Source organism: Petromyzon marinus, chromosome 1 (genome assembly GCF_048934315.1).
Source record: "Petromyzon marinus isolate PM22_M1 ecotype Great Lakes invasive population chromosome 1, UKy_Petmar_22M1.pri1.0, whole genome shotgun sequence".
NCBI lineage: Eukaryota > Metazoa > Chordata > Hyperoartia > Petromyzontiformes > Petromyzontidae > Petromyzon > Petromyzon marinus.
In genome coordinates this window covers 11,708,743-11,823,156 of record NC_133667.1, presented here as the reverse complement: position 1 = coordinate 11,823,156, position 114,414 = coordinate 11,708,743, and the positions used below count along the sequence as shown (strand labels likewise).

At 52.6% G+C, this 114,414-nt stretch overlaps 5 protein-coding genes and 1 long non-coding RNA gene across 8 annotated transcripts in view; 5 read left to right on the top strand and 1 right to left on the bottom strand.

Annotated features, from left to right (window-relative positions):
• Positions 1 to 357: 357 nt before the first annotated feature.
• Positions 358 to 24,474, top strand: LOC142924314 (uncharacterized). The gene is made up of 7 exons (XM_076066489.1): positions 358 to 1,987; positions 7,989 to 8,298; positions 9,053 to 9,348; positions 10,567 to 10,668; positions 11,682 to 11,840; positions 12,985 to 13,122; positions 14,746 to 24,474. Exons 2-7 carry the CDS (start codon positions 8,003 to 8,005, stop codon positions 15,645 to 15,647), a joined length of 1,893 nt encoding a protein of 630 aa, XP_075922604.1. The 5' UTR covers positions 358 to 1,987; positions 7,989 to 8,002; the 3' UTR covers positions 15,648 to 24,474.
• Positions 24,475 to 24,580: 106 nt separating this feature from the next.
• BRIX1 (biogenesis of ribosomes BRX1) lies at positions 24,581 to 38,535 on the bottom strand. The gene is made up of 10 exons (XM_032955466.2): positions 38,243 to 38,535; positions 36,305 to 36,416; positions 35,431 to 35,474; positions 34,240 to 34,310; positions 29,303 to 29,352; positions 27,904 to 27,977; positions 27,052 to 27,102; positions 26,766 to 26,867; positions 25,762 to 25,890; positions 24,581 to 24,959 (listed from the first exon to the last, which is right to left on the bottom strand). Exons 1-10 carry the CDS (start codon positions 38,444 to 38,446, stop codon positions 24,621 to 24,623), a joined length of 1,176 nt encoding a protein of 391 aa, XP_032811357.2. The 5' UTR covers positions 38,447 to 38,535; the 3' UTR covers positions 24,581 to 24,620.
• A 6,676-nt stretch (positions 38,536 to 45,211) lies between these two features.
• PSMD2 (proteasome 26S subunit ubiquitin receptor, non-ATPase 2) lies at positions 45,212 to 53,954 on the top strand. The gene is given in 3 exon segments (XM_032953981.2): positions 45,212 to 45,495; positions 47,933 to 50,264; positions 50,267 to 53,954. Coding segments are annotated over 3 exon segments (2,730 nt in total). The 5' UTR covers positions 45,212 to 45,408; the 3' UTR covers positions 50,578 to 53,954.
• A 6,622-nt stretch (positions 53,955 to 60,576) lies between these two features.
• Positions 60,577 to 102,470, top strand: SPATA1 (spermatogenesis associated 1). The gene is made up of 10 exons (XM_076068086.1): positions 60,577 to 61,136; positions 83,769 to 83,905; positions 88,001 to 88,107; positions 93,006 to 93,120; positions 94,790 to 94,843; positions 95,081 to 95,586; positions 96,251 to 96,365; positions 99,583 to 100,066; positions 101,588 to 101,749; positions 102,439 to 102,470. The coding sequence occupies exons 2-10, from the start codon at positions 83,870 to 83,872 to the stop codon at positions 102,468 to 102,470; spliced, it is 1,611 nt and encodes a 536-aa protein (XP_075924201.1). The 5' UTR covers positions 60,577 to 61,136; positions 83,769 to 83,869.
• A 1,215-nt stretch (positions 102,471 to 103,685) lies between these two features.
• LOC116943265 (uncharacterized) lies at positions 103,686 to 108,187 on the top strand. The gene is made up of 3 exons (XR_004402905.2): positions 103,686 to 103,830; positions 106,840 to 106,938; positions 107,360 to 108,187. It is a non-coding gene; the product is annotated as an uncharacterized LOC116943265 (long non-coding RNA).
• A 5,807-nt stretch (positions 108,188 to 113,994) lies between these two features.
• Positions 113,995 to 114,414, top strand: part of LOC116942985 (uncharacterized) — a 21,284-nt gene continuing 20,864 nt past the window's right edge. For all 3 annotated transcript variants that reach the window (XM_032955553.2, XM_032955562.2, XM_032955542.2), the window contains exon 1: positions 113,995 to 114,224. The gene's annotated coding sequence lies outside the window, so the exon portion shown is untranslated. The remainder of the gene's footprint in view (positions 114,225 to 114,414) is intronic.

Below are 114,414 nucleotides of genomic sequence, written 5' to 3'. Positions count from 1 at the left end.
GGATGATTTTTTTACCCCCCCCCCGCTTCGTCACATGGCGTCACAAAAAGTCAGACCCCCCCCCCCCCCCTCAATGACGTCACAAAGCTCTGCTCCCCCCCCCCCAAAAATAAAACATCAAATCGCTTTAAACTATTGTCATTGTAGTGCGTATTTAATGTGGCGCTGCACTCTGATGTTGTAGGAGAAAATATTTATTAAAAAGTCTATTTAGTTAAGTAGAACGTATTGTTGGTTCTTTCGGTAGTCACGTAGAAGGGAAACAATAAAAAATATATATAAAACAATCTATTTAAAAAAAATATCAAAAACAATAATTTGTATTATTGTTTTATATATTTTTATTATATTATTTTATTGTTTCCCTTCTACGTGGTGACTTTACCGAAAGAACCAAGAATATGAATCCCCGCAGTCACGAAAGCTTTAAATCAAACTTTAAGTGGAACGTGTTGTCTATATTTATTTAAAGTTGCCCATTTTGATGTGACGTCACAGTTCTCAAACCCCGCCCCCCCTTCTCGTCACACATCGTCACAAATGTCTGACCCCACCCTCCCCCCCCTAGGTGCGTGACGTCATTTATGGACGGCCCCAAATGACGACAACAACAACCAGCATCATCAGGCGGGTAGCACAAAGCTGTCCACCTGATGATCTAAGAATCGATTCCGTTGGTAAAGGAACCGATCAAGGTAATAGGAATACAAGAGTCGAGAAGGGGATACTAAGAATCGATTCCGTTGGTAAAGGAACCGATCAAGGTAATAGGAATACAAGAGTCGAGAAGGGGATACTAAGAATCGATTCCGTTGGTAAAGGAACCGATCAAGGTAATAGGAATACAAGAGTCGAGAAGGGGATACTAAGAATCGATTCCGAGGTAACGAAACCAATCAATAGGAATTGAAGTGTCGAGTGGAGGTTCTAGGAATTTATTCCGAGTTTAGGGAATCAATGAAGGAAATAGGAATCGAAGAGTGGGGGAGCTGTTTCTACGAATCGATTCCAAGTGAAATACATAAATTAAGTGGAATCGATTTTGTGGTAAAGGAAGAGGAATCTAAGACCCGAGTTAGGGCGTTCAAAGAATCGATTCTTGGAGACGTTCCATTGAAGGGGGGGGAGGAATCGAAGAAGCATTTTTAACGGACCAAATGGAATCGATACATGCGGGTTGGCGTCTAAGAGGACGTGGAAGGAGACAGCTGGGGTGAAAAAAACCACACGGAGCCTGAAGGGATTTAAAGACTTCACAGAACGCGAGCGTCTCTGTGAATTGAACAATAACGTGAAGAGAATGCGATTCGCAACGTGGTGGAATCGAAAAGGGCCCCCACGATTATCTTTGAATCGATGCCCACTCTGAATCGATGTATACAAAAATCTGTCAATAAGGAATCGACGAACCGACTCCACCCTCCTACTGTAGTACAGTCCAGAGTGTTTCCGTGGCCGCGACTTTCCCTTCAACCCCTGAACCCTCAACCCCTCAACCCGCCCACCCTCAACCCCCCTGGTGCCCTCGCGAGCCCCACCACTCCACCACCACTCCATCACCTCCACCACTCCACCCCTATCACCACCACTCCACCCCACCACCACCACCCCCACCACCACTCCACCCCTACCACCACCACCACTCCACCACCACCCCCACCATCACCTCCACCACCACTCCATCACCTCCACCACCACTCCACCATCTCCACCACCACCCCACCACCACTCCACCATCACTCCACCTCCACTCCACCACCACCTCCACCACCACTTCACCACCACTCCATCACCTCCACCACCCCTACCACCACCTCCACCACTCCACCCCTACCACCTCCACCACCCCCACCACACTCCACCGCTGGATGAAGCCGAGCCGCTGAAAATCTCACCACCAACCAGGGCAGCAGTCTCCGCTGCCCCCGTCTCTCACAGGAGCAGGTTGAAGAACAACAACAAGAAGAAGAAGAGGATACACAATTCGGTCGGTGTCTCAGAACACTGTCAGCTGTCGTCGTTAGAATTGGTACTGATGCGTGATGTCGTTACTGGTAGCGGTGGTTCACCACTGAACACGAACCCCTAGACCTGTCTTACCCCCCCTACTCCTTAAACCTTCACCCCTAGACCTGTCTTACCCCCCCTACTCCTTAAAACTTCACCCCTAGACCTGTCTTACCCCCCCCCTACTCCTTAAACCTTCACCCCTAGACCTGTCTTAACCCCCCCCTACTCCTTAAACCTTCACCCCTAGACCTGTCTTACCCCCCCTTCTCCTTAAACTTTCACCCCTAGACCTGTCTTAACCCCCCCCCCCTACTCCTTAAACCTTCACCCCTAGACCTGTCTTAACCCGCCCCCCACTCCTTAAACCTTCACCCCTAGACCTGTCTTAACCCCCCCTACTCCTTAAACCTTCACCCCTAGACCTGTCTTAACCCCCCCCTACTCCTTAAACCTTCACCCCTAGACCTGTCTTACCCCCCCCCCTACTCCTTAAACCTTCACCCCTAGACCTGTCTTAACCCCTGTACTCCTTAAACCTTCACTCCTAGACCTGTCTTAGCCCCCCCCCCCCTACTCCTTAAACCTTCACCCCTAGACCTGTCTTAACCCCCCCTACTCCTTAAACCTTCACCCCTAGACCTGTCTTAACCCCCCTTTACTACTTAAACCTTCACCCCTAGACTTGTCTTAACCCGCCCCCCTACTCCTTTGACCTTCACCCCTAGACCTGTCTTAACCCCCCCCCCCTACTCCTTAAACCTTAACCCCTAGACCTGTCTTAACCCGCCCCCTACTCCTTAAACCTTCACCCCTAGACCTGTCTTACCCCCCCCTACTCCTTAAACCTTCACCCATAGACCTGTCTTAACCCCCCCTACTCCTTAAACCTTCACCCCTAGACCTGTCTTAACCCCCCCTACTCCTTAAACCTTCACCCCTAGACCTGTCTTAACCCCCCCCTACTCCTTAAACCTTCACCCCTAGACCTGTCTTAACCCCCCCTACTCCTTAAACCTTCACCCCTAGACCTGTCTTAACCCCCCTTTACTACTTAAACCTTCACCCCTAGACCTGTCTTAACCCCCCCTACTCCTTAAACCTTCACCCCTAGACCTGTCTTAATCCCCCCTACTCCTTAAACCTTCACCCCTAGACCTGTCTTAACCCCCCCCTACTCCTTAAACCTTCACCCCTAGACCTGTCTTAGCCCCCCCCCCCTACTCCTTAAACCTTCACCCCTAGACCTGTCTTAACCCCCCCCCCCTACTCCTTAAACCTTCACCCCTAGACCTGTCTTAACCCGCCCCCTACTCCTTAAACCTTCACCCCTAGACCTGTCTTAACCCCCCCTCCCTCCTTAAACCTTCACCCCTAGACCTGTCTTACCCCCCCCCTACTCCTTAAACCTTCACCCCTAGACCTGTCTTAACCCACCCCTCCTTAAACCTTCACCCCTAGACCTGTCTTAACCCGCCTCCCTACTCCTTAAACCTTCACCCCTAGACCTGTCTTAACCCCCCCTACTCCTTAAACCTTCACCCCTAGACCTGTCTTAACCCCCCCTACTCCTTAAACCTTCACCCCTAGACCTGTCTTACCCCCCCCTACTCCTTAAACCTTCACCCCTAGACCTGTCTTAACCCGCCCCCCTACTCCTTAAACCTTCACCCCTAGACCTGTCTTAACCCCCCTACTCCTTAAACCTTCACCCCTATACCTGTCTTAACCCCCCCCCTACTCCTTAAACCTTCACCCCTAGACCTGTCTTAACCCGCCCCCCACTCCTTAAACCTTCACCCCTAGACCTGTCTTAACCCCCCCTACTCCTTAAACCTTCACCCCTAGACCTGTCTTAACCCCTCCTACTCCTTAAACCTTCACCCCTAGACCTGTCTTAACCCCCCCCTACTCCTTAAACCTTCACCCCTAGACCTGTCTTACCCCCCCCCCCTACTCCTTAAACCTTCACCCCTAGACCTGTCTTAACCCCTGTACTCCTTAAACCTTCACTCCTAGACCTGTCTTAGCCCCCCCCCCCCTACTCCTTAAACCTTCACCCCTAGACCTGTCTTAACCCCCCCTACTCCTTAAACCTTCACCCCTAGACCTGTCTTAACCCCCCTTTACTACTTAAACCTTCACCCCTAGACTTGTCTTAACCCGCCCCCCTACTCCTTTGACCTTCACCCCTAGACCTGTCTTAACCCCCCCCCCTACTCCTTAAACCTTAACCCCTAGACCTGTCTTAACCCGCCCCCTACTCCTTAAACCTTCACCCCTAGACCTGTCTTACCCCCCCCTACTCCTTAAACCTTCACCCATAGACCTGTCTTAACCCCCCCTACTCCTTAAACCTTCACCCCTAGACCTGTCTTAACCCCCCCTACTCCTTAAACCTTCACCCCTAGACCTGTCTTAACCCCCCCCTACTCCTTAAACCTTCACCCCTAGACCTGTCTTAACCCCCCCTACTCCTTAAACCTTCACCCCTAGACCTGTCTTAACCCCCCTTTACTACTTAAACCTTCACCCCTAGACCTGTCTTAACCCCCCCTACTCCTTAAACCTTCACCCCTAGACCTGTCTTAACCCCCCCTACTCCTTAAACCTTCACCCCTAGACCTGTCTTAACCCCCCCCTACTCCTTAAACCTTCACCCCTAGACCTGTCTTAGCCCCCCCCCCCTACTCCTTAAACCTTCACCCCTAGACCTGTCTTAACCCCCCCCCCCCTACTCCTTAAACCTTCACCCCTAGACCTGTCTTAACCCGCCCCCTACTCCTTAAACCTTCACCCCTAGACCTGTCTTAACCCCCCCTCCCTCCTTAAACCTTCACCCCTAGACCTGTCTTACCCCCCCCCTACTCCTTAAACCTTCACCCCTAGACCTGTCTTAACCCACCCCTCCTTAAACCTTCACCCCTAGACCTGTCTTAACCCGCCTCCCTACTCCTTAAACCTTCACCCCTAGACCTGTCTTAACCCCCCCTACTCCTTAAACCTTCACCCCTAGACCTGTCTTAACCCCCCCTACTCCTTAAACCTTCACCCCTAGACCTGTCTTACCCCCCCCTACTCCTTAAACCTTCACCCCTAGACCTGTCTTAACCCGCCCCCCTACTCCTTAAACCTTCACCCCTAGACCTGTCTTAACCCCCCTACTCCTTAAACCTTCACCCCTATACCTGTCTTAACCCCCCCCCTACTCCTTAAACCTTCACCCCTAGACCTGTCTTAACCCGCCCCCCACTCCTTAAACCTTCACCCCTAGACCTGTCTTAACCCCCCCTACTCCTTAAACCTTCACCCCTAGACCTGTCTTAACCCCTCCTACTCCTTAAACCTTCACCCCTAGACCTGTCTTACCCCCCCTACTCCTTAAACCTTCACCCCTAGACCTGTCTTAACCCCCCCCCTACTCCTTAAACCTTCACCCCTAGACCTGTCTTAACCCCCCCCTACTCCTTAAACCTTCACCCCTAGACCTGTCTTACCCCCCCCCCCTACTCCTTAAACCTTCACCCCTAGACCTGTCTTACCCCCCCCCCCCTACTCCTTAAACCTTCACCCCTAGACCTGTCTTACCCCCCCCCCTACTCCTTAAACCTTCACCCCTAGACCTGTCTTAACCCCCCCTACTCCTTAAACCTTCACCCCTAGACCTGTTTTAACCCCCCCTACTCCTTAAACCTTCACCCCTAGACCTGTCTTAGCCCCCCCCCCTACTCCTTAAACCTTCACCCCAGACCTGTCTTACCCCCCCCCCCCCCCCACTCCTTAAACATTCACCCCTAGACCTGTCTTAACCCCCCCCCCCACTCCTTAAACCTTCACCCCTAGACCTGTCTTAACCCGCCCCCCACTCCTTAAACCTTCACCCCTAGACCTGTCTTAACCCGCCCCCCACTCCTTAAACCTTCACCCCTAAACCTGTCTTAACCCCCCTACTCCTTAAACCTTCACCCCTAGACCTGTCTTAACCCCCCCCCCCCCCACTCCTTAAACCTTCACCCCTAGACCTGTCTTACCCCCCCTACTCCTTAAACCTTCACCCCTAGACCTGTCTTAGCCCCCTCTACTCCTTAAACCTTCACCCCTAGACCTGTCTTAACCCCCCCCTACTCCTTAAACCTTCACCCCTAGACCTGTCTTACCCCCCCCCATACTCCTTAAGCCTTCACCCCTAGACCTGTCTTACCCCCCCTACTCCTTAAACCTTCACCCCTAGACCTGTTTTAACCCCCCCCCCCTACTCCTTAAACTTTCACCCCTAGACCTGGCTTACCCCCCCCCCCTACTCCTTAAACCTTCACCCCTAGACCTGGCTTACCCCCCCCCCCCTACTCCTTAAACCTTCACCCCTAGACCTGGCTTACCCCTCCCCTACTCCTTAAACCTTCACCCCTAGACCTGTCTTAACCCCCCCCCTACTCCTTAAACCTTCACCCCTAGACCTGTCTTAACCCCCCCCTACTCCTTAAACCTTCACCCCTAGACCTGTCTTACCCCCCCCCCCCCACTCCTTAAACCTTCACCCCTAGACCTGTCTTAACCCGCCCCTCCTTAAACCTTCACCCCTAGACCTGTCTTACCCCCCCTACTCCTTATACCTTCACCCCTAGACCTGTCTTAACCCCCCCCCTACTCCTTAAACCCCTAGACCTGTCTTAACCCCCCCGCCTCTCCTTAAACCTTCACCCCTAGACCTGTCTTAACCCCCCCTACTCCTTAAACCTTCACCCCTAGACCTGTCTTAGCCCCCCCTACTCCTTAAACCTTCACCCCTAGACCTGTCTTAACCCCCCCTACTCCTTAAACCTTCACCCCTAGACCTGTCTTAGCCCCCCCTACTCCTTAAACCTTCACCCCTAGACCTGTCTTAGCCCCCCCTACTCCTTAAACCTTCACCCCTAGACCTGTCTTAACCCGCCCCTCCTTAAACCTTCACCCCTAGACCTGTCTTACCCCCCCCTCCCTACTCCTTAAACCCTAACCCATGAACATGTCTCAACCATAGTCCTTGAATCATAACCCATACTAAGTCTGTCTAAACCCTACTGCTTAGGCCTTAACCCATTCACCTGTCTTAGTCCTTCCACCTTAACCCATAAACCTGTTTTTTAACCTTAGTCCTTACACCTTAACCCATAAACCTGTGTTGGTCCTTACACCTTAACTCATGAGCCCGTCTTAACCCCCGGTCCTCATGCCTTAACCCATAATAAACCTCAAGGAGCGGAGTCGCTCCACGCTCGGCAAAGAAACCTAGACATGGGACGGATTAGATACCAATCTACAATTTGGTGTTCCAATCTTAGGCCGTCCATTGTGCTGCTCCTTGCCCATCATCGGTCCTATCCAACTCCAGTTTCTTGAGCTTCGCTCGGTGAGATGCCAAGACACGCCACCGCTCGCCGTTGAGTGTCCGCTTGAGCGTCAAAGAGTTTGGGCTGGACGTCCGGGGGTTACCGTTTGGGGTTAGGGGATAGGGGCTTCGGGTTTAAGGAACTTCGGTGCCTGACGCCGCTTTCTTTGACCCCCAGAGATCTTAACCCGAGTCATTGTTCGCCAATGCGCTCTGCGTGTTTTGTGTACACGTACGTTAGAGATGCTTGTTAACGTTTCACGCGAGACAAAGATCCCCCGTGTAGCCTGTAACAGACTGTAGGGGCAAGTGCTGTTAGCGAGTAGCAGCACCTATGAAGGCTACCGGCACTGGTGGCACACGAGAGGGGTCGGTGGCCAGCACCACCACCACGCCCGGCCGCATTTGTCTCCCCGAGTAGCGACGTTTACTACACACCGCACCAGGTACTCATTTGAGGGAGAGGCCGAGGACCGGCTCGGATAATCCACCACCGGCCGGCGTTGTGCGGCCGCGAGCAGGAAATCGGAACTGGGCTCGGCGGGTTCGTACCACGCCGACCGCGCACACCGCCGTTTCCCCGCAACTTCACCGCCTTTTCGCGCGCACACAGACACAGAGAGAGCCATGGCAGCGGCAGAGGCGACGGCTCCATCGCCGTACCACGCGGGCTACGGCGGCGGCGGCGACGGCGGCGGCACCGGTGGCGTCGGCGAGGCGTGGGACGACTTCCCGGCGTGGCTGGCCGCCCGCGGCGTGGCCCCCCGTGCCGCCCGGGCCCTGGAATCGGCGCTGGGGATCGGCGACTACGCGGCGCTGCGAGCCTGCGCCGAGCACGCCGCCCTGCGCGCCGAGCTCATCGCGGCGGCACGCGACCGCCTGCCCTTCGGCTGCTACGCCGTGCTGCGGCGGCTCGTCGAGAGGTTGGCACCGGGCACCGACGCCGGCACCGACGCCGGCACCGACGCCGGCACCGACGCCGCCGAAATTGATGGCGGAATCAGAATATTTACTTACGCCGCAGGAGGAATCCGATGAGCTATAAAAGCTTTTTATTCAGAGATGTCCAGTAGGGGCATGGGGTAAGAACGTTACGACAACAAACACAATACACACAAACACGGTAGTGCAAAGTCACAAGAAAGGTAAACAAAGCACCCAAACAACACACAAATACAACTAAAACCATCCCCATCTTACCGGCAGCTCACCAAAGTGGCCCATCAATTGGACGCCAAAATAAACTAAATAATGTCAATTCACGTCGATTCTAAATGCAGAGGGAAAAAAACTGGAGGACTCGGAGGAAAAAATCCTCGCGACCACTGGGAGAGAGACACCGAAAACTCCAAATGTACAGCAGCAGCAGCAGGCGTCAGGGTCGGGATCGAACCCACGACGTCGTGCGTACCAGGCGAGGTCGTTAACATCTCCTAGCCACCGTGGCGCGGAGTAAAACGGAATGCGATAACGGTGCGGTGGTGTTCCGCGTCGTGCCAAAATCGTTTCCGAACGGGAGAAAACGCGTCGCCACGCTTGAACGCTGCTCATTAACTCCACACGTCGTTTCAAAACATTTCCGCATGGATTCATTGCCCACCCCCCCCCCCCCCGCTTTCCTCCTTCCTCCCGGCGGTGTTATCGTCGTTACCACCTCCCCCCCCCCCCCCGTTACAGCTTTGAGCTGCCGTGCGCCGGCGGCGGGTCCGGCGCCACCGCCGGCGACAGAAGCTCCTCGCTGCTCGACATCCTCGTGGTCCTGCTGACCGCGCTGAGCGGGGAGCTGTCGCGCTCCGCGCTGCGGCTCAGCGCCCTCGACGCCGGGGCCGCCGCCGGAGCCGCCGCCGGAGCCGCCGGAGCCGCCTCCTCTCCCGCCGGCGCCTCCCTCTCCGACGGCGGCCGCGTCTCGGCGGAGCCGCGAGTCGGCGCCGTCATCCAGGCGGTGGACGGCTCCTACCTCAGCGACCACGGTGGTGCGACACCGCCCCCCCCCCCCACCCGTCCCCCGCTCCCCCCCCGTTCCGTACAGGACCGCCGGGTGATCCGCGCCACTGGAAATTTCCGGCACTGCGGAGTTGACCGGAACCACGTCGTCCGGCAACCCCGCTGACGTTTTGCCGTCACGATTATTACGATGTCACGTTCCGCCGCTGCTACTGCCGCTGCTATTTTGTTATTTTTCCAGGCGCAAGGCACCCACCGAGGCTGACGTGGTCCTTTGCTGTCGCAAATAATAGCTCAGCCAATTGGCTTATCCTCGTCACGTGGGAATTTATAGCGACAGGCGAACACTCCAAACGGGTGACCTCGATTCTGAACGTGGAGGGGGAAAACCGGAGGAACCCGGAGGAAAAAATCCACGTGACCACCACGGGGAGAAAAAGAGACAATGCAAACTCCAAATATACAGCAGCAGCAGCAGGCGTCGTCGGGGTCGGGATCGAACCCACAACACCTCCTGTATACCAGGCGAGGTAGTCAACATCTCGCAACTGTGATGATGATGATGAGAGAGAGACACCGCAAACTCCAAATATACAGCAGCAGGCATCGTCAGGGTCTGGATCGAACCCACGACACCTCCTGTATACCAGGCGAGGTAGTTAACATCTCGCAACTGTGATGATGATGATGAGAGAGAGACACCGCAAACTCCTAATATACAGTAGGCATCGCCAGGGTCGGAATGGAATAACCGACCTCCTGTATACCAGGCCAACACCGCTTATCTGAGCCGGTCCTGGGCCTCCCCTAGGTCGGCTCAGCCTGGAGACAAAGGCAGCCCGGTCGTGGTGCTGGCCACCCACCCACACCCCCTCGTGTGCTGTGCCGGCATTGACCCAACAGTCTGTTAAGGCTAAACGGGGAGCGATAGTGCAGTGAACTCGGCAGAGGCTCAAGTTAGATTCCCACTCATGAACGGATAACACCGGTAACGATTTTGTGAATCGGTCCTGGGTCTCCCCCAGGTCGATTCGGCCTCAAATGAGTACCCGCTTCGATGCGTAGTAAACATCGCCACTGGGGAGACAAAGGCGGCCGGGCGTGGTGTTGACCACCCCATCCCCCTCGCTCGCCATGCCCGGCCTACAACTCGATCTAACAGCACTTGCCCCGACAGTCCGTTAAGGCTACACGGCGGGAGGGGCGTTGGGGGAATCTTTGGCTTTGTGCGGCTGCGGTCTGCTCAGAGGGCATGGACGAGGACCAGGAGGAGCTGCCGCTTGCCGACGACCAAGCCGAGTTCCCCGGCATCCCCGCCGAGAGCGGAATCCCCGGCGGATTCTACCCGGGTGGGTATGCGCGCGTGTGTGTGTGTGTGCGCGTGCGTGTGTGTGCGTGCATGTGCGTGCGTGCGTGTGTGTGCGTGTGTGTGTGTGTGCGTGCCTGGGCGTGTGTGTGGGCGTGTGCGTGCGTGTGTGTGCGTGTGTGCGTGTGTGTGTGCGTGCGTGCGTGTGTGTGCGTGCATGCGTGCGTGTGTGCGCGTGTGCACGTGTGCGCGTGTGTGCATGTGTGTGTGCGCGTGTGGGTGTGCGTGTGTGTGTGCATGTGGGTGTGTGCGCGTGTGGGTGTGTGCGCGTGTGGGTGTGTGCGCGAGTGTGTGTGTGTGCGTATGTGTGTGGGGAGCGGTAGTGTAGCGGTTAGCGTGCTGCGCTATGAACCTGGCGACCCGGGTTCGATTCCCGCTCACGGCCAACACCAGTGACAATTATCTGAACCGGTCCTGGGCCTCCCCTAGGTCGACTCAGCCTCAAATGAGTACCTGGTGCGGTGTGTAAACATTGCCACTAGGGAGACAAAGGCGGTCGGGCGTGGTGCTGGCCACCCACCCCCTCGTGTACCGTTCCGGCCTTCATAGGTGCTCGCTAACAGCACTTGCCCCTACAGTCTGTTAAGGCTATACGGGGGATCTTTGTCTTTGTATGTGTGTGTGTGCATGTGTGCGTGTGTGTGCGCGAGTGGGTGTGTGCGTGTGGGTGTGTGCGTGTGGGTGTGTGTGTGTGTGCGCGTGTGGGTGTGTGCGTGTGTGTGCGCGTGCGCGCGGGGAACCGCGGAGCTCCGGGCGAGAATTCGTTGGCGGCTGGGACGCCTCGGGAGTTCCGCGCGCTTCGGCCGCGTCCTTGCCGCCTTCCGCGCGGAAGTTTACTGGAAATTCGCGACGCGCTTCCGAGGTGCGATTCGCGCGAGTTTTTTTATATTTATTAACGCAGGATGAGCACCACCGGAACGGGCGCGCCGTTCAAACGCGGAACGCGCCCATTACGACACCTTGCGCGTGGCTCTCCGTGCGCGTGGCTCCGCGCAGGCCGAGACTGCGACGAGGCCGGCGTGAGGCGGCACCAGGCGGGCTGCGGGGGGCTCCCCGCGTCGTCCCCCTTCGAGGGAGACGCCGAGGCGCTGGGGATGGCGGCGGCGGTGTCGGCGCGCCCGGTCAAGGTGGAGATGATGGACGACCCTCGCGCAGGTTACTGGCCCCCCGGGGGGGGGAGGGGGTGGGGATACCCCTGGAAAACGCAACCACACGTGTATGTCGTTTCATAGAGACCCATGGACTCACGCGCAGAGATCTATCGAGTCACATACAGAACCATAGACTCACGCGGAGAGATCTATCGAGTCACATACAGAACCATAGACTCACGCGGAGAGATCTATCGAGTCACATACAGAACCATAGACTCACGCGGAGAGATCTATCGAGTCACATACAGAACCATGGACTCACACGGAGATCTATCGAGTCACATACAGAACCATGGACTCACATACAGAACCATGGACTCACGCGGAGATCTATCGAGTCACATACAGAACCATAGACTCACATACAGAACCATAGACTCACACGGAGATCTATCGAGTCACACACAGAACCATAGACTCACATACAGAACCATGGACTCACGCGGAGATCTATCGAGTCACATACAGAACCATAGACTCACATACAGAACCATAGACTCACGCGGAGATCTATCGAGTCACATACAGAACCATAGACTCACATACAGAACCATAGACTCACGCAGAGATCTATCGAGTCACATACAGAACCATGGACTCACGCGGAGATCTATCGAGTCACATACAGAACCATAGACTCACATACAGAACCATAGACTCACGCAGAGATCTATCGAGTCACATACAGAACCATGGACTCACGCGGAGATCTATCGAGTCACATACAGAACCACACAGAGGCCCACAGACTGGCATCACCACCGGAGCGGTGAGTCACCTCTATGCTGCTCCTGACGCAGTCATCTCTGCCCCAGGGTCTCAGCAACCTAAAATACCGAGAGGGGCCATTTCATAAGAATTGGTTACGCAGTAAAAGGGCACACTCTCTTTCCAGAGCTGCAGTGCCCGCGATGAATACGAAACGGCGGCCCCTGACCGAACGCCGTCACGGAGCAGCCCTTAAAAAGAGCCGCGGGTTTTTGCGCGACCCCTGTGACCCCTCGAGGGGGAGGAGGAGGAGGAGGGGGCGGGGGGACCGACCGCTCGAGGTGTTGGCGTCGCCGCGGTGTCGCGAGTTCGCGACCCTCCTCTCACCCCCCCCCCCCCCCCTGTACCCCCCCCCCACCCACCGCCTCGGCTCGCAGTCGACGTCAAGCACGAGGACGTGGGCGGCGCCAGGAGGCCCGGGGAGTGGGGCCGGGGCGGCTCGGTTCACGAAGACGGCCACGGCGGCGATGGCGGCGGTGGCGGCGACGACGGCGGAAGACAGCGCTGGTGTCACGGTGTGTGGGGGGGGCGGGGGGGGCGGTTAGCGCCACGAACTCGGTGATCCGGGTTCGATTCCCAATCACGGCACAACGCCGGTGAGGATTATTTGAACCGGTCCTGGGCCTCCCCCTGGGTCGACTCGGCCTCAAATGAGTAACCCGGTGTGGTGTGTAGCGAACATCGCCACTGGGGGAGACAAAGGCGGCCGGGCGTGGTGGGGCTGGCCACCCACCCCCTCGTGTGCTACAGTGCCCGGCCTTCATAGGTGCTGCTCGCTCACAGCACTTGCCCCAACAGCCTGTTGAGGCTACACGGGGGACCTTTGTCTGTTGTGTGTACGAATGACTCGTTGGCCGCTTGTATTAATTAATTAATTCGTGGACGCGTGGGATGGATGGATACGTGGATTGACAGCTGGATGGCGATATTATTTAGATCATTTCGCTGCTATTAATGTCCGCGTGATGAACCAATTCGTTGAGCTGTCATTTGTGGTGCGACCAGGTGGGTTCTGGTAAGATAAAAAAATAGTTTATTTTATTTGTATATTTAAGTGAACTGTTTACATTTTCCTATACTTTGCACTCCCCTACCGTGCTTTGTGCACTGTGTTTGTTGTTGTGACGTTCCCACCACCGTGATCCGAACCGGGCATGTGCGGGGGGGGAAAAAGAGCTTCATAGCGGGGTGGATCTTAAGTCTTTAGTCTCTCGCTCAGACCGTCGTGCCGCGATCTGTATGTCCCGTCCTGTTGGGAGGTAGAGCGGCGGGCTCCATTTGTTTATCAGTTGTGTTATCGCGTGAACCCAGCGGCCCGGGTTTGACTCATCGTCGGGGCTAACTAAACGTCCGGAAATACGAGCGACATCCAAACCTGCCCCGGGCCGCACCACCCGCCTCCCCCCCCCCCGCCCCCCCTCCACCGCCTTCACCGAACCCGGTGAAGTATGGTCAAATGGCTCCGTCGAGCGGCACGGCGTGTGGGGTGGGGGGTGGCAGGCTGTATCTGTAGGACGAGCACTGCCCACGTCCGCACAGAGAAGTTGACGTCGTTTAGTGACGACACAAAAAAAACGCGTCGAGCGAAAATCTATTTCTCCCCCACCCCCCCCCCCCCCGTAAATAATGTAACGACGATTAAAGTTCGATTAACACGTCGGCTTTCGCGACCAACATCACCCACAATACAGGTTGGCGGCGGCGGCGGCGGCGGCGGCGGCGGGGTCAACGACACGTTTATATATTTCACGCGATCTCACCCAAAACAAAACCTGTACTGTGGTTTAACGTTTGGGCGATGTACGGTGCGCGACCATGACGACTGCTACCGTCGTAGCATGGCGGGACGTATAACCGATGGTAGGCCGGCCGCCACACCCGCCGCGTTACCCTATCACTCCACACCGCTCAGCCGCGGCAGCTCACGAAAGTAGTTCCACGTCACAACCGCGCTTCGCGTTGTAACGGCGCTCGCGTTCCGCGTCGCGACCGCGTGCCGTTCCGCGTCGTGCGAGAATCGTTGCCGAATGGCCGAACCGCGCGGCGGCGACCAACACGCTGCAGGGCGAGCGTCAGGCCGATCGCTTCGCCTTGCGACCAAACGCTGCCCCCTTCTCCTCCCGTCCCGCGCCGTGCAGACGACGACGGCGCCGCGGGGTTCTGGGACTCGCGGTGGCGCCACCACCACCACCAGCAGCAGCAGCACCACCAGCAGCACCAGCAGCAGCACCACCACCATCACCACGACGGCGACGTGTACGGCGCCGTTCTCTCTTCCTCCTCTTCCTCCTCCTCGGCCGCCGCCGCCGCCGCCGCGGCTGCCGCCACCGCGCCGACGCCGGCGACCTCGCGACGCAACGCCCCTCCGGACGGCGCCGCGGGGCCGGCCCGAGGGGTCGCCAGGAGAATGTTCGTCCGGTGGCGGGGCAACGGCGCGCGGCGCCCCAGCCAGGATCGCGACGGCGACGGCGGCGACGGCGGCGACGGCGGCGGCGACGGCGGCGACGGCGGCGGCGGCGGCGGCGACGGCGACGACGACGTCGAAGAAGACGACGAAGAAGAAGACGGCGGCGGCGGCGGAGACGGCGCGGGGGGCGCTGCGGCAACGGCGCAGCAGGAGCAGGAGCATCAGCAGCAGGAGCAGCAGCGGCGGCGCCCCTTCGTGTGCACGAGCTGCGGCAAGGCGTTCAGCAAGCTGGCGGTGCTCACGCTGCACACGCGCACGCACACGGGCGAGCGGCCGTACGTGTGCGCGCAGTGCGGCCGCGCGTTCGCGCAGGCCTCGAGCCTCGGCTACCACCGGCGCACGCACACGGGCGAGAAGCCGTACGCGTGCGGCGGCTGCGCCTTCCGCTGCGCACGCTCCAGCAGCCTCATCCGGCACCAGCGCGTGTGCAGGCGGCGCAACAACGGCGGCGGCGGCGACGACGGCGGCATCGGCGGCATCGGCGGCGGCATCGGCGGCGGCATCGGCGGTATCGGCGACGACGGCGGGATCATCGGCGGTGGCGGTATCATCGGCGGAATGCTACGCTACTGACGTTGCCGATTCAGAGTGGTTAGCTACGTACGGCGGTGCAAAAGAAGTTCTCCATGCATAGACTACTCGCACAGAGAACCATGGACGACTCACACAGAGATCCATGGTTTCTTGTCATTCCCCCGCACCTCTGATCAGCACGGTTGGCTACGTACGGTGGTGCGAAAGAAGTTCTACATGCACAGACTCACACGGAGACTCATAGACTCACACGTAGACCCTTAGTTTGTCACGTTACCCGTCGGTGCACACGCTGCAGGATGAGAGATTCCCAGAGCCGGGGCTCGAGCCCAGAACGATGAGAGTTGCTGCTGCTGACGCCGCCGCCACTGATAAGACTCCCAGAGCACGAACCCGGATTCTCAGAGGCGCGAGGTCACAGCGAGCTGGTGTGGCCCACCGACCCTCGCACCCCGATTGCCTGAGGTTCCCAGAACCTAGGCCGTGAGCCTACCATATAGACTCCGAGACGTTGACTAGGCACCCACTGTGGTTTAACCGTTCCGTAGGGGCCCACGAAACTCGAGGACAAAATGTGACGGCGCCGAGCGATTTTACCGGGGCGCCGGCAGTGGCGAGATGTTAACGCTCTCGGCCGGTATGGACAAGGTCGTGGGTTCCATCCCAGACCCTGACGATGCCTGCTGCTGTGTATTTGGAGTTTGTGGTGTCTCTCTCTCTCTCCACGTGGTCACGTGGATTTTTCTCCGGGTCCTCCGGTTGTTTTCCTTCCACGTTTAGAATCGACGTCACGCGTTTAGATGATTTTGGCTCCTGCTATAAATCCCCATGCTTGTGATGATGAGCAGGTCGCTTCTGAAGAAAGAGCTACATAGCTCAGTTGGGGCCTTACCTGGTCAACTAGTTTTAGTTTAGTACGCGGTCGAGGCGCCTCCAGTACACTTCTAAGGTTCTTGTGCTAGACCTACAAGGCCCTCGATGTGCGTGCGTATGTGTGTCGAATTTATTTCGCTCGCCGTGCTAATCGGAGGTGCGGACAACAAACTTAAACAGAAAAAAAAATCGCTTCCAAAGAAACTGAGTTTTAAATTGAGAATCGACGTCGCGCGTTTTAGATTATCTGGCCGCTGCTACACGTGACCACACGGACGACGAGCCACTATCCGTTGAGCTATTCTTGTGGCAGCCGGGGCCCCCTCACCTGGTATGAGAAATGACAAAAATTAAACAAGTTAGCCGCCGCGAACGGCCGTGGCAAACTCGGCGCGCGGCAGTTTCCGTCGTCGATGACGGTGGGAGATTTCCCCTTGAGGGCCGCGGGAAAGCCGGGGCGGTCGCGCGACCTCCGCCTGCGATCCCGATCGGACGTCGCCCTTTGCGCCAGTTGGCCTCGGCAATTGGGGAGCGGCGAGTGGAAGATTCGCCCTCCAGATCTGTAACAAAAAGTACGAAAGGCCACATCCCGATACGTTTGTCCGGCCGGTGACGATCTCGGGGTGAAATTCCACCCCCCCCCCCCCCCCATTGCTTCTTGGTATCGCTGTGAAGTAGGGCCATTTACCCGAGATTCCAAAGGTTGTCAATAAGTTTAATATTGAAGCTGATGTGTTTTTGTTACAATTTGTATCTACAATCAGACACTAACAAATACACCTAACATTTATACTTTTCCGTAAAAAACACAAAATAGTTTATTTGATTCAACTTCTTATATTTCAAGACGTGCCCATCGGAAACAGGGGAAGCTCTCCTTATCTTTTACCATTTTCGAATTATTCAGACTTGAACAAAAGAAAGATAGACCCAATGGTTCTCGCTTTAACTTGACTTGCTGTTGAACGCTCTATCAAACGAAACAAAAATGCAACCTTATATTTTGAACGGTTTCTGAATGACACCACGCGCACACGTGTTCATGGGGCGCTTAAAATCGAGATTTTGGGGCCATTCATTTGAAAAATCTCGGATTTTCAGATTTCTGTTCGTGTCCTAAAAGATACCTCTGCACCAAACGTCAGCTTTCTGCAGTGTCGGCAAGGACCCTGGAGGTTTTATTTGGAGACGTACAGGTCAAGGTCTTTATTTATAATTACAAGATAATATATTTCTTTTTTTTTCCTCTTTTTGGATCGGCGTCATCGACGGATGTGTCGAGAGTCGTCATCAACCCGCCGCTCGCTCACCACTGCCAAGCGGTGCGGCGTCATCACCGCCGCCGCCGCCACCACCAAATCATGTTTTTTTCCTCCCCCCCCCCCCCACTCCTCTATGGTTATAAAAGCGCAGCGGTCGCCGCTGCCCTCGACGCCGGTGAAGCAGCAGACGCTCGCAAAATTGTCCCGACGTTATCGCGGCTTTCGAGAGATGCCCAGAGCCGGGTCTTGGCCCAGCATCTCGGGCGGCGACCGCCCTCTCGCCTTCACGCGGACATCGGCACCGGATGTAAACACGACAGTGCTCAGTGGCGTGCGGCGAGGTCAATGGCTGGGGAGTCACCGGCTAGTGTGGCCTCACTGAGGGGGGCGTGGCCTCACCGGGGGGGCATGGCCTCACTGAGGGGGGCGTGGCCTCACCGAGGGGGCGTGGCCTCACCGGGGGGCGTGGCCTCACCGAGGGGCGTGGTCTCACTGACGGGCGTGGCCTCACTGAGGGGGCGTGACCTCACTGAGGGGGGGCGTGTTAGACACGTCCCCCCCTCAATGAGGCAGATGTGATAGCTGCCTCCCCTGGTGCTTTTTCATTGCAGTTTCATGACGAGACCAGCGAGCCTAAATATCTTTATACACATGCGTGAAATAAGTTACTTGGACTATGGAAGGCGAGGACATGAAATGAAGGTGGTCTACAAACATTACATTGGTGACATACAGGGATAGTAACAGGCACGCGCTTATTGCCCGCGCTCCATCCAGTTACTGAGGGGTTGCACAATCAGAGGGGAGGCTGAGCTCGTCGCTGCCTCACCGCTCGTCCCTTCCTGTATTTGCAACGGAGCTCCGCAAATTTGGCAATTTTGACTATAAAAATAATTGGAATCGTACAGAAACGACATTAATAACACAGATCAGTGGAAAAAACGTAATAGTTATTTTATTTGATTATTCTTTTTACTTTTCGTAACAGCTATTTTCATTGAAGTATGACAGCTGAGGCTCTGCTTCCCCCGTCTCCCCTGACCGCACGTCCCTGTCAGTACTCTGTATGACTCTGCGTAACATCTTGCCCCAGGCCTCCAAACCGATATCCACACAGGCGTTGTCTCATTAATGATCGATAATGGCAATTTCGCGATTTAGATTTTTACCTAACAATTGCATTATTACGAAATAATGTGTGTGCCACCCGCCCGCATGAACTCGAGCTGAGAATAGATTCAACATTTTGACTGCTTTAGTCGACGAAGATGCTTGACTGGACGAAATACATAATTACGTGATAATAATATTACATTATTACATAATGTAATAATTATTACATAATGTAATAATTATTACATAATAATGTAATACGTAATAATGTAATAATGAAATCATTACCTAATGTATAATAATGTAAATTACGTAATAATGATGTTCTGAACGTTGAGGGGAAAAACTGGAGGACCCGGAGAAAAATCCACGCGACCACGGGGAGAGAGAGAGAGCGAGACACTCCGAATATACCGCAGGCATCGTCAGGGTCGGGATCGAGCCCACGACCTACCGTATACCAGGCGAGGTAGTCAACATCTCCGAGCCACTGTGATGATGATGAGAGAGAGACACACAAACTCCGAATATACCGCAGGCATCGTCAGGGTCGGGATCGAGCCCACGACCTACCGTATACCACGCGAGGTAGTCAACATCTCCTAGCCACTGTGATGATGATGAGAGAGAGAGACACGCAAACTCCGTATATACAGCAGGCATCGTCAGGGTCGGGATCGAGCCCACGACCTACCGTATACCAGGCGAGGTAGTCAACATCTCCTAGCCACCGCGGACGGTCATTCACACTCCCTCGTGAATGAGCCACTGTGCCAAGTGGGGCCGAGTGCTTTAGCAATCGTCGCAAACTCGGCGGGAGAGTGACGCGTGCAATCAGAATCCTTTCGACTGGAGGAATCCAATCTCTGAAACTTTTTTTTTTCACAGACCTCCAGTAATGGGGGGTGGGCACGTCCAGGGGTTTACCACAAGTTGTGATTTTTTTTCCCCTCCACACCCCCCCCCAAAACCGTGCGACGCAAAAATACAGCCGACGCGACGATAACCTTAAACGAAAAAAATATACGGAAATAAGCTATTGAATACATGAAAAATAATTTAATCACCTTTATCTCTCATCACTCTCTCGCATAATCCTCGTTTAATCTCATCGCGTTCTCTCTCTCGATGCCGGTATTCGTGCAGCGGTCCAGATGCGATTCGCGGATAGCAAGGTTATGAGCAACGAGCAGAGAGAGCGAGAGAGAGAGGGCAGAGTGATTGCTTTAAGCTCTTCGGATGGCAGTTCACCCAGCGGCGCAACCAACCGCCCCAAAAAGTCGTCTTCGTCGTAAAGTCGACGATCCGCCAAGCTCTTTGCAGCACGCGCTCGTCGCTTACGCAAGGGAGACGGGCGACTGCGGTGTCGCGAACGGTCGGGAACGACGTTCGCCTTTTACAAAGGGGTCATTCGACAGGTTAAGTGGCGTTGCCTTGACCGCCCTTTGTAGTAGAACTGTTTTCCGCACAGCAGAGGTTGTTTTTGTTGCCGTTGGGGCACAGAGCACGTAAATGTGTGTCGTCAAACCCGCCACCACCTGACACAGCCAATCAGTGAGGGTTTTGTCACGTCAACAAAACGTGGGCCAATTCGTCACTAGTTCAGTACTCGCCGTTTGCGTGTTGGGAGACTGAACCCACTGCAGTATTTACAATTCGAGTTTCGCCGGTAATTTACAACGACCGGCAGCATCGTCGGGCGCACTGACCGCTGGCGTAAACGTCGCGGGGCCACTCGGATTCGTGGGTGCCGAACGAAGCAACGAACAGGCCACGTTTCGTTTACGTGACAAAAACCTCACGAATTGGCCGTCGGGCGGTGGCGGCGGGTTTAACGGCACACGTTGATATTGACGCGGTCGGACCCCAACGAACAACCTCGTCTGTGGCCAATGTCAGAGCCAGGATTTTCAGGTAGTGGGGGGGGGGGGGGGCAACCCCTCCAGCAATGAGAAATGACAGAGGAGTTGTTAGTAAGGAGTTGTTAGTAAGTAAGGAGTTGTTAGTAAGGAATTGTTGGTAAGGACTTGTCCCTTGCTTTTGATTCGACGCGTAGTGCGGCGATGGCGCAGCCATCGATCGAGGTGTCGAATTCGAACCGCGTTGTGTGATCGGCATCGCGCTCGCTGAAGGTGTCGATGCCTTCAGGGAAGTCATGGACTCTGTGTACGCAACTGCGCACAATTCTGCGAGTCGCTTATAACCGCTTTGCCGTTACTTATTGCCAATTGTGGACTCGGACTATTGTCCTATCATCTCGTAGAGTCCCTGGTACGTAATAATATGCTACACAGTGGCAGTGGGGTTTGCAAAATGCCGATTTATTACTCATAAACCCCAATGATCCGATGGAAATTAGGGATTTCGATCGGATCATTCGGGGGGGGGGGGGGGCACGTGCCACCCCCCCCCCCCCCCACCGGCTCCGCAAGTGACCGTGGCTAAGATTGGCCGTGAAATCCCTCCGACTGCGGCGCGTTCAACGGAACCGGATTCGTCGCAAAACTTTCTTCTGTAATCCGCTGGGAGAGAGATGCGGGCGACGATGCAATGGGGCAGCCGCGGGTAAAACCCGCCAGGAATGTTATGGAAAGCGACCGTGCGTCTACCGCGTATGTTAAGATATGTGTGGAGGGAGAGAGAGAGAGAGACAGGTGAGATATCGTCTCTCTACAAAGTAAAATGTGTACATACGTGGCTTTATTTATGGCTTGTGTATTGCACACCGACTGAGAGTGTCAAGATGATTATAGGCTTGTTTATTTTGAAATGGGGATTAAATGGGGGGGGGGGCAAGGGAATGCTGCTGCACGCGATTAAAAGATTTCTACTTTCACGTGGCGCTGGCGACGTCTCTGCTTTAGCGCGAAACGGCGGGTTGGGCAAGTTGCGGATTTTTTTTGTAACGACGGCGGTTTTGGCGAAGTCACGCGTGATCCGTGGTGACGCAAATGACGACGCTTGGCACGAGGTTAAAATATGCCCCAAGCAGTCTTCTGGGCAGCAGCATCAGCATCAGCAGCAGCATCAGCAGCAGCAGCAAACCAAAACGACCCTTCTCCTTCGTTCGTACGGCTGCTGATGTTGGATGCAGAGATCAACAAACTGCAGTTTCACATTCAGGTTGTTCAAGCCAAGATTATAACCGCGTCGGGGGCAGCGACGGAGTTGTATCGCCGTGGTGATTGTCTCCTTCGTACTTGTGTATCGGGCGTCGGGGTCGCTTCACGGTGTCCTCCGGTCTGATTCCGAATGGCCACAGTGGCACACTCCGGCTGGAGAGGTTTTTTTTATTTCTCCAATCGAACCTTTTGGCGGGACCCCGGGGTCCCATAAGTCCCCCCCGGCTCTCGCGTGAACTGCGTTGCGACGTCAGTTTGTCTTTTGAAGGCGAACGATTCGGCAATCTATTCCTCTCGACGAGCTCTACACGATGCGATAATGAAAGTTTCAAAGTTTTGTTCCTTCTGCGCATCCGTCCTCGCTGCTGCGCTTGGACGAAGCGACAACAGAACGATCCGCGCCAGGTGGATCGCGGCGTTTATGTTGGGCGGTGGGACGGAGTCGCCAAAGATAGATCAATTACCATTTTGACTTTCGTTTATTCTGGACCCCAGGGGTCCCGCCATAAGGTTCACTTGTGCATCAGGGTACCCGCGCCATTTGCTGGCACGCTTTGTGCAGTGGATGCGGTTCAGGGTGCACCAATGAGTAGCTCTTGAGGACGAAATAACCCAAATCTATGGCAACCCAACATGGGGAAAAATTTCCGATTCACTGCAGGGATTCATATTCTTGGTTCTTTCGGTGAAGTCACGTAGAAGGGAAACAATAATTTTCCTGCTGTGGTTTTCACTCCTGATGATGATTGCTTGTGTTGCAGTCGAAACGTCGTGAGAATTTTATTGTTTTATATTTTTTTTATTTTGTTTCCCTTCTACGTGGCGACTTTACCAAAAGAACCAAGAATATGGGGAAAAAGTCAATTTACGTGGCGCGACAATCATTTCCTTTCAAACGACCGAGTTGGCAGCCAAAGGCTGGAACGCCCCCCCCCCCCCCCGAAGTCACGGGTTCGATTCCCGGACGAGGTGTCTATATCTCCAGCGGGGCTTATTTAAATCGGCATTTCATTTTTTTTACTTTGCAGTGGAGTTAAGTCTGTGCATTTCGTCGAGCCCAAGGCGCCTCGGGCAACTAATAGTCTAAAAAAAAAAGTGTAATCTCTTCGCAGCTAAGAGTACGTGTGGCTCGTTGGGTTGGGCACGCAAGCTCCCCCATACTGCCCCTCAAACTTCCAGCAGTGGACGGATCTGGCCCGCACCAAATGCATGGATCATGAAACATGCACGGCGATCCACGGGAAGCGTCGCTTCAAATCGAGCAAACACGAAACCTCTGCGCCCCGGGATACGAGTCTGCACCCTCCCCTGGAAATTGTTCGGGTTGTGTTTGTGATCGTCGAGTTTACTATTCGTCCAGCAAACTGCCTCATTCCAACACTTTTACCTCGGCAGTGCACAATTCGCTTCATGTTGTCACACGACTGTACGCGCTTCCAATCGCGCCACGCGAAGGCTGGGTGCGGGGAGCGGTAGCGTAGTCGGGGTTAGCGCTACGCCACGCTACGAAAACCCCCAGCGATTCCAGTTCGATTCCCTGCTCGCGGCCGACAGCAAGTGACCATTATCCGAACCTGGTCCTGGTCAAGTATCTTTCGGCAGGACCCTCCTGAAAGCGCATTGGGAGCGTGCCAAGACTTTCCGTGATAAAACAATTCCTTTGAAATCGTAACGACAACGCTGTACGTATACAGATTTTATTGAAATGGCAGTTATGGAAATGTATGCATATTATTAACACAGCTCGCTAACGTAATGGGAGCACGCGCAGGGTGGTGGTGGTCCAGTAAAAATAAAAAAATAACTTGGTAACCCACATGGAACAGAAATAATAAATCAGGCTTATTTGGGGGCAGGTGTAGATTTTATTCTTCCACAAACAATCTCCCCACCTGCCACCCGACCAGAGCCAATCTAATAGAGTTGCCACGTGGCAGGGGGAGAAACGCACCAATTGGTTGGCTTTTTAAGCAATCCGCAGGATGATTAACAGTGACGTGGTAAGTTGTTGACTATTTTATACTTCGCTGTTAAAACGCAGTAGTCTTTCGCGACCAATATTATCCACAAAGATATAAAAACGCAGCCGATTAGTAAGGTTCGTCACTGAAACATTCACATTTGCTGCGGGTTTACTCTCCCAACGCAACCGGTGTGTGCTGAACTTGTAGCCAATTGGCAAGCTTTGTTTACGCGACAAACCTCCTTGCCAATTGGCCGTCTCGGGTGGTGGTGGTAGCGAGTTTAACAGCACATCTACGTTTACGTGATCCAACCCAACTAAAAAAAAACCGAACCTCTCTTGTGGATCACACTTCACCGTTCAACTTTCCCACTGTTCGGCCCTGACACCGAATCGACGATGGCCTTACTTCCCTCCCCCATCCCCCACTAGGCAACTTGAAAAACAGGAGAGCTGTGTCGCGCTCAGCCCAGGGCCTTACCTGGTAAAAAAAAAATTGTCATAGCTCAATAGAGTCAAGACGCCCAGCCGCAGAGTTCGGAAGCCAGGATTATCTCACCCACGCCGGCTCAGCAGCTAAGCCACGGCCATTATGACCCCCCCCCCCCCCGCCACATCCCCCCCACCCACATCCCCCCCACCCCTCCCCCACCTCGACCGAGCCCGCCGCTCAATAAGTTTACGATCGCAGCGTGCCGGCCGCCCCCATTCTGCTGCGCTTCTCCATCGCCCAGCGGCTCCTCTTGAGCGGCTTCGCCCCTTTCTTCTTGTGCCCCGGGCGCGAGGTGTCGTGCGCCGGCGGCCTGCGGGGACGGCCGCCGCCGCCGTCGTCGCCGTCGTGGTGCGGGCCGGCCGCGGGTCGGGCAGGCGCCGGCGGGCCTACGAAGACGCCCTCGGTGGGGTCCTCGGGGAGGGCGCGGAGGTCCGCGCGGGGTCCGTCCTGCTGCTGCTCCTGCTGCTTCTGCTTCAGCTTCTCCCGCAGCGCCGCCGTCTGCTGCTGGCGCAGCTGGCGACGGTGCTGCTCGCGCGCACAGAAGGGGGGGGGGGGGGTGGGAGGGGGCCCAGCCCGAACGGGCAATGACAACTACGTTAAGTTTTTTTTCCCTTCCCACCGCGCAAACAAAGCCGCGCCAAGCCTGCCACGGGCTCCCCCGCGACGCACGCAGACCCCCCCCCCCCCACAACTCTGCAACTTGCTCCAACCCTCTGCGCTTTGGGATATGAAAGCGTGGCGATCTGAGTTTTTTCTCAACGTCTGCGCGCGCCCTGCGCTCAGCAGCAGCCCCACGTAATGCCGGGGGCGGGGGGATTGCTCTGTTTCCCCCCCCGCCACCACCCGCCGGTGCCGGTCGTACTGTGTTGGGGGAGAGCTAGTGCCAGTCGTACCGTGTTGGGTGAGAGCTAGTGCCGGTCGTACCGTGTTGGGGGAGAGCTAGTGCCGGTTGTACCGTGTTGGGGGAGAGGTAGTGCCGGTCGTACCGTGTTGGGGGAGAGGTAGTGCCGGTCGTACCGTGTTGGGGGAGAGGTAGTGCCAGTCGTACCGTGTTGGGGGAGAGGTAGTGCCGGTCGTACCGTGTTGGGGGAGAGGTAGTGCCGGTCGTACCGTGTTGGGGGAGAGGTAGTGCCGGTCGTACCGTGTTGGGGGAGAGGTAGTGCCGGTCGTACCGTGTTGGGGGAGAGGTAGTGCCGGTCGTACCGTGTTGGGGGAGAGGTAGTGCCGGTCGTACCGTGTTGGGGGAGAGGTAGTGCCGGTCGTACCGTGTTGGGGGAGAGGTAGTGCCGGTCGTACCGTGTTGGGGGAGAGGTAGTGCCGGTCGTACCGTGTTGGGGGAGAGGTAGTGGGTGTTCTCGTACAGCGTGGGGCCCCCGAAGCTGCCCTGGAAGAGACGGATGAGTTGCAGGACGAAGCGGGGCCCCATCTCCACGAGCTGTCCGTCCTCCTCCACAATCTACAAAGACAAAGATGCCCCCCCGCCCCGCCGTCTTAGTGCAGCCTCTCACGGTCCGTCGGGAGCAAGCGCTGTCAGGCTAAGTCACGAGCAGCGCCACCGCCTATGAAGGCCGGCACTGTGGCACATGACGGGGTGGTTGGTGGGTGTGGCCAGCGTCACGCCCGGCCGCATTCGTCCGCCCCGGTGGCGATATTTACAACGCACCGCGTCGCGCCTGCGCGCGCGTACCTGCACGATGAATCTGGTAGATTTGTGGGCGAGGAGGGCGCCGTGGTGGGTAAGGAGTGGTGAGATTGTGTGGGTGAGGAGTGGTGAGATCGTGTGGGTGAGGAGTGGTGAGATTGTGTGGGTGAGGAGTGCGCCGTGGTGGGTGAGGAGTGGTGAGATTGTGTGGGTGAGGAGTGGTGAGATTGTGTGGGTGAAGAGGGCGCCGTGGTGGGTGAGTGGTGAGATTGTGTGGGTGAGGAGTGCGCCGTGGGTGAGGAGGGCGCCGTGGTGGGTGAGTGGTGAGATTGTATGGGTGAGGAGGGCGCCGTGGTGGGTGAGGAGTGGTGAGATTGTGTGGGTGAGGAGTGCGCCGTGGTGGGTGAGGAGTGGTGAGATCGTGTGGGTGAGGAGTGCGCCGTGGTGGGTGAGGAGGGCGCCGTGGTGGGTGAGGAGTGGTGAGATTGTGTGGGTGAGGAGTGGTGAGGAGTGCGCCGTGGGTGAGGAGGGTGCCGTGGTTGGTGAGTGGTGAGATTGTATGGGTGAGGAGGGCGCCGTGGTGGGTGAGGAGTGGTGAGATTGTGTGGGTGAGGAGAGCGCCGTGGGTGAGTCACAGTAGACCTGCGTGGCCGTGGTGGTGTTGGGCCACAGTGGCGCCGAACGCGCACCTGGAAGTTGCGAATCCAAATGCGGTGGTCGGCGATGGAGAATGAGAGGACGTGGTCCACAAAGGGCTGGCTCTTCGGGTGGTAGTGCGGCGTCGCAAACGTCTGGAAGAACACACAACCACACGTGGCTCGCACAGCGCTCGCGGTGCAAGCAGAATCTCGCGGTGCGCACGCACACAGCGCTCACGGCGTACACAGACACGGTGTGCGCACACAGCGCTCACGGCGTACACAGACACGCGCAGCGGGGGAGACGCGCGCGCGCGTGGAGGGCAGACCCACGCACCTGCGTGAAGAGCTCCTTGAGGATGGCGTAGTGTGGAACGGTGTCAAATGTCTACGCGCCACAGATGGGGAGAACGCACGCAGGGCATCAAGTCGCGGTGATCACAGGGCGCGGAACCGACGGACGATTCAACACGGTGATTACCGCCGCGAAGAAAGTGAACCAACGTCACCCGTCGTCGTAGAGGCAATATGTTACCATCGGCAGCATCGCCGCCAGCGAGTCGATCGACCAACAGCCGAGCGAGCGGGCAAGCGAGCGAACTATTGAGGGAGTAGATCGAGTGGTGTGCGCTAGCGAAATGGGGTGAGCGGGTAGGCGAGTTTTGGAGTTGAGTGGGCAGGTTGAGTGGTCGAGCAAGCACGCGCGTTAAAAAGTAGGCCAGTATTTGGCTGCTATAAATTTCGACGCTTTGTTGAGCTGTCATTTGCGATAGCCAGGTCGCTTCTGAAAAAGAAGATAATAGCTCAGTGGGCCTTACTTGGTAAGATTAAAAAATATGCAAACGAGACGAAACATTTTTTTCAAGTGATTTGTTTACCTTTCCTATACTTTGCACTCCCCTATCGTGTTTTTGTACTGTTTGTTCTTGTAACATTCGAGCCCCGTGCCCCTACTGGCCATCTGTGAAAACGAGCTTCATAGCACATCGGATTCCTCCAGTTAAAATATTGAGAATAGGTGCGTGAATGATTAACCGACGGCTAAGCGAGTGAGTGACTAAGCAGGCAATGGAACGAATGAGAAAGTGAGCGAGCGGGGAGCCGATCGAGCTGGCGAGTAGGTGGGCGAGCGAGTGAACGGGCGAGTAGGCAAGCGCACGGGTGAGCGAGCTAGCGGGCGAGCACTGACCGGGTCAAACGACAGCAGTGGCCGTGACCCCTTGAGGCAGTTCCCCGTCAGCTTGAGCTCCGCCATTGTGTGAACTGAAAAACCGCACGGAAAAACGAACGTCACGTCAGCCTCGTCCAGCCGCAGTCCACCAACGCCGCCACGGCCACACTACCCTGCGTCGCCCTCCTTCAATTGGCGCCACTGACGCGCACGCAACAAGACGAGGATCCACCGTGGTGCCTTAACGGACTGTTCGGGGCAAGTGCTGTTAAGCGAGCAGCACCTACGAAGGCCGGCACCGTGGCACACGAGGGTGGGGTAGCAAGCGAGTAAGCACCACGCCCGGCCGCATTTGTCTCCCGAGCGTTGATGTTTACACACTGCACCGGGTATTCACTGAGGCTGAGTCGGCCCAGGGGAGGGCTCAGGACCGGTGCAGATAATCGTCACCAGCCGTGAGCAGGATTCGAACTCGGGTCGCCGGGTTCGTGGCACGGCACACAAACCATTAGACGACTTTGGGTACGTGACTTGACTTGTGTTTTCTTGTCAATCAACCTCCACCGTCAGCAGTGTGGTTTGTGGAGCGGGGTGCAGGGATTTCCTGGCGGCCCTTTGCTGCATTGGCATTGTTGGTGCTGCCGATACACTTGGGCTACGCCCATCTCCGAACCTTTATAAACGGTGTGCCTTTAGAGGCGAAGCCCCTTTTTCCTGACGACGACCGCTTGTGTTGCGATCGAAACGTCGTGGAATTTTTAGTCACTTTATTATAATTTTTTCTATCTACGTGACTTTACCGAAAGAACCAAAGAACATTAAACTACCGCTTCCCCAACAATAACAGCCGCAATTTGCTACTCAGCGGCGGTGACGTCGCCACAGCGCTCGTGCCAGGTCAGATGCACAGGTGCACCCCGAGGCCTCGTACAAAGATCCCCCGTATAGCCTTTATAGGCTGTTGGGGCAAGTGCTGTTAGCGAGCACCTATGAAGGCTTACACAGCACACAAGGGGGTGGGGTGGCCAGCACCATGCCCGGCCGCCTTTGTCTCCCTAATGACGATGTTTTCACACCGCACCAGGTACTCATTTGAGGCTGAAATGACAGGGGAGGCCCAGTACCGGTGCAGATAATCGTCACCAGCCATGAGCGGGAATCGAACTCAGGTCGGCGGTTCATATCGCGGCATGCTAACCGCTACACTGCCGCTCCCCCCAACAACAGCCGCCATTCGCTTCCCATTGGTGGTGACGTCGCCACGGCGCTTTGTGCCAGGCCAGATGCTCTCCGTGGCCACGTACACCAACACACAAACGCACACAGCTCCAAACGCAAACACAGCCAAACGCTCGCCCCCCCCCCGAAATACACAAACGTGAACGCGCAAAAAAGACATGAGCGTGTCAATACTCACCGTTCTGAACGAGGAACTTTGCCGAGGGCCCATGTGGGACGTTGGAAATCCTGGACAAGGGGCACAGCACGCAAAGCGACACCGGCAGCGCGTGCCTTTTTTTTAATTATCAGACTACGGTTGTACTTCTCAAGTGTCGTGCAAGTTTATTGAACATTGCTAGACAAAGGCGTCCTGCCCCCACCCCCCACCACCATGCTGTGTCTGGTCACAGTGGTTGTGACCACACGCTCGCCTTTTTTTTCCCAGTATAAAATTATTTTCTCATACTTTGATACGAGCAAAAGGGTCCCATTGTGTAGCTGCTCACCACCGAACTAAAAATTCTCCGATCACGGCATTGCCTTTGTGCTGTTCGCCCTTTGGCGCTCTCTGGTCTGACACTGGGTGAGACTAGGCCCGAAAAGCAGGCTGTCTCTGGTGCAGGCCAATAAGTTTCAAAGACAATGCATCGATAATTACCAGAGCGTGCTTGGTTGCATGTTGAGCACGAGTGAGTGTGGTTAACGCGAACTTGATTCCATGCAAAAGGATTCTCTTTGGCGTTTGAACATCTTAACACCTCCTGTTTTATAGCCAGAAAGGGTTAAACCGATTCTTATTTCGTGCATTCACACTTAAAACTTTTAGCGATGTTATAATAATAAGGGAGTCCATATTCTTAGTTTTTTCGGTAAAGTCACGTTGAAGAGAAACAACAAAATAACAAAATATATATAAAACAATAAAAAAAAAATTCTCACGACGTTTCGACCATAACTCAAACGGTCATCATCAGGTGTGTCGGTTTGCATAAATTTATTTTGAAAACGGCATATTTATTTATTTATTTATATAAAATATAACGTTTGCGTCACGCGCAACGATTGGCTGTTTGCCAGGACTAGTCCATCTATTTTTTGAAAAGAGGAGGGGGGAGACGAAATTTGTTTTTATGTATGCTGTCTGAAAGCCACTGTAAGCGTGAACAATCAATCAAGAACTGAAATGATTTATCAAATCTTTCCAATGATTGCTAAGATAGAATCCATCTTCTCGGTTGAAATTGTCTCTGTGTTTGTATATGTGGATAGCCTCATGAACGAATCTCTCATGGAAGCCAGATGGCTTACAAAGAACCTCCGTCTTGGAAAAGTCAATGGCATGTGAGCCTACTGAATTAGAACAATGATCTGCTACGGCCGAGGTGTTGGTCCTACCGTGTTTAAGGTCTGCTTTATGTTCACGAATGCGGTCCGAGATATGGCGTTTGGTTTCTCCAATGTAACTACTACCACAGAGGCAACTTAGTTTGTAGACACCAGGGTATTGTATGTCCGGAATCACATCTTTTACAGACGGAACCAGATCACGGATTTTATGTAATGTGTTGAAACGGACCTGGATCTTGTGTTTATTCAAGATTTTGGAGATCTTTTTTGTGATCCCAGCAATGTAGGGTAAAGTGATGGTTTTGAAAGGCTCCTCAAGAGGGTTCTTCTTCATGGTTTGAGTGATAGCTTTGCGGATTGTATAGTCGGAGTAACCATTAGCCCTAAGAGCTTGGTGTACGTGCTTGAGTTCACTGCTTATGTGTTCCTGGTCGGATATGCATTGGGCTCTATGATACAGAGTCTTGATGAGAGAATTCTTCTGTGATGGATGGTGGTGGGAATCCGGTTTCAGATAAGCATCCGTATGGGTAGCTTTCCTGTAGACAGAGTGGCTCATTGAACCATCAGGTCTCTTTTTAATTAGGACATCCAAAAAAGGTATCTTGCCATCTATTTCGACTTCCATGGTAAATCTGATGGCTGGGTGTATGGAATTGATGTGGTCGAAGAATTGGTCTAGAGCAGGCCGGCCATGTGGCCAGATGACAAAAGTGTCATCCACGTACCTCTTCCATAAGGTTGGGCGCAGAGTGGCAGTCTGGATGGCGTCAGTCTCAAATTTCTCCATGAAAATGTTAGCTATAACTGGAGAAAGGGGGGAGCCCATTGGGGTGCCCTCAGTTTGTTTGTAGAAAGTTCCATTCCAAGTGAAGTATGTATTGGTTAAACAGTGTCTCACCAGGGGGGGTACCTCAGTGTTTAGTCCTTGATGAACCAAGTCTTCAATGATTGCAATGGTGTCAGGTACAGGAACCTTGGTGAATAAGGAAACTACATCAAAACTGACAAGCAGGTCGTCTGGGGACAGGGAAATACCCTTGATTGTTGATACCAGGTGAGTAGAATTTTGTACCGCAGAGGTGGTCTTTCCAGTGAAAGGACGCAGGATTTCAGACAAAAAACGAGCTAGTTTGTAGGTGGGGGAGCTGATAGTAGAGACTATGGGACGAAGAGGTGTATCAACTTTATGTATTTTTGGTAAGCCGTATAATCTTGGTGGCCTGGCAGCAGAAGGTTTCAACGAAAACTGTTGAGATTGATCAATTAATGCGGTTGAATCAGAAATTATTTTGTTGGTTTGTGTGACGAGGCTGTTGGTGGGATCTCTTTTTATTTTTGTATAACTACCATCGTCGATTAATTCTTTAATTTTGTTGTTGTATTCTATTTTATCCATGATAACAGTAGCATTGCCTTTGTCAGCTGAGAGAACTACAATATCATTCCTCTTTTTTAATTTATATAATTCAAAACGCTCATCTTTGCTGAGGTTGCTAGCTGGCATCTTAGCGTTTTTGAGGGTTGCAGCGATTTCAGATCTTGCTACGTCTGCAGCGATGTGACCCAGGCCCCTGAGAGCAACGTCTACTTGGGCAATTATATCATTAACTGGTATGTGTTTAGGTGTGACTGCAAAGTTTAGACCTTTAGCTAAAACGGATTTCAGACCATCGGAAAAAGAACTGTTACTGCGATTAATTACGACTTTATTAACGTCTAACTTTTTGGTGTGTGGGTCCGGTCTTTTGTTGAAGAGGAGGTTAAATTTGGAAATCAGGTTTTCCTTACATTTGGTCGACATAGTAGCAGTTGAAGAGGCAGTCATATTGTCTACATGTTCCCAATCCGATGTGGACATTATTGCCGTCAATGATAAGTGTGATTTGTAGAGTGTCTTGTCTAACTGATCTAGTTCTGTGCGTATAAGTCTGATTTTTTCTGAGATAAGAGCTAAGCTAGTTTTGAAAAGAATTCGTTTCGCATTAGAAGAAGTTACAGTAGCAGAGGTGAGTGTAAATGCGATTGGTATTACCCCAGAGTCGCGGCATCTCTTCAGGAAGGTGAGAGACTCGATCAGCTGAGCTTTCTTATCCCAAGCTCTTAGGGCTAATGGTTACTCCGACTATACAATCCGCAAAGCTATCACTCAAACCATGAAGAAGAACCCTCTTGAGGAGCCTTTCAAAACCATCACTTTACCCTACATTGCTGGGATCACAAAAAAAAAAAATCTCCAAAATCTTGAATAAACACAAGATCCAGGTCCGTTTCAACACATTACATAAAATCCGTGATCTGGTTCCGTCTGTAAAAGATGTGATTCCGGACATACAATACCCTGGTGTCTACAAACTAAGTTGCCTCTGTGGTAGTAGTTACATTGGAGAAACCAAACGCCATATCTCGGACCGCATTCGTGAACATAAAGCAGACCTTAAACACGGTAGGACCAACACCTCGGCCGTAGCAGATCATGGTTCTAATTCAGTAGGCTCACATGCCATTGACTTTTCCAAGACGGAGGTTCTTTGTAAGCCATCTGGCTTCCATGAGAGATTCGTTCATGAGGCTATCCACATATACAAACACAGAGACAATTTCAACCGAGAAGATGGATTCTATCTTAGCAATCATTGGAAAGATTTGATAAATCATTTCAGTTCTTGATTGATTGTTCACGCTTACAGTGGCTTTCAGACAGCATACATAAAAACAAATTTCGTCTCCCCCCTCCTCTTTTCAAAAAATAGATGGACTAGTCCTGGCAAACAGCCAATCGTTGCGTGACGCAAACGTTATTTTTATATAAATAAATAAATATGCCGTTTTCTAAATAAATTTATGCAAACCGACACATCTGATGATGACCGTTTGAGTTATGGTCGAAACGTCGTGATAATTTTTTTTATTGTTTTATATATATTTTGTTATTTTGTTGTTTCTCTTCAACGTGACTTTACCGAAAAAACTAAGAATATGAATTACTGCAGTCACGAAAGCTTTAAATCAAAAAATAAGGGAGTCGTTTTAAATGGGGACACAGATGGCAGAATGGAGATGCCAAGAAGACGAAACTGCGTGGTGGGGTGCGATTCCCAAACACAGGATGTGGGCGGCCACTTTAATTAATGCCTTTGATCCCAAATTGCGCGGGCGTGCAATGGTCGCATACAAAAGGTCAGAAAAAAATAAAGAGGTCTTCCGGACAGCAGCCTAATTAAAACGAAAAAAAAAACTGCCCTGCAGTGAAACATGTCGTAAATACGGATCTAATCTTACATCTATACAGTGCCTTGTATCCAAGGTGCTTTACAAGGGTTACGAGTGGTACAATGAGGTTAGCTAAAGGTGATATGGTGGGGATAGGGATGGGCATGGGGAGGGAGGTCAGAGGAAACGGGAAGTAACGGTGGGTACCGAGGGATGGAGCAAAGGATGGGCCGGGGGGGGGGGAGGTGGCCTAGAGGGAAGAGCAGAAACGAGACAGAGAGGGTGCTTCTCGCTGCACGTGGAGGGGAAAGTTTGTCCCCGTGCGGGGGGGGGAGTGAGTGGGTAAAAGGAGCGGAAAGGAGAGGGGGGGGGGGGACATGGTGAGGAGCCGGAGAGATTGAGAGCGGAGCGGGCGGGAGGGGGACGCGGTTACGAACTCAGGATCTCGGCATCGTTGGCACGGTAGCTCCGAGACACTGGCCCATCATGAAGATCCTCTGGAAAGTTTGAAGCCCCCACCCCCCGACCGCGTGTCCGTCACGACAACCAATCGCGCAGCAGGGATTCACTCACCACATGTACAGATCCATTTTCTTCTTTGCCTCAAAGTAGATGCACTTATTGCAGTTCTTCATCTCACAGATCTGAAGGTGCACACATCACGCGTTTACCGTTTTGAATAAAATGTATTTCCCCCCACCCCCCCCCAAATCTTATGTAAACCCTTGTTAATGCGACACATGGGGCTCTGGCCTTGCAGAATTTTCCAATATTCCGATTAATGAACAAGGGTGCTCCCCAGTCCCTCCTGCCCCAATATAACAAAATAATCCAAATTTGTTTTCCCAAACTCTTCACACACCATTGACACACACCATACGCACCGACACACACCATACGCACCGACACACACCATACGCACCGACACACACCATACGCACCGACACACACCATACGCACCGACACACACACCTGCATCAATTCTATCCAAAACTTTGGATTTGTCTCGCAAGACTTAGGGGCTTTATACTTTGGTCCCTTTCTATAACTTCTTGATGTAGGCGTAGACGGCATGTCTCAAGAGGGTTGCCTTGCACAGAGTGCACAAAACAAGGTAAAGTCCAAAGCGAGGGGTCTGCACCCACACTCACCAACGCTCACCACACTCACCGACGCTCACCACACTCACCGACGCTCACCACACTCACCGACGCTCACCACACTCACCGACGCTCACCACACTCACCGACGCTCACCACACTCACCACACTCACCGACGCTCACCACGCTTACCGCCGCCAAACCGAGTCGTTGTTTTGGTCGTGGCACGCGGCGGTCGCCGTTACGTGCATGCCGAAATTGAACCATTCGGTACGGCAATTCGACTCGTGGCGAATTACTAACACCGCATATATGACGAAAGCGCAGCCGAACCTAATTATCCACAATTACGAAAAATCAAATACCGCAATAACGAGGTTTTACTGTACGTTGAACTTCTTTCTCGCCGTACGTAGCCAACCGTGCTAATCGGAGGTGCGGGAGAAGGGCCACAGAATCGGTTACCACGGAACTACTTTTGAGATCCATTCAAGTGACCTCTGGTCAACACGAGGGGATGGCTTCTGTGTGCGATTGAGGCGCATGTATGGGGGGTAGCTCGGCACGACTGCCTGGCGTGCGAAGCCGCATGGCCGGCCATACATGTAGTGTTTGTATTTTTTATTGCACAGAGGAATGCGGACGCAAATCACTTTTCTGTACCTCGTTGACCACAAACAGTTTGTCCTTCCGGTCCATTTTTGTGTCTGTAAAAAAATAAAACGGGGTGGGTGTGGGGGACACACACAAGCAAGGCAACGTCATCAGCGCATGGATTTTTTTTGTATTCATCGGGCCACTGTTGAGACTTCTCAGCGTACATAATAGAGGTTTTTGTTGTGTTAGATCGCGGTAAGTTTAAATGTGTCGTTAACCCGCCACCACCCGACACAGCCGACCAGGTACGGTTTTGACACGTACGTAAAAAAACGCACCAATTATTTATTTACTTCAGCCCACTGGTTGTGTGTTGGAGAGTAAATCCACAACATTTACAATTTGAGCACTGTGTGACGTTTTGCCGGTAATCACATCTCGCAGCATCGTCGGGCGATTTTGCCAGACTTGTGAATCATCACACGTTTAGAGTATTTGGCGATTGCTATGAATTTCCATGATGATAAGCCACTTCTTTGAACTATCATTTGTGATAGCCAGGTCGTGCTTCTGAAAAAATAACAAATTGCTTAGTTTTATTTGTATTTTTTTAAGCGATTTGTTTACCTATCCTATACTTTACTTTGTACTCATATGGTGTTTTTGTATTGTTTGTTGTTATAACATTCTGACCCGCCGCTACTGTACAAATCTCATCGGATCCTTCCAGTATAAACAAACATTCTCATTCTGCATCAACATGAGTATTTGGCTACTGCTATCAATTTCGGTAAATGAGCCATTTCGTTAAGTTATCATTCACGGACAGGTCCCTTCTGAAACAGAACTATGTAGCAGCTCGGTGGTCCCTTACCTGGTAAAATTTTACGTAAAAGTTCAGTTTAGGAAATTCCACGTTCTCGAGACAAGTTCTCCATACCGGGTTTGGAGTGGGGCATGATACTGCGCAGGTCCTGCATCAGGTGCCGCGTGCGGTAGTTAATGCCACGCGACGAGAAGATCAGCACTCGCTCTTTGTTCGTCCAGCGGCCCTGCGGGAGGAGACGCACAGGCTGAGTCCGCCCGCTTGACTTGCGCGAAACGCGGGGTTCGAGAACACTTTCCGCACACCGCGGCACATGCGACTGCCCCTTCCACCCCCCCCCCCCCCCGCCGTTATAACGCGGAGCGCGTACCGTTACGACACGGAACGCACCCCGTTATAAATACGCGGTTTCTGAGCGGTGAGAGAGATACCGCAAACCCCAAATATACAGCAGCAGACATCGTCAGCGTCGGGATCGAACCCACGCGCTCCTGCACACCAGGCGAGGTAGTTAACATCTCCACACTGTGATGATGATGATGAGACACCGCAAACTCCAAATATACAGCAGCAGGCATAGTCAGCGTCGGGATCGAACACACGCGCTCCTGCACACCAGGCGAGGTAGTTAACATCTCCAAACTGTGATGATGATGATGAGAGACACCGCAAACTCCAAATATACAGCAGCAGACATCGTCAGCGTCGGGATCGAACCCACTTACTCCTGCACACCAGGCGAGGTAGCTAACATCTCCAAACTGTGATGATGATGAGAGAGAGACACCGCAAACTCCAAATATACAGCAGCAGATATCGTCAGCGTCGGTATCGAACCCACGCGCTCCTGCACACCAGGCGAGGTAGCCACAGCGGCGCCAATACTTTACTCGAGGTACGGTTACAGTCCAGGGGCCGGCAAACCAAAATATAATCGTGAGCCATTCCATTTTTTTTCTTTCCGAATTCGGGCAAAAAAGCCTCGACAGGATTTTTTCAAGGAACGCGGGTGGGTCTTTAATTAAAAAAAAAACACACGGTCACGAAAGCAGGCCCTTAAAATGAAGAGAGAGCCAACCGCGTGCGGCTTCGAAGGCCCGCAGGTAGCCCGATCGGCCTGGAGTAGTCCAACAGCAACATCGCCCCCCCCCACCTCGATCAGCAGCGGATTGACAAAGTTCCAACAATCGTTAAGATGTTTTTTTTTGTTCTGATATATACGTGTGCGTACAAGCAGCTTGATAACTTAAGAATCAAACGCGGTACGTAAACTTGTGCAGAGAATGCAAAACGGCCAACCGCGAATACTCTCTTCAACGGAGACGTTGATGAAGGAGCGAATTAACGCTCCGAATGAGTTGGCTCAGAAGGAGCGAATTAACGCTCCTGAGTCACCTCAGGAACGAATTAACGCTCCTAACGAGTCAGCTCAGAAGGAGCGAATTAACGCTCCGAATGAGTTGGCTCAGAAGGAGCGAATTAACGTTCCTGAGTCAGCTCAGGAACGAATTACCGCTCGTAACGAGTCAGCTCAGAAGGAGCGAATTAACGCTCCGAATGAGTTGGCTCAGAAGGAGCGAATTAACGCTCCGAGTGAGTTGGCTCAAAAGCAGCGAATTAACGCTCCGAATGAGTCAGCTCAGAAGGAGCGAATTAACGCTCCGAATGAGTTGGCTCAGAAGGAGCGAATTAACGCTCCGAATGAGTTGGCTCAGGAGAAAATTAACGCTCCGAATGAGTTGGCTCAAAAGCAGCGAATAAACGCTCCGAATGAGTTACCTCAGAAGCGAATTAACGCTCCGAATGAGTTACCTCATGAGCGAATTAACGCTCCGGATAAATTAACTCATACAAATAGCGAACGAAGTTAACAGCAGGGGGGGGGGGGGGGAAAGGGGGGCGAACGGACGCGCGGGAATGAGTTTAATCGCTAAACTTCGCGAGCAGCCAACAATCGGATTAATTAACCCGCTTTGGCCTAGTCGGCACGAGACGGGAGGCGAGAGCCCTCGGCTCGCCTGACCACGCCGCGCCGGCCTTGCGTGTGCTCACCCGCGACACGGGCAGAGGGATCACGGTCTCCGTGGGCTTCCGGGCATCCTCCTCCGCCTGGCTCTTCTCCGCGTTCTTTCCCTTCTTCGCCTTCTTCGCGTCGTTCCCTCCGTCGTCGCCGGCGACGTTCGCGCGCCGTCTCTTCTTGCTGCCGACAGAGTTGGACTCCTGCTGAAGCCTCATGCGTTGCCTGTACGCGGCCATGTTTGCGGGAGGGAAGAGGGAGGGGGGAGAGAGCCTCGCGTCACACGGGAAGTGACGTCACGGGAGGGGGTGGGACCCTTAACCCTAACGGTCAGAATCAGAAAATCTGCATATTTATTTAGTTGAGGATAAATCCCATGAGCTGTAAAGCTCTTTACCCCCCCTCCAACCCCCGCTAACAGATATCCAGTCGGGGACCACGGGGGCGAGGGTGACAATGCCCTGATAGTGGCATTGTCTTTGGGGCCGTCCATAAATGACGTCACGCGATTTTGGACGATTTTTTATCCCCCTCCGTCACACGGCGTCACAAAAAGTCAGACCCCCCCCCTCAAATATGACGTCACAAAGCTCTGCCCCCTCCCCCCCAAAATATAAAACATGCTTCAAATCGCTTTAAACTATTGTCATTGTAGTGCGTATTTAATGTGGCGCTGCACTCTGATGTTGTAGGAGAAAACATTTCGATTTTAAGCTTTTGTGACTGCAAGGATTCATCTTCTTTGGTTCTTTCGGTAAAGTCACGTAGAATAAGAATAAAATAATACAATAACACAATAAAATTCTCACGACGTTTCGGCCACAACGCAAGCGCCCGTCTTCAGGTGAAAGGAACAGACCTGTCGGGACGACAGAGCTTCAATAAACGATGTTAAGATTCCTAGCGACTTTTAAGCTGGTTGGGAGAAGTGAGGCACCTTGACAAAGGGGTTTACATATCAAATAGCTGAGGGATTAGCTTGTGACTGGTCACGGAAATGGCTATGTTAAAATCAAAGCCTACACGTCCACAGAGGCACCTCGTACATGGACGCCAAAGGGGGCTGCAACAACTCAACTGTCATACAGTAAACCGATGTGAAAAACCTAATTGTAAATTACATCAATATAATAAATGTACTCAATAAATTATTCAATAAGCTGAGCTATTAACATTAACTGGGTATACACTACACTATATAATGAATACCATATAGTAAACCAATAAAAACTAAAATCAGTTTAACACGTAGGCTTTCGCGACCAATATTATTCATGATAAAGGTTTTTGGGTTAGATCGCGTTTATTTATAAATGTGTCGTAACCCTCCACCACCCGACACGGCCAATCAGCAAAAAAAGTGTCACGTTGACAAAAGACAAATAATTCACTACTTCAGCCCACCGGTGTGTTGAAGAGTTAATCCACATTTACAGTTTGAGTACGACGTTTCGCTGGTAAATACATCCAGCATCATCGGGCAATTCGCCAGAATGGTAAAGCCCTCGCTTGCTCCCGGTTTTTATATAGAGCAGCAGGGTGACGTCATCACTTAACTCATATCAGGTGCAGTGATTAGAGGCGGAGGGGGGGGTATTGTAATTATATAATCGATTAGTAATCAGTCATTGGTTATGATTAGTAATGAGTTGTAGATTAGTAATTATTTAAATGTAATGTGTATTATTTAATAATACGCTTCCAGGCCGCACTAAGCCGGTAGCTGTCAGAGCAATTAAAGTTACCGGTTTACAAAAAGATATTCCGAAACTTGCTGGCCATTGTTTAAATAACACTTACTTCTTATGGAGAGGGGATTTCTTTAAACAAAAGGAAGGAGCAGCAATGGGTTCTCCTTTATCCCTGGCTATAGCAAATTTGTACATGGAAAACTTTGTTTTTTTTTTACTCTGTAATCCGTTGTTTGCGTTGCATGGCCACAATCACACGGTGGCGAGGAGTTAACTACCTCGTCTGATATACAAGAGGTCGTGAAATCTTGATTTAACTACGTGACTTTACCGAAAAAACCAAAGAGTAAGGATCACGTGAGTTCGATCCCGACCCTGACGATGCCTGCTGCTGCTGTATATTTGGAGTTTGCGGTGTCTTTCTCTCATCATCATCATCATCACAGTTGCGAGATGTTGACTACCTCGCCTGGTATACAGGAGGTGTCGTGGGTTCGATCCCGACCCTGACGACGCCTGCTGCTGCTGCTGTATATTTGGAGTTTGCGGTGTCTCTCTCTCTCTTCTCTCCACATGTAGAATCAACATCACGCGCGTTTAGACGATTTGGCTACTGCTATGGGGCCGTCCATAAATGACGTCACGCACCTAGGGGGGGGGGGGGGGTCAGACATTTGTGACGATGTGTGACGAGGGGGGGAGGGTTGAGAAATGTGACGTAACATCAAAATGCGCAACTTTAAATAAATATAGATTTGTTATAACAACACTCCTACAACATCAGAGTGCAGCGCCACATTAAACACGCACTACAATGACAATAGTTTAAAGCAGGGGTCTCAAACCCGCGGCCCGCGGGCCAATTGCGGCCCGCGGAACGATATTTTGTGGCCCCCTACTTGACGGTGCACGAGGACTACAACATCAGACGTCATTACTTAACTAGACATACTGATGAGTATGCAAAATACCACGGAGATGAGAGAGAGAGGACCGGGTCGCCAATCTTAAAACACGTCTACTGAGGCAACAAGCTTTTGTTTTTAAGAAAGCAAGCAAAGAGAGTGATGCAGCAGTCGAAGCTAGCCATGTGGTGAGTGAGATGATTGCTAAGGCGGGAAAGCCATTCAAAGACGGCGAGTTCATCAAAAAGTGCATGTTACAGGCTGCACGTATAGTCTGTCCGGAAAAGGGTCAGTTTAGCAACATCAGCCAACACAGTGGCAGAGCGCATTTCTGACCTGTCAGGTAACATACACATTCAACTGCGTGAGAAAGCCAACACATTTCCGTGCATACTCAGTCGCTCTTGATGAGAGCACAGACACGCATTGCAGCTCGCAATGCATGCCCGTGGTGTTGACGACAATTTTGAAGTGACGGAAGAGTTGCTCACAGCGAATCCGACGCATGGCCAGACCACCGCTCAGGAGATATTTCGCCAGCCGCGTGGTGCCATTGTGGATGCCGGTTTACCGTGGAAGAGGTTTGCTGGAATAACAACCGACGGGGCGCCATCGATGACAGGGAGGAGAAATGGACTGGTGGCACTTGCTCAGAGAAAACTGGAAGAGGAGGGTGTGGAGGAGGCCATTGCTCTGCAATGCATTATCCATCGGCAGGCCCTTTGCAGCAAATGCCTGAAGTTTGACAATGTGATGTCTGTCGTTGTGAAATGCATCAACCATATCAGATCCAGGGGCTTAAAGCACCGGCAGTTCCGCGCCTTTTTAGAGGACATAGAGTCAGCATATGAGGATGTGCTCTACTTCACCGAGGTACGTTGGCCCAGCAGGGGAAACGTCTTGAAGAGGTTTTTTGAGTTGAGAGCAGAAGTGAAAGCCTTCATGGAGAAGGATGGGATGGCTGTTGCCGTGCTAAGTGATCCCAAATGGCTCATGGACTTAGCTTTTCTTGTTGACATCACACAGGAGCTGAATGTACTGAACAAGAAGTTACAAGGCCAGGGGCAGCTTGTCAGTGCTGCCTATGACAAAGTCAGAGCATTCTCCACAAAACTTGTGTTATGGAAAGCCCAGCTCTCTCAGACAAACCTCTGCCATTTCCCAGCATGCAAGGCACTCATGGACACGGGCACACCATTCAGTGGTGAGAAGTATGCTGATGCCATTGTAAAGCTACAGGAGGAATTTGATCACAGGTTTGCAGACTTCAAGACACACAGAGCCACTTTTCAAATGTTTGCTGACCCCTTCTCCTTCGATGTGCAAGATGCCCCTCCTGTGCTTCAAACGGAGCTAATTTGTCCTGCAGTGCAATTCTGAACTCAAAGCCAAGTTCAGGGAGGTGAGTGCAAAAGCAGACAAGCTTGGACAACTTTTGAGAGAATTGCCCCTCACCTTCCCTGAGCTTTCCAGGATGTTCAAGCGGACCATGTGCCTTTATGGGAGCACGTATCTGTGTGAAAAGCTCTTCTGCACGATGAACTTTAATAAGTCAAAGTACAGGTCCAAACTTACTGATGAGCATCTTCAAGCCATACTGAGGGTCTCAATTGCTTCCTCCCTCAAGCCAAATGTGGCTCAAGCTGTGTAAGAAGAGGAAGCGCTGTCAGGTCTCTGGCAGCAAGGAGTAGGTAAGAGATGCCTATGTTCTGAAAAACCGTTCATGTTCTGAACTGTTATTAAAAAAGATTGAGAAGATTGGATCAGTTGTACTTTTTTTTTGGAATACTGGATGCGGCCCAGCCTCACCCAGACTCTACCTCCAGCGGCCCCCAGGTAAGTTGAGTTTGAGACCCCTGGTTTAAAGCGATTTGAAGCATGTTTTATTTTCAAAACGGAAATACGCTTTTGTGGGGGTGGGCAGAGCTTTGTGACGTCATATTTGAGGGGGGGTCTGACTTTTTGTGACGCCGTGTGACGAGGGGGGGGGGGTAAAAAATCGTCCAAAATCGCGTGACGTCATTTATGGACGGCCCCTTTGCATTTCCACGTGACGATGATACGCCACTCCGTAGAGTTATTTTGCCCTCCGGTTTTTTTCTTCTTCTATTGTTTTTTTTGTAATTTGTTGACCCTCTGTCCCTACTTGGACATGTGCGTGAAAAAGAGCTTTATAGTTCATCGGATTCCTCCCTCCGGTCTAAATACAGAAGTTAATATTCACGAGGATGACGATCATCATCTCGTTAGCCAATCAGAGACGAGGGTTGACGCTGGCCTCGTGCAAAGACTTTGGGAAAGGGGCGTGGCGGGGGGCGGAGCTGGAGGAGGGGGTGTGAGGGGGAGAGGTGAGGGGGGTGAGGTGAGGGGGTTGTGTGAGGGGGGTTGTGTGAGGGGGGTTGTGTGAGGGGGGTTGTGTGAGGGGGGTTGTGTGAGGGGGGTTGTGTGAGGGGGTTGTGAGGGGTGAGGTGAGGGGGTTGTGTGAGGGGGGTTGTGTGAGGGGGGTTGTGTGAGGGGGTTGTGTGAGGGGGTTGTGTGAGGGGGTGGTGAGGGGTGAGGTGAGGGGGTTGTGTGAGGGGGGTTGTGTGAGGGGGGTTGTGTGAGGGGGTTGTGTGAGGGGGGTTGTGTGAGGGGGGTTGTGTGAGGGGGTGGTGAGGGGGGTTGTGTGAGGGGGGTTGTGTGAGGGGGGTTGTGTGAGGGGGGTTGTGTGAGGGGGTGGTGAGGGGGGTTGTGTGAGGGGTGAGGTGAGGGGGTTGTGTGAGGGGGTGGTGAGGGGGTTGTGTGAGGGGGTGGTGAGGGGGTTGTGTGAGGGGGGTGAGGGGGTTGTGTGAGGGGGGTTGTGTGAGGGGGGTTGTGTGAGGGGGTGGTGAGGGGGGTTGTGTGAGGGGGTTGTGTGAGGGGGTGGTGAGGGGTGAGGTGAGGGGGTTGTGTGAGGGGGGTTGTGTGAGGGGGGTGAGGGGGTTGTGTGAGGGGGGTTGTGTGAGGGGGGTTGTGTGAGGGGGTTGTGTGAGGGGGGTTGTGTGAGGGGGGTTGTGTGAGGGGGTGGTGAGGGGGGTTGTGTGAGGGGGTGAGGTGAGGGGGTTGTGTGAGGGGGTGGTGAGGGGGGTTGTGTGAGGGGGGTTGTGTGAGGGGGGTTGTGTGAGGGGGTGAGGTGAGGGGGTTGTGTGAGGGGGTGGTGAGGGGGGTTGTGTGAGGGGGGTTGTGTGAGGGGGGTTGTGTGAGGGGGTGGTGAGGGGGTTGTGTGAGGGGGGTTGTGTGAGGGGGTGGTGAGGGGGTTGTGTGAGGGGGTGAGGTGAGGGGGGTTGTGTGAGGGGGTGGTGAGGGGGTTGTGTGAGGGGGTGGTGAGGGGGTTGTGTGAGGGGGGTTGTGTGAGGGGGTGGTGAGGGGGTTGTGTGAGGGGGTGAGGTGAGGGGGGTTGTGTGAGGGGGTGGTGAGGGGGTTGTGTGAGGGGGTGGTGAGGGGGGTTGTGTGAGGGGGGTTGTGTGAGGGGGGTTGTGTGAGGGGGTGGTGAGGGGGTTGTGTGAGGGGGTGGTGAGGGGGTTGTGTGAGGGGGTGAGGTGAGGGGGGTTGTGTGAGGGGGTGGTGAGGGGGTTGTGTGAGGGGGTGGTGAGGGGGGTTGTGTGAGGGGGGTTGTGTGAGGGGGGTTGTGTGAGGGGGGTGAGGGGGTTGTGTGAGGGGGGTTGTGTGAGGGGGGTTGTGTGAGGGGGTGGTGAGGGGGGTTGTGTGAGGGGGTTGTGTGAGGGGGTGGTCAGGGGGTTGTGTGAGGGGGTTGTGTGAGGGGGTTGTGTGAGGGGGTGGTGAGGGGGGTTGTGTGAGGGGGTTGTGTGAGGGGGGTGAGGTGAGGGGGTTGTGTGAGGGGGTTGTGTGAGGGGGTGGTGAGGGGGGTTGTGTGAGGGGGGTGTGTGAGGGGGTGGTGAGGGGGGTTTGAGGGGGAGAGGTGAGGTGGGGAGTGTGAGGGGGTGGTGAGGGGGACGATGAAGGGGGGAGGTGAGGGGGGGTGAGGAGTGGTGAGGGGGGAGGCGAGAGGGGGTCTGAGGGGGAAAGGTGACGGGGGGAGGTTGAGGAGGGGGTGTGAGGGGGAAGTGGGGGGGGGGGGGGGAGTTGAGGGGGATAGCTGAGGGGGGGGGGTGTGAGGAGGTGAGTGGGAGGGTGTGAAGGGGGGTGGTGAGGGGGTGAGGTGAGGTGGGAGGGAGGGGGGGAGTTGAGGAGTTGTGAGGGGGGTTGAGGCTGGATTTGTGAGGGGGAGTGAGGGAGAGGGGTGTCAGGGGGGGGGCTGGTGAGGGGGCGGGCTTGAGGGGGAGGGAGGCGAATGGTGTGGGGGGGGGGGTGTGAGCGGGGGATGGCAAGTCACCGACCAATGGGCGCGCGCCTTGCTGTGGAAGCGCGTGCGCTCCCGCCAACTTCCCGTCCAATCGGCGCCGCGGACAGAGCGAGGTGGGAGGCTGCCGAAAGCGCTTCGTCATTATCGGAGCTCGGGAGTCGAGACGCCGCCTCCTCCTCCTCCTCCTCCCCTCCCGTCACCGCTCGGGTGAAGTCAACCCCAACAAGTCAGCCCTCTCAAGTCGTCGTCGTCGTCGCCGCCGTCAGCGCCAACCGCGAACCGTCATGTCTGAGGTGAAGAAGAAGGAGCCGGCGCCAAAGAAGGCGGAGGACGAGAAGAATCGCAAGGAGAAGGCGCCCGACGAGAATCAGGTCCGGCCCTCGCGCCCGCGCCGCCATTCGGCTCGCCTCTCCCGCGCGTCATTCACTCTCCGTCGCGGTGAAGGCGGCGAAGGCGGCGGCGGTCGTAGCGGTGACCCTGCTACGGTCCCCGATAACTAGTCGATGCGTGGTTTCGCGCCTGGACGCCGCGAACGTCGTCCTTGGCCGCGTTGTTTCGCCTCGTGCGGCGATCGCACCCTGCGGTTGATCGGGGCGTACAGTGCGTACAGTGCCATGACGTTACAGTCTTGCAACGAATAGTTGGGGAGAGATGGCTGGGGATGCTCTCTCGCTCGCTCTCTCGCTCTCACTCTGTCTCACTGTCACGCACTGTCACGCTCTCTCTCACGCACTCACGCTCTCTCTCACGCACTCTCACTCTGTCTCACGCACTCTCTCACGCACGCTCTCACGCACTCTCACGCTGTCACGCACTCACTTCTCACGCACTCTCATGCTCTCACTCTCTCTCACTGTCACGCTCTCTCACGCTCTCTCTCTAACGCCCTCTCTAACTCTCTCTCACTGTCACGCTCTCTCTCACACACTCTCACGCTCTCTCACGCACTCTCACTTACGCACTTTCACTCACGCACTCTCACTGTCACTCACTCTCTCACACTCTCACTCACTGTCACGCTCTCTCACCGTCACTCACTCTCTCACACACTCTCACTCACTGTAACGCTCTCACTGTCACTCTCTCACGCACTCACACTCTCTCACTCATTGTAACGCTCTCTCTCTTACTGTCACTCACTCTCTCACACTCTCACTCTCACGCGCTCACCCTTACGCTCTCTCACTCGCTCGCTCTCACGCTCTCTCTCACGCTCTCTCAGTCTTCTCGCGCCCTCTCACTCAAGCTCGATCGCTCTCTATAACTAACAAACACGAAATAATAAACTGCGCTTGTTACGTGCAAGTGTTTTAATACATTTGGCATGTCGTGTGCGTGTGTAGTGGGGAGCGGTAGTGTAGCGGTTCGCGCTGCAAACCCGGCGACCCGAGTTCGATTTTCGCTCACGGCCAACAGCAGTGACGATTATCTGAACCGGTCCTGGGCCTCACCCTAGGTTGACTCGGCCTCAAATGAGTACCTGGTGCAGTGTGTAAAAAGCATCGCCACTGGGGTGACAAAGGCGGCCGGGCGTGGTGCTGGCCACCCACTCCCTCGCGTGGCGCTCCGGCCTTCATAGGCGCTGCTTCTCGCTAACAGCACTTGCCCCAGCAGTCTGTTAAGGCTATGCGGGGTGGGGGGGTCTTTGTCTTTGTTACGTGCAATTCTTGCACCCTGTTTGCCTGTGACTTCGCATGTACTCTGACACGGTTATTTGACAGCTTTGACCACGATTCGCTCGTTGGTCTAATTATATTAAACGTGGCAATTCGTATTTAACACGTGGGTAGGTTAATGACACCGCTGAAACTGCTACAGGTTTCGTGGGCTTTGGCAGGACACGGCGTGACAAGGGATCCGTTCCGTCTTTATTTTACGTGCCAATATCGCCCCCCTCATTAAAGTGGGCATCGGTGCACATCACAGCAGAACGGGGAATGGCACGGGGGGCATAGAGAGCAACACGACCCTCAGCGGCTAACACGGACTGAGAAAAGTGAATTGCAGTGGTCAGGAATTCTAAGGGAGTAGCGGGGCTGACGAATGGAACGCGTCCGAGAGAGGGCACAATGAAATAAGTACCGCGTGCAAGTGCTGGGGTGGGTTGTTACATCACAGGATCGTGAGAGATATCTTGGGGGTGGGTTGAGGCCTTCATCCAGCAGTGGAGTGACCGTGGCTTACTGTGATAATGAGAACATTAACATTTATATGATAACAGTATACCGTATGATGGAATGAGGAATTGGTTTTACCCTTTGCTGTCAATAAAACAGGTGTTAAGATGTTCAAACACCAAAAAATTAACCTTTTGCAAGGTATCAAGTCTGCGTTAACCACACGCAGTACTTGCGGTGAACATGCAAACAAAACATGCTCTGATAATATACGATTGGCTTACACCAGGGACAGTCTCCTTTATGGCCTTGTCTCACCAGTGTTAGACCAGAGAACGCCAAACGGCGAACAGTACAGAGGCAATGCAAGTGTCAGGGTATTTATAGCTCGGGCCGAGCAGTTATGTCGATGGGATACCTTTTTTTGCCAGTTTCGAAGGAGCAGCCAATAATTAAACCGCTGCCTGGATTAATCGTTCACAGATAATTGAAGAATTTTACATATACATACTTAATAAGAAACATTACTTTATTTTGACATGGAGAGACAGACTTCTGCTTATATACTGTGCGGTTCGTTTTTTTTCGGTTGCTCCCTTGGTTAATCACCTCTTCCTCCCCCCGCCGCCGCGCCCTCACCCCCTGCGTCCCTTACCCCCCCCAACATCGTCGTCGTCATCATCATCATCAGGACCTGTCTGACGAAGACAAGCAGCTGCAGGAGGAGCTGTCGCTGCTGGTGGAGCGCCTCTCCGAGACGGAGGCCCCCGCCCTGCAGCGCGCCGCCCTGGAGGAGCTGCGCCGTCAGATCCGCAGCTCCACCACCTCCATGACGTCCGTGCCCAAGCCGCTCAAGTTCCTGCGGCCGCACTACGCCGCCCTCTGCGCCGCCTGGGAGGCCACGCCGCCCGGCGAGGAACGCCGGTTCTGCGCCGACATCGTCTCGGTGCTCGCCATGACGGTGAGCGCCGAGCGCGACTGCCTGCGCTACCGCCTGCGCGGCTCGCAGGAGCCGCTGGCGTCGTGGGGCCACGAGTACGTGCGCCACCTCGCCGGCGAAGTGGCCAAGGCCTGGCAGGACGCGACCGAGGAAGACGGCGGCGGCGGCGAATCCGAAGGCGTGGCGGCAGCTGGGGGCGGGCGCGCGGCGCTGCTGAAGCTGGTGGAGGAGATCGTCCCGTACGACATGGCGCACAACGCGGAGCCCGAGGCGTGCGACCTCCTCATGGAGATCGAGCGCCTGGACCTGCTGTCGGCGCACGTCGACGAGTCGACCTTCACCAAGGTGTGCCTCTACCTGACGTCGTGCGTGAGCTACGTGCCCGAGCCCGAGAGCGGCGCCCTGCTCCGCTGCGCCCTCGCCACGCTGCGCCAGTTCGGGCGCCACCCCGAGGCGCTGCGCCTCGCGCTGCAGCTCAACGACGCCGACCTGATCGCCGACGTCTTCTCGTCGTGCCGCGACGTCACCGTGCAGAAGCAGATGGCCTTCGTGCTGGGCCGCCACGGCGTCTTCCTCGAGCTCAGCGAGGAGCTCGAGGAGTTCGAGGACCTCACCGAGATCATGTCCAACGTGCAGCTCAACTCCAACTTCCTGTCGCTGGCGCGCGAGCTTGACATCATGGAGCCCAAGGTGCCCGAGGACATCTACAAGACCCACCTCGAGAACAACCGCTTCGGCCCCAGCGGCTCGCAAGTGGACTCGGCGCGCATGAACCTGGCGTCGTCGTTTGTCAACGGCTTCGTGAACGCCGCCTTCGGGCAGGACAAGCTGCTGACGGAGGAGGGCAACAAGTGGCTGTACAAGAACAAGGAGCACGGCATGCTGAGCGCCACAGCCTCGCTGGGCCTCGTGCTGCTTTGGGACGTCGACGGGGGCCTGACGCAGATCGACAAGTACCTGTACTCCACGGAGGAGTACATCAAGGCGGGCGCGCTGCTGGCGTGCGGCATCGTCAACTCGGGCGTGCGCAACGAGTGCGACCCGGCGCTGGCGCTGCTCTCCGACTACGTGCTGCACGCGAGCAACACGACGCGCGTTGGCGCCGTCTTCGGCCTGGGCCTGGCATACGCGGGCTCGAACCGCGAGGACGTGCTCGCGCTGCTCCTGCCGGCGCTCGCCGACGGCAAGGCGAGCATGGAGGCGGTGGGCGTGGCGGCGCTCGCCTGCGGCATGATCGCCGTGGGCTCGTGCAACGGCGACGTCACCTCGGCCGTGCTGCAGGCGCTCATGGAGAAGTCGGAGGCGGAGCTGCGCGAGACCTACGCCAAGTGGCTGGCGCTGGGACTGGCGCTCACCTACCTGGGGCGCGGCGAGGCCGTCGAGACCATCCTGGCGGCGCTCGAGGTGGTGCCGGAGCCCTTCCGCAGCTTCGCCAACGTGCTGGTGGACGTGTGCGCCTACGCGGGCTCGGGCAACGTGCTCAAGGTGCAGCAGCTGCTGCACGTGTGCAGCGAGCACTACGAGGGCAAGAAGGACTTGTCGGACGAGGGCGCCGACAAGAAGGACAAGAAGAAGGACGCGGCGGGGGGCGGCTCGGGGGCCGACGCCGGCGCCCACCAGGGCGCGGCCGTGCTGGGCATCGCCCTCATCTCCATGGGCGAGGAGATCGGCGGCGAGATGGCGCTGCGCACCTTCGGCCACCTGCTGCGCTACGGCGAGGCGCACGTGCGGCGCGCCGTGCCGCTGGCGCTCGCGCTCCTCTCGGTGTCCAACCCGCGCCTCGGCCTGCTCGACACGCTCAGCAAGTTCTCGCACGACTCGGACGCCGAGGTGGCGCACAACGCCATATTCGCCATGGGCATCGTGGGCAGCGGCACCAACAACGCGCGGCTCGCCGCCATGCTGCGCCAGCAGGCGCAGTACCACGCCAAGGACCCCAACAACCTGTTCATGGTGCGCCTGGCGCAAGGCCTCACGCACCTGGGCAAGGGCACTCTGTCGCTGTCGCCCTACCACAGCGACCGGCAGCTGCTGTCGCAGGTGGCGCTGGCGGGCCTGCTGGCGGTGCTCGTGTCCTTCCTGGACTGCGCACGGTCATCCTGGGCCGCTCGCACTACGTGCTGTACGCGCTCGTGTCGGCCATGCAGCCGCGCATGCTGGTGACGTTCGATGAGGAGCTGCGCCCGCTGCCCGTGGCGGTGCGCGTGGGCCAGGCGGTGGACGTCGTGGGCCAGGCGGGCAAGCCCAAGACCATCACGGGCTTCCAGACGCACACGACGCCCGTGCTGCTGGCGCACGGGGAGCGCGCGGAGCTCGCCACCGAGGAGTACCTGCCCGTCACGCCCATCGTGGAGGGCTTCGTCATCCTGCGCAAGAACCCCAACTACGACAGCTGAGGGGTGGAGACGAGGCGGCGGGTGAGGGGCGCGGAGAGAGAGAGAGAGAAAGCGGAGTGGGAGGGAAGGAGGGAGGGAGAGACGGAGAGAGGATTGGAGTGGGGAGGAGAGAACGAGTACGGGTTAGCAGGGAAGAGGGAGGAGAGAGGCGTTAGGGAGTAGGGGAGAGGAGAGGGAGGGAGTGCGAGAGGGGGAGAGGTGGGGAGAGAAGGGAGGATATTAAGGTGGGTGACCAAAAGAGGCTCCACTCACTCTCCTGAAATCTTCTGAATTTGGATCGCAGCTTTCACGTCATTCAGACTAAACTGGTTTTAAGAGTGTGTGGGGCTATAGCACCTCCTTCAATCAAAGTATAACTTCGGTTAGGGCGGAGGGGGGGGGGGTCAGAGCAAGGAGACATGTCTCAGTTGCTGCATAAAAAATGGTTTTTAGGGGTTGCTTGCAGCCCTGCTGCACAAGACCACGAGCAACACCCAAGGGTTCTAATCCTCGAGTTTTTTTACCCCCTTCCTCAGCTTAGAGCAGTGATTCTTAACATTCACTGCAGCCTTTGCACCCCTTTGGTTCTCAACCGTTGAAACTAAAATTATAATGCAAATAAATCCAAAGGTTTGATGAAACAAAGTAAGTCGTAATTTACGTGCCCGTGCTTAATTTGTGATTTCGACGATTTACCTTCTAACAATGAAGAAATCTGGCCATGTCCCGCGCTCCCCGAGAAAGGGCATCTCGCACCCTCCGGTTAAGAACCACTGGCTCGGAGGATGAACTGGCTGAGGGTTATGGTAGGTTTCGGGGCCGTCTCGCCCCCTGCTCGCAATCACACGGTGACTCTAACCTGACGATTCTGGGGGGAGGGGTGGGGGGAGTTATAGCATTGCTGCGATTTAAGGGGCGAACTAGGATTTGGGGTGGCGTTTTGGGTGTGAAGGATGACTGGGGGCGGGGGGGGGGGTGGTGGTTGCCACCTGGTAAGACTCGTGGTAAGGGCAATACCTAGTCTGGCTCTCTTACCGTGCGGTGCCCGGGTTTAGAGTTATGGCTAAAGAGTGCCACGGTGGCGACATGCTGACTACCTCGCTTGGTATACAGGAGGTCGTGGGTTAGATCCCGACCCTGACGCCTGCTGTATATTTGGAGTTTGCATGTTCACCCCGTGGCCGCGTGGATTTTTCTCCGGGTCCTCTGTTCTTTTCCCCCACCACGTTTAGAATCAGAATCGCGTGTTTTTTTTGTTATATTTGGCAACTCGTACAAATTTCCACCCGACGATGAGCAACTTCGTGTTGAGCTATCACATTTGTGATAGCCAGGTCGCTTCTGATAAAAAAAAAAACGAGCTACGCAGCTCAGTGGGGCCTTACCTGGTAAAATAAGAACAAAACTTTATCGTTTTAAAGTTTAAGTTTGTTCCTGCTTTGTCGCAGGTTTACCCCTCCACGGAGGTCAGAGTTGCAGATTGAAAGTCAGGTTCAGAGTTTAATCGAGACCGGAGTTCACTTCGGGTTATTAAACCACCCCCCTTCCTCCCCCCTCTTTTACACTCAAACCAGACTCGACACAGCTTGTGTAAAAACAAAAATAAAAAAAGTACACGATAAAAATATAACGTCATGTTCCGTGCATTTAAAAAAGCAGCGTCCTCGTGTTAAGATTTTTTTGTGGGGGGGGGGGGGGCGGGGGGTCCCCCCGCTCGCTTTGTGTTCTCTCCCCCCCCCGCTGTCTTTGGCGTGTGACCGTTTCCCCCCCCCCCCCCCTTGGGCGCACGAGGCGATCGCTGTCGGCAATCCACGGAGGAGAACAAAAAAAATAACGCGTAGACTAAACGTCGACCGGATAACCGGCATAAACAGTTGGCGGTGGGGTGGGCGTGTTGAGTGGAGTTAATAAGGGTGTAGATATACTACTGGGAGCATCCACGGGGGAGCCGAGATGTTAACTGCCTCGCCTGGTATACAGGAGGTCGTGGGTTCGATCCCGAACCTGATGCCTGCTGTATGTTTGGAGTTTGCGTGTCCTTTCACTCCCTTGAATTGAGGATGTCGGCTACTGCTATAAATTTCCACGCGACGACGATAAGCCACTTGAGCTATTGTCCGTGTCCCAGGTTGCTTCTGAAAAAGAGCAACGTAGCTCAGTGGGGACTTGCCTGGTAAAATAAAAAATAATTAATAGTTAGCCTTACCTTCACCCCCCCACCTCCGCCCCACGTGAAAATGGACACGTCCGTTGCATGTCGCCCACGGTTACATAACACCCAATAGACCCGTCCAGCGCTCGTTAGTCGAGGACGTAAACGCACGCGTTTATCAGGCCTCCCTCCCCCACGCAGCGTCGGTTGTTTGACCATACTTCACCGCTCTGGTCCGTGTGTGGACGCGGGCGGACGCTTGACAAAGCGGCTCCCGGTTCATACAAGAAATGCGGCTGCCCGCGTAACCATTGTCGGTCCTGAGCCAATGGTGGGAATCCCGCATTTTTTTATGCCTGGGGCCAGGTTATCCGTAGAACATTGAATGCCTGCTGACTTCCTGATGTAGTCCCCTACGTATTTTATCCACTCTGGAGGGGATGATGGGCTGAGCTGACCACAGTGCCGGTGACCCCAGCATAGATTGGTCCCCTGTAGCTTAGGCCTGTTCACACTGGGCTGTTCACACCATCCTGTTCCGTCAGAACAGGTGCCGTAGTGGTCACGACGATTACCGACTCAGTTTCGTCAGGAAGAACGTTATATCGGATCTACATTTTGTTCCAAACAAAACCCGCTCGTTTGGAACGGGGGGGGGGGGGGGGGGTGGGCGGTGGGAATCCTATTCAGAATTGCGGAATGCCGACACCTCGACCGGGAAGTCACGCTTTTACGCGTTCCGGAGATTTTTTTTTTTTATCACGGTTTGGGAATAACCCACGAACTTTCCTTTTCCCAGGATTTGGTGTTTGTCCTGTTCCGCGGCCACATACCAGCCAACACATCCCTCCGTCCGCATGCAAAGGGCAGCGGCCGCTGGTCAGTTTACTCGCCTGGTCGTGGACACAGGTGGCCATCAATAAAGTTTCACTGCTGGTCCTCGTTCCATAAGAGTGCTGCGGAAAACCCGCGGAAAGTCGCCGCCGCTTGCACATGATTAGATCACTTTCTCGTAGCAAGCGGTGGCGGGGTAGGGGGGTGGTGGTGGTGGTGGTGTGGTCTGCGCGCGCGTGTGCGCGCGGTGCATTCGAACTGGATTTGTGCTTCGTGTGTATTCGGCGAGGCTCGTGGAAGGAAGGCGGCTGCCTGGGACACGCTCTCTGGCAGTCCCCAACGACGCAGGTGCCCGCGTGTTTCTTTTTCGTCGGCAACGTCCGCAACAAGTAATAAAACGTTTGTACTTGTAGTTGTGCTCGTTTGGTGGCTTCGTACGCGCACAGTAATTACACCGGTTTGCATAGGCGGGATGGCGTTTGGCACGCGACGACGGGTATATCGAAACGGTGTCAAATCGAAGTGGTTTAGGTAGGCGAGGGCGATTAATTCTGAGATGCGACGGGTAACGAGAAAGGTCGGACGTTGCTGCCGGCGACGTAATAATAATCTACTGGATGAATCCGACGAGCTATTATAAAGCGCTATTTCACAGATGTTCGGCAGGGGGCACGGGGTCGGAACGTTGCAACAACAAACGATACAAAAACACTGTAGGAGTGCAAAGATACAAGTGCGCAGGTTGAGGTGCAAATCGGAGTCGCGGTATCTGTAAAGCAACAACGTGTTTGCGAAATTACTTAAAAGGGCGGAGAAACGCAAATCGGGGTATGACTAAATGCAATGGGCTGTCTTTCAACACTGAGCTATTAGCTTATTTTTCAGAAGCGACCTGGCAACCACAAACGATAGCTCAACGAAGTGGTTTATCATCACGTGGAAAGAAATGGCTGTCAATTACTTTTAAACTCGTCGACACTGCGTAGAGACACAGAGACACATCGAGGCCCAGAGACTAAACTCATCCATTTTATTTGCCAGGTCAGGCCCACTGAGCTGTATAGCTCTTTTTTCGGAAGCAACCTGGCCATCGCAAATGAAAGCTCAATGAAGTGGGCTTATCATCGTCACGTGGAAATTTATAGCAGTGGCCAAATACTCTAAACGCGTGGATGTTGATTCTCAACGTGGAGGGGGAAACCGGAGGACCCGGAAGAAAATACACGCGACCACGGGGAGAGAGACACGGCAAACTTCAAATATACAGCAGGCGTCAGGGTCGGGATCGAACCCACAACCTACCAGGCGAGGTAGTTAACATCTCGCCACTGTGGCACTTAAACGGTGGGCTAAGCACATATCCACGATATACAATCCTGCCCCCACCCAAGAGCAACCTGATCAGTTTTCCCAGCTGAGACATCCATCCACGCAATCAGCCTCTGGTTGCCGCTTCAGAACTGGGACCGACTTCGGGTGCTGCGGAGGAAGCTGACATTGGATCGGCTGGCTGGCCCGCTGTGACGCTCGCGTGTGACAAGGTGCATTGATGAAACCGTGATGACGACTCCAGGTGGTGTGACAGGGTCACGGGGACACCCAGGTGTTGTGATGGAGAGGTCACGGGACACCCAGGTGTTGTGATGGAGAGGTCACGGGACACCCAGGTGGTGTGATGGAGAGGTCACGGGACACCCAGGTGTTGTGATGGAGAGGTCACGGGACACGCAGGTGTTGTGGTGGAGAGGTCACGGGACACCCAGGTGTTGTGGTGGAGAGGTCACGGGACACCCAGGTGTTGTGATGGAGGGGTCACGGGACACCCAGGTGTTGTGGTGGAGAGGTCACGGGACACCCAGGTGTTGTGATGGAGGGGTCACGGGACACCCAGGTGTTGTGGTGGAGAGGTCACGGGACACCCAGGTGTTGTGGTGGAGAGGTCACGGGACACGCAGGTGTTGTGGTGGAGAGGTCACGGGACACCCAGATGTTGTGGTGGAGAGGTCACGGGACACCCAGGTGTTGTGGTGGAGAGGTCACGGGACACGCAGGTGTTGTGGTGGAGAGGTCACGGGACACAGGTGTTGTGGTGGAGAGGTCACGGGACACCCAGGTGTGGTGGTGGAGAGGTCACGGGACACCCAGGTGTTGTAATGGAGAGGTCACGGGACACGCAGGTGTTGTGGTGGAGAGGTCACGGGACACCCAGGTGTTGTGATGGAGAGGTCACGGGACACCCAGGTGTTGTGATGGAGAGGTCACGGGACACCCAGGTGTTGTGATGGAGAGGTCACGGGACACCCAGGTGTTGTGGTGGAGAGGTCACGGGACACCCAGGTGTTGTGATGGAGAGGTCACGGGACACCCAGGTGTTGTGGTGGAGAGGTCACGGGACACCCAGGTGTTGTGGTGGAGAGGTCACGGGACACCCAGGTGTTGTGGTGGAGAGGTCACGGGACACCCAGGTGTTGCGGTGGAGAGGTCACGGGACACCCAGGTGTTGTGATGGAGGGGTCACGGGACACGCAGGTGTTGTGGTGGAGAGGTCACGGGACACCCAGGTGTTGTGGTGGTGAGGTCACGGGACACGCAGGTGTTGTGGTGGAGAGGTCACGGGACACCCAGGTGTTGTGGTGGTGAGGTCACGGGACACCCAGGTGTTGTGGTGGAGAGGTCACGGGACTCCCAGGTGTTGTGATGTAGAGGTCACGGGACACGCAGGTGTTGTGGTGGAGAGGTCACGGGACACGCAGGTGTTGTGGTGGAGAGGTCACGGGACACTCAGGTATAATTATATACAGTATTACATCGGCAAGTCACGTGTGTATTTCTACATGTCCTAACATGCACATCTATACAACAACAGCCGCCATTCGCCACTTAAGTCGCGGTGACGTCACAACCGAGCCTGTGCCAGGCCAGGTGCACTTTGAGGCCACGTGAAGTGTCGAAGGCTCGCTGGCAGGAGGTCACGGGGCAGACCCAAGTGCCACGGGTCGACTGACTGAGATGACTGAGATGACTAGCCGATGCACCACCTGTGCCCCTTACTGTGACAACTTGCTGTGCGTCGCTCCTCCGCCCTCCGTTGTTGCTGGAGGGCGACTGCCTCCAACTGCCCAGTAGCGTCCATCACGAGCCTCCTCCACAGAGGCCGATCTTGACACCGCTGGTACCAGTCGTCGGCAAGTCCACTCAGCTCCACGTCCTCCTGTACCACATCACTCCATCTCTTCTCTAGCCCGTGCCACGAGTGCACACACCAAGACAAAGATCCCCCGCATAGGCATAACAGACTCTTCCGGCAAGTGCTGTTAGCGAACAGCACCACGCCCGACCGCCACACGCACGCCCCACTCACCACACACTCACCCCCACTCATCACACCCCCACTCATCACACCCCCCACTCACCACACACCCCCACTCATCACACGCACCCCCACTCACCACACATCTTCACTCACCACACGCACCCACTCACCACACACCCCCACTCATCACACGCACCCCCACTCACCACACACTCACCCCCACTCACCACACACCTCCACTCACCACACACTCACCCCCCACTCACCACACGCACCCCCACTCACCACTCACCTCCACTCATCACACACTCACCCCCACTCACCACACTCACCCCTGCTCACCACTCACCTCCACTCATCACACACTCACCCCCACTCCCCACTCTCACCCCCACTCACCACACACTCACCCCCACTCACCACTCTCACCCCCACTCACCACTGTCACCCTCACTCACCACTCTCACCCCCACTCACCACACACTCACCCCCACTCACCACACTCACCCCCACTCACCACTCTCACCCCCACTCACCACTCTCACCCCCACTCACAACACTCACCCCCACTAACCACACTCACCCCCACTCACACTCTCACCCCCACTCACCACACACCCCCACTCACCACTCTCACCCCCACTCACCACTCTCATCCTCACTCACCACTCTCACCCCCACTCACAACACTCACCCCCACTCATCAGACCCCCCACTCACCACTCTCACCACACTCACCACTCTCACCCCCACTCACCACACTCACCCACACTCACCACTCTCACCTCCACTCACCACTCTCACCCCCACTCACCACTCTCACCCCCACTCACCACTCTCACCTCGACTCACCACACACTCACCCCCACTCACCACTCTCACCCCCACTAACCACACTCACCCCTCACTCACCACACGCACCCCTCACTCACCACTCTCACCCCCACTCACCACACACTCACCTCCACTCACCACTCTCACCCCCACTCACCACGCACTCACCCCCACTCACCACTCTCACCCCCACTCACCACTCTCACCCTCACTCACCACTCTCACCCCCACTCACCACTCTCACCCCCACTCACAACAATCACCCCCACTCATCAGACTCCCCACTCACCACTCTCACCACACTCACCACTCTCACCCCCACTCACCACACTCACCCCCACTCACCACTCTCACCTCCACTCACCACTCTCACCCCCACTCACCACTCTCACCCCCACTCACCACTCTCAACCCCACTCACCACACACTCACCCCCACTCACCACTCTCACCCCCACTAACCACACTCACCCCTCACTCACCACTCTCACCCCCACTCACCACTCTCACCCCTACTCACAACACTCACCCCCACTCATCACACCCCCCACTCACCACTGTCACCCCCACTCACCACTCTCACTCCCACTTACCACGCTGACCCCCACTCATCACACCCCCCACTCACCACACACTCAGCCCCACTCATCACACGCACCCCCACTCACCACACACTCACCCCCACTCACCACACACCTCCACTCACCACACACTCACCCCCACTCACCACTCTCACCCACACTCATCACACTCACCCCCATTCACCACTCTCACCCCTCACTCACCACACTCACCCCCCACTCACCACTCTCACCCCCCACTCCCCACTTTCACCCCCACTCACCACTCTCACCACCACTCTCACCCCCACTCACCACTCTCAACACCACTCTCACCCCCACTCACCACTCTCACCCCCACTCACCACTCTCACCTCCACTCACCACACTCACCCCCACTCACCACTCACACCCCCACTCACCACACACTCACCACTCTCACCCCCACTCACCACACTCACCCCTCACTCACCACACGCACCCCTCACTCACCACTCTCACCCCCACTCACCACACACTCACCTCCACTCACCACTCTCACCCCCACTCACCACACACTCACCCCCACTCACCACTCTCACCCCCACTCACCACTCTCACCCCCACTCACCACTCTCACCCTCACTCACCACTCTCACCCCCACTCATCACTCTCACCCCCACTCACAACACTCACCACTCTCACCCCCACTCATCACTCTCACCCCCAGTCACAACACTCACCCCCACTCATCAGACTCACCCCCACTCACCACACTCACCCCTCACTCACCACTCTCACCCCTCACTCACCACTCTCACCCCCACTCACCACACACTCACCTCCACTCACCACTCTCACCCCCACTCACCACACACTCACCCCCACTCACCACTCTCACCCCCACTCACCACTCTCACCCTCACTCACCACTCTCACCCCCACTCATCACTCTCACCCCTCACTCACCCCACACTCACCACTCTCACCCCCACTCACCACTCTCACCCCCACTCATCACTCTCACCCCCACTCACCACTCTCACCCCTCACTCACCACTCTCACCCCCACTCACCACTCTCACCCCTCACTCACCACTCTCACCCCCACTCACCACTCTCACCCCTCACTCACCACACACTCACCACTCTCACCCCCACTCACCACTCTCACCCCCACTCAGCACTCTCACCCCCACTCACCACTCTCACCCCTCACTCACCACTCTCACCCCCACTCACCACTCTCACCCCTCACTCACCACTCTCACCCCCACTCACCACTCTCACCCCTCACTCACCACACACTCACCACTCTCACCCCCACTTACCACTCTCACCCCCACTCAGCACTCTCACCCCCACTCACCACTCTCACCCCTCACTCACCACTCTCACCCCCACTCACCACTCTCACCCCTCACTCACCACTCTCACCCCCACTCACCAATCTCACCCTCACTCACCACCCTCACCCCCACTCATCACTCTCACCCCCACTCACAACACTCACCACTCTCACCCCCACTCATCACTCTCACCCCCAGTCACAACACTCACCCCCACTCATCAGACTCACCCCCACTCACCACACTCACCCCTCACTCACCACTCTCACCCCTCACTCACCACTCTCACCCCCACTCACCACACACTCACCTCCACTCACCACTCTCACCCCCACTCACCACACACTCACTCCCACTCACCACTCTCACCCCCACTCACCACTCTCACCCTCACTCACCACTCTCACCCCCACTCATCACTCTCACCCCTCACTCACCCCACACTCACCACTCTCACCCCCACTCACCACTCTCACCCCCACTCATCACTCTCACCCCCACTCACCACTCTCACCCCTCACTCACCACTCTCACCCCCACTCACCACTCTCACCCCTCACTCACCACTCTCACCCCCACTCACCACTCTCACCCCTCACTCACCACACACTCACCACTCTCACCCCCACTCACCACTCTCACCCCCACTCAGCACTCTCACCCCCACTCACCACTCTCACCCCTCACTCACTACTCTCACCCCCACTCACCACTCTCACCCCTCACTCACCACTCTCACCCCCACTCACCACTCTCACCCCTCACTCACCACACACTCACCACTCTCACCCCCACTCACCACTCTCACCCCCACTCAGCACTCTCACCCCCACTCACCACTCTCACCCCTCACTCACCACTCTCACCCCCACTCACCACTCTCACCCCTCACTCACCACTCTCACCCCCACTCACCACTCTCACCCCCACTCACCACTCTCACCCCTCACTCACCACTCTCACCCCCACTCACCACTCTCACCCCTCACTCACCACACACTCACCACTCTCACCCCTCACTCACCACACTCACCCCCACTCACCACTCTCACCCCAGGCACCCCACGCCCCCTTCCTTCCTACGCCGGCCCCAGAGTCAACACTGCGATCCGACGCGCTCGCGGTTCCTCTAGAAACAAATTCGTCAACAAATACATCGTCGCCTCCTACTCCACCACCACTCAGCCTCTCTCTCACTCTCTACTCACCAGGGGGTCTAATACAGCCGTCTTACTGCTACTACACCTGTTTCGCGTTAAGAAGGTCTCTGCATCACCTGGCGGTGCTTTCAGATGCGCTGCCTCCTCGGCCGTCTGGAACGCTCTCTTCCTTCCGATATTAGGACGGCACTGGGATCTCTACTGTACTTTTAAATAGTCATCATCGAGGTTGATAAACCCATTTCTTTCGAAGCTGCTGTTGTGTTTTGGGGGGGGGGGGTTCGTGTCCCTCCGCGACACGTCCGATTAGCACGTTTGGTTAGCTACGTACGGTGCGAAAGAAGTTAAAACGTGCACAGACACGCGTCTCGGAGCAAGAGGATCAACCGCTTGGACGAGGTCTGTCGCTCTTCGCTGTGGGTCTCTGCTTTTTTGTTGTGTGTGTGTGTCTCTGCGTCTCTCTCCGCGTGTCTGTGTTCTACCCCATGTCTGCTTCGCCTGTATCCCTACGAATTTGTCTCTCTGTGGCTGTCCCTGTCTCCCGGTGTCTGTCAGCGCTGTCTCGGTGTCTCACCTCGTCTGGCTGTGCGTGGGCTTTTATCTGTCTACCACTTTGTCGATCTCTGGCAATCTCTCCAATCACAGGGAGACTGCGAATACAGCTGTCTCACTACTACACCTGTCTCACTACTACACCTGTCTCACTACTACACCTGTCTCACTACTACACCTGTCTTACTACTGAACCTGTCTCACTACTGCACCTGTCTCACTACTACACCTGTCTCACTACTACACCTGTCTCACTACCACACCTGTCTCACTACAGCTGTCTCACTACCACACCTGTCTCTCTACTACACCTGTCTCACTACCACACCTGTCTCACTACTGAACCTGTCTCACTACCACACCTGTCTCACTACTGAACCTGTCTCACTACCACACCTGTCTCACTACCACACCTGTCTCACTACTACACCTGTCTCACTACTACAGCTGTCTCACTACCACACCTGTCTCACTACTACACCTGTCTCACTACCACACCTGTCTCACTACCACAGCTGTCTCACTACTACACCTGTCTCACTACCACACCTGTCTCACTACAGCTGTCTCACTACTACACCTGTCTCACTACCACAGCTGTCTCACTACTACAGCTGTCTCACTACCACACCTGTCTCACTACTACACCTGTCTCACTACTACACCTGTCTCACTACCACACCTGTCTCACTACACCTGTCTCACTACTACACCTGTCTCACTACCACAGCTGTCTCACTACCACACCTGTCTCACTACTACACCTGTCTCACTACCACACCTGTCTCACTACCACACCTGTCTCACTACCACAGGTGTCTCACTACTACATCTGTCTCACTACCACACCTGTCTCACTACTACACCTGTCTCACTACCGCACCTGTCTCACTACTACACCTGTCTCACTACTACACCTGTCTCACTACCACAGCTGTCTCACTACCACACCTGTCTCACTACTACACCTGTCTCACTACCACACCTGTCTCACTACACCTGTCTCACTACCACACCTGTCTCACTACCACAGCTGTCTCACTACTACAGCTGTCTCACTACCACACCTGTCTCACTACTACACCTGTCTCACTACTACAGCTTTCTCACTACCACACCTGTCTCACTACCACACCTGTCTCACTACTACACCTGTCTCACTACCACAGCTGTCTCACTACTACAGCTGTCTCACTACCACACCTGTCTCACTACCACACCTGTCTCACTACTACAGCTGTCTCACTACCACACCTGTCTCACTACTACACCTGTCTCACTACTACACCTGTCTCACTACTACAGCTGTCTCACTACCGCACCTGTCTCACTACCACACCTGTCTCACTACTACACCTGTCTTACTACTGAACCTGTCTCACTACTACACCTGTCTCACTACCACACCTGTCTCACTACTACAGCTGTCTCACTACTACACCTGTTTCACTACCACAGCTGTCTCACTACTACAGCTGTCTCACTACCACACCTGTCTCACTACAGCTGTCTCACTACTACACCTGTCTCACTACCGCACTTGTCTCACTACCACAGCTGTCTCACTACTACACCTGTCTCACTACCACACCTGTCTCACTACTACAGCTGTCTCACTACCACACCTGTCTCACTACCACACCTGTCTCACTACTACAGCTGTCTCACTACCACAGCTGTCTCACTACTACACCTGTCTCACTACTACACCTGTCTCACTACTACAGCTGTCTCACTACCACAGCTGTCTCACTACCACACCTGTCTCACTACTACAGCTGTCTCACTACCACACCTGTCTCACTACCACAGCTGTCTCACTACTACAGCTGTCTCACTACCACACTTGTCTTACTACTGAACCTGTCTCACTACTGCACCTGTCTCACTACTACACCTGTCTCACTACCACAGCTGTATCACTACTACATCTGTCTCACTACACCTGTCTCACTACTACACCTGTCTCACTACACCTGTCTCACTACCGCACCTGTCTCACTACTACACCTGTCTCACTACTACACCTGTCTCACTACCACAGCTGTCTCACTACTACACCTGTCTCACTACTACACCTGTCTCACTACCACACCTGTCTCACTACTACACCTGTCTCACTACTACACCTGTCTCACTACCACACCTGTCTCACTACTACACCTGTCTCACTACTACACCTGTCTCACTACCACACCTGTCTCACTACTACACCTGTCTCACTACCACACCTGTCTCACTACCACACCTGTCTCACTACTACACCTGTCTCACTACCACACCTGTCTCACTACTACACCTGTCTCACTACTACAGCTGTCTCACTACCACAGCTGTCTCACTACCACACCTGTCTCACTACTACACCTGTCTCACTACTACACCTGTCTCACTACTACACCTGTCTCACTACTACACCTGTCTCACTACTACACCTGTCTCACTACTACACCTGTCTCACTACTACACCTGTCTCACTACTACACCTGTCTCACTATTACACCTGTCTCACTACCACAGCTGTCTCACTACCACACCTGTCTCACTACCACACCTGTCTCACTACCACAGCTGTCTCACTACTACACCTGTCTCACTATTACACCTGTCTCACTACCACAGCTGTCTCACTACCACACCTGTCTCACTACCACACCTGTCTCACTACTACACCTGTCTCACTACTACACCTGTCTCACTACTACACCTGTCTCACTACCACACCTGTCTCACTACCACACCTGTCTCACTACTACACCTGTCTTACTACTACACCTGTCTCACTATTACACCTGTCTCACTACCACAGCTGTCTCACTACCACACCTGTCTCACTACCACACCTGTCTCACTACTACAGCTGTCTCACTACTACACCTGTCTCACTACCACACCTGTCTCACTACCACACCTGTCTCACTACTACACCTGTCTTACTACTACACCTGTCTCACTATTACACCTGTCTCACTACCACACCTGTCTCACTACCACACCTGTCTCACTACCACACCTGTCTCACTACTACAGCTGTCTCACTACTACAGCTGTCTCACTACTACACCTGTCTCACTACCACACCTGTCTCACTACCACACCTGTCTCACTACTACAGCTGTCTCACTACCACACCTGTCTCACTACTACAGCTGTCTCACTACTACAGCTGTCTCACTACCACACCTGTCTCACTATATACAGCTGTCTCACTACCACACCTGTCTCACTACTACAGCTGTCTCACTACTACACCTGTCTCACTACCACACCTGTCTCACTACCACACCTGTCTCACTACTACACCTGTCTTACTACTACACCTGTCTCACTACCACACCTGTCTCACTACTACACCTGTCTCACTACCACACCTGTCTCACTACCACACCTGTCTCACTACTACACCTGTCTCACTACTACACCTGTCTCACTACTACAGCTGTCTCACTACTACAGCTGTCTCACTACCACAGCTGTCTCACTACTACACCTGTCTCACTACTACAGCTGTCTCACTACTACAGCTGTCTCACTACTACACCTGTCTCACTACCACACCTGTCTCACTACCACACCTGTCTCACTACTGAACCTGTCTCACTACCACACCTGTCTCACTACCACACCTGTCTCACTACTACAGCTGTCTCACTACTACAGCTGTCTCACTACTACACCTGTCTCACTACTACACCTGTCTCACTACTACAGCTGTCTCACTACCACACCTGTCTCACTACTATACCTGTCTCACTACTACAGCTGTCTCACTACTACAGCTGTCTCACTACTACACCTGTCTCACTACTACACCTGTCTCACTACTACACCTGTCTCACTACCACACCTGTCTCACTACCACACCTGTCTCACTACCACACCTGTCTCACTACTACACCTGTCTCACTACTACACCTGTCTCACTACTACACCTGTCTCACTACCACACCTGTCTCACTACTACACCTGTCTCACTACTACACCTGTCTCACTACTACACCTGTCTCACTACCACACCTGTCTCACTACCCCACCTGTCTCACTACTACAGCTGTCTCACTACCACACCTGTCTCACTACTACACCTGTCTCACTACCACAGCTGTTTCACTACTACACCTGTCTCACTACCACAGCTGTCTCACTACTACACCTGTCTCACTACCACACCTGTCTCACTACTACACCTGTCTCACTACCACACCTGTCTCACTACCACACCTGTCTCACTACCACACCTGTCTCACTACTACACCTGTCTCACTACTACAGCTGTCTCACTACCACACCTGTCTCACTACTACACCTGTCTCACTACCACAGCTGTCTCACTACCACACCTGTCTCACTACCACAGCTGTCTCACTACTACACCTGTCTCACTACCACACCTGTCTCACTACAGCTGTCTCACTACTACACCTGTCTCACTACCACAGCTGTCTCACTACTACAGCTGTCTCACTACCACACCTGTCTCACTACTACACCTGTCTCACTACCACACCTGTCTCACTACAGCTGTCTCACTACTACACCTGTCTCACTACTACACCTGTCTCACTACTACACCTGTCTCACTACCACAGCTGTCTCACTACTACAGCTGTCTCACTACCACACCTGTCTCACTACCACACCTGTCTCACTACTACACCTGTCTCACTACTACAGCTGTCTCACTACCACAGCTGTCTCACTACTACACCTGTCTCACTACTACAGCTGTCTCACTACCACACCTGTCTCACTACCACACCTGTCTCACTACTACACCTGTCTCACTACCACAGCTGTCTCACTACCACAGCTGTCTCACTACTACACCTGTCTCACTACCACACCTGTCTCACTACAGCTGTCTCACTACTACACCTGTCTCACTACCACAGCTGTCTCACTACTACAGCTGTCTCACTACCACACCTGTCTCACTACTACACCTGTCTCACTACCACACCTGTCTCACTACAGCTGTCTCACTACTACACCTGTCTCACTACTACACCTGTCTCACTACTACACCTGTCTCACTACCACAGCTGTCTCACTACTACAGCTGTCTCACTACCACACCTGTCTCACTACCACACCTGTCTCACTACTACACCTGTCTCACTACCACAGCTGTCTCACTACTACACCTGTCTCACTACTACACCTGTCTCACTACCACACCTGTCTCACTACCACACCTGTCTCACTACTACACCTGTCTCACTACTACAGCTGTCTCACTACTACAGCTGTCTCACTACCACACTTGTCTCACTACCACAGCTGTCTCACTACTACAGCTGTCTCACTACCACACCTGTCTCACTACTACACGTGTCTCACTACTACAGCTGTCTCACTACCACACCTGTCTCACTACCACACCTGTCTCACTACCACAGCTGTCTCACTACTACAGCTGTCTCACTACCACACCTGTCTCACTACTACACCTGTCTCACTACCACACCTGTCTCACTACTACACCTGTCTCACTACTACAGCTGTCTCACTACCACACCTGTCTCACTACCACACCTGTCTCACTACTACACCTGTCTCACTACCACAGCTGTCTCACTACCACAGCTGTCTCACTACTACACCTGTCTCACTACCACACCTGTCTCACTACAGCTGTCTCACTACTACACCTGTCTCACTACCACAGCTGTCTCACTACTACAGCTGTCTCACTACCACACCTGTCTCACTACCACAGCTGTCTCACTACCACAGCTGTCTCACTACTACACCTGTCTCACTACCACACCTGTCTCACTACAGCTGTCTCACTACTACACCTGTCTCACTACTACACCTGTCTCACTACTACACCTGTCTCACTACCACAGCTGTCTCACTACTACAGCTGTCTCACTACCACACCTGTCTCACTACCACACCTGTCTCACTACCACACCTGTCTCACTACCACAGCTGCCTCACTACTACACCTGTCTCACTACTACACCTGTCTCACTACTACACCTGTCTCACTACTACACCTGTCTCACTACTACACCTGTCTCACTACCACACCTGTCTCACTACTACAGCTGTCTCACTACCACACCTGTCTCACTACTACACCTGTCTCACTACCACAGCTGTCTCACTACTACACCTGTCTCACTACTACCTCTGTCTCACTACCACAGCTGTCTCACTACTACACCTGTCTCACTACTACACCTGTCTCACTACCACACCTGTCTCACTACTACACCTGTCTCACTACCACAGCTGTCTCACTACTACACCTGTCTCACTACTACAGCTGTCTCACTACCACACCTGTCTCACTACTACAGCTGTCTCACTACCACACCTGTCTCACTACTACAGCTGTCTCACTACCACACCTGTCTCACTACTACAGCTGTCTCACTACCGCACCTGTCTCACTACCACACCTGTCTCACTACCACAGCTGTCTCACTACTACAGCTGTCTCACTACCACACCTGTCTCACTACCACACCTGTCTCACTACTACACCTGTCTCACTACTACAGCTGTCTCACTACCACAGCTGTCTCACTACTACACCTGTCTCACTACTACAGCTGTCTCACTACCACACCTGTCTCACTACCACACCTGTCTCACTACTACACCTGTCTCACTACCACAGCTGTCTCACTACCACAGCTGTCTCACTACTACACCTGTCTCACTACCACACCTGTCTCACTACAGCTGTCTCACTACTACACCTGTCTCACTACCACAGCTGTCTCACTACTACAGCTGTCTCACTACCACACCTGTCTCACTACTACACCTGTCTCACTACCACACCTGTCTCACTACAGCTGTCTCACTACTACACCTGTCTCACTACTACACCTGTCTCACTACTACACCTGTCTCACTACCACAGCTGTCTCACTACTACAGCTGTCTCACTACCACACCTGTCTCACTACCACACCTGTCTCACTACTACACCTGTCTCACTACCACAGCTGTCTCACTACTACACCTGTCTCACTACTACACCTGTCTCACTACCACACCTGTCTCACTACCACACCTGTCTCACTACTACACCTGTCTCACTACTACAGCTGTCTCACTACCACAGCTGTCTCACTACCACACCTGTCTCACTACTACAGCTGTCTCACTACCACACCTGTCTCACTACCACAGCTGTCTCACTACTACACCTGTCTCACTACTACACCTGTCTCACTACCACAGCTGTCTCACTACTACACCTGTCTCACTACTACATCTGTCTCACTACCACAGCTGTCTCACTACTACACCTGTCTCACTACTACACCTGTCTCACTACCACACCTGTCTCACTACTACACCTGTCTCACTACCAAAGCTGTCTCACTACTACACCTGTCTCACTACTACAGCTGTCTCACTACCACACCTGTCTCACTACTACAGCTGTCTCACTACCACACCTGTCTCACTACTACAGCTGTCTCACTACCACACCTGTCTCACTACTACAGCTGTCTCACTACCGCACCTGTCTCACTACCACACCTGTCTCACTACTACAGCTGTCTCACTACCACACCTGTCTCACTACCACAGCTGTCTCACTACTACAGCTGTCTCACTACCACACCTGTCTCACTACCACAGCTGTCTCACTACTACACCTGTCTCACTACCACACCTGTCTCACTACTACAGCTGTCTCACTACCACACCTGTCTCACTACCACAGCTGTCTCACTACTACAGCTGTCTCACTACCACACCTGTCTCACTACTACACCTGTCTCACTACTACACCTGTCTCACTACCACACCTGTCTCACTACTACAGCTGTCTCACTACCACACCTGTCTCACTACTACACCTGTCTCACTACCACAGCTGTCTCACTACTACAGCTGTCTCACTACCACACTTGTCTCACTACCACAGCTGTCTCACTACTACAGCTGTCTCACTACCACACCTGTCTCACTACTACACCTGTCTCACTACTACAGCTGTCTCACTACCACACCTGTCTCACTACCACACCTGTCTCACTACCACAGCTGTCTCACTACTACAGCTGTCTCACTACCACACCTGTCTCACTACTACACCTGTCTCACTACCACACCTGTCTCACTACTACACCTGTCTCACTACTACAGCTGTCTCACTACCACACCTGTCTCACTACCACACCTGTCTCACTACTACACCTGTCTCACTACCACAGCTGTCTCACTACCACAGCTGTCTCACTACTACACCTGTCTCACTACCACACCTGTCTCACTACAGCTGTCTCACTACTACACCTGTCTCACTACCACAGCTGTCTCACTACTACAGCTGTCTCACTACCACACCTGTCTCACTACCACAGCTGTCTCACTACCACAGCTGTCTCACTACTACACCTGTCTCACTACCACACCTGTCTCACTACAGCTGTCTCACTACTACACCTGTCTCACTACTACACCTGTCTCACTACTACACCTGTCTCACTACCACAGCTGTCTCACTACTACAGCTGTCTCACTACCACACCTGTCTCACTACCACACCTGTCTCACTACCACACCTGTCTCACTACCACAGCTGCCTCACTACTACACCTGTCTCACTACTACACCTGTCTCACTACTACACCTGTCTCACTACTACACCTGTCTCACTACTACACCTGTCTCACTACCACACCTGTCTCACTACTACAGCTGTCTCACTACCACACCTGTCTCACTACTACACCTGTCTCACTACCACAGCTGTCTCACTACTACACCTGTCTCACTACTACCTCTGTCTCACTACCACAGCTGTCTCACTACTACACCTGTCTCACTACTACACCTGTCTCACTACCACACCTGTCTCACTACTACACCTGTCTCACTACCACAGCTGTCTCACTACTACACCTGTCTCACTACTACAGCTGTCTCACTACCACACCTGTCTCACTACTACAGCTGTCTCACTACCACACCTGTCTCACTACTACAGCTGTCTCACTACCACACCTGTCTCACTACTACAGCTGTCTCACTACCGCACCTGTCTCACTACCACACCTGTCTCACTACTACAGCTGTCTCACTACCACACCTGTCTCACTACCACAGCTGTCTCACTACTACAGCTGTCTCACTACCACACCTGTCTCACTACCACAGCTGTCTCACTACTACACCTGTCTCACTACCACACCTGTCTCACTACTACACCTGTCTCACTACTACAGCTGTCTCACTACCACACCTGTCTCACTACTACACCTGTCTCACTACTACACCTGTCTCACTACCACACCTGTCTCACTACTACAGCTGTCTCACTACCACACCTGTCTCACTACCACAGCTGTCTCACTACTACAGCTGTCTCACTACCACACCTGTCTCACTACTACACCTGTCTCACTACTACACCTGTCTCACTACCACACCTGTCTCACTACTACACCTGTCTCACTACCACAGCTGTCTCACTTCTACAGCTGTCTCACTACCACACCTGTCTCACTACCACAGCTGTCTCACTACTACAGCTGTCTCACTACCACACCTGTCTCACTACTACACCTGTCTCACTACTACAGCTGTCTCACTACCACACCTGTCTCACTACCACACCTGTCTCACTACTACAGCTGTCTCACTACCACACCTGTCTCACTACCACACCTGTCTCACTACTACACCTGTCTCACTACCACACCTGTCTCACTACCACAGCTGTCTCACTACTACAGCTGTCTCACTACCACAGCTGTCTCACTACCACACCTGTCTCACTACTACAGCTGTCTCACTACCACACCTGTCTCACTACCACAGCTGTCTCACTACTACACCTGTCTCACTACTACACCTGTCTCACTACCACAGCTGTCTCACTACTACACCTGTCTCACTACTACATCTGTCTCACTACCACAGCTGTCTCACTACTACACCTGTCTCACTACTACACCTGTCTCACTACCACACCTGTCTCACTACTACACCTGTCTCACTACCACAGCTGTCTCACTACTACACCTGTCTCACTACTACAGCTGTCTCACTACCACACCTGTCTCACTACTACAGCTGTCTCACTACCACACCTGTCTCACTACTACAGCTGTCTCACTACCACACCTGTCTCACTACTACACCTGTCTCACTACCGCACCTGTCTCACTACCACACCTGTCTCACTACTACAGCTGTCTCACTACCACACCTGTCTCACTACCACAGCTGTCTCACTACTACAGCTGTCTCACTACCACACCTGTCTCACTACCACAGCTGTCTCACTACTACACCTGTCTCACTACCACACCTGTCTCACTACTACAGCTGTCTCACTACCACACCTGTCTCACTACCACAGCTGTCTCACTACTACAGCTGTCTCACTACCACACCTGTCTCACTACTACACCTGTCTCACTACTACACCTGTCTCACTACCACACCTGTCTCACTACTACAGCTGTCTCACTACCACACCTGTCTCACTACTACACCTGTCTCACTACCACAGCTGTCTCACTACTACAGCTGTCTCACTACCACACTTGTCTCACTACCACAGCTGTCTCACTACTACAGCTGTCTCACTACCACACCTGTCTCACTACTACACCTGTCTCACTACTACAGCTGTCTCACTACCACACCTGTCTCACTACCACACCTGTCTCACTACCACAGCTGTCTCACTACTACAGCTGTCTCACTACCACACCTGTCTCACTACTACACCTGTCTCACTACCACACCTGTCTCACTACTACACCTGTCTCACTACTACAGCTGTCTCACTACCACAGCTGTCTCACTACTACACCTGTCTCACTACCACACCTGTCTCACTACAGCTGTCTCACTACTACACCTGTCTCACTACCACAGCTGTCTCACTACTACAGCTGTCTCACTACCACACCTGTCTCACTACCACAGCTGTCTCACTACCACAGCTGTCTCACTACTACACCTGTCTCACTACCACACCTGTCTCACTACAGCTGTCTCACTACTACACCTGTCTCACTACTACACCTGTCTCACTACTACACCTGTCTCACTACCACAGCTGTCTCACTACTACAGCTGTCTCACTACCACACCTGTCTCACTACTACACCTGTCTCACTACTACACCTGTCTCACTACTACACCTGTCTCACTACTACACCTGTCTCACTACTACACCTGTCTCACTACCACACCTGTCTCACTACTACAGCTGTCTCACTACCACACCTGTCTCACTACTACACCTGTCTCACTACCACAGCTGTCTCACTACTACACCTGTCTCACTACTACCTCTGTCTCACTACCACAGCTGTCTCACTACTACACCTGTCTCACTACTACACCTGTCTCACTACCACACCTGTCTCACTACTACACCTGTCTCACTACCACAGCTGTCTCACTACTACACCTGTCTCACTACTACAGCTGTCTCACTACCACACCTGTCTCACTACTACAGCTGTCTCACTACCACACCTGTCTCACTACTACAGCTGTCTCACTACCACACCTGTCTCACTACTACAGCTGTCTCACTACCGCACCTGTCTCACTACCACACCTGTCTCACTACTACAGCTGTCTCACTACCACACCTGTCTCACTACCACAGCTGTCTCACTACTACAGCTGTCTCACTACCACACCTGTCTCACTACCACAGCTGTCTCACTACTACACCTGTCTCACTACCACACCTGTCTCACTACTACACCTGTCTCACTACTACAGCTGTCTCACTACCACACCTGTCTCACTACTACACCTGTCTCACTACTACACCTGTCTCACTACCACACCTGTCTCACTACTACAGCTGTCTCACTACCACACCTGTCTCACTACCACAGCTGTCTCACTACTACAGCTGTCTCACTACCACACCTGTCTCACTACTACACCTGTCTCACTACTACACCTGTCTCACTACCACACCTGTCTCACTACTACACCTGTCTCACTACCACAGCTGTCTCACTTCTACAGCTGTCTCACTACCACACCTGTCTCACTACCACAGCTGTCTCACTACTACAGCTGTCTCACTACCACACCTGTCTCACTACTACACCTGTCTCACTACTACAGCTGTCTCACTACCACACCTGTCTCACTACCACACCTGTCTCACTACTACAGCTGTCTCACTACCACACCTGTCTCACTACCACACCTGTCTCACTACTACAGCTGTCTCACTACCACACCTGTCTCACTACCACAGCTGTCTCACTACTACACCTGTCTCACTACCACACCTGTCTCACTACTACACCTGTCTCACTACTACAGCTGTCTCACTACCACACCTGTCTCACTACTACACCTGTCTCACTACTACACCTGTCTCACTACCACACCTGTCTCACTACTACAGCTGTCTCACTACCACACCTGTCTCACTACCACAGCTGTCTCACTACTACAGCTGTCTCACTACCACACCTGTCTCACTACTACACCTGTCTCACTACTACACCTGTCTCACTACCACACCTGTCTCACTACTACACCTGTCTCACTACCACAGCTGTCTCACTTCTACAGCTGTCTCACTACCACACCTGTCTCACTACCACAGCTGTCTCACTACTACAGCTGTCTCACTACCACACCTGTCTCACTACTACACCTGTCTCACTACTACAGCTGTCTCACTACCACACCTGTCTCACTACCACACCTGTCTCACTACCACAGCTGTCTCACTACTACAGCTGTCTCACTACCACACCTGTCTCACTACTACACCTGTCTCACTACCACACCTGTCTCACTACTACAGCTGTCTCACTACCACACCTGTCTCACTACTACAGCTGTCTCACTACCGCACCTGTCTCACTACCACACCTGTCTCACTACTACAGCTGTCTCACTACCACACCTGTCTCACTACCACAGCTGTCTCACTACTACAGCTGTCTCACTACCACACCTGTCTCACTACCACAGCTGTCTCACTACTACAGCTGTTTCACTACCACACCTGTCTCACTACCACAGCTGTCTCACTACTACAGCTGTCTCACTACCACACCTGTCTCACTACTACACCTGTCTCACTACTACACCTGTCTCACTACCACACCTGTCTCACTACTACAGCTGTCTCACTACCACACCTGTCTCACTACTACACCTGTCTCACTACCACAGCTGTCTCACTACTACAGCTGTCTCACTACCACACTTGTCTCACTACCACAGCTGTCTCACTACTACAGCTGTCTCACTACCACACCTGTCTCACTACTACACCTGTCTCACTACTACAGCTGTCTCACTACCACACCTGTCTCACTACCACACCTGTCTCACTACCACAGCTGTCTCACTACTACAGCTGTCTCACTACCACACCTGTCTCACTACTACACCTGTCTCACTACCACACCTGTCTCACTACTACACCTGTCTCACTACTACAGCTGTCTCACTACCACACCTGTCTCACTACCACACCTGTCTCACTACTACACCTGTCTCACTACCACAGCTGTCTCACTACCACAGCTGTCTCACTACTACACCTGTCTCACTACCACACCTGTCTCACTACAGCTGTCTCACTACTACACCTGTCTCACTACCACAGCTGTCTCACTACTACAGCTGTCTCACTACCACACCTGTCTCACTACCACAGCTGTCTCACTACCACAGCTGTCTCACTACTACACCTGTCTCACTACCACACCTGTCTCACTACAGCTGTCTCACTACTACACCTGTCTCACTACTACACCTGTCTCACTACTACACCTGTCTCACTACCACAGCTGTCTCACTACTACAGCTGTCTCACTACCACACCTGTCTCACTACCACACCTGTCTCACTACCACACCTGTCTCACTACCACAGCTGCCTCACTACTACACCTGTCTCACTACTACACCTGTCTCACTACTACACCTGTCTCACTACTACACCTGTCTCACTACTACACCTGTCTCACTACCACACCTGTCTCACTACTACAGCTGTCTCACTACCACACCTGTCTCACTACTACACCTGTCTCACTACCACAGCTGTCTCACTACTACACCTGTCTCACTACTACCTCTGTCTCACTACCACAGCTGTCTCACTACTACACCTGTCTCACTACTACACCTGTCTCACTACCACACCTGTCTCACTACTACACCTGTCTCACTACCACAGCTGTCTCACTACTACACCTGTCTCACTACTACAGCTGTCTCACTACCACACCTGTCTCACTACTACAGCTGTCTCACTACCACACCTGTCTCACTACTACAGCTGTCTCACTACCACACCTGTCTCACTACTACAGCTGTCTCACTACCGCACCTGTCTCACTACCACACCTGTCTCACTACCACAGCTGTCTCACTACCACACCTGTCTCACTACCACACCTGTCTCACTACTACACCTGTCTCACTACTACAGCTGTCTCACTACCACAGCTGTCTCACTACTACACCTGTCTCACTACTACAGCTGTCTCACTACCACACCTGTCTCACTACCACACCTGTCTCACTACTACACCTGTCTCACTACCACAGCTGTCTCACTACCACAGCTGTCTCACTACTACACCTGTCTCACTACCACACCTGTCTCACTACAGCTGTCTCACTACTACACCTGTCTCACTACCACAGCTGTCTCACTACTACAGCTGTCTCACTACCACACCTGTCTCACTACTACACCTGTCTCACTACCACACCTGTCTCACTACAGCTGTCTCACTACTACACCTGTCTCACTACTACACCTGTCTCACTACTACACCTGTCTCACTACCACAGCTGTCTCACTACTACAGCTGTCTCACTACCACACCTGTCTCACTACCACACCTGTCTCACTACTACACCTGTCTCACTACCACAGCTGTCTCACTACTACACCTGTCTCACTACTACACCTGTCTCACTACCACACCTGTCTCACTACCACACCTGTCTCACTACTACACCTGTCTCACTACTACAGCTGTCTCACTACCACAGCTGTCTCACTACCACACCTGTCTCACTACTACAGCTGTCTCACTACCACACCTGTCTCACTACCACAGCTGTCTCACTACTACACCTGTCTCACTACTACACCTGTCTCACTACCACAGCTGTCTCACTACTACACCTGTCTCACTACTACATCTGTCTCACTACCACAGCTGTCTCACTACTACACCTGTCTCACTACTACACCTGTCTCACTACCACACCTGTCTCACTACTACACCTGTCTCACTACCACAGCTGTCTCACTACTACACCTGTCTCACTACTACAGCTGTCTCACTACCACACCTGTCTCACTACTACAGCTGTCTCACTACCACACCTGTCTCACTACTACAGCTGTCTCACTACCACACCTGTCTCACTACTACAGCTGTCTCACTACTACACCTGTCTCACTACCACAGCTGTCTCACTACTACAGCTGTCTCACTACCACACCTGTCTCACTACCACAGCTGTCTCACTACTACAGCTGTCTCACTACCACACCTGTCTCACTACCACAGCTGTCTCACTACTACACCTGTCTCACTACCACACCTGTCTCACTACTACAGCTGTCTCACTACCACACCTGTCTCACTACCACAGCTGTCTCACTACTACAGCTGTCTCACTACCACACCTGTCTCACTACTACACCTGTCTCACTACTACACCTGTCTCACTACCACACCTGTCTCACTACTACAGCTGTCTCACTACCACACCTGTCTCACTACTACACCTGTCTCACTACCACAGCTGTCTCACTACTACAGCTGTCTCACTACCACACTTGTCTCACTACCACAGCTGTCTCACTACTACAGCTGTCTCACTACCACACCTGTCTCACTACTACACCTGTCTCACTACTACAGCTGTCTCACTACCACACCTGTCTCACTACCACACCTGTCTCACTACCACAGCTGTCTCACTACTACAGCTGTCTCACTACCACACCTGTCTCACTACTACACCTGTCTCACTACCACACCTGTCTCACTACTACACCTGTCTCACTACTACAGCTGTCTCACTACCACACCTGTCTCACTACCACACCTGTCTCACTACTACACCTGTCTCACTACCACAGCTGTCTCACTACCACAGCTGTCTCACTACTACACCTGTCTCACTACCACACCTGTCTCACTACAGCTGTCTCACTACTACACCTGTCTCACTACCACAGCTGTCTCACTACTACAGCTGTCTCACTACCACACCTGTCTCACTACCACAGCTGTCTCACTACCACAGCTGTCTCACTACTACACCTGTCTCACTACCACACCTGTCTCACTACAGCTGTCTCACTACTACACCTGTCTCACTACTACACCTGTCTCACTACTACACCTGTCTCACTACCACAGCTGTCTCACTACTACAGCTGTCTCACTACCACACCTGTCTCACTACCACACCTGTCTCACTACCACACCTGTCTCACTACCACAGCTGCCTCACTACTACACCTGTCTCACTACTACACCTGTCTCACTACTACACCTGTCTCACTACTACACCTGTCTCACTACTACACCTGTCTCACTACCACACCTGTCTCACTACTACAGCTGTCTCACTACCACACCTGTCTCACTACTACACCTGTCTCACTACCACAGCTGTCTCACTACTACACCTGTCTCACTACTACAGCTGTCTCACTACCACACCTGTCTCACTACCACAGCTGTCTCACTACTACACCTGTCTCACTACCACAGCTGTCTCACTACTACACCTGTCTCACTACCACACCTGTCTCACTACTACACCTGTCTCACTACCACAGCTGTCTCACTACTACACCTGTCTCACTACTACCTCTGTCTCACTACCACAGCTGTCTCACTACTACACCTGTCTCACTACTACACCTGTCTCACTACCACACCTGTCTCACTACTACACCTGTCTCACTACCACAGCTGTCTCACTACTACACCTGTCTCACTACTACAGCTGTCTCACTACCACACCTGTCTCACTACTACAGCTGTCTCACTACCACACCTGTCTCACTACTACAGCTGTCTCACTACCACACCTGTCTCACTACTACAGCTGTCTCACTACCGCACCTGTCTCACTACCACACCTGTCTCACTACTACAGCTGTCTCACTACCACACCTGTCTCACTACCACAGCTGTCTCACTACTACAGCTGTCTCACTACCACACCTGTCTCACTACCACAGCTGTCTCACTACTACACCTGTCTCACTACCACACCTGTCTCACTACTACACCTGTCTCACTACTACAGCTGTCTCACTACCACACCTGTCTCACTACTACACCTGTCTCACTACTACACCTGTCTCACTACACCTGTCTCACTACTACACCTGTCTCACTACCACACCTGTCTCACTACTACAGCTGTCTCACTACCACACCTGTCTCACTACCACAGCTGTCTCACTACTACAGCTGTCTCACTACCACACCTGTCTCACTACTACACCTGTCTCACTACTACACCTGTCTCACTACCACACCTGTCTCACTACTACACCTGTCTCACTACCACAGCTGTCTCACTTCTACAGCTGTCTCACTACCACACCTGTCTCACTACCACAGCTGTCTCACTACTACAGCTGTCTCACTACCACACCTGTCTCACTACCACACCTGTCTCACTACTACAGCTGTCTCACTACCACACCTGTCTCACTACCACACCTGTCTCACTACTACAGCTGTCTCACTACCACACCTGTCTCACTACCACAGCTGTCTCACTACTACACCTGTCTCACTACCACACCTGTCTCACTACTACACCTGTCTCACTACTACAGCTGTCTCACTACCACACCTGTCTCACTACTACACCTGTCTCACTACTACACCTGTCTCACTACCACACCTGTCTCACTACTACAGCTGTCTCACTACCACACCTGTCTCACTACCACAGCTGTCTCACTACTACAGCTGTCTCACTACCACACCTGTCTCACTACCACAGCTGTCTCACTACTACAGCTGTCTCACTACTACACCTGTCTCACTACTACACCTGTCTCACTACCACACCTGTCTCACTACTACACCTGTCTCACTACCACAGCTGTCTCACTTCTACAGCTGTCTCACTACCACACCTGTCTCACTACCACAGCTGTCTCACTACTACAGCTGTCTCACTACCACACCTGTCTCACTACTACACCTGTCTCACTACTACAGCTGTCTCACTACCACACCTGTCTCACTACCACACCTGTCTCACTACCACAGCTGTCTCACTACTACAGCTGTCTCACTACCACACCTGTCTCACTACTACACCTGTCTCACTACCACACCTGTCTCACTACTACACCTGTCTCACTACCACACCTGTCTTACTACTGAACCTGTCTCACTACTGCACCTGTCTCACTACTACACCTGTCTCACTACCACAGCTGTCTCACTACTACATCTGTCTCACTACCACACCTGTCTCACTACTACACCTGTCTCACTACCACACCTGTCTCACTACACCTGTCTCACTACTACACCTGTCTCACTACACCTGTCTCACTACCGCACCTGTCTCACTACTACACCTGTCTCACTAGTACACCTGTCTCACTACTACACCTGTCTCACTACCACAGCTGTCTCACTACTACACCTGTCTCACTACTACACCTGTCTCACTACTACACCTGTCTCACTACCACACCTGTCTCACTACACCTGTCTCACTACTACACCTGTCTCACTACCACACCTGTCTCACTACTACACCTGTCTCACTACTACACCTGTCTCACTACCACACCTGTCTCACTACCACACCTGTCTCACTACTACAGCTGTCTCACTACCACACCTGTCTCACTACCACACCTGTCTCACTACTACAGCTGTCTCACTACTACACCTGTCTCACTACTACACCTGTCTCACTACCACACCTGTCTCACTACTACAGCTGTCTCACTACCACACCTGTCTCACTACTACACCTGTCTCACTACCACAGCTGTCTCACTACTACAGCTGTCTCACTACCACACCTGTCTCACTACCACAGCTGTCTCACTACTACAGCTGTCTCACTACCACACCTGTCTCACTACTACACCTGTCTCACTACTACAGCTGTCTCACTACCACACCTGTCTCACTACCACACCTGTCTCACTACCACAGCTGTCTCACTACTACAGCTGTCTCACTACCACACCTGTCTCACTACTACACCTGTCTCACTACCACACCTGTCTCACTACACCTGTCTCACTACTACACCTGTCTCACTACCACACCTGTCTTACTACTGAACCTGTCTCACTACTGCACCTGTCTCACTACTACACCTGTCTCACTACCACAGCTGTCTCACTACTACATCTGTCTCACTACCACACCTGTCTCACTACTACACCTGTCTCACTACCACACCTGTCTCACTACACCTGTCTCACTACTACACCTGTCTCACTACACCTGTCTCACTACCGCACCTGTCTCACTACTACACCTGTCTCACTAGTACACCTGTCTCACTACTACACCTGTCTCACTACCACAGCTGTCTCACTACTACACCTGTCTCACTAGTACACCTGTCTCACTACTACACCTGTCTCACTACCACAGCTGTCTCACTACTACACCTGTCTCACTGCTACACCTGTCTCACTACTACACCTGTCTCACTACCACACCTGTCTCACTACACCTGTCTCACTACTACACCTGTCTCACTAGTACACCTGTCTCACTACTACACCTGTCTCACTACCACAGCTGTCTCACTACTACACCTGTCTCACTAGTACACCTGTCTCACTACTACACCTGTCTCACTACCACAGCTGTCTCACTACTACACCTGTCTCACTACTACACCTGTCTCACTACTACACCTGTCTCACTACTACACCTGTCTCACTACCACACCTGTCTCACTACACCTGTCTCACTACTACACCTGTCTCACTACACCTGTCTCACTACCACACCTGTCTCACTACTACACCTGTCTCACTACCACACCTGTCTCACTACTACACCTGTCTCACTACCACAGCTGTCTCACTACCACACCTGTCTCACTACCACACCTGTCTCACTACTACAGCTGTCTCACTACCACACCTGTCTCACTACCACACCTGTCTCACTACTACACCTGTCTCACTACTACACCTGTCTCACTACCACACCTGTCTCACTACAGCACCTGTCTTACTACCACACCTGTCTCATTACTACACCTGTCTCACTACCACAGCTGTCTCACTACTACAGCTGTCTCACTACCACACCTGTCTTACTACTGAACCTGTCTCACTACTCAACCTGTCTCACTACCGCACCTGTCTCACTACCACACCTGTCTCACTACTGCACCTGTCTCACTACTGTGTTTGTCTGTGTGCATAATTTGTTTCTGTGTCTTTCCGTGAATGCTGTCCCTGTGAATCTTGAATCTGTATGTGGCTGTGTGTGTCTATCTATATCGGTATCTCTCTGTGTCTCTATCTTTGCAGCTGTATCTGTCTGTCTCTATGTCTATATCTGGGTATCTGTAACTGGCTGTCTGCCTCTGTGCATCTGTATCTGTCTGTATCTATCTGTGTGTATATCTCTTTGCATCTGTGTCTGTCTGTCTCTACCTCTCTGCGTCTGTGTCTGTCTGTCTCTGTGCCTCTGTATCTGTCTGCGTCGATGTCTCTCTGTGCATCTGTATATGTCTGTCTCTGTGTCTATCTCTGTGCACGTGTGAATGTCTGTGTCTATCTCTGTAAATGTGTAACTGTCTGTGTCTATATCTGTGCATGTGTAACTGTCTGTGTCTGTCTATGTGCATATGTCACTGTCTCTGTGTCTGTCTCTGTGCACGTGTCACTGTCTGTGTCTATCTCTGTAAATGTGTAACTGTCTGTGTCTATATCTGTGCATGTGTAACTGTGTCTGTCTATGTGCATGTGTCACTGTCTCTGTGTCTGTCTCTGTGCACGTGTCACTGTCTGTGTCTATGTCTGTGCATGTGTCACTGTCTGTGTCTGTCTCTGTGCATCTGTCTGTGTCTGTCTCTGTGCATGTGTCACTGTCTGTGTCTATGTCTGTGCATGTGTCACTGTCTGTGTCTGTCTCTGTGCATGTGTCACTGTCTGTGTCTGTCTCTGTGCATGTGTCACTGTCTGTGTCTGTCTCTGTGCATGTGTAACTGTCTGTGTCTGTCTCTGTGCACGTGTAACTGTCTGTGTCTGTCTCTGTGCATGTGTAACTGTCTGTGTCTGTCTCTGTTCATGTGTCACTGTCTGTGTCTGTCTCTGTGCTTGTGTAACTGTCTGTGTCTGTCTCTGTGAATGTGTCACTGTCTGTGTCTGTCTCTGTGCATGTGTAACTGTCTGTGTCTGTCTCTGTTCATGTGTAACTGTCTGTCTCTGTCTCTGTGCATGTGTCACTGTCTGTGTCTGTCTCTGTGCTTGTGTAACTGTCTGTGTCTGTCTCTGTGAATGTGTCACTGTCTGTGTCTGCCTCTGTGTCTGTCTCTGTGCTTGTGTCACTGTCTGTGTCTGTCTCTGTGCATGTGTCACTGTCTGTGTCTGTCTCTGTGCATGTGTAACTGTCTGTGTCTGCCTCTGTGAATGTGTAACCGTCTGTGTCTGTCTCTGTGCATGTGTCACTGTCTGTGTCTATATCTGTGCATGTGTCACTGTCTGTGTCTGTCTCTGTGCATGTGTCACTGTGTCTGTCTCTGTGTCTGTTTCTGTGCATGTGTCACTGTCTGTGTCTATCTCTGTGCATGTGTAACTGTCTGTCTCTGTGCATGTGTCACTGTCTGTGTCTGTCTCTGTGCATGTGTAACTGTCTGTGTCTGTCTCTGTTCATGTGTAACTGTCTGTCTCTGTCTCTGTGCATGTGTCACTGTCTCTGTGTCTGTTTCTGTGCATGTGTCACTGTGTCTGTCTCTGTGCATGTGTCACTGTCTGTGTCTGTCTCTGTGCATGTGTCACTGTCTGTGTCTGTCTCTGTGCATGTGTCACTGTCTGTGTCTGTCTCTGTGCATCTGTCTGTCAATCTCTCTGCATCTGTATATGTCTGTCTCTACCTCTCTGCATCTGTCTGTGTCTATCTTTCTGCATCTGTATCTTTCTCTGTGCATCTGCATCTGTGTCTCTGCATCTGTATATGTCCTGTGCACATGCATCTGTGCCAATCTCTCGGTATCTGTATCTGTCTCTCTGTATCTGTGTCTGTATCTGTCTCTCTGTGTCTGTCTCTGTGCATCTGCATCTGTCTCTGTGCATCTGTGTCTGTCCTGTGCACAAGCATCTGTGCCAATCTCTCTGTATCTGTGTCTGTATCTGTGCATCTGCATCTGTGTCGGTCTCTCTGCGTCTGTCTCGGTGCATCTGCGTGTCCGTTTAAATACCCTTGCGTCTCCCCGCGTCCGAGCGTCCGTCCCCGTTGTCTCTCGCCTCTCTGTCCAGGGTCCGGCCGAGAGATCCCTCGAGCCGACGGAGGTTTCAGGACCCGAGGCCTCTCACCGGCACCTGCAGCCTCGCCTCCAGTCAAGGTGTCGAGCCAGGGAATGGAGTCGAACAGGTCACGTCCACCTTCCAGCCAGGTGGGAGGCGCGCCTCGACTGAAGGTTTCCCGTTAAGCTCCTGTCGTGTAAGGTATTGACGCAGACCTTAACGCTACACCCGTGTCCAGAGTCTAACCCTAACGCGGCCAGGTGAGTGGCGCGGGTTGATTGAAGGTTTCTGGTTAAGCGCTGCAGTGTAAGGCATGACACCGACTTTACCTCTACACCCGTGTCCAGAGTCTAATCCTAACGTGGTCAGGTGAGTGGCACGGGTTGATTGAAGGTTTCTGCACGAGCTCCTGTCGTGTAAGGGGTTGACGCAGACCTTAACGCTACACCCGTGTCCAGAGTCTAACCCTAACACGGCCAGGTGAGTGGCGCGGGTTGATGGAAGGTTTCCGGATGAACGCTGTCATGTAAGGGATGGTCGGGCGTGGTGCTGGCCACCCACAGGGCTGGCCTCAGGGGTGCTACTCGCTAACAGCACTTGCCCCAACAGTCTGCTAAGGCTATACGGGGGAGCGTTGTCTTTGTATTGCTTTGTAAGTATGTGAGTGTCTCTGTGTCTGTGAGTACCTCTGTGTGTGTATCTCTGTGTCTCTATGTATGCGAGTGTCTGTGAATACCTCTGTGTGTGTCTCTCTGTGTCTGTGAGTATCTCTGTGTGTGTCTCTCTGTGTCTGTATGTATGCGAGTGTCTGTGAGTACCTGTGTGTGTCTCTCTGTGTCTGTATGTATGCGAGTGTCTCTCTGTGTGTGTCTATCTGTGTCTGTCTGTGAGTATTTCTCTATGTGTGTCTCTCTGTGTCTGTATGTATGCGAGTGTCTCTCTGTGTGTGTCTATCTGTGTCTGTCTGTGAGTATTTCTCTACGTGTGTCTCTCTGTGTCTATTTCTATGCGAGTGGCTCTGTGTTTGTGAAGGCTACATGGGGGACCTTTGTTTGTGTGTGTGTGCCTGTGTGTGTATCTTTGTCTTTGTGCCTGTGTGTGTGTGTGTGCGTGTGTGTGTGTGTCTGTGTAACAACTACAGGGGCATCTCACTCCTCAGTGTGCCGGGAAAGGTCCTGGCAAGGATTATTCAACATCGCCTTGCCAGGCACGCTGAGGAGAGGCTTGCGGAGCCCCAATGCGGTTTCAGGAAAGGGCGGTCCTGCACAGATGCCATATTTTCTGTCCGTCTGCTACAGCAGAGGTGTAGGGAATTCCAGCAAGACCTACATCTCTGCTTTATTGACCTGGTCAAGGCCTATGATACCATCAGTAGGCCTGGGCTCTGTGACCTGGTCAAGGCCTATGATACCATCAGTAGGCCTGGGCTCTGGGTTGTTCTTCGTGCTTTTGGAGTCCCTGACCCTCTGCTCACGATCATTAAGGACCTTCATGATGGTGAGCGGGCCCGGGTAAAACTACATGGCCGGGAGTCCGAGCCATTCCCTGTACACCTTGGGGTGCGACAGGGATGTCCTCTGGCTCCCACATTATTTAACATCTATTTTGACCACGTAGTTCGTGAAGCCTTTAATAGCTGTACCGGGGGAATCTCCATATGGTACAGATATAATGGGAGGCTGATCGATGCCCGGGTGCGGTCAAGGGATGACTCCCTATTGCTCAACCACGTTATGTATGCCGATGATTTGGTAATAGCTGCTCATTCAGAGGAAGAGTTGGAGACGCTGCTGCTGAGACTGGAGCGTGCCACTAAGAGATGGGGCCTTACCATCAGCCCCACCAAAACGAAGCACCTGCCTGGGTATTTTGTACCATCGGACACTCTACCCCCACAACTCCCAATCGGTGATGGGGCAGTTGTGGAGAGAGTGGAGAGTTTCCCATACCTGGGCAGTGTGCTTATGACCGGCTCCAGTTTAACAGCAGAGGTCTCACTCCGAATCAGTCGAGCGGCAATATATTTTCATCAGTTGCGTAACGCTGTGTGGAAGCTACCTGGTCTGTCGCTCCGCACTAAGCTTCAGGTCTTCTCGGCCACGGTCATTCCCTCCCTTCTCTACGCTTGCGAAACGTGGACCCCCCTAATGGAACATCTTCGCCGGTTAGAAACATTTAGGCTGGCCTGCCTACGATCCATCCTGGGTTTAACCAGACTGGATTGTGTGAGGAGCTCACAAATCCTTGAAAGATCTGGGCAAGGTCTCATCAGTGAGCTCCTCCGGCGGGCAAGGCTGTGATGGCTGGGTCATGTAGCCCGCATGCCCAGCCACCGCATGCCGAAACAGCTTTTGTTCGGCCGGATCGAGGGGGCTAAACGGGCGCGGCACGGGCTAGAGAAGAGATGGAGTGATGTGGTACGGGAGGACGTGGAGCTGAGTGGACTTGCCGATGACTGGTACCAGCGGTGTCAAGATCGGCCTCTGTGGAGGAGGCTCGTGAAGGACGCTATTGGGCAGTTGGAGGCAGTCGCCCTCCAACAACAACGGAGGGCGGAGGAGCGACGTTCACAACAACGAGCGGAGCGCCGGGTGGCTAGGGCACAGCAGGTTGGCACAGTAGGGGGCACAGGTGGTGCATCAGCCAGTCATCTCAGTCATCTCAGTCAGTCGACCCGTGGCACCTGGGTCTGCCCCGTGACCTCCTGCCAGCGGGCGTTTGACACTCCACGTGGCCTCAAGGTGCACATGGCCTGGCACAAGCGTCGTGGTGACGTCACCGCCACTTAGTGGCGAATGGCGGTTGTGTCTGTGTGTGTCTGTGTGTGTGTGTGCCTGTGTGTCTGCGTCTGTGTGTGATTGCCTGTGTGTGTGTCTGTGTGTGTGTCTGTGTGTGTGCCTGTGTGTGTGTCTGTGTGTCTGTGTGTGTGTCTGTGTGTGTGTGTCTGTGTGTGTGCCTGTGTGTGTCTGTGTGTGTGTGTCTCTGTGTGTGTCTGTGTGTGTGTGTGTGTCTGTGTGTCTGTGTGCCTGTGTGTGTGTGTGTAGTTGGACGGGGGAGCGGTAGTGCAGTGGTTAGCGCTACGCTGCGCTACGAACCCGGCGACCACGGGTTCGATTCCCGCTCACGGCCAACAACACCACCGGTGACGATTATCTGAACCGGTCCCGCGCCTCCCCTAGGTCGACTCAGCCTAAAATGAGTACCTGGTGCGGTGGTGTAGTTAAACATCACAACTGGGGGAGACAAAGGCGGCCGGGCGAGCGTGGTGGTGCTGGCCACCCCCGGCTTTCGTAGGTGCTGCTGCTCGCGAACATTCTGTCACGGTCTTCATTTGAAGCGTTCGTGACTGCAGGAATCCATGGTTCTGTCGGTGAAGTCACGTGGGTAGAAAATAATAACAATAGATCACGATGATTCGATCGCCTGCCACTTGAATAAAAGCTTGCTTGTGTGGCGATCGAAACGTGGTGATCTATGAGTCTGTCACAGGCTACAACGGTGGGGTGGGGGGGGGGGATCTTTGGGGCCGTCCATAAATGACGTCACGCACCTAGGAGGGGGGGGGCGGTCAGACATTTGTGACGATGTGTGACGAGGGCGGAGGGTTTGAGAAATGTGACGTCACCTCAAAATGCGCATCTTTAAATTAATTATAGAATTGTTATAACAACACTAATTGTTATAACAACACTAATTGTTATAACAACACTCCTACAACATCAGAGTGCAGCGCCGCATTGCATACGCACTACAATGACAATAGTCAAAATGGAAATATGCTTTTGGGGGGGGGCAGAGCTTTGTGACGTCATATTTGAGGGGGTGGGGGGGTCTGACTTTTTGTGACGCCGCGTGACGAGGAGGAGGGGGGTGTGTGGAAATGTGACGTCACATCAAAATGCGCAACTTTAAATAAACATAGACAACACGTATTACTTAATTAAATAGACTTTTTAATAAATGTTGTCTCCTACAACATCAGAGTGCAGCGCCACATTAAATACGCACTACAATGACAATAGTTTAAAGCGATTTGAAGCATGTTTTATTTTCAAAATGGAAATATGGTTTTGGAGGGGGGTGGGCAGAGCTTTGTGACGTCATCATTGAGGGGGTGGGGGGGGGGTCTGACTTTTTGTGACGCCGCGTGACGAGGAGGAGGGGGGGGGGGTCAAAAATCGTCCAAAATCGCGTGACGTCATTTATGGACTGCCCCTTTGTCGTTGTGGCCGCGTGTGTGCAAGTTGGTGGACGTGCACGTGTGGCTGCTGCCGCAGCCGCTGTGGAAGGAGGAGACGAACACGGCCCTGGCGCAGGACACCTCGCGGGCCGTGTCCGTGGGATTCGTGCGGTAACAGCGGAGGATGAGGAGGAGGATGAGGAGGATGAGGAGGAGGAGGATGAGGAGGAGGATGATGAGGAGGCGCGCGGGTGGTCGTGCCCACCGAGCTGTGTTCAATCCCACGCACACTCGACTCCGCACCCACCCACCCACCCCGGACTCTAAAAGCCATAACACCAATGAGAAACAAAACACTATTAACCCCAATCAGAAACAAAACACTATTAATCCCAATCACAAACAAAACACTATTAACCCTGATCAGAAACAAAACACTATTAACCCTGATCAGAAACAAAACACTATTAACCCCAATCACAAACAAAACACTATTAACCCTGATCAGAAACAAAACACTATTAACCCTGATCAGAAACAAAACACTATTAACACCAATCAGAAACAAAACACTATTAACCCTGATCAGAAACAAAACACTATTAACCCCAATCACAAACAAAACACTATTAACCCTAATCAGAAACAAAACACTATTAACCCTGATCAGAAACAAAACACTATTAACCCCAATCAGAAACAAAACACTATTAACCCCAATCACAAACAAAACACTATTAACCCTGATCAGAAACAAAACACTATTAACCCTGATCAGAAACAAAACACTATTAACCCCAATCACAAACAAAACACTATTAACCCTGATCAGAAACAAAACACTATTAACCCTGATCAGAAACAAAACACTATTAACACCAATCAGAAACAAAACACTATTAACCCTGATCAGAAACAAAACACTATTAACCCCAATCACAAACAAAACACTATTAACCCTAATCAGAAACAAAACACTATTAACCCTGATCAGAAACAAAACACTATTAACCCCAATCAGAAACAAAACACTATTAACCCCAATCACAAACAAAACACTATTAACCCTGATCAGAAACAAAACACTATTAACCCTGATCAGAAACAAAACACTATTAACCCCAATCACAAACAAAACACTATTAACCCTGATCAGAAACAAAACACTATTAACCCTGATCAGAAACAAAACACTATTAACCCTGATCAGAAACAAAACACTATTAACCCTGATCAGAAACAAAACACTATTAACACCAATCAGAAACAAAACACTATTAACCCTGATCAGAAACAAAACACTATTAACCCCAATCAGAAACAAAACACTATTAACCCTGATCAGAAACAAAACACCGTTAACCCCAATCAGAAACAAAACACTATTAACCCTGATCAGAAACAAAACACTATTAACCCCAATCAGAAACAAAACACTATTAACCCTGATCAGAAACAAAACACTATTAACCCCAATCAGAAACAAAACATTATTAACCCCAATCAGAAACAAAACACTATTAACCCCAATCAGAAACAATACACTATTAACCCCAATCAGAAACAAAACACTATTAACCCCAATCAGAAACAAAACACTATTAACCCCAATCAGAAACAAAACACTATTAACCCTGATCAGAAACAAAACACTATTAACCCTGATCAGAAACAAAACACTATTAACCCTGATCAGAAACAAAACACTATTAACACCAATCAGAAACAAAACACTATTAACCCCAATCAGAAACAAAACACTATTAACCCTGATCAGAAACAAAACACTATTAACCCTGATCAGAAACAAAACACTATTAACCCTGATCAGAAACAAAACACTATTAACCCTGATCAGAAACAAAACACTATTAACCCCAATCAGAAACAAAACACTATTAACACCAATCAGAAACAAAACACTATTAACCCCAATCAGAAACAAAACACTATTAACCCCAATCACAAACAAAACACTATTAACCCCAATCAGAAACAAAACACTATTAACCCCAATCAGAAACAAAACATTATTAACCCCAATCAGAAACAATACACTATTAATCCTGATCAGAAACAAAACATTATTAACCCCAATCAGAAACAATACACTATTAACCCTGATCAGAAACAAAACACTATTAACCCCAATCAGAAACAAAACACTATTAACCCCAATCAGAAACAAAACACTATTAACCCCAATCAGAAACAAAACACTATTAACCCCAATCAGAAACAAAACATTATTAACCCCAATCAGAAACAATACACTATTAACCCCAATCAGAAACAAAACATTATTAACCCCAATCAGAAACAATACACTATTAACCCTGATCAGAAACAAAACACTATTAACCCCAATCAGAAACAAAACACTATTAACCCCAATCAGAAACAAAACACCGTTAACCCTGATCAGAAACAAAACACTATTAACCCTGATCAGAAACAAAACACTATTAACACCAATCAGAAACAAAACACTATTCACCCTGATCAGAAACAAAACACTATTAACACCAATCAGAAACAAAACACTATTAACCCCAATCAGAAACAAAACACTATTAACCCCAATCAGAAACAAAACACTATTAACCCTGATCAGAAACAAAACACTATTAACCCTGATCAGAAACAAAACACTATTAACCCCAATCAGAAACAAAACACTATTAACCCCAATCAGAAACAAAACACTATTAACCCCAATCAGAAACAAAACACTATTAACCCTGATCAGAAACAAAACACTATTAACCCCAATCAGAAACAAAACACCGTTAACCCTGATCAGAAACAAAACACTATTAACCCTGATCAGAAACAAAACACTATTAACCCCAATCAGAAACAAAACACTATTAACCCTGATCAGAAACAAAACACTATTAACACCAATCAGAAACAAAACACTATTCACCCTGATCAGAAACAAAACACTATTAACACCAATCAGAAACAAAACACTATTAACCCCAATCAGAAACAAAACACTATTAACCCCAATCAGAAACAATACACTATTAACCCCAATCAGAAACAAAACACTATTAACACCAATCAGAAACAATACACTATTAACCCTGATCAGAAACAAAACACTATTAACACCAATCAGAAACAAAACACCGTTAAACCTGATCAGAAACAAAACACTATTAACCCTGATCAGAAACAAAACACTATTAACACCAATCAGAAACAAAACACTATTAACCCCAATCAGAAACAAAACACTATTAACCCCAATCAGAAACAAAACACTATTAACCCCAATCAGAAACAAAACACTATTAACCCCAATCAGAAACAAAACACTATTAACACCAATCAGAAACAAAACACTATTAACCCCAATCAGAAACAAAACACTATTAACCCTGATCAGAAACAATACACTATTAACCCTGATCAGAAACAAAACACTATTAACACCAATCAGAAACAAAACACTATTAACCCTGATCAGAAACAATACACTATTAACCCTGATCAGAAACAAAACACTATTAACACCAATCAGAAACAAAACACTATTAACCCTGATCAGAAACAAAACACTATTAACCCTGATCAGAAACAAAACACTATTAACCCCAATCACAAACAAAACATTATTAACCCTGATCAGAAACAAAACACTATTAACCCTGATCAGAAACAAAACACTATTAACCCTGATCAGAAACAAAACACTATTAACCCCGATCAGAAACAAAACACTATTAACCCCAATCAGAAACAAAACACTATTAACCCTGATCAGAAACAAAACACTATTAACCCCAATCAGAAACAAAACACTATTAACCCTGATCAGAAACAAAACACTATTAACCCTGATCAGAAACAAAACACTGTTAACCCCAATCAGAAACAAAACACTATTAACCCCAATCAGAAACAAAACACTATTAACCCCAATCAGAAACAAAACACTATTAACCCTGATCAGAAACAAAATACTATTAACCCCAATCAGAAACAATACACTATTAACCCTGATCAGAAACAAAACACTATTAACCCCAATCATAAACAAAACACTATTAACCCCAATCAGAAACAAAACACTATTAACCCCAATCAGAAACAAAACACTATTAACCCCAATCAGAAACAAGACACTATTAACCCTGATCAGAAACAAAACACCATCACGTTCATCGTTCAAACAATAACCCTAAACAGCCAGCCTTCATAGCGGGCTGCTCGCTGACAGCACTTGCCCCAACAGCCCGTTGAGGCTTTCCGGGGTATCTTTGTCTGTGTGTGTCCAGGGTGGGGAGCAGTGGTGCAGTGGTTAGCGCTACGCTGCGCTATGAGCCCAGCGCACCGGGTTCGATTCCCGCTGACGGCCAACACCGACACCCGGTGACGATTATCTGAACCGGTCCTGGGCCTCCCCCTAGCTCGGCTCGGCCTCAAACGAGTTCCCGGTGCGACGCGTAAACATCGCCACTGGGGGGGAGACAAAGGCGGCCGGGAGGGCGTGGTGGTGCTGGCCACCCACCCCCCTCGTCTGCCACAGTGCCGGTGTCTTCACAGGTGCCACTCACTAACAGCACTAAGGGGGCCATCCATAAATGACGTCACGCGATTTTGGACGATTTTTGACCCCACCCCCCTTCGTCACACGGCGTCACAAAAAGTCAGACTCCACCCCCTCAAATACGACGTCACAAAGCTCTGCCCCCCCCCCCCCCCCCCCAAAAATATATAAAACGTGCTTCAAATCGCTTTAAACTATTGTCGTTGTAGTGCGTATTTAATGTGGCGCTGCACTCTGATGTTGTAGGAGACAACATTTATCAAAAAGTCTATTTAATAAAGTAGAACGTGTTGGCTATATTTATTTAAAGTTGCGCATTTTTACGTGACGTCACATTTCTAAACCCCCCCCCCGCCCCCCCTCGCTCGTCACACATCGTCACAAATGTCTGACCCCACCTCCGCCCTCCCCCCCCCCCCGAAGGCGCGTGACGTCATTTATGGAGACGGCCCCTTGCCCCTACAGCCCGTTGAAGGCTAAACGGGGGATCTTTGTCTTTGTGTGGCAGGACTCTGCCGGACTGGCCGCTGCTCTCGGTTCGCAGGCAGGTGGAGCGCGACTTGGACCGGGACGTGCCTCAACAATTCCTCTTCCTCAAGGGCATGGGGCCGCACCTCGTTCACGTGCGTGCAAGCTGCGTTGGGGCCGTCCGCAAATGACGTCACGCACCTGGGGGGGGGGGGGGGGGGTCAGACATTAGTGACGATGTGTGACAAGGGAGGGGGGCGGGGTTTGAGAAATGTGACGTCACGTAAGAATGGGCAAACTTTAAATAAATGTAGACAACACGTTCTACTTAATTACATAGACTTTTTTTTTTAAATAAATGTTGCCTCCTTACAACATCAGAGTGCGGCGCCACATTAAATACGCACTACAATGGCAATAGTTTAAAGCGATTTGAAGCATGTTTTATTTTCAAAATGGAAATATGGTTTTGGGGGGGGGGGCAGAGCTTTGTGACGTCATATTTGAGGGGGGGAGGTCTGATTTTTTGTGACGCCGTGTGACGAAGGGGGGGGGGGTCAAAAAACATCCAAAATCGCGTCACGTCATTTATGGACGGCCTCTTTACTGTGGAGGAGGCTCGCGAAGGACTCCGCTGCTACTGTGGCAATTGGAGGCAGTCGCCCACCTCCGGCAACGGCAACAACAGGCGGAGGGCAGGGAGGTAACGATGCCGGGAGGATAAAAGCGCAGTGAGTAGGGGGGGGTCGGGGGTGGGACAGGGTGGGGTGCATCGGCCGGTCATCGAGGTTGGTCGACTCCACGGCACCACCTGGGTCTGTCCCGTGACCATCCCGCTAGCGGGCGTTCGACGCTTCAGGTGGCCTTAACGTGCACCTGGCCTGGCACGTGCGCCGTGCTGAGGTCACAGCCACTCAGTGGCGAATGGCGGTTGTTGTTGTTGTTGTTGCTGTTGTTGTGGGGAGCGGTAGTGTAACCCGGCGAACCGAGTTCAATTCGCCCGCTCACGGCCACCAACAACCACCATGGCAATTTATCTGAACCGGCCGTGGGTCCTCCCCTAGGCCGACTCGGCCTCAAATGAGTACCTGGTGCGCTGTGTAAAACGTCGCCTCTGGGGAGACAAAGGCGGCTGGGCGTGGTGCTGGCCACCCGCCCCTCAAATTAGTCCGTGGTGTGTGCCGCCGTGCCGGCTTCCATAGGGTGATCGCTTACAGCACTTGCTCCTGCAGTCTGTTAAGGGCTACACGGAGGATCTTTGTCTATAGTGGGGAGCGGTGGCGCGTAAGTTAGCGCGCGCGGCCCTCAAAACCTCGGGGGCCCCCGAGTTCGATTTCCCCCGCTCACGACGACCAACAGTGGCAACAAAACCCAAAAAAACATCCAACGTGTTATATATTCTTAGCTCTTTCGGTAAAGTCACGTTGAAAGGAATCAATAAAATAATAAAATATATAAAACAATAAAACTTCTCACGACATTTCGACCATAACACAAACGGTCGTCATCAGGTGTGAATCAAAATTTAACATCCACCGTGTTCGTGAGGGCCTCACCGCTAAGGTCGACTCAGAGAACAAATGAGCACGCGTAGCGCGAACGGGGAAAGTCCACCCGAAGTTTTCGCCCCTGCCTCGAAGTTTCGCTCGCGTGCTCCACCTCCTCCAGTCGCGCACGGGGACGCTGGCCGATGTCCACGAACGCTTTCGAACGTTCGTCTTGTTTTGTTTACTGGGCAAGGTGCCCCCGCTGAACTGGCGCGGTCGCTGCAGCCAGGGCCGCCAGGGTTCCCGACTAATGGCGAGCGTGATTCCTCTGCCGCAGGTGAATGTGAAACAAGAGCAACACGTGAAGGTGAAATCCATCTTTTATTCCCTGGTGAGTGTGGAGGCACCCCCTCCCCCCACCCCCACCCCCATGTTCAAAGTGGCACACTCCACGACCATGGGGAGAGTGAGAGAGAGAGAGAGACGCCGCTAACTTCCAACGCGAAGGGAAGATTCGCATTGCCGTTAATGGAGAGTTCCGCATGGGCGTCAAGTTCCGGGGTGAGGGAGATTGATTTTTGTTCTTTCCCCCCCCACCGCCCCCGCCTGCCGTAAATTATTTCGGAAGGTCCCGGACGAGTCCCCGCCGCGGCCGGACGTCATCTTCATCCTCCCCGGCTCTGCCCTGCGGTCACCGAGCCGCCCGCTCTCTCTCCCGTGGGGCAGCCGCCAGACGGGGCGGTGGGACGCGTCGACGCCCCCGAGCCGGGAGCCGGGCAACCTCGGCGGCGGCAGCGCCGGTGGCGGCGCCGGAGCCGCCGTCCTGAACAATCGTACGCCTCCTCCTCCTCCTCCCCCCCTAATGCCGCCATCGCCAACAATGCCGCCGCCGCCGCTTCTGACCCCGAGGTTGGAGCTCCCGGCGCCGTCCCGCCACCAGGAGGCTGCCCGAGGGGGTGGCGAGACGGTCGCCGGGAACGGGGCCGCCGGAAGAGCGGCCGCCGGGCAGCGGGGGGTCGGCGGCGACTTGGCCGCCGCCAGGGTTCCCACGACGCCGGGAACGAGCGCGACGCTGGACTCGGGGATCGGCGGCCAGGCGTTGTCGGTGTCGTTGCGGTCGGGTGACGCACAGACGTACGTAAACTCGCGGGGCGATCCTAGTTTCCGAAGTCCTGTCGTGCCCTTTGTTGGCTAGGAGATGTTAACTACCTCGCCTGCTATACAAGAGGTCGTGGGTTCGATCCCGACCCCTGACGATGCCTGCTGCTGTATATTTGGAGTTTTCGTGTCTCTCATCATCATCATCATCACGGTGGCTAGGAGATGTTAACTACTTCGCCTGCAATACAAGAGGTCGTGGGTTCGATCCTGACACCTGACGATGCCTGTTGCTGTATATTTGGAGTTTGTGTGTCTCTCATCATCATCATCATCACGGTGGCTAGGAGATGTTAACTACCTCGCTTGGTATGCAGGAGGTCGGCGGTTTGATCCCCACCCTGACGCCTGCTGCTGTATATTTGGAGTTAGTGGTGTCTCCCTCAAGCGTTTCAGAGTATTTGGCTACCGTTATAAATTTCCACGGGACGATGATAAACCGCCGAGTTGAGCGATCGTTTGTGAAAGCCAGGTCGCTTGTGAAAAAAAGCTACATAGCTCGGTGGGGCCTTACCTCATATATATTTAAAAAATAGTTTAGTTCTAGAAATGGTGTTGCCTCCGGCTCACCGTGCGTCCTGGTAAAGCTTCCCAGAAAATCCGGTGGCTTTAGCTGAGCCGCGACGTCGGCCGTGAGCAGGTCCGGCAAGCGGGTGGTGGACGACGCCGTGACCTTTGCCCCAGCCGCTGCCGCCCCTGCCGTCCCCGCCGCCGTTGCCGGTCATCGCGTTCGGGGAAGGACGAGCAGCGACGAGGTGAGGCTGCCTTCATCGTCGCGGCAACGGTGAAGCTTTCCGCACGCGCTTTGCGTGAGCGTCCGTCCGTGTCAGGCGGGGTGGAGGTACAGGGACTACCCTCTACTTACGAACGAGTTAAGTTCCAGAGGTGTCTGTTTGTAAGTCGATTTGATCGTCAGTACAAACTTTACTCCTGTAGATTCCAAACACGTTGTACGCATTGTACACGAAACACGGGGAATGGCTTTAAAAATTGTATAATCTCCCGCAGATGCCACTGGTTCTTGACGTTTTTCAGATGTAAATGCCACTTGTTCATCACGTTCTGTAGATGTACATGCCACTGGTTCTTCACGTTCTGCAGATGAAGATGCCACTGTTTCTTCACGTTCTGCAGATGTAGATGCCACTGGTTCTTCATGTTCTGCAGATGTAGATGCCACTGGTTCTTCACGTTCTGCAGATGTAGATGCCACTGGTTCTTTATGTTCTGCAGATGTAGATGCCACTGGTTCTTCACGTTCTGCAGATGTAGATGCCACTGGTTCTTCATGTTCTGCAGATATAGATGCCACTGGTTCTTCACGTTCTGCAGATGTAGATGCCACTGGTTCTTCACGTTCTGCAGATGTAGATGCCACTGGTTCTTCACGTTCTGCAGATGTAGATGCCACTGGTTCTTTACGTTCTGCAGATGTAGATGTCACTGGTTCTTCACGTTCTGCAGATGTAGATGCCACTGGTTCTTCACGTTCTGCAGATGTAGATGCCACTGGTTCTTTACGTTCTGCAGATGTAGATGTCACTGGTTCTTCACGTTCCGCAGATGTAGATGCCACCGCCGCCATCTATTGCGTGGCGGTTGAACTCACGACTCTCCGTCCGAACGGGCAACTGGACATACGGACCAGGTTTGCTCGTATCTCTGAAAGTTCGAAAGTCGAATGTTTGTAAGTAGAGGGGCTTCATGTATATACAGTATACGTTGCGTGGTCTGTTCCGACCGTACAGCGTATAACGAGGCCAATGCCCGATCCACGAATACGAAGGAGACATCGCAGCGGTGCAACACTGCCTCCGCTCCTGAAGCGGTTGTCTGGCTTGACCGCCCGAATGTGATGTGGCAGTTTGTTGGCTCTGCATCGACAACGAGGACCGTCGTAAACCGGAGACCGCCCGTATTCCACTGCTCTGACTCAGATTCGCCGATTATATTCATTGGTCTCCTACTACGCTGTGATTCCAAAGACGGGACTGTGTTTTCCGTGGGAGGAGACGGAGCTTTTAGCAGCCAGGCTTCGCGATTGTGCAGTTCCCTTCCTCCTCGGGACCAATCGGGGAATCTGAGTCTGGTTAACAGTTTATTTTTTAAATGGTCGCGTCTTAAAATTCACCTGGATATTTTCTTTCGCACACGATGAGCCTTTCTACGTAAGTTCAAGCAGCTGTGAGGGAAAGCGGTTTTTGAGGCCTTGATGCGCGCGTAAATCGCGCTTCAGAAAACCGAGTTCATCATTTTAATCATAATAATTGTTATATATATTCGAATATCGTTCGCGGGCCGCTTTCTCAAAAGTGTCGCCGACGCGGAGCTTCGAGATCCCCCCGGTGTGTTGGAGAGTAAAACCCACGACAACATTCACAACAACAACAACGACGAGCAGCAGCATCATCAGGCGGAGAGCCAGAGAGTTGCAGGCAAATCCTCCTCCTGTTTTCGGTCTTGAATAGACGGGGGGTGGATGCATGTGATGTCGCCACTTGTGAGCCAAGTGAGACAAAGGCGGCCGGGCGTGGTGCTGGCCACCCACCCACCCCCCTCGAGTGCCGTTCCGGTCTTCATAGGCGCTGCTCGCTAACAGCACTTGCACCCACAGCCCGTACAGGCTATACGGTGTGATCTTCGCTTTGCCTGTGTCTCTATTTGTGTACGTGTAGTCTTCACAGCTGACAAGCGACTCGCCCAGAATGCACCCAGATGTTGTCAGTTCTCGGAAGCTAAGCAATAATTTGAAACTAAACCATACCTTAAAACTATTTTTTTATTTCACCAGGTAAGGCCCCACTGAGCTGCATAGCCCTTTTACAGAAGCGACCTGGCTATCACGAATGACAGGTGAACGAAGTGGCCTATCGTGTGGAAATTTACAGCAGTAGCCAAATACTTGATTCTAAATGTGGAGGCAAAAAACAAGACGGAGGACCCAGAAGCGACCTGGCTATCACGAATGACAGGTGAACGAAGTGGCCTATCGTGTGGAAATTTACAGCAGTAGCCAAATACTTGATTCTAAATGTGGAGGCAAAAAACAAGACGGAGGACCCAGAAGCGACCTGGCTATCACGAATGACAGGTGAACGAAGTGGCCTATCGTGTGGAAATTTACAGCAGTAGCCAAATACTTGATTCTAAATGTGGAGGCAAAAGACAAGACGGAGGACCCAAAGCAGAATCCAGGCGACCACGCGGAGAGAGACACACGCTCCAAATACGCACCAGGCATCAGGGTCAGGATCAAATCCACGACTTCCTGCACACCAGGCGAGGCGGTTAACATCCGCGGATGGTGCCACGCATGACACGGAGCAGTGTTGTTTCACAGATTTTTGCAGAGGGCGGCCACTTTCGCCGACGAGACTTCAACAGTGTGCGGGCCGCCTCACATTTCAAACCACTTGGGGTTTGACTGACAGCACAATTGTGCTCGGGGGGGGGGGTGGGGGCGTATTGGTCGGGGCGGGCCGCACATCAGTGGGCCCGCACGGAAGGCCACCAGGGGTTCGCCAGCGGCTCCCCGCGGGCCTTGCGACGAAGGACACCGGCGCGCGAGTGCCACGCGGCGCCGGTGGCGTCGCGCTCTCGGATGCGCCCCTGCGGCCGTCGGAAACGCGCTCTTCCTTCCGTTACCGAACTGGGCGTCGGTGGAAAAAGACGACCGAATGGAAGATTCCGATTCCGATAGTAGGAAGCCACCGGAGCCGCGCCACTTTTAAATCATCGATATTGTACACCAATTTCTTTAGAGCTGCTTGTCGTCGCGTTCGGTTTGTTGTCCTTCCCCCGCCGCTCCTCCGACTGGCGCGGTTGGCTGCGTGCCGCGCGAAAAGAAGTTCGTGTTGGTCGCGGTGGGCCGCACGTCAGTGGGACGTCACCGAAGGCCATGAGGGGCCGCCAGCGGTGGGCCGCAGGGGGCAGCAATTGCAAAAAATGCCTCGCGTTGTCCGTGGCACGCAGGGCTCGGACGATGATGACGTCACCTCGTCCGACAGCATGGTGCTGCCACCGCCCCCCGCGCTGAGAATCGCCATCGCAGCTCCCGCCGCCGCCGCTGCCGCCGCCGGACCGCCATCGTCCGTGACCCCGCGGCGACCCGAGGTCACCGCCCCGGCAGGGACGCGGGCGAAGGTCGTGACCCCTGTGTCACTGAGGAGAGCGAACGGCGGCGGCGGCGGTGGCGGAGGCGAGCAATCAGCTCCGGATGACGGTTTCCCTGTCGCGCCTCCTCCACCTCCTCCTCCTGCTGCGTTTGTGGCGGGCGGCGGGCGAGACGCTGGGGAGAACGGAGGGAAGGGCGTGGGGGGGTACAGCAACAAGGACGGCGGGAAGGTCGGAGGGGCTCAAGGAGGGGGCGGCCGTCATGCGGATTTTACCCACGGGGCCGAGCGGCGGGGCCTTCCCGGCGAGCGCGCAGCCGCGGGAGAGGAGACCGACGGCGAGGGTGAGTTTCAGAATGTGGATTTGTAAAAATAAAATGAAAATAATAATCTGGCCTTCCCCCCCCCCCCACAAACCCCCTTCACCAGCCTTCACCGACCAACGTGGAGAAGTAATGCTTTTTACAAACCCCCCGCGATCGATGGTGGCATGTGGAGGAGGCCTCCGTCCAGCAGTAGATCGACACCTGGGTCCGGTGGCAACAACGGAACGCAGCTCTCACGTATTTCTGTGCGTTAAAACAAATGCTCAAAGTTGAACCTCGTGGCGGGACCCCCCCGGGGTCCCACATAAGTCCCCCCCGGCTCTCGCATGAACTGTGCTGCGACGTCGAAATTGTACGTCTGTTGAAGGCGAACGACACGGCAATCTTATTCTTAGCTCTTTCGGTAAAGTCACGTTGAAGGGAAACAATAAAACAATAACATATATTTTATTATTTTATTGTTTCCCTTCAACGTGACTTTACCGAAAGAGCTAAGAATATGAATTACTGCAGTCACGAAAGCTTCAAATCAAAATTTGACACGGAAATCTATTTATCTCGACGAGCTCGACACGATGTGCTAATCAAAGTTTAAAAGTTTTGTTTATGCCTCCTGCGCATTCGTCCTCGCTGCTGCTGTTTGGACGGCACGACAACAGAATGATCCGCGCCAGGTGGGTCGCGGCGTTTGTGCGCCCGGTGGCACGGAGTCGCCAAAAATAGATTAATTGATTGCGGCTTTTTTGTTGTTGTTGTTGTTGTTGTTTTTTTTTTTTAAAAACTTCCGTTTATTCAGGACCCCGGGGTCCCGCCATAGGGCTCAATTCGCCCGTGGCTTCGGGCGAATTGATGAACAGGTGATTTCATTAACGGGTGAATTAATGAATGGATGAATTCATAGACAAGTGAATTAACGAACAGGTGACGATTGTCTGTACCGGTCCTGGTAGCGGTGCCGAGATGTTGACTACCTCGCCTGGTACACAGGAGGTCGGTGGGTTCGATCCCAACCCTGACGCCTGCTGCTGCTGTATATTTGAAGTTTGCTTTCTGGCTCTTTTTGTGGTCATGGGGATTTTTCTGCAGGTCCTCCCGTTTTTCCCCTCCACATTTATAATCGACGTGCGTTTAGAGTATTTGGCCGCTATACATTTCCACATCGCGATAATAAGCCACCTCTCATTGGCGCTATAATTTGTGATAACCAGGTCGTTTCTGAAAAAGAGCTACGGTAATATAAAATAAAATATTTTAGTTTCATCTTATCCTCCCACGCCCACCCCCTCGTGCGCCGTGGCCGGCCTTCGTAAGGTGCTGCTCGCTAACGGCACTTGCCCCGGCAACCTTTCAAGGCTACACGGGGGAAAACCTTTGCCTTTGTTATCTTCACGCGTCGACACAGCCTCAAACGAGCACGTGGTGCGAGTGCCCACCCCGGCCTTCGTAGGTGCTGCTGCCGCTCGCTAACTTTGCCCCCGACAACCTGCTGAGCTCCACGCGGGGGTGGAAGGAAACCCCTTCTGTCCGTCTTCTCCGCAGGCCGCGTGCGCGAGCCCGCGGCGACGGAGCCGGCGGCGGCGGCGGCGGCGACGGAGCTGGCGGAGCTGCAGTGCGAGCGCAGGGAGATGGAGCGCCACCGCAGGGAGCTCGTGGCGCGCATCAAGGAGACCCGCGCCGCCATGCACGCGCGACGCGCCGAAGGCACGCGGCGGAAGGACGCGCGCGCCCCCAAAACACTTCTGAGCTACATTATGAGACCTCCTTTGCCAGTAACAAGATATAGGAATAGGTTTTACCCTTTTAACTGGCACAAAAACTGACACCTTTATTCAAGGCATCATGTTTGCAATAACCACAACACCAGCAGTCAAAATGCAAACAAAAAAGATAACTCTGATAATAATATTGGCACTGTCCTTGAATTTGATTGGTCCACACCCGAGACGGCTTTTCTTAGAGCCTAGTCTCCATTGGTGTTGGACCAGAAGATGCTATTCCTATATCTTGTTACTGGCAAAGGAGGTCTCATAATGTAAATGCTCACCCCGAGCTCTCAATACTCTGATAGTGCGCTGTTTTTGAGTTGTACGCCTTTTGGCGTCTTCTGGTCTAACACCAATGGAGACTAGGCTCTAAGAAAAGCCGTCTCGGGTGTGGACCAATCAAATTCAAGGACAGTGCCAATATCATTATCAGAGTTGTTTCTTTTTGTTTGCATTTTTGACTGCTTGTGTTGCGGTTATTGCAAACATGACGCCTTGAAAAAAGGTGTCAGTTTTTGTGCCAGTTAAAAGTGTAAAACCTATTCCTATACTTTTGAGCTATTCCGAGCGGGCACGCGAATGAGTAACTACACCGCAAGCCCATGGGCAAAGATCCCCCTGCTATAGCCGTGACGGACTGCCGGGGCAAGCGCTGTTAGGGAGCACCCACGAATGCCGGCACGGCGGCGCACGAGGGCGTGGGTGGACAGCAGCGCGCCCGGCTGCCTTTGTCTCCCCGGTGGCGATAGTTACACACCGCGCCGCTACTTAGCAAGATGTTCCCAGGCAAGGCCCACCTAGCTAGCTACGTCGCTCTTCTTCAGGAGGAACGCGGTGCCAGATTCAAATGTCCCCGCGGTGAGCTGAGCGGGCCGCGGCGGCGCCGGCCCGTGGGGAGCGGTGGTGCCGCGGTTCGCACGATTCGCCACGAACCCGGCGACCCGAGTTCGATTCCCGGCCAACTCCAGTGACGATCTTCTGGACCGGTCCTGGGCCTCCGCTAGGTGGACTAGCGGGTGAGCACGCACACGCGCTACGAACCCGGCGACCCGAGTTCGATTCCCCCCCCCCGTTCACGGCCACCAACAACCGCCGGTGGCGATTATCTGAACCGGCCGCGGGTCCTCTAGGTTGACTCGGCCTCAAAAGAATACTTGTTGCGGTGTGTAAACATCGCCACTGGAGAGACAAAGGCGGCGGGGCGTGGTGCTGGCCACCCACCCCATCGTGTGCGGTGCCGGCCGTGGTAGGTGCTCGCTGACAGCACTTGCCCCAACGGTGTGTTAAGGCTACACGGGGGATCTTTGTCTTGTGTATCTGTTGGCACGGTAGGGGGTACAGCTGGTGTATCTGCCAGTCATCTCGATCAGCCAACCCATGGCACCTGGATCTGTCCCGTGACCTCCTGTCAACGAGCCTTAAACACTTCACGTGGCCTCAAAGTGCACCTGCCCTGGCACAAGCGCCGTGGTGACGTCACCGTCACTCAGTGGCGGGTATTGGTGTATCTCTGTGTGTGTGTGTATGTGTGTGTATGTGTGTGTGTTGTGGGGAGTGATAGTGTAGCGGTTAGCGCGCTGCACTATGAACCTGGCGACCCGGGTTCGATTCCCGCTCACGGCCAACACCAGAGGCGATTATCTGAACCGGTCCCGGGCCTCCCGTAGGTCAACTCAGCCTCAAATGAGTACCTGGTGCGGTGTGTAGTAAACATCGCCACTAGGGAGACAGAGGCGGTCGGGCGTGGTCCTGGCCACCCACCCCCTCGTGTGCCGTGCCGGCCTTCATAGGTGCTTGCTAACAGCACTTGCCCCTACAGTCTGTTAAGTCTATACGGGGGATCTTTGTCTTTGTGTGTGTGTGTGTGCAGCGCGCGAGGCGTGGAAGCGCCGCTACCTGCATGAGAAGAGAGCCACCCCTGCGCTGGAGGAGGAGCTGCGTCCCGTTCGGGAGGAGCTGGACGCGCTGCTGTCCCGCAACGCGCACCTCACCGCCACCGTCACCACCCACACACTCAAGGTCACTGAGTAAACATCTCTTCACTACCGCCAACACCATCACACTCAAGGTCACTGAATAAACATCTCATCACTACCGTCACCACCATCACACTCAAGGTCACTGAATAAACATCTCATCACTACCGCCAACACCACCACCATCACGCTCAAGGTCCCTGAGTAAACATCTCTTCACTACCGTCACCACCCACACACTCAAGGTCACTGAATAAACATCTCATCACTACCGTCACCACCATCACACTCAAGGTCACTGAATAAACATCTCATCACTACCGTCACCGCCATCACACTCAAGGTCACTGAATAAACATCTCATCACTACCGCCAACACCACCACCATCACACTCAAGGTCACTGAATAAACATATCATCACTACCGCCAACACCACCACCATCACGCTCAAGGTCACTGAATAAACATCTCACCGCCACCGCCACCACCATCACACTCAAGGTCACTAAATAAACATCTCATCACTACCGTCACCACCATCACACTCAAGGTGACTAAATAAACATCTCATCACTACCGCCACCACCCACACACTCAAGGTCACTGAATAAACATCTCATCACTACCGTCACCACCATCACACTCAAGGTCACTAAATAAACATCTCATCACTACCGTCACCACCCACACACTCAAGGTCACTAAATAAACATCTCATCACTACCGCCACCACCATCACACTCAAGGTCACTAAATAAACATCTCATCACAACCGTCACCACCATCACCATCACACTCAAGGTCACTAAATAAACATCTCATCACCACCGTCACCACCATCACCATCACACTCAAGGTCACTAAATAAACATCTCATCACCACCGTCACCACCAACACCATCACACTCAAGGTCACTGAATAAACATCTCATCACTACCGTCACCACCATCACACTCAAGGTCACTGAATAAACATCTCATCACTACCGTCACCGCCATCACACTCAAGGTCACTGAATAAACATCTCATCACTACCGCCAACACCACCACCATCACACTCAAGGTCACTGAATAAACATATCATCACTACCGCCAACACCACCACCATCACGCTCAAGGTCACTGAATAAACATCTCACCGCCACCGCCACCACCATCACACTCAAGGTCACTAAATAAACATCTCATCACTACCGTCACCACCATCACACTCAAGGTGACTAAATAAACATCTCATCACTACCGCCACCACCCACACACTCAAGGTCACTGAATAAACATCTCATCACTACCGTCACCACCATCACACTCAAGGTCACTAAATAAACATCTCATCACTACCGTCACCACCCACACACTCAAGGTCACTAAATAAACATCTCATCACTACCGCCACCACCATCACACTCAAGGTCACTAAATAAACATCTCATCACAACCGTCACCACCATCACCATCACACTCAAGGTCACTAAATAAACATCTCATCACCACCGTCACCACCATCACCATCACACTCAAGGTCACTAAATAAACATCTCATCACCACCGTCACCACCATCACCATCACACTCAAGGTCACTAAATAAACATCTCATCACCACCGTCACCACCATCACCATCACACTCAAGGTCACTAAATAAACATCTCATCACTACCGCCACCACCATCACACTCAAGGTCACTAAATAAACATCACTACCACCACCACCTACACACTCAAGGTCACTAAATAAATATCTAATCTCACCGCCACCACCACCACCATCACACTCAAGGTCACTAAATAAACATCTCATCACTACCGCCACCACCATCACACTCAAGGTCACTAAACGCGCTTCTCGCCATCACTACCACCACCGCCGCCACCACCGCCACCACCGCCGCCACCGCCACCACCGCCACCACCGCCACCACCGCCACCACCACTATATTGTTTCGTGCTTCGGGACCCGTGGCAGGTAGTCTATGTCACGGTGGCGAGATGTTAACTACCTCGCCCGGTACACAGGAGGTTGTGGGTTCGATCCCGACCCTGACGCCTGCTGCTGATGTATATTTGGAGTTTGTGTGTCTTTCTCCTCGTGGTCGCGTCCATTTTTTTTTACTGGATCCTCCGGTTTTTCCCTCCGCGTTTAGAATCAAGGCGCGAGAGAAGTTCAACGTACACGCATACGTTGAAGGAGGGCAGACTGCAGTGGTTTAACTCTATGGTCCATTGTTTGGGTTGCATGGCCACGATCACATGGTGGCAAGATGTTAACTACTTCGCCTGGTGCACAGGAGATCGTGGGTTCCATCCCGATCCTAGCTGCGTATATTTGGAGTTTGCGGTGTGTCTCTCGCCGTGGAGTTTTCTCCACGCCTTGAGAGTATTTGGCTTCGGCTATAGATGTCCACGTGGCGATAAGCCCACTTCGTTGAGCTATCATTTGTGATGGCCAGGTCGCTTCTGAAAGAGATAAATAGCTCAGTGGGGCTTTACCAGTTTAAATAGTCTTAACGGCACTCTCCCCTAAATAACTATTTAAGACCAAAAACAGGAGGAGGATTTCTCGACAACTCTGGCTGTCGCTTGATGAAGCCGGTTGCAATTACCGGCGGAACGTCACAGCTACTCGAATTTGTGAATGTTGTGGGTTCACTCCCCAACACATAGCTGGTGTGTGCCGAACCAAGTAACGAATTGGGCACGTTTTTGTTTACGTGACAAACCTCCTTACTAACTGGCTGTGTCGGGTGGTGGCGGGCTTCACGACACATTTACATTTATGCGAGCTAACCCCAAAAACAAAACAAAAACCCCGTCCTCTATTGTGAAGAACTGTTGAAGGCTTACCGCGACCAGAGCCGGTATACAGACAATCGACACTGGCCGCACACACACACACACACGAACGCACACACGCCGAAGACGATGATGCATTCGCTCATCGTTATTTCCGCCGTTCATTTGCGCGTTAACACATCCAGCTGTGCCTTCGTTCGTTACGGTGACACGTTCAGTGGTTCATTCACCCGCCGATGAAATCACTCACCCCCGCAGGACACGCTCCTCGCGCGACTGCAGGGCGCCCAGCAGCGCGTGGAGAAGCTCGTCGGAGACATTGAGAGCGGCGCGGCGAAACTCCGCTCCGAGCAAAAGGTGACGGCGGCGGCGGCGGCGGCGGCGGGAAAAGAACACGTCGCCAAGTAAAGCGAAACGTCTCAGAACTTGACGAGCGTTGCCGCCGTTAAGATGCTCGCGGCGGCGGCGGCGGCGACGGATATCGGCTTTGTGGGCCACGTCAGCTCGACCAGGGGGGGACGGACGGTGGGGCACGGGGGGGCGGGGGGGCAGGGGGACGGCAGTGGCTACGGTGCAACGTCGTGAAGGGCGCATGCACGCACGTACGTCGAACTTCTTTCGCGCCGTGCGTAAGCCGACCGCGCTAATCGGAGGTGCGGGGGAAGGAGGCCCCTTTCCCACGTCATCGTCGCGCCAGTCGGGACCGTCGCCGCCATAACCGTCGTGCTGCCGCTGTCTGCCTCCTCGCCCCGCCCCCCCCCCCCCCATCCCGGCGCAGCTGCGGAAGGACGCCCAGCAGGAGCTCAAGGCGGCACGGGCGCAGTTGGCGCAGCGGAGGGCGCTGGCGTCCGTGGCAAGAAAACCCGGAGTCGCGTACGGGCTCTAGCGCGCTCGCCGCACGAGGGCGGAATGTCCACCTTCGGGTCGAGAGCGGCCGCTGTCGACGAAGGCTTGTGTCCACCCCCCCCCGCCACCGCGTGCTCATTGGAGTGCGGAGGACACGCTTGGGAGTTCCTTTGCTTATCTTTGCGTTAGTTTCTTCGCCGAAAGTATTTCATCGAAGAAACGCGTACGGCGCGCACGGTAACGATAATTACCAACGTTCGATATTTTGAAGCGCCTATCTGCGCCGTGTGTTTCAATAAAGTGGGGGGTGCTATTTGCGCGCCATTTAATTAAACCCGCTCGGGTCTGCCCTGACAAGGAGATGTTGTATCTCAGTGGCACGGGGTATGGGATACCTATCTGCGGCCTGTGGGCCAGACGCGCCCCATGACTTCATTTTATACAGGCCGTGCGGATTGCTTTTCTCCGGGTCCCTCCGGTTTTCCCCCTTCACATTTAGAATCAACGTGCGTTTCGATGATTTTGCTGCTATACGTTTCCACGTGACGATAAGAAACTTCATCAAGGTATAATTTGTCACCAAGCCCACCAAGCTGTTAGTAGCTAATTGCTCGGTGGGCTTTACCTGGTGAGATAAAAAAAACAGAGAGTTTAGTTATATTTGTATGTATGTATATTACTGGTAGGGACCTCCTGGTTACTACACCAGCCCACAGGGGATTATTGTGCCCGTCCGTCCGTCGTGCATCCAAAAATGGGAGGGGTGGAGAGGGGAGGGTGGGGAGGGGCTGGGTGGGGAGGGGAGGGTGGGGAGGGGCTGGGTGGGGAGGGTGGGGAGGGTGGGGCTGGGAGGGAGGGGCTGGGTGGAGAGGGGAGGGTGGGGCTGGGTGGGGAGGGAGGGGCTGGGTGGGGAGGGAGGGGCTGGGAGGGGGGTGGGAGGGGTGGGGCTGGGTGGGGAGGGGCTGGTCACCCCGTGGTGCCCTTATAAAACTCAACATTTAACCTACTCACGCCGGGATGTGCCCGCCCTCACAGTCGGGCATATTTGCGGAATACACCACGTGGTGCCGCCCTTGACCCTGACCGAGCAACCCAACGTTCCTACCAGCCCCCTCCGCAGGAATGTGTTTGATTTGTTAACTTGTCATATACTTTGCACTCCTATCGTGTTTTTGTATTGTTTGTTCTTGTAACGTTCTGACCCTGCGCCCCTACTGGACATCTGCGAAAGAAGAGCTTCACAGCTCGTCGGATTCCTCCAGTACAAATAAATATTCTGATTCTGACATATCACTCGCCGCCGATTGCTCTGACCGTGACCTTTACCCAAACTCGTGTTGGTTGCCCGGTGTGGACTGCTGTGAGCGAACCACCTTGCGCCGCTGTTCCACCCATAATTTACTTAGGCGGCCACGGTGGCGAGGAGGTGTTGACTACCTCGCCCGATATGCAGGTCGTGCATTTGATCCCGACTCTGACGCCTGCTGTACACTTGCAGTTTGTATGTTCTCCCCGTGGTCGCGTGGGTTTGTCCTCGCTGCACGTTTAGAATCACGCGTTCAGATCGCTTGGCTGCCCTGAATGTCCACGTGACGTTGAGAAGCCACTTCGCCGAGCTATCATTTGTGGCCAGGTCGCTTCTGAAAGAAAAAACAAAAACCGGCTCACGAATTATACGCAGGTAACGTCGCACTGCTCGGGCGCAAGAGGGAAATATTTCTGTTGTACCTGACAACACGGTTTCTCTCTCAATAGATATATAGCACGTTCGCTCGTTCGCTCACCCGCCACTGACGGACTGCGATTCACAGGCATCCATCGATGCGCGAGCGTTCGGTTCCCGAGATTTCGCGTGAGCGCGGGCTGACAAAGTACGGACCGTTTTCGGCGAACTGTAAATCGAATTTCCGCGTGAACGAAATGTCACTTCGGCGTTGCTGCTGTTGCGCTGTAGGTTACTCCCAGAGTCTATGCTCCCGTGCAACCGGCTCCCGTTATCGTAATGAGGGGACAGGCCAGCTAATGACAATAATAGACGAGTTCGGAGGCGATGAGTGGATACTCCACGTTGTGTTCTGCCCTCCTCTTGAGGATCGAGTGATCCCACCACAGAGGGACACCAGAGGGTTGTGGAACGCCAAACTCTTTATTTAAAAGTGTTCTTCTGAGAAGCATTCATGCACCTGCAATTATGACCAGATGCACACCAATCGTCACCCCACGTTCCACAACAACCTCAACGTACATACATACTCACACAGAGACCCATAGACTTACACAGAGACCCATAGACTCACACAGGAACCATAGACTCACACAGAGACCCATAGACTCACACAGAGACCCATAGACTCACATAGAGACCCATAGACTCACACAGAGACCCATAGACACTTCAGCACTCAGGCCTTTACTAATGATGTGCTTCACTCGGATATTGACAAGGTCTGTGATATCCCCAACCTGACTACGGCTTGGGAGACCTTCAGGTACACGTTTCTCCAAATTCTTAACAACCATGCTCCGTTGGTTAGATATAAAACTAAAGGCAACCGCCCACCATGGTTTGATCCTTTGATTACAAAGCTCATGAAAACTAGGGACAAGGCTTGGGCATGTGCTCAGAAAAGTAATTTGGTCAATGACTGGCTAGAATACAGGATTTTAAGGAATAGATGCGTCAAAAAAATAGGGCATGCAAAAAATGCCTACTTTTCCTCCACTCTCCTGGAATCACATGGAAATGCCAGGATTTTCTGGAAAACAATCAAATGTATCGAAAAGGCATCCAAAACAGACAATCTGCCCGTTGAGCTTAACCGAAATGGGGAATATTTTTCAGATCCCAAAAAAATAGTTGACAATTTTAACCTTCATTTTTCTGAAGCTGGTAATCTTTTTAATAATGTATTGGGAGTCACCCCTGCTCATGCAAATTCCTACACCCCTGTCCAAACATTAATCGAATTTAGTTTCCAGCCAATCCACGAAAATAATGTTCTGAAACAACTGTCCTACCTCAAAGGGTCCTCCTCTACTGGAGCAGATAGTATTCCCGTCTTTGCTCTACTAACTGTTGGTCACCTAATATACAAACCTATAGCCCATATTTTCAACCTGTCCATCAAAGAAGCATCAGTTCCTCTAAGAATGGGAACATTCCTATATCCGTCCACTTCACAAAGGGGCCCTAAAGATTATCCAAATAACTACCGACCTACCTCAATTTCGTCACCGTTGATGAAAATTTTTGAAAAATTATTGACCTACCAAATTAGCAGTTTCCTGTCCACCAACAATCTATTACATCTAAAACAATTTGGGTTCCGAAAAAAATACAGCACCACATCTGCTGCATTAGACTCTCTGAATCACATTTATAGTAGCCTTGATAATATGCAGTACTGTGCCTGTCTTTTTCTAGACCTGTCGAAAGTTTTTGATACAGTAGACCACAACACCCTGCTTAGTAAACTAAGTTGCCTCGGTTTTTCCGAAAACGCAGTAAAATGGTTACAAAATTACCTTTTTTAATGCACCCAAACTGTATTCACAGATGGTTGGAGGTCAAACAGTGTTACGATAACAAAAGGGGTTCCACAGGGTTCCATCCTCGGCCCCCTTTTGTTCTCTCTTTATGTCAATGATTTGGGCACTGACCTGGATCATTCCAGGGTAAATCTTTTTGCAGGTGACATGATACTGATTACTGCTGGCCGCTCTCCGGATGACGTGATTGCTAAGCTACAGGGTGAATTCAACAAACTACATCAGCTAGTTGCTCTTAAACTAGTCCTGAATACCTCCAAAACCAAGGTGCTATGCTTCTCACCAGGACTAAAGCAGGAAGTTATTTTTCCCCAATTACATTCCTTAAATAAGTATCAAATAGAGCAAGTCAAGATCTATAAGTATCTTGGGGTCATCCTGGATTCAAAACTAAATTTTGAAGATCACATTGGAATTGATAAAAGCTACCATACTGCCTCTACTTGACTACTGTGACATCGTGTATAAATCAGCCCCGAGTATTCATCTTCTTTGGTTCTTTCGGTAAAGTCACGTAGAATGAGAAAAAAATAATAAATTAGTAAAATAAAATAACACAATAAAATTCTCACGACGTTTCGGCCACAACACAAGCGGCCTTCATCAGGTGAAGGGACGAGACTGTCTGGAGGATAGCGCTGGAGCGAACACAGCCAAGCTCAAACCGCGACCTTTAAGATGTGTGAGAAGAAACATAGCGCCTTGACAAAGGAATTAGCATAGAATTTAGCATTGCAATAGCATTGAAAATAGCAATAGCATTGAAATGCTAAATTCTCCTGTTTGATTTGTACTAGGTGCCTCTGTGGATGTGTAGGCTTTGACTTTAACGTAACTATTTCTATGACCAGTCACAAGCTAATCACTCAGCTATTGCAATGCTAAATTCTATGCTAATTCCTTTGTCAAGGCGCTCTGTTTCTTCTCACACAGCTTTAAGGTCGCGGTCTGAGCTTGGCTGTGTTCTCTCCAGCCCTGTCCTCCAAATAGTCTCGTCCCTTCACCTAATGAAGGCCGCTTGTGTTGTGGCCGAAACGTCGTGAGAATTTTATTGCGTTATTTTATTTTATTATTTTATTATTTTATTCTCATTGTACGTGACTTTACCGAAAGAACAAAAGAAGATGAATTCTTGCAGTCACGAAAGCTTTAAATCGAAAAAATTCAGCCCCAAGTACTGTACTTAAGAAGCTTGATTCCATCTATCACTCGGCCTTGAGATATACATTGAACTGCCCATATAGGACTCACCACTGTGATCTCTACATTGGGTCAATGTAGAGATCACAGTTTGTGCACCAGATCTTATTTATTCACGATGTACTTACAAAAAAATCCGCAGACTACCTGCTGGATCTCCTCTCTGTTTCAAAGAACAAATTTGACCTCAGGTCTTCGCTCATTTACCAGCTTCACATTCCCTATTGCCGTACAAAATCTGGAGGAAGGGCCTTTGCTATTGATGCCCCCAGGGTCTGGAATGCTATTGCCAATAAACTGCAACTTGAATCGCTACCAATGAGATCTACTCTCAAAACTGCTCTAGAGGAGTTGTACACCCCTAGCTGCCACTATTCATTGGCGTAAATAAAATAAAATGTTTCGCTCTGGATGACGCTGCAAAGTATTTTCTGTATTTTGATTTAGCGTGCTGATCTTAAAGGTGCATTGAAAAATTTGATACTCCGACTGATGCTTGTTGTTGTGGAAAAACTCATGCAGCCAGCTATGGCTCTAGGATTTGGTGTTACATGTTATTTATGTAGTTTATTGTAAAAATTCGGTCACAGTCCCTATGATCACTGTTACGTTGCAATTATGGCTTTATTTTTTGGTGATTTTCGAAAAGTTTTTTGGTTTGGACATGTTTGTTTTGTTGTAGTACGGAGTTAGACTGATGGCCTTAATCTCAGTTGTCTTGTGGTTGTTGTTGTTTGACTTGCATCCCACTGGGATTTTTTTGCATACAGCATTGGTGTACGGTGCTTTTTCAGGAATATTTTGCAGTTTTTTTCATGGATTTTCTGTTTGCACAGTCATAGTCACTTTAAGATGTTTTCTTGTTCGTGTTGTTTGTTTTTTTGTTTGTTGTGGTTGCACCCGATTCACGAGCCGAATGGCTCACAGGGCTATACCAACATAAATAAACTGAAACTGAAATAGACTCACACAGAGACCCATAGACTCGCCCAGAGACCCACAGACTCACACAGAGACCCACAGACTTACACAGAGACCCACAGACTCACACAGAGACCCACAGACTCACACAGAGACCCATAGATTCACACAGAGACCCATAGATTCACACATAGACCTATAGACTTACACAGCGACCCATAGACTCACACAGAGACCCATAGATTCACACAGAGACCCATATTCACACAGAGACCTATAAACTTACACAGAGACAAATAGACTCACACAGAGACCCACAGACTCACACAGAGACCCACACTCACACAGAGACTCACAGACTCACACAGACCCACAGACTCACATAGAGACCCATAGATTCACACAGAGACCCATAGATTCACACAGAGACCTATAGACTTACACAGAGACCCATAGACTCACACAGAGACCCATAGACTCACACAGAGACCCAAAGATTCACACAGAGACCCATAGACTCACACAGAGACCCATAGACTCACATAGAGACCCATAGACTCACACATAGGTTTGAGGTTGTTACGGCCACAATGGTACCCACTTGTGGCGTTCGAGTGAGTAGTCTGCTTCGTCTTTCTCAAGCGCTGCTTGCATCTAGCCGCTCGCTTTACAGCTGCACTCAAACCCCATGGAGCGAGTGCGGCCCTCCCATCACCGCAATGCACGTTCCGGGGCCCCCTCCTCAATGCACGTTCCGGGGGTGGCCGCCTCATTAATGAACGTTCCGGGGCTCCCTCCCCTCCTCAATGCACATTCCGCCCCCCCCCCCTCTTCAATGCACGTTCCGGGGTCCTCCCCTCTCAATGCGCATTCCAGGGCCTAACCCCCTCAATGCGCGTTCCGGGGCTCCTCCCCCTCCTCAATGCGCGTTCCGGGGCCCCGGCTCCCTCTTGGCCATTGTGTTCCCAGCGCGCGTACTGTCTCGCGGTACAGTGCGCGCTCTCCATTAACAACAACAATCAACAACAATTCAACAACAACAACAATTCAACAACAACCAACAAACAAGCAGCAGCAGCACAGACTCACGCGCCTCGAAGGAGCCGCCCTCGTCGCATGTGCAAGCCGTGAGTCGATCTCTGTTTGATATTTCCCCACGCACGCAGACGCCCCTCACTCCACTGCTGGATGATGATGAGGGAGGGGGGTGGGAGGGGCGAGCCCTCCCTCCCCTCCACGACATTGCGGGTGCGTTGGCCATACTTCACCCACGCGGGACAGTGCGCTTTGATGGTGCATCATCAACAACAACAGCAA

Bases quoted from the DNA above. Each gene is read 5' to 3' on its own strand.
- LOC142924314 (XM_076066489.1), top strand. From the start codon at position 8,003: ATGGCAGCGGCAGAGGCGACGGCTCCATCGCCGTACCACGCGGGCTAC. The intron at 10,669-11,681 runs GTGGGTATGCGC...GGCTCCGCGCAG, and splicing joins CCCCGGCGGATTCTACCCGG to GCCGAGACTGCGACGAGGCC. The intron at 11,841-12,984 runs GTTACTGGCCCC...CTCGGCTCGCAG, and splicing joins GATGGACGACCCTCGCGCAG to TCGACGTCAAGCACGAGGAC.
- BRIX1 (XM_032955466.2), bottom strand. From the start codon at position 38,446: ATGGCCGCGTACAGGCAACGCATGAGGCTTCAGCAGGAGTCCAACTCT. The intron at 27,978-29,302 runs GTGAGTATTGAC...GCGGTTTTTCAG, and splicing joins AAAGTTCCTCGTTCAGAACG to TTCACACAATGGCGGAGCTC. The intron at 25,891-26,765 runs GTGCGCGTTCGG...TTGTCTTTGTAG, and splicing joins TTTGGATTCGCAACTTCCAG to ATTGTGGAGGAGGACGGACA.
- SPATA1 (XM_076068086.1), top strand. From the start codon at position 83,870: ATGGAGTCGAACAGGTCACGTCCACCTTCCAGCCAG. The intron at 88,108-93,005 runs GTAACAGCGGAG...TTTGTGTGGCAG, and splicing joins GTGTCCGTGGGATTCGTGCG to GACTCTGCCGGACTGGCCGC. The intron at 100,067-101,587 runs GTGAGTTTCAGA...TCTTCTCCGCAG, and splicing joins AGAGGAGACCGACGGCGAGG to GCCGCGTGCGCGAGCCCGCG.